Source organism: Pipistrellus kuhlii, unplaced genomic scaffold, assembly GCF_014108245.1.
Source record: "Pipistrellus kuhlii isolate mPipKuh1 unplaced genomic scaffold, mPipKuh1.p scaffold_m20_p_23, whole genome shotgun sequence".
Lineage (NCBI taxonomy): Eukaryota > Metazoa > Chordata > Mammalia > Chiroptera > Vespertilionidae > Pipistrellus > Pipistrellus kuhlii.
The window spans coordinates 3,849,954-3,994,132 of record NW_023425522.1 but is presented as its reverse complement, the minus strand read 5'-3'; the positions used below and the strand labels follow the sequence as shown (position 1 = coordinate 3,994,132).

General features: G+C 42.2%; 1 protein-coding gene across 1 annotated transcript; it reads right to left on the bottom strand.

The window, feature by feature from the left end:
- Nucleotides 1–22,962: 22,962 nt before the first annotated feature.
- HS3ST3A1 (heparan sulfate-glucosamine 3-sulfotransferase 3A1) lies at nucleotides 22,963–116,820 on the bottom strand. Its single transcript, XM_036452307.2, has 2 exons — nucleotides 115,970–116,820; nucleotides 22,963–25,682 (listed from the first exon to the last, which is right to left on the bottom strand). Exons 1-2 carry the CDS (start codon nucleotides 116,566–116,568, stop codon nucleotides 25,061–25,063), a joined length of 1,221 nt encoding a protein of 406 aa, XP_036308200.1. The 5' UTR covers nucleotides 116,569–116,820; the 3' UTR covers nucleotides 22,963–25,060.
- Between the last annotated feature and the right edge of the window lie 27,359 nt (nucleotides 116,821–144,179).

Sequence of the window (144,179 nt, the reverse complement as noted above, 5' to 3'; positions counted from 1 at the left end):
GATTCAGAGCAACTGTGCTTGGAGTGTGCACAGCAGAGGTCAATGGCCACTGGGTGATCTTGGACAAACACCTCCTAATAAGGACACTTGTACAACATGGTGGCAAAATGGCCCCATCAGGTCCTTTTGGGGAAACACATGAATGTAAAGTAAACACAGAAGAGTTGCATCGTTTGCCCTCATATTTTTCTCTGTGATATGTGAGAAGATGCTTTTCTGCTTCTGTGAAATGTGAGGCATATCCAGTGTTGTAAACACAAGCCCCTTCCCTTTCTCCCCATGTCTTTCAACACAGCACCCGTGCCTGCCTCTGTTCCTCTCCAGAGTTAAACCAGTTCTGGGACTAAGGAAATTGCCACCTAGGAATATAAGACTTGTATACAAACAACATTCATCAACCGTCACTAAGGGGCTGCGATGAAGGCTGGGAGAAGAGGGGAAATGGCTTATGTTGAGTGGTTACACAGCCTTGCAATTAGTCATTAAAGGATTCATGGTCAGAAGACCTCAGAAGTAAGGAAGTGAGGAGAACATTCCAGAATCCATGGGCCACTGTATTAGCATCCAGTAGGCATGAACTATGAAGAGAAGCAAAATAATATACCACCCAAAAATATGCCTATTTGCAATATTGATTATTGGCTTGATTGCTTTTAAGAAACAGCAGAGAATTATCTCTAAAAACTGAGTGAAAATTACCCTTTGAAAGAGATATATACACTTATAAGGGAAATCTTCCTCTCTGTACCAGGAAGAGGGCATGATTAAACACCTAAAAACTCTTATCACTGTAGAAAGTGTGGATTTAAATCTGCATAACAACTGTACCCTTTTAAACTGTGCTCTCCCTGGCTACCTTGCCTTAACTGGTTCCCTTTTCCCCTCAACATCTTCTTTTGACTGCAGGGATATGCCATTTAGAGTGATGGCTTGGGCAGTTTTAGGGAGTTAGTTTTCTTCGGGGTCTCCCATGTGTGCAAGAGGCATACAAGCCTGTTTTTCTTTTGTTAATCTGTCTTTATTACATAGGGGGTCTCAGCCAATAACCTAGAAGGGTAGAGAAAAATTATTTTTCCTCCCCTGTAACAGTAAGTTGGGGAACAGGAAAGGAAGGAAGAAATCATAAAAAATAACATTAGAAAGAAATGATTCAGACCACGCCATCAAAAGATTTTAAATGGTAGACTAAGAGGCTTGGATTTAAGGCATGTATATATAAATAAAATATAAGTAATGAGATAACAAACATTATTGACTAGGAAGGAGACTCTTAAAGACATTTTTGGAAAATTACTGTGGTCATAGTATGAAGCCAGGAACAGAAAAGAAATAAGATCCTATTTCACTGATCCATCCAGGAACAATTCAACATTGAAACCTTTTCTGGTTGGGATGCCATTTGTATTAAAAGATGACAACTGATATGATATCTGGCATCGGTGACAAGGACACGGGGCTTGCAATTCTAGCTCTGCAGGTAAATCAGCTCTGCCTGGACCTCCTGCCAGGGCTGGGCACGTGCCACGGGGAAGGAGGTTCTGAATTTGCCTAGCAGCTTACAGCAGAATAAGCGAGGTATGAATAATCAAAGAAAGCAGAGATAGTAGGATTCACTCATCACACTTTTCTTTTGGTTTTTCTCTCTAAAACTGCAATCTCTAGAGCAGAAGATATCACTTCCATTACTAACTTACTCTCATAAGAACACATTTAAAAAGAAGTGGAATAGATTCATCACAGAATTGTTGCAAAGAATAACATAAAACCATTTAGCCCTGTGCCTATAAGAATTGCTTAGAAAACTTTCCAAATATGACTCATTTGACTGGGAAACTCTCAAGAATAAAGTCCCCTGTGATGATGGACCTGTCATGCGCACCAGAGGCAGTGGAGCAGTGAGCTAAAAGGGAGGCCCTGGAGCTAGGCTGTCTGGTTTATAACCAGGCTCTATAATTTGCCTCCTTTGGAAACTCATGCACTTAGCTACCCCATGCCTCAGTTGCCTCTTCCATAAACTGATGTTGAGGTTGTTGGGACCATGAAGTAAATTCACAGGTAAACTTTGACAAGTCCCTAGCACATAGTTAGCACTCAATAAATATTAGCCAGGATAGCACCACCTTCTCCTTACTAAATGTTTACCTTTGTCCCATCAGAGGAAAGCTTGCTGAAGTCCTCCAACGCACACAGGAGTCGGGCCTTTCATCCCTCCAGGGCCACATGCTGACCTGACAGCTCAGGGGGGCCTGCATGGCAGTCTTGCAAACTCAGAGACCTGAAGTCACCTCAGAGGATGGTCAGAAATTAAACTTTAACTAAACGCAGTTATGGTGGGTAGTTACCATCCTAGGCCGGTATCTTCACTGACAAGGTCAGCCTTTACCTTAGCTGAGCCTATCTGTCTTTTTCCATCTGTGATAACACACCCTTGAAATGTCTGGGTAACTTGTAACTTCCCTTTTTCCAGACCCCTTGGGGCACAACCTAAAGTGCCTAGGACAGAGACCACAAATCCCTTCATTATCATGTTAATTATTCCTGCACCCACTTAAGTATGTGTCCATCATTTTACTTTTTATCCACAACAGGGGTTTCCCTGCTTTGCTTTCTCCTACCTCTCTGTATGTCACCAATGGAATTCATGTAACCCACGTACATCCCTTTCCTTTGATTGCAATGTATAAATTCAGATGTAACCCTCCATTCTCCGAAGCATTATCTCAATTTTTTGAGGTTCTGCTTGCTGACCTATGTCAACAGTTTGGCTCAAATAAACTCACAAAAATTCTTTACAGGTTTTAATGTTGTTTTAGGTTAGCAGAAGGAAGAGGCACCACTCTGGGACACCCCTAAACACAGACCCTGCAAAGGACCAGGGCCTTTCTCCAGCAGAGGGGGGTGTGGGAGCCGAGTGGCCTGGGATTGTCCCACCTTCTCTGGTGAGTGTGGGGCCCTGGGCACTGACCACAGGGCGGTTACATGTTATATGAATTGAAATAGCACTATAGAGACATTATTAATGCAATCTCACATTATATGGGGGGAATGAGGATACAATATAAAAGACCACTTTTCCAAAGATTATAAGAGAAATGAAGAGCCACCACATGCCAAGTGACCAAATGTATTGTCACCTCTGCCAAGTAGCAGCTCCAGTTCACCTGTGTCAAGACATTCTTGGCCTCTCGCCCGTGTCCTATTTTGCTGTGTACAGGAGTGAAAACTTCTGAAACAATTGTGCTACTGTTTTAGCATTAATTGTAAATATCAGTTAAAATCATGTTTGACTCAGAACAATGCCATCAAATGAATATTCAGCAAGTGGTAGGGCGATAATATACCAGAAATCGTACAGGGAAACCTGAGAGTTTGGTGTGGAATTTAAACACTGCGCATTGCTACAATGAAGGCCATGGAGTTATTCTGCTCCGTCATGCTGTTATTTGGAAAGATAGTGCTTGTACACGCATAGGAAGAAAAGCAGCATTAAAACAAAACTGGGCTGCAGACGTGCAGAGCCAGGAATGCATTCCCCGGCCTTGCATCTGGTTGTAAAATATGCATGTTCTCTAAGAATGCCCCTCTGCACCACACACAGCTTCCTGGAGTCGGCTGACATTTATTTTCTTATCCTGTGACTTCTCCTCATCCTGTGACTGCTCCTCATCCTGTGACTGCTCCACAAGAGGGACATCCAGGCTCCGAGACCTTTGCTGAGTCTCTGCTTGTGCAATGTCCCTGAGCAGCCGCCAGCCCAGAGAAGAGGCTGGAGAAGAGAGGCAGCAGGGGGGGTGGGCAGACTCTCCGTGTGGCCTTTGGTGGGAAAGGGCACTGAAACGAACCGTTTCGGAACCCCTGGGCCAGATGAGCACTGCTGACACCCTTCACGTTGCTGAAGCTGTAAAGGAATTGACTCAGTTTCTCCCTCAGAGCCATTATAATTGGGTTAATGAAAGTAAAAATTTATAGTTGAAAATCTTCAAGCTAAGAGAATAAACAGAATGTAGATCAAGTTACTGGAGAAACATACGTTTTGCTCTGTGGGAAGGCAAATGCAGAAACTTGGACTCTGGGTCATTTACAAGAGGCCTGCTGGGGGTTACTCAGCTTTCTGCTAAACGACAGCATGGCATTAATGGTTTACAGAGGCAGTGCAGGCGGATGTACAAGGTACACTTCCTGGAGCTGAGCACAGCCTCCTGAGTGACATCCTCTAGAACAGGCATCCTTAGGGAGGCATGAGCAAGAGTATGCGCTGGGGTCCAAAATCAACCACTGAAAACTCACAGAAGAAACCAGCACACATACACCAGAGTTCAAATCTCAGAGTGCAGACAAAAATGGTTTGGCTCAGTGGATAAAGCATCAGTCTGCAGATTGAAAGGTCCCAGGTTTGATTCCAGTCAAGGGCATGTACCTTGGTTGCGGGCACATCCCCAGTAGGGGGTGTGCAGGAGGCAGCTGACCCATGCTTCTCTCTCATAGATGTTTCTAACGCTCTACCCCTTTCTCTTTCTCTCTGTAAAAAACCAATAAAATATATTTTTTAAAAATCTCAGAGTGTGACTGTAATTATAGAGCCTGGTAAAATGTTTGATGGACACTGTCTACCACCCACCAGGGGCCATTGCTACTGCTTGCAATGTGTGTGTGTAGACAGATAAGAAAGAATTAACTTCGTCATTTGCTCAGTTGGTCAGGATGTTCCCAGTTCTTAGTCATTTCACCTACCAGGGACTTCTGGGGTTGTTGAGGTGGTGTCCTTCGACTAGAGAAGATATTCTTTGGAATAAGCTGGGAGTGAAGGAGAGTGAAGGAGTGGAGGCTTACCAGTTAAATCAAGCCACATCTCACAATCTTGACCCTCTCATCTCTGCCCAAGTCCATTTGGGCAAGGCTTTCTTCACACTGTCTTATCTTCATTTGTTCTTTAACTTTCTCTCACTTGACCCATGCCATCCTTCTATTAAATGAGTTTGGTAATAAGTAAATTTCTTCAATCATTAGTCCCTTTAACTGCTCTAACTAGGGCTTATTTGTGCTAGACTCTGGCTCTATAAATTGGATCAAACCCCTCTTTGTCTATACCACATGTGGTTTGCATTAATATCAGGAAGAATGTGTCATGCCAACCATTGATCTGAGCCTCGTAAGCTACACAATACAATGGCATTCATTTCTTCTCTTTGACTCCGACGCTCCTGTTTTCACATGTGAATGCCTTGATTCTCTCTATACAGGGTTCTAAGATAAATCAGAATAAGCCTAGAGCTGAGCAGACAGCTTAAGCAGTTTGTAGACTGTGGAGGTTGTGGCTGGCAGCCTAGTGTGTCAGGAAATGGGGTAAGGAGGTAAAGGTGTGATTAGTCAGAAAGTCAGACCAACTGGCAATACTCAAGCAAATTCCAGAGCCCACAGAGACAGGTGTGCATTGATGATGTCCAGATGTCAAAGCCAAGGGTGATTGATGTATGGGATTGTGAGTGGCATCCAGCAACATCTAGTGGATGTACTGGGTTCTCTCCTCTCCACCCTTTTGAATCTCAAAAATCTTTATCCGTGTGCTACTGGGTGGAGTTTAAAGTTGCAGGGATTAAGTGAAATGCTCCTGCTTTTGCATGCAGGGCCCGGCCAGGACCTCTCTTTACTTGTAGTTATGAGAGTAAGAAAGGCTGAAAGTTCTCCTCATTAGATCTCTTGCCAATGTGACCAATCTAGACAAGGACTATGGTGACCACCGTGGCTTTGTGTAGATCTCAAGGAAATTGGAACAGTTATTCCAAAAAGTATCTTTAAAATCCAAGACTAGCCGAAACTGGTTTGGCTCCGTGGATAGAGCATCGGTCTACGGACAGAGGGGTCCCAGGTTTGATTCTGGTCAAGGGCATGTACCTTGGTTGCAGGCACATCCCCAGTAGGGGGTGTGCAGGAGACAGCTGGTCGATGTTTCTCTCTCATTCAATGTTTCTGGCTCTCTATCCCTCTCTCTTCCTCTCTGTAAAAAATCAATAAAAATATATTTTAAAAATAAAATAAAATCTAAGACTAAATTAAACTGAAAATTAAGGTTTTCTGCACTGCATTTGGCATTTTTTTTTTTTTGACATTCATGTATGTGTTGATACCCCTGGTCAGTCAGATTAAATTCTTGGATTTTAGTCCAGGTGGTTGAAGAAAGGATCAAGTTCCTTTGCTGGTTTTAAAATTCTTAGTTGTTAGAAAACTTAAATTAATACCTCTTTTATTTTTATAAAAAAGTATTATAGGTTGTCAATATAACTACAGTTGAAACAGTATTTTTAGGGGCAATACTTGCAATCACTGATTTCATTGCAGTATGTGTTGTTGTTTTTTTTCATTCTTTTCAAATGATTTTTATTTGGACCACAAGCAACAAAAAAGACCTTCTGCTTTGCCAAATTCTTTAATAACATTTCACCTTTTTCCATTGCAGCACTTTGGAGTGTTGCAATGCCTGGCCCACAGGAGGGAGCAGTGAATGATGTGCCTGCCAGGTCTAGGATGGCAGCTGAAATCTCAGAACACTTCCCAAATCTGGGAGGATTCGTTTAATCCTGTTGCCAATACCTTGGTCTCCGATCCCTTGGTCAGGTTCAATAGCACCTATCCTCTAAGCATCTCAAACACAAAGCATCAGCCACTGTGGAACAAAAGGGTCTCTGAGGGTAGCTACTCCAAGGTTCATTGCTCTACTGAAGGGAGGTCATTGTACTTATTCATTCCTTTTATTTTTACACTAAAAGACCAGTACATGGATTCATGCACCAGTGGATCCCCCGGCCTGACCTGTGCCCTCTTGTAATCTGGGACCCCTCGGCAGATGTCGGACTGCCAGTTTCAGCCCCCCTGCAAGCCAGGCCGAAGGATCCCATGGGTGCTAGAATCTGTGTATTGGGCCTCTAGTATGCATATAAGAGCTTTGGTTAATCTCTCCCCTCCCTTTCCCCTCACTTCTTCCCTCTGAGATTCATCAGTCTGTTCCATGTTTCCATGCCTATGCGTTGAGTGTCTGTCCCCTGGTGGTCAGTGCATGTCATTGCTGCCAGTCAAATGGTCAAACAGTTGAACAGTTGAATGGTCACTTAGGCTTTTATGTATATAGATAGTAAGATAGAAACAGTTAGGCAAAAAGGTTGTGACAGTGAGCACCATAATTACAATCTGAAAGTGTGATAGAAACACATGACCTTCTTTTGCTTCTAGGCTACTGTTTAACTCATTAAAACTTCATTTATTGCCAAGAGTGTGATGACAAAATCACTTTTCTTAATTGCTCTTGAAAGTAATGAAGCAGAAAAGAGAAGTCAGGTTTTGGATCCCTAGCCTCATCAGTAACTAATGAATCACACATTCCATCCCCGGATTCCGGAGGTTTTACTAGCAGTAGGTGCAGGAGCTGCTGGGCAGATGGCTCTTATATAGGACGCTGGTGCGCAAAAGTTCCCCTGCCATTGGAGAGCTGTGCACCCACCGGGGCAGCCTGTGCTGCGGAACAGATGGATTTCCTGCCCTGGTTACTTCACCTGGCTTCTGTAACTCAAGAGGTCCCTGATGACAAATTCCTCCAACACTCATAAAACCACATTCCCAGGAAGGTCTTTCTGAGGTGAAGTGAAACTTAACGGGAAGCACAGTGAGCAGCTGGGTCAGGTTGCATTTGGGAGGTTGGTTTTGATTCACACAATGCTGTGGACCGCAGACATCTCCACTCTGCCCTGACTTGGAGTGGAGTGAAAATCTTGTCAGTTCCTTCACATGGCTTTTCTCTGGAGCAGGGAAAAATGCCACCTGGAAAGGCTGCATTGGTGGTAAAAGTTGTCTTGCCAGCCTCGCCAAGAGGGCAATTGCTCGCAAGTCATAACTAACATTAATCTCAATGATAGGTGATATTTATTAGGTACATACCATCTGCCAACACTACTCTAAGAATCTAATGTGTGGAACCTTATTGATTCTTAACAGCAAGTCTACAGATTTGATGCCATCATCACCCCTGTTTTATAAATGAAAATGAAGCAATTTGAAAACACTAAAATCTGGCTCTGCTATCTTAGGGAATCCAGACAGCTTTCTGGGAACCTGCCTTTCAGTTTTAGGACCCAGAAACTAAAATGTGATCAAGATAAATGTTCTGTAGAAAGAGTAAGTTATCATTTGAGATCCCAAGGATCTTGTCCATTTTCTTTTCCAAGCTTTTCCCATGTTATTCCTTTATATTCCATAGAGCATGGCAAATAGGTTTCATCACCTGCACTGGCTTCAATCAATTGGTAGTAGCATCCCAAAGCATGTGGTGGGAGGATTCTTGGGGAAAGTGGGGCTCAGTGTGTCAGAGTGTTGTCTATGATGTCTTATGATGTCTATCTTCTGTGGGTACAGGAGGAAGCCTACAAGGCAGGGGAGCCATATCATCTCCTTCCCCACAGTGCTGTGATTGCACCTTTGACAATACTTCAATAGGGAGCTGGAACAATAAACCAATTTGTTAGCATGTATTCTGAGAAGCTTCTCCATGGTAGCTGTGTGCTGTCTCCTGCCTTCACTCCACCAACAACAACCCCATCTATCCTGTGAAGCAACAGTCAAATGCCACTGTGCTAAGGAATGAACTCACTGTTGTGAGGTTGGCAATTCCAAGAATTCCAATAGAAATTCCCAGTCAGAATTACACTTGACTTGAATCTCAAGGTAGAACTGATCTAGCTCTATATCATTCTACCCAGGTTTTAGAATGTCTTTCTCTCACCAGTAAGGCAAGTGGTAGCTGTGAGGACCAGGCTGAGGGTCCTTGTTGGCTGGGCTCTGTCAACTTAGCCCAGGAGGTAAAAACTCAGGAAAGGGAAGAGGCAGAGAAGAAGGGCTGTGCATGTGTGTGAACAGAGTGGCAGCCCAGCATGGGGCTCGGGGTGGGAATGTAGAAGTTCTGAGCTCTTCTCTCCCAGAGAGCATCTGTTTTTAACCATAAACAATGCAATGAAGAGGAGGATGCACCTGTAACCAGAGGTATCAGCTCTGAAACAGGACAAGAAAGGGGTGCACCAACAGGGCTAGGAAAAAAGGCAAAGAGAAGCAGCAGACACTCCAGCACCTTACCTATGTGCTTTATTTTACTGCTGTTTTTTTCTTGAATATTCTAGCTGTGGCAGGACTGGGTTTGGTCATAGCTTGATCAGCTTCAAAGAAGAGAAAATAAAAGAGGAAAGAAGAAAAGGAGATAGAGTAAGCAGGACATGATAAGGTGTGCAGGATAAGGTCTTCTAAGCAGAGGATTGTGAAGATGGGGTCTGATAAAAGCAGAGCAGGGAAAAAATATGATGGAACATTCCTTAGCAATTAGCGATTTATATAAAAAAGATACAGTTCTGTAATTCACCTTTTTGGAAGCAGGAAATTTTGATAATAACTTCAAGTCAGCAGTATTCTTCAAGAGACTACATAAGAGAATGTATCAAGAAAAAACAAGTTAAGAGTATAATACATTCAAGTCACTCTACTCAGAGGAAAATAGAGGCCTGGTTTTATTTAGGAATTAAAAGTCACCTTACATTGGTTAAAAAAAGCCCTTCCCATGAATGGCTATCAATATCAACAAAGGTTATCACCAAGTCTGTGGCAAAAACACAGATGACATTTTGAATGGTACTGTGCTTGCAAGTCAGAAGTGAGGCATGTTGGACAGGGGTGAGGTTGCCAGTAGATGCAAGCTTGAGGATGAGGGAATCTTCTAGAGTGGCCTGCAAACTCATTAGTCAACAGAGCCAAATGTCAACAGGAAAACCATTGAAATTTCTTTGGAGAGCCAAATTTTTTAAACTTAAACTTCTTCTAACACCACTTCTTCAAAATAGACTCGCCCAGGCCGTGGTATTTTGTGGAAGAGCCACACTCAAGGGGCCAAAGAGCCACATGTGGCTTCTGAGCCGCAGCTTGCCGAACACAGTCCTAGACAATTAGATGCCAGAGCTGAAAGGAACCTTAGGGAGTGCCTACTGGGTCTCCTCATTCATCAGGTTGGGAAACATGTGACCGACTCTATGGTGCCCTCAATGACCTGACCTCACCTAGGTAACCCTGTACTCTTGAATGTGGCAAAGGTTAGGAATGCCACTCTGTAATGATGTTACATGATAGAAGATGCCATCTTACTAAGCCGACTTACTCTAGAGACTCTCCCAGCTGGCTTGATGAAGTAAGTGAGTGTTTGGGAAAGGCCACATGGCCAGTACTTGTGGTGGCTTCAGAACTGCAGGCAGCTCTTGTAGCTGGAAGCAGCCTCTGAGAGCAGAAAGGGGCCTCAAGACAACAGCAAGAACTGAATCCTCAGTTCTTTAACTTAAAAAAAATCAGTGAACTTGAATAAGTTTGGAAGCAGATTCTTCCCCAGACAAGTGTCCAGATGAGAATGCAGCCTGACATTGCAGCTTCCTGAGGCTCTGATCCAAAGACCCACTAAGCCGGCCTGACTTCAGACCCACAGAAACTGTGGCAAAGTAAACCATGGCCCTTTATTCTGCAGCAACAAATGCAACCTAGGAAGGATAAATTATTCGTCTACAGTAATTTCAGTTTAGGTCAGAAAATACTTGCTTCTGGGCCCTGTATTTATGGTACTGCTTGGGATTGAACTATGTTCCCCGAGAAAGATATGTTCAAGTCCTGACCCCAGGTACCTGTTAATGTGATCCTATTTGGTCCTTGTTGATGTAATCAAGTTAAGATATCATATTATTTTAAAATACTAATATTAAAAATAGAACTTCCATAGCTCTGGCATATGATTCAGTTGGTTAGGTATTGTCCTGTCAGGGCACACACCCTAGTTGCATGCTTAATCCCCAGGAGGGGATTTACAGGAGACAGTGTGATCCTGATAGATGTTTCATGCTCACATGGATGCTTCTCTCTCTCCTCTCCCTTAAAAAAATCAACGAAGAAATCTTAAAAAGAGAGAGAGAGAGAGAGAGAGAGAGAGAGAGAGAGAGAGAGAGAGAGAACTGCCATGTATATGATCTAGCAATTTCACTTCTGGGTATTTATCCAAAGAAAACAAAAAACAAAATATTAACTAAAAAAGATCTATGCACCCTACGAGTCCATCAGTGAACGAATAAATACAGAATGCTATGAATAAGAAGGACAACTTGCCATTTGTGACAATATGTTTGGACCTTGAGGGCATATGTCTAGTGAAATAAGATATACAGGATCTCACTTATATGTCAAATATAGAAACAAACAAACTCATGGATATAGAGAACAGATTGGTCGTTGTCATGAGTGGCTGTGTGGAGGGTTTAAAATGGAAAAAGGCAGTTCAAGGGCACAACCTTCCACTTATAATCATTGAGATGTAAGGTGCAGCATGGCAGCTGTACTGTATAGCTACATTGAGGGTTGCTAAGAGAGTAGCTCTTAGAAGTTCTCATCACAAGAAAAAAATATTGTACCTATGTAGAATGATGGATGTTAACTAGACTGATTGTGGTGAACATTTTATGATATAAAAATATTATACATTTGACACTAATATAATGACATGTCAATTATACTTCAATAATATTTTTTTTACAAAGATAAGATTATAACATATTTGGCTGAGTTTTAAATTTGACAACTAGTGTTTTTTATAAGGAAAGGAGATTTTAGAGACAGAGGGGACACGGATATCGACAGGAAAGAAGGTATGCGAAGACAGACACAGAAATTTCAGCTGTAAGCCAAGGAATGACAAGAATTCTGCCAACCACCAGAAAGTAGGAGACAGGCATGGAAAGGAGTCTCCTTCAAAGTGTACAGAGGGAAGTAATGCTGCCAACACCTCCATTTCAGACATCTGGACACCTGAGATAAATACATAAATTTCTGTTGAGTTAAGCCACTCAGTTTGTGTTAATTTGCTAGGGAAGTTCCCAAGAAACTAAAATAAGCACCTTAGAAAGTAAGCTAGCGTCCAAGTTCTCAGACTCCTAAATACAAGTTATTTAGGGTGATAACATAGCAGGACAGAGTTACAGATGTGCAGGACAAAATGAGACCTGTGGTGAAATAAAATGTGTGTGTGTGTGTGTGTGTGTGTGTGTGTGTACATGCTCATTCAAACCACATAACAAGTAGATAGTGGTTGGAACTTAATGCTAGATAGTAAGTGGAAGGAGCATAGTCATTTTTATTTTATCTTGGAGATATTAAGGCTAAACATTGTGTCAATACCACTTTTGGGGAAATATCTCATACAAGAACAAACTTTATTATGTGTTAAAAACCTAATTCTATACCAGTAAGCCAACAAAGAGATAACATGAATTGTGGAAAAGCCAATTAATCCAAAGAAAGGCAGAAATAGATAAAGGAACAAAAAACAGATGGACCAAATAGAAAACAAATATAAAGATGATAGATTTAAACCCAATTATATCAATAATCACATTAAATGTAAGTGGTCTAAATACATCAATTAAAAGGAAGTCTGTCATAATGGATTAAAAATATCAATATTCAGCTATATGTTGCCTACAAAAATGTATTTCAAATATAAAGACACAAATGGGTCAAAAGTAAAGGAGCAGAAAAAAAGCTTACTGTACTAATATTAATAAAAATAAAGCTTGAATGACTATATTTATACCAGAAAAAGTACATTTTCAAAAAAAAATGTGACTAAGCATAAAGAAGATTACTTCATAATGGAAAAGATGTTGATTCATCAAGGAAACATAGCAATCATAAATTTGTATATGCCTAATAGCAGAACCTCAGAATATATGAAATTAAACTTGATAGAACTATAAGAAGAAATAGAAAAATTTTAGGGTACAGAATTGAACATTTTCATTATTTTGAGTATGGACATGAGTTTTTATATATCTCAATACTTATCAAATATATGCTTTAAATGTTTATAGTTCATTATGTTCAATGGTTTGTTTAAAATTACAAAGCTGTAAGAATAAAATAAGCAGTTTAAATAATCAATAAACTAACATAAATTTTTGCTTTATCAGAAAAATCAAAATCTTCCCAATGTCTTGCTTTTGGAGCTGAATAAATAAATAAATAAATAAATAAATAAATAGATATCTTAGTGATGGCCGATTTTAAGGAATAAATTAATAGACAAGTCTTAAGTTTTAATAATTTCTATTTTAATTTAATATTAAAACAATGAATATCTCATCAGTAATATTAAGATCCTTAAGTAATATGTTGTATGGATAAGCACCCAAAAAAGACATCAATTGAGGCTGTATTGTATGAAAAGGTGCATTTTATTAAGTAAAATATAGCACACAAACAAAATTTATTTTTTGAGGAGAAATAACACTGAAAGAAAAATGTCCAACAAAATATTATGTAAAGGCAGATGTTTTACACTCTTAAACTTTCAGTATAGAAAACATATATATATTTTATGTTATATAGAAAGAGAAAGAAAGCCTGGCATATTTATGCAATTTAATAAATGCACCTTGAATTAAAGTTTTCAATTTTAGTTTAATTTTTAAATTGTTGTTATTGTTTCTAATTTTCCTGGTAGTTTTGTCACAATAATTTACTTTTAATACATCCAACACTTTCCAGTTTTGGTGACTAGAGTAAAAAAGTTACAGAATTAAAAGTCCCACAAGCATTTTAAATAAAAGAAAAACCATTAGCAGCTTTTGTACACAATAATAAAAAATGATAGACATAAAACAGAGAAGAAGCTGCTTTTCTTCAAGAAAGAAAATGATGAGTTCTCTCAGATGAAGAAAATTTGCAATGCTAAAAGTGAATTCAGACTTGAAGTGCATAAAAACTACCTTTTTTTGATTAAGTCATAGAAGAATATTTTAAAGGAGGTTTGAAAGTCTATTAAAATGTTAAGGATCATTAAATAAGGCCAAAATCTTGGAACATATATGTATATATGGAGGCACTCTAACATTTATATATATAAAATTTATATAAAATTTCTACTTCAACAAATATGTGAAAACACGTTGCATCATGCCAACATCCACCACCACAAATTATCTCCTTTCAGTTTCCTTCCCAAACCAATTTGATGAAAATAAACAAAATGTACAATTGGCTGAATTGAACCAAGCCACCAAGGGAAACTGTTAATTTGCTTGTTATTTATGCATTTTAATATATATTTGCAAAAATCCCTAGGAAGCCCAGATTTACCTTTTAATGTAAAGAAAAGAGGAAAGCTAAAGCAGTTTAACCAATTTGACAGGTATATAAAGTACTAACAGTCCTAGTCTATAAAGCTGGGCGCCTGTAAAGTTTATTTCATAGCAGAGTCGTCCTTCATGGTAAAGGTCTTCATCTATGGAACTGCTGCTAATGACCATTTCATCATGTTGAGTTTTGTAACTACAAGCATGAGTTAATGCATGACCTCAAATAGTCTGATAAACAGAGCATTCCGGTTTGATTACCCTGCTTTCTGTAGCTGTTGAATTTACCAACACCCTTGCCAAGGTATGAATCAGCTCTCATTAAACTTTTCCCCTAAAGCTTATTTCTTGAAAAATCAATATATTTTAAACGTCTACATCACCATGTCTTTCCTCTTCCAATGAAAATGTAAAATGTCAATTTAAGTTGTTTCAAGACTAGATGATTGCAGAAGTGGGATGTGGCCTATTCTATGAAATTTGCCAGGCCACTGTGCCCATGTTCACGACTTTTTAAATACAGATTGCCTGCCCTGTTGTTACAAAGGTATCATGAGGAAGTGTCATTGCACTTAGATGCTATTGGAAGTGTGCAGTGAGAAAGGTGGAAGTATCCCCCCTTTAGGGACACTGACTGAGAGAGAAAAGAAAGTTAGTCTGTGCACCAAAGACCTGTGCAAACCCTAAGTGCCATTGGAACGCGTCATCATCAGTACTCACCAAACAGCTTGAGGAAATGTGTGTGTACATTTGCTTGGGCCTGACAGGAACCTTTGAAAATATTAATCTGTTCCGTGATGAGCTCATTGAGACTCAGAAAGCCCCTCTGCCGAAACCCTCGTGTCTGCTTCCTGTTGGCAACTAAGGATGAGGAAGTCCAATGGCCTCCCTCCTGCCGCAGTGACCAACGTAGACTCTGTCAGTAGGTTTAACTCTGACTTCTACTCCACTACTGGAGAGCTTTAGGATTCGGAACTTTTCATGTAGGTTTGGGTAGTCTTCTAAGTTCAAGATAAAATAACCTTAAAATGTATTGCAATGATCCCAAATTGTATGATCTCTATGCAAAGAAGCCTGGAAGTGTGGAGCAAAACAGGGACGTACAGGTACGTGAACATATTCAGGCAAACTAGTCATTCTTTAGAGCCAAGAGTGAGTCTACACAGTTTTTAAACAGAGGCTAATGTAAGAGCTAGAACATACATCCTGTTTACTGTATGCCAGGCATTGGCATAAGCATGTCACATAATGATTTAATCCTTGTAACAACCTAGGCTGTGAGTGCTGTTGTTATCATCCCTTCTTTACAGGATGGAAAACTGAGGCTCAGGGAGATTGTTTCCCAGAGTCACCCTGCTGGAGCCTGGCAAATCTAGAATTCAAATAGAATACCCATGTTCTTAATTAATAATCAATTCTGACTCTCAGCAATAAGGATTTCACTTAAAAATAAGCTTAAGGAGCGTGCCAGGTGATTTGTGGGTTGTAGTAACATATCTGGTACCTAGGGCCACCAATGGTCTCAGCCTGTGCTGATTAGTTTCATCTGTTGTTGACAATTATAATTAAAATGCATCCTTACCAGTCCTCTCAAATGAGAGAAGAGTCTTCTATTGCCCTGGTTTGTCATTGCTATTTACACACTTTCTTAAGCCTCTTTGTATATAGCTATAAGCTGGGTGCAAGGTAAAAATAAGGAGGCAGAACTAGAGAGTATATAAGGAGTTGGGAGGAGAGAATTCAGGATGTACTAACTTAAGAAGGGGGTGCAAAGGTAAGAAATTGCACCCTGGAAATTGATTGTCCCCCCAAATTGCAAGACAGAAGCAGATTCACTTTCATGGGGCCTGAAGCTCCAACAGCTGTAGGGATTTCTTTAAGAACACAAAGCTGCACAGCTGGAGTGGGAGAGGAGCCTGGACTGGCTTAGGTGATGAGGGATCCGGAGTTCCAGCTTATTCCCTCTGCAGCGAACCCACCTGCTCAGGGGGAGGCGGGAGACAGAAAGAACTGCTCCCTGTGCCCAGGTAGGCGGCAGATTTCTTCCAGAGAGCCCTGAGGAGGAACCACAGCCCCCTGGGGGACAGAAATTACATTGGGAGGAGCCAGAGCTGCCAGAGCTGCCCTTCAGATTCCTACATCAAGAGAATGCATTCACATCGAGAGAGAAAACTGGTTTGTTTTAGAAACTGTATGAAGAGAGATTGGACCAGAGCCACAAGTTCTTCAGAATCAGGCCTCCCTGGCCTTTGCAGAGTCAGTGAGGATGTCACTAAGGTGATCAAAGGAACAGAGGATTTCAGGCCAGTCCGGTGCCTGAGCGAGTTCAAATAGAAGCCTCTTGTCCCTTCCCCCGCCTTGCCCAGGTAGACAAGTCCAGGGAGGTCCAGCAGCAGACATCTAGAGTGTGGTCACAGAGGCAGGTTGGGCACACCTCCCAATTGTAGAAAACTGGGGGCAGAAAGCCTAGGACCCTGCTCCAGAGGCAGCCAACTGCACAGCTATGGGACAAAATGAGGAGAATGGGAGCTTAGTGATGGGAAAGCAAAATGAGCCCAATGACCAGATTGAAGCCAAATTCCAGGAAGGTAAGGCTTAGTGCTATGGGCACTAAGTGCTATGGGCATCAACATCCCATCTGAGAATGGATGAGTCTGAGCCTGGAGTGGTTTGGGAGGCTCCCTGGTGGCATTTCTCTGATGCCCATTTTCCAAGATGAAGCAACAGGAACTAATGCAGAGCCTTTCATTGGGTAACACTTCCATTGTGTGGCAGTGAAAACAATGCATCATGGCTCCACTTGTTTTTATTAATAGTAATCTTAGAAAGTAGGCTCCAGTTAAATTGTGTGCATCCCTTTAGGGTAAGAAAGAACCTGTGACTTTGTATGCATGCAGATGAGCATAATCAATGGACATAGATGGCATGGGGGAGGGTAGGGCATACATTGGGAGAGGGCAGGTGGGGAGAGATCAAGGGGGGAAAAGGAGATAGATATATGTAATACTTTAAACAATGAAGAATTTAAATGAAAAAGAAAAGAAGAGAGAAAGGAAAAAAGAGAGAGAAAGAAAGAAAGGAAGGAAGGAAGGAAGGAAGGAAGGAAGGAAGGAAGGAAGGAAGGAAAAGGAAGGAAGGAAGGAAGGAAGGAATTGTGACTGAGCAGAGAAGCCCTGGGCTGTGCTTACAGGTTGACAAGCCATTGATGAATATATTATGTGAGAAAGGAACGTGGTGTGTGGACAATGGGCTCTGCTATTTGGAACTTGTGTGTTTATGGCTGGTAGACAGAGACCTAGCATAGTCACTTTTTGGTCACTCGATGACCATCTTGGCAGAACCCGAGGCTTAAAGTACAAGTGCATGATTAATAAAGAGGCGAGGAGCACTGTCCCTGATTCTAAAAGATGACACAGGCTGCCTTCTCTCAGTATTAGGATTCAAACACTTGGATTCAACCTTCTTTTTAGAGGAGGGAGTGGTCCAGAAGCTGGAAAAAGCAGAGTATAAAAATTCAAAGGAAAGCATCAGCATCGTCTGTCTGGACCAGATCAAAGTGAGGATGAAAGCAATGCTTAGCACAAGAATGAAGGCGCGTTTTTATAGATCTGTTTTACTGCTCAAGGTGGGGAGTAGTCTGTAAATTAAAGGGCCCAAAAAGGATGGATTAAGATAGCCCCAATTTAGAAACTGTTATTAAGGACCTTTTTTTAACTAATTTTTTTCAGAATCCAGAAAACGTATGAGGCCCGGCGTGAGGGAGCAGGGTTTTGCCAGGGCTGCGGGAGCAGGCAGGAGCCCAGGTCAGCGCAGGCGCGGCTGTGTGCAGGGGGAGAGCGGTCGGGGGATGCCAGCACTGATTCTTATTAATAAAAGCACATTTCTGTTAAGAGTTTTCAGTGCTTCCTGGGAAATATGGAAAGTCATTGATTTAATGATAATCATTTTAAGAGACAGGGGAAAAAAAAAAAAAAAAAGAATGATTGTGACAGCCCCAAGCATGCGATGTTTGCAGGCATTCCCGCTGGTGTGAGGCTCCCAGCATAGTTGTCCTCTGCATTTTTTTCAATGAATGAGAAAACTGAGGTTTGTTGATACCGAATGATTCATGCAAGACCTCATGATTCCCAGTCAAATCGGGGCTATTCACAAAATTACCCACAAAAGATTACTTTTTGTCATTAAAGCACAGAAAGAGCTGATGAGTGAAACAAATATCATTTAAAAAATGGAAGATAGAATCAAGGAAATGAATGGATAAACTATGGGTTTTTTTTTAGGACACACACACACACACACACACCACACACACACACCACACAAAGACACCATTTACATGGTGGTAGGTAAATCTAATGACTGTGTAATCATATTATGTATCAATAGAGCTGTATCACTGAACCTCAACAGTGAGTAGAGAAGAGTTTTAAATGATGTAGGAAATTAAGAAGGGCTGCTTTATGAAGATGGTAGGTGTCAGGGAAAGACAGACGCAGACACCAGGAAATAGCATCGTGGCGATAACAGAAGTAAGGAAGGCAATCATAAAAATGATGACGCTCAGGCTGGAGAAATGGGCACTGTGAGTCAATTAAATAGTAAAAGCATCATTGGAATGAATGGGCATGAGGAAGCAGAGAGCACACTGGTGAGAACCGCAGGAACCAGCACGGAAGGATTGATGAGGGAAAGGGAATCCGGGCGCTGTTACCACGTGGGGGACTTGCTGCCTGAGTTAGAGGACAGGGTGGGTGGGGCTGGGAACAGCAGATCTGCTTTCAGTTGTTCTGTGTATCCATTCTATACGGCTCTGGGTCTTGGAGCTTATTTTGTTGATACAGAACTTTTTATTAATGACCTCATCAAATAGCAAGGGCCAAAGAGTCTGAAAAAGAGCTCATTGTTTACTGCTCGATGGAATGGAAGCAAAGCAGACAAGTTCAATGCATGCGGAGTCACCTCACTGTGGGAGCCAATGCCACTGGGAAGATCTGCATCTCCGTGGGGGGGGGGGGGGGGGGGCGGCGGTCAGAGGCACATGCTGAAGGCCAGGGGCAGGATCTTTCTCCAGAGAGAATGGTTCCTATGAGGTAAGGGCACAACCTAAGAAAAGGGAAGGGAGGGAAAGGAAGGTAGACAAAAGGCTGAGTTTTGAAATAAAAAATAAGGTGTCATTCTGGGGCCAGATGGTTACAAAAAGGGGAAAAGTAACAAAAGTCACATTGAAAAGAAAAGAATAAAAAAAAAAATTAAAGCTGCAAGATGACATTTTGGCATAAAGATTTGGATACAGGAAAATACTGAAGGGGGGGAAATTTCCCTCAGAAGAGAAATGGCATGGGAGTCAGAATGACGCGGAGGGGTGAGGTGAAAGACGTTTGTCAGTGACTCAGGTGAGAGCAATGTGGTGGTGCGGGGAGGGAAGGAGCTATAGCAGACGGACACACTTTGTGTCTAGAAAGAAAGGAAAAAGGAAAAAACTATTCAAACCTAAGGGGGTGTAAAGTGCTTTGAGTCATTCCATCTAAAGGTAAGATTACTATTATTATAGGATACGTAATTGGACTTTTCATGACAAAGAGCATCTGATCAAGTATAAGATCAAGTCATCTGAAATAAGAACGAAGCTTCTCATGTTCCCTCTGGAAACCTACAGTAAAATGACTGTACAATTGTCTTGCTTCCTCCTGTCCTCTGCTTGACCAGCTGTCACAGGCCTGCAATAGGGAAACCTGAGCTGAGATAAGGGTTTATGGGAAAACAGGTGGGGAAATGCCGCTGCCGAGACCTGAGGCACACAACCTGTCAGAAGTGAAATGCCACATGGCTGACTCTGGGTCCTCAGGTCAGTGGTGAGGTGTAGGGCTTGGAAGCTGCACCTCCATCTCCTGTCAAAAGCGGGCCCCATGCTTTCCTATTCTGCTCCATCCCTCTCCCTTTGGGCCCCTTTTTCCTAGTGTAATACTCTTGGAGAAAGATAAACCCATCTGACCTTCATGGGTTTGGGGATAAGCATCAAATACTTAGATGGCTTTCCCTGAAGCTGAGAGCAGTGGCCCAAGGTGGACTGCAAGGTTTTCCCCAGGAACCTGAGGTAGGACGTGGACACATTGGGTTTGGTGCATTTGAAGAGAGGGCAGAACTTAGGTTAGAAGAGGCTGGGGTACCGGGCATCCTTGGACTCAGCAGGGAGAGAAGGCATTACAAGGTGGAAGAAGCAGGAGGTGGGAGGTGGGAGGGAGATAGACACATCCCTCCCCTTTGCCATGAAAGCGAGACCCCAGGTTTACTATGAGTGACTTTGGGAGAGACTAGAACACATAGACTTTGTTTGTCACTGTGGGGACCAGACAGAAACTTGAAAGCTCTCTTAGGAATTACCAGCTTACACCCAGCTAGAAATCTAGCCTATCATGTCCCAGCCAGCAGAGCCCACTTCTCATACCTGATCCTTTGAATGCACTTAAGGTAGCAAGTCCAAGAATTTAGGGATGAAAAGTAGGCTCCCAATATATTGTTACCTTTTATTTGATGGTAAAACTAGAGGAAAGTAGGTTGTGGATCATATAAACAACACAACCAACTGTTAGAAATTAAACTAGAAAATTAGGGTGATAGCCTGAAACATACTAACTAAATATCCTAAATACACCATAATGGATCCATATATTAGAAGCAATTTCTATTTCCAGTTTTATTTCCTTCTGGCATAATTAAAAATTCATTATTTTACTACTCTTTGTAGGAAGGTATGCTGCTTTGTAATTTCTCAAAATTCACCTCTTTTTAAGAGGTAAGGCCTCCCATTCTCAAACTCCATGACAAAAAAGGTGAAACTTTCACCATCCGTGTTTTCCATCCATATAAATGTACTTGAGATTCTGAACGCAGAGCCGTTTTCCTGCTGATGAAGGTATTTTAAGGACCATAATCTGTCATGTCTACTGTCATGCCGATGCTTCCATCCCAGGGCTTGGTGTTTGGGTTATTGAAGTCAGATTCTTCCTCAGTGACCTTGAGATGCAAGAGGAGGATAGGTCAGGTCCTTTATGAATTTCAGCCTCACAAGTCTATGTTTGGGAACCATAAACTCTTCTTTCTCCGGATTCTATGGGAACTAGATACTATTGATAAGTTCCCAGGTTTCTAGAAAATGTGACCCAATAAGAACTCTCCTTCCTTTGCTGTTACTCAGCAGCTCAGGGCATTTGTAAACCATGGCACATTCATCTGAAAACAACTGCTTGGCAGAAGAGGAGCCTCGCTCTTGTCACTTGGTTGTGTCTGGCGACAAGAAATACTGTCACAGCATGTCATGGAGGCAAATCAAAAACTGAGCCACTTGAACTTGAAAAGGCCTTTGGGAATGTCTTCTTGGAAGGTCGTTTTCCAACTGATTTCACTTAACAGAAATGTAACTTACTCATTACAATGTGTTCCTGAATCTCCATAAATGCCCAGTTCCTTGCTGTTTCTCTCTGGTTCTCCTCCTGGCAAAGTGCACCAGTGAACGCCTGTCTGTTTATTATGGTGCAGTCATGTGCAGTTACAAAAGAGAAGGATTTTCAGGAGAAAAACCCGGAGAGGTGAGTGGGAGACTTACCAGTCAAGCACTCACTAGGACATGGTTTGTAGACATGGTTCAGACACTCACCACCTGAGACAGGTTTACTTCTTCCACCGGAGCCTCAACACCACTGGCTGTTGCAGGGAAGGGGGTGGCTCTGTGATGGGGACTCGTCTCTACATTGTGTAATGTTTAACAGCATCCCTGGCACTCACTCACCAGAAGCACCCTTTATGCCCCACCTCTGAGACAATCCCAATATCTCATCCAGACATGGCCTTGGGATGCAAAGCAGCTTTTGCTGAGAATCACTGTCTTGAGGATTCATTTCCTTAATGGTAGAGTGGAGCCAATGAGAGTGGAGAGCTGCTGGTGGCTTAAGGTGAAATGCTGCTATGTGACTATAAGGTGTTATTACTTACAGACATATTTATTTGCTCACACATTGAATTTAGGTACTTTCATGGGTACCTTATTTGGCAGGTTTCAATGTGCAGAGAGGAAATTTCTTCTCTTAACAACTGCAAAGCCAAGAGTTAAGAGTTCACACACATCAATGTTTTCATGCCCAGTTCAGGAGAGTGCAAATGCCAAATGGAGATGTGATCCAAAGGACCCTTGAGGTTTATTCTAACTTTAGAAATTTAAGGATTTTTGGAAATTGGGAAATTGGAGTGGGATTAATACTCCTAGATTACTTAACATCCATTCTCTAGAAGCTCATTAATCCCAGGTTATTAGAATAAAATTAATTTTCCTTAAAAGTTCCTAAGTTATCTGGAAATTTTATATACCTTAGAACTCACTTCACAAGGAAATTACTGAGCAAGAAGCTGTAGACCTCTGGCTGTTCTGGAGACAATTCTTCAGTTTTAGGAAGAGTTAAAAGTGGAGCAGCCAGCCAGGTGGAAGCAGCAAAATCTACTGTTTGGTGCGGCTACATGGACAGAGAAATCTGAGCCCACATTCATGCACAGCAAGTGTAAGTACCACAGAGAAGCAGATATGGGAAAGTCCTTTTCTGGAGGAAACAGAGTACACTGATTCTAGATCTTTACACATTTTTTTTTCTTTTCTGGAATCTATATCTTCTTAACAGCATCATTGAAATCTTAGAAATCAGGTTTTCCTAGAGTGCTACTTAGTCATTCTATTTAAAAAATAATAATAATATGAACAAAAAAGAAATCTACATGCAAGAAGAGATTATTTGCACTCAATTCTGATTTTTTTATTATTGTTTCTTAACACAAAAAAAGATGAAGATTGCTGAATACAATTGTTTCCCTGTGCAAGCTCCTTTTGCATTATGTCAAACAAATGCTTATAAAAGGATCAGAAGCACACACAAAACGAGTTAAGAAAAACAGATAGAGTTCAAAATGAGCATCTTGTTGCTGGTAGTAGCAATTCTAGTGGAACAGCGTCAGGCCGTGGCCCTGGAAAGCTGAGCGTGCTGAGGGGAAGGAAGTCACCTGGAGAAAGGGACCTGGATTTGGGACTCACTGAACTCCTAAAGGTGGGAATTAAAAAATAGAGCCAAAGACGGGGAGCGATCATGAAATACTTAGAAACAAGTGATTTCCCCCACTCCTTTCAATCGTGTGTTAGGCTTCTCAAGAAATCCTTCCTTCCTGATGCAACCTCTGCGGCAAATGGGAAATTGTACTGCATATTCAAAACAACTTCAGTTCTTTTGATTGACAACACAGGAGAAGAAAAGGTATGCGCTTTTAGAATACTAGAGTGTTTGGTCCTTTAAAATTCTGGCAGATATAGCAAAGTTCCATGAGATAGGAAACATGCTCCTCTTGGGTTTAAACCTGTAATAAAATGTTGCCGACAGGCTAATTGCACATGTTTTATATATTTTGTGCACATGCGCTCCTCTCTAAACCAATTTAATTCCCATTAATGCTAATCTTGTTAATGCCCACTCAGAGAGGAAAGGAGTCCTTTTAATAAACAATTGATTTATTTGCGATATTTAAATGGTGGATGGGGAGAAACAGATGGGAAAGGAGGAAAAAACACCATTTTTACCCATCTGCACTTCTGAGACTATTTTCCAAATGCTAATGGATATTAGGTTAGACTAAGTATGAATAGGAAGTGGGGAAAAATAAAGGGTCAAAGTTGACAGTCCTCCACGCATGGAAAATAAGGGCATGGTAACATGTTTATTGATACATGTTTAGTGCTAGCTCCAAGGTTAGAAATGAGATATTACAAACAGAAGCAGGCTTTCTGTAAGGAAAAGGGACAAATCAAAATGAGACTCAGACGTGTAAGCTCTTAGAGAAATGGCTTTTTCTTAATTAAAAAAATAGGACAGTCAGGCCAAAAGAACAAACAGGTAAGTTGTGCTCCTCCCACACCTTGTCTGCTGCCAGTGGGACTGTGTCCCTTGTTCTTGATTACAAGAATCCAGTAATTTCTCTCAGATTCATTAGAACCGAGATTGGCTCCTCATAGAATCTGTGCCCAGGCCTGATGGTCTCCCGGAGGGGACTGTGGTTTGACCGAGGCTGAGAGCTGGCCTGGCGCTGAGAAAGCCAGAGGAATCCCGCTCTATCCCATCGAGCCCATGTCCAACCTGGCTAACCAATTTTAATGGTACAGATGCTTATTTCCAATTCTCCTGGGAAAAGTGGCATGTAATAAAGAATGAGGGAAAGAAGGGTTGTCCAGGAGTCAGCATCTGGCCCTAAGATAACCTCCCTGAGACTCACGTTTCCTTTTCTGTAAAGTGGGGATCATGATCTCTGTGAACCATATTCTTGGACCATACAGTAATAAAAGGATCAAAAAAATGTTTTATTTTAAAAACACCGTGATAACTGAAGTGGTGTAAAACCACACAGTGTTATTAATTGGGAGATCGTTTTAGAGAAAGTGGCACAGGAGATGAAAAAACTTAAAGGGAGAAATACACAAGGCTGGATATGGATTTTGTCTGGGCCTTGTTAGCCAGAGAGAGAGACTGATTTCCCCTCAGATTTTTCTTAAAAGGTTTAATGGCAACTGATGCTCTTACTTTATGATTATGCATACAAAACATACAATAAAAATTAAAGATGGCAAGTATTTAGATGAGCAAAGTTTTTGCTTTTTGTGTTTTTCCAAGTGTTTGGTGTAAGTTAAACACATGGAGAAGGGGTCAGAGGTGAGAACAATCTCTTAACATTCATCGAAAAAACTAGTGAAAGAAATGCTTTCAGCACAAATATTAAAGGGCCTTTTCTCTACCGATTGGTAAAAAAATATATTATATTTGATTTTTTTTTTCTCTTTTTAAATTATATCATTATCCGTCCCAGCCGAAGTCGTGCCCGGTCATCTGGTAGAACTTGCGGTTGAAGGGCCGGTAGAAGTCGCGCAGCCTGCGCACCACGTCAGGGTCGATGTCGGGGTGCGTCCTGCCCTTGGTCTTGCCCAGGCAGTGGGGCTTGCTGCTGCCCTCGGCCTTCTTGAGGCAGGGGAAGCCCTTGGTCTTGTTGAAGTAGAAGTGCTTGTCGGTGATGATGCGCTTGAGGCCCAGGAAGTCCTGCACGCGGCCCAGCTCGCCGGCCGGGTCGCTGATGAGCCGCTCGCCGCTCACGAAGAGCATCTGGCGGCGCGGGAAGTGGCGCAGCCAGAGCTCCAGGTGCTTGGCGTAGATGCCGATCTGGATGGCGCTCCACGACGTGTCGATGAGGCCCGCGCTCCGGTTCCTGAACGTCAGGCTCTCGAAGGTGGGGATGTCAGGCCGCTTGGACAGCGTCTGCGTGTAGTCTGAGATGGCCCTGGTCACCGGGTCGCGCACCACCACTATGAGCTTGGTGTCCTTGGACATGGCCGAGATGCGCACGGGCGCCTCCCGCGTGACGAAGTAGCTGGGTGTCTTCTCCATGGTGATCTGCCCGTCTAGGGTCCTGGGCATCAGGTCCCTGAGGGAAGAAAAAGGCACGTGAGCCTGGAACCCAGCGACCCCCTCTGGTTGACACAGAGAGCTCATTCCAAGGAGAGGAGGCTTTGAATATATACTCAGAGCCGGCCCCATCCCAGCTCTCCCACCTGCTAGATGTGTGACTGTGGTACCTCCGGTGCCTGTGTATTTAATGGGAGATAATAATAATAATAATCTCAGATGATTATTGTGATAATTAAATGAGTTAATGTACCTCAATAGCTTAGAAAAATGCCTGGCACAAAATACATGCTATCTAATTATTTTTTATTATTACCAACCCACAATGCCATAGAAAATAAATTTGATCAAATTCTTTATGTGAATTAGAATATTGTAATAAACACAATCACACTGCTATGAGATGGTATTAAACTGCCCACTTTCTGTACTTTCTTAAAAACAAAGCAATTGTCTTAGAAGGCTAATATGCAAATAAACCAAATGGCAGAACAACCGTTCTCTATGACATGCACTGGCCACCAGGGGGTATGTGCAGAACATGGCAGGTATTGGCCATGGTGGGATGGTGGAGCAGGTGAGTGGGGAAGCCAGACCAAGGTGGGCGCTGGTTGCTGGTATGAGAGTGAACCTCTGGTTTTTACTGAAAATTCTTTGCTCCCATGTGCTGTGGTCCTGCCTGCAGGTCACACCGGCTGTTGGTGATCTGGTCCAGATCACTCAGTGCCATTAGCGGGTATGAGCAGTGGCTTGCTGGCTTCTCCACCTCTCCCTGCTTCAGAGGGGTGATCAGGGCTGCTCACATCCGATGCTGGCTCTGGCCCCAATTGCTTCACACCGTCAGCGGGTGCAAGTGGAGCCAGCACCATCAGCACCTGGGAGTGGCGGCAGGAGCAGGGCTGCCAGCAGATAGAGGACTGGGTTGTGGTGAAAGGGGCCAGGTGGGGGTGCAAAAGACGGGCTGAGACTCGCCCCTGTGCCTACTGCAGCCTCTTGGCCCACAGTTCCTTTTAAGGTGCACAAATTTGTGCGCTGAGCCCCTAGTATTTAATATCATACCATAGCATATTATACAAAGTACTCCTCTTTATAATTCTGGAATTTTCCTACAATAAACAAGACATTAAATAGTCCACCTTTTATCTAAATAATATGAAATGCCATTATTACAATATTCAAAATATCTTGCTTCCTCTCTTCATTGGTCTAATTATAGGATTATTATCATATTAGAGTACATTTTTATATACACCAAAGTAAATTCTGACTCTATTCAAAATGTTCTTGGCAAGTCTTATCTGTCTAGTCTTCCTAATGAATGTTAGAATCACTTTGTCAGACATACACACAAACATACACACACACATAATCCCACTGGAATATAGATAGATAGATAGATAGATAGATAGATAGATAGAGGGGGGGTGTATGTGCCCTGACAGGGGGTCAAATCCACCACTTCTTAGGTGAACTGGATGACACTCCAACCAACTGAGCCACCTAGCCAGAGCCAGGGGACTCCCCGTAGAGTGGATACTGCCACCCAGTTCCAGCATGCTTTCCTCCCAAGAATGGCGGGGTCTCAGGGCCAGTCAAAACTTATGAGTTGGACAGCGAAACTCTATTTACACTTCCAACTTAAGTGTACTGTCATTAAATCCACTAGTTACTAGAAAAAAAACAAAACATATTAAATATGTATATGTTAAGTCAGTGTTTTTCCAGTTTCAAGTTTTACAAGAAATAGATGTTCCTCAAATCATTATTAAAATAACTGTATTTTGGGGAGTTACAATGACTGAATGTGTTTTGAACTTTCATTCATCAATAAGAAAAATCAAACTTATAAATATTCTCATATCAAATTCACTTTTATTCCTGGAATATAGTGTTTTTGATCATAATATATTACTCTTTTAATATAGTCCTGCATTTGAATCATCTTTACTTTGTTTTGGATTTTTATCTATATTCATTAATGAGATGCTTCTGCAGTTTTTCCTTTGATTAATAGCTAAATCAACTGTTAAAATATGAATTATTCTACAAACAAAATGAGTCCAGAAAAGTTTTATCTTATTATATATCCTAGAAAACTTTAAGTACCAAAATAATTTTCTATTCTTTCAAAATGTGATGCTTGTCACATACACAGCCATCTAATCCTGGTACTTTTAGAATAAGGGTAGCAAAGGAACTCGGGTCTTCAAATCTCTTTTCAGTTTCTTCCCTGGTTGCTGGTTTGTTTGTTTGTTTGTTTTTGTAATAAATATTCTACCTCATATTGTGTAAATTTTAGCTGTAAATGTTTTTCTCTACAAATCATCCAGTTGAGGAGTTGCTTTTCTGCCTATCTTTCTGCTTTCTCTATTAGGCTATCTTCTTTAATTCGCTGATTTCCCTTTTAGCTCTGTACTTTTTCTAGTTATGCTTTGTTAGTCTTCTAGTTTGTATAATTGACAGTATTGGTCACTTATTTTCAATCTTCCTTCTCAATTAATAACAGCGTTTTGAGGATTCTAATTTCCCTTTAAGTACAGACTTAGTCAAATTCCACAAGTTTTTGTTTTGTTTTGTTTTGTTTTGTTTTGTTTTGAATCCTCACACAAAGATATTTTTCCAGATTTTTAGAGAGAGTGAAAAAGAGGGAGAGACAGAGAGAGAGAAATATCAATGTGAGAGAAACACATCGATTGCTTGCCTTCCACATGTACTCCAACCAGGACCAAGGATTGAGTTTATAATCCAGGTATGTGTAATTGACCAGAATGGAACCCTAGACCCTTCAGTCCAAGGGCCAACATTCCAACCTCAGCAAATTCCACCAGTTTTTATATGTACAGTTGTGATTTTCATAACTTCATAATTACTTATGAATTACATTTTGCACTTGTTATTTCCTTTATGTTCCAGACATTATCTGGGATTGATTCTTTATTTTTAACTCTAATGACTGATTTGATGTGTGGTGTGTTATTTTGTGTGTGTGTGTGTGTGTGTGTGTTTGTTTTGTTTTTTTTGTACGTGGTAATTTTTTTTACTTTGTATGCCTTTGTAAGAAAAGAATGTACTTATGATATGTGAGTTTGCTTTTGTTGACTCCCTATTATTTTTCTCACCTCTACTATTTCCTAGCTGTATATTGTGAAAAATTTCAACATACCTAAAAATACAAAGAACTGTAACATAAATCTCAGTGCCCTACATCCAGGTTTGAGAAGTGAACACTAGTGGCCAGTTTGATTTCATTCACAGCTTTCCATTTCCACTTCCTCAAGACCCCAAGAGGATTCCCGGAAGCCTAGCTCAGAGGTCACCATTGGCTCTTAGACATTGCATTGGATCTGGCACAGATCCTCCAACCTTGTGGCAATTGGTGGCCTGACAGTGCCTCAGCAGAATGATGGCAGGTTTCCCCCATTTTTGCTTTCTTTGATATTGCAGTCAGGTTATCTTTAAAAAAAAATTGTTTTTTGAAAGGGAGAATGATAATTAGATGTCTGATAGCTGGTTGTTTTTTGTTTATTTGTTTAAGAAATCTGCAATTCCCTTTTCAAATGAACTTTTAATGTGCCATAGTCTCCATTTCTTAACTATCCTAAGATCTGGGTAATGGTAACCAAACAGTGCACAGGGAGCTGCAGGCTGCCATTCCTCTGAGCTATGCTGGTGCCACTGGGAGACACTTTCACAGATTTTGTCGCTGCGCACCTCCCTTCAATGGATTCGAGAAATGGGCTAGGCCAACCCACCCTGGAAACTTAGGTTACACTTTCATCAGATGAGGCAAGAGAGCTACCCAGAAGTTGTGGGAATATCTCAGGGAAGAAAATTTGATCGGATGTGTGAAGAAATTTGGGCTGTAAAAGCGAAGATCAAATATCACTAACGTGATAAGAAAGATTAAAAAAACAACCACGATTTTTTAAAAAGGCAGCATTCTTGCCTCCTTTCCTGGAATCTCTGACTTTTAACTACTCGACCGCCTATTTTGGCCTGTGAAATAGAGATAACATCCTTTACTCCGGAGCTACTGGCTGGCGGGCTCAGCTTTCCTTCCCTGGGTCGCTGGGGGAGGCCAGTCACCAGCAGCCCGTCAGCAGAGATTAAAGCTGCAGATTGGGCTGGGCCAGAGGAAATATTACTAATATCTCTGAAAAAAGAAACCATATTTTAAGTTATCTCAACAGAGTAGGGAAAACACTATCCCAAAAAGGGGGAGGTAGAAGAGGAAAAGCTAAAATAGAGTTTCAGAAGAAAAACACATTAATTACTGTCATCCACAGGATGAGAAATGTCGCTGGGTTAGCATGGGGTAGGGTGGGAGGCCAGGTTAACCATTAACTGACTGCAGGCTACTCTTTCCAGAAAGGTTGAAGTGATCGTCTAAATAGATCCTTAATTGAGCATGCAGCGTAGAGAATGGTTGCTCTGTAAACGGACTCAGGAGAGTTTTCTTAAACCAGCAATGTCCCTTTTAATTTCCTCATTTATTGTCTTATTACAATTTCAATTTTAGTGTTCAGAAGAGGGCTCATCTCTCATGTAAGATAGAATGCACCTGTGCTTTAGAGTACCATATCTCAAATTGTTTGGAAGGACTGGGACTGCCTTTCCCTACCCGAGTGAAGTATGTGCCATGGCCAGCTGGGTGCCAGAACATGGCCGAGAAGGGCAGTGATTGAACCAGCCCCTCCATGATAAGAGCTTTGTAGAACTATGAGACAGGCTATAGGGTAGAAATTTCTGTTCGGCTGAAGACAGAAAACGTTGGGGTGGGAGTGAGAAATTCAACTGGACGATGGCAAAGAGAGACCCCAGAAGGCCTTAGCTTCTAGGCCAAGCATGTCAAACTTCTGGCCTTCGGGCCACATGCCTCACTTATTTGGCCCAGGTTAGCTATTGAGTTTGACAAGCTTGGTGTGGGCTATTCCAATTTCACCTCTAAATAATAGAAGGGATTTGAAGACATTTACGATAAGTATGGAAATGCATAAATGGTTAAAACCAAAATTACAAAGAAAACTAGAGAAGCTTATTTGTTTTCTCCTGAAGAAGACAAGTATAAGAAGGGATTTTACAAGCAAATTGAGAATCACTACAAGGTGATGGCACATGTTTGCTCTTTGTTTTTAAAAAACATGAGAATTGACAATAACCAAAAGGTTTAAGCTATCCAAGTGTCCACATGTGGATGAATGGATAAGTAAAAGTGATGTGCACACACAGTGAACTAGTACTTGGCACGTGCTACAACATTTATGAGGCTTAAAGAGGTCATGCTTAGTGAAACAAGCCAGCCACAGAAAGACACTGACATGAGGAACTAAAGGAGCCACATTCACACCCACAGAAAGTAGAATGGCAGCTTCAAGGGCTGTGGGAAGGGAATTAGCATTTTCTTACTGAGTATAAAGTTTCAGTTTTTTTGAGATGGAAGAGTTCTGGAGAGTGACTGTTAACATTGAACTGTACCCTTAAAAATGGTTAAGATGGTAAATTTTAGGTTATGTCTATTTTACCATACTTTATTTTAAAAAGAACTCCCCAGGAAGACAAGGACTCCAATTGTATCCATAGAATTTAATTAAACAAGAGTATCTTTTTGGCCTTGAAGATAATTAAATATTAGCACAAGGTACTAAAGGAGGTTGTGGTTTTTCTTTTCTCTTGCTGAACCAAAAGGGGATAGAATAATTTATAAGATTTTTGTGGAACTATATGGAGTTATAAATTGAGGTCTGTGGCCTGTCTCTGCCCATTCCCAGTTGGGTGACCACAAGCTAGTCACTTAACCTCTTAAATCTCAGGTAACTCACCTCACCAGAAGCAACAAGCTAAGGTTTGGGAAAGCTGGGTTGTATCAATACATGGAGTGCTGGTACAGCCATTACTACAGGGATTATACCAAACACTGCTCTCAGGAAAGTGACGCCTGCTGAGAAGTGTTTGGAAGGAATGGGACTGTCTTATTACAGTTTAGAATCCCAAGCTTCCAGAGCCCGGAGGAGTGAGAGCCCTCCAGCATGGCCCTCGGACATCCACACACCTGCCCTTTGAGGCCTCCAATGTACAACATGAAGAGAGTGAAGACACCTGATTTGAGAGCCAGGAGCTGGCAAAGCCAAGTTCTGTGGAAGGATACAGGCTGGCCTGTGATGTGAGAGAGGTGAGCTCAGTTTTTCAGGGAAATCAACTTTTCCCCAGGAGGTGTGGTACAGTTTGCCAAGAGGGAAAGTGTTTGGTAACACTTCCATCTGATTCCAGACGCTGTACCACCGCAACGTCTTGGGGATTTTATTTTGGGTAGTATGTCCTGATAAGTAGGTTCTTTTTTTCTACTCGAACTGTGCTGCTGATTGAACAGACCTGCCTCCAGGGCTACGCCCCATTGTCAGTTATGGGGGCAAGACTTCCTTTGGAAGAAAATGGCCCATCACATTAGCACTGTCTGCAGAAGAACCACCCCAGAGGCAGTCCTCGTTGACATTCAACATCATGTTCATTGTGCCTATGACACATCAGGAAAGTACCGAAAAGAAAGCCACCTCATGTGCTTCCCCTTATATGTTTGGGCCATTTCCCCTAAATCCTCATTGCACTTCTATTATTTTCTTGCTCCCCCACCATCCACCTGAACTGCTACTGGCTCTCTCTAGAGGCACTTCTTCCTAAAAACCATATCCTTCCCCATCATACTTTTAATAAACAGTGTTCAGTAAATTAGTTAATTACATAGAAAAATAAATCTTAATCTCTGACCATATGCAAAGATCAATTCCAAATGACATAAAGATATAAATAAAAATGATAAAAATTAAAAAAAAAGTTTGGAAGGAAACAGAGATATCTTAATAATTTTGAGTGGGGTTAAAGATTTCTAAAATTTCTGGAAGTTATACTGAATGCAAAAGATAGTCTCCAAATGGTCAATACAAGTATGAGACGATGATGAACCTTATTAGTCCTCAGGGAAACACAAATTCAAACACAATGAATGCCATATGATGACACCCCCTCCTGAGTGGCTAATATAAAAATCACGGAGCAATCTGAGTTAGGGGAGGATGAAGAACAGCTGACTCTCCACTGGTAGGAGTGTAAGTAACATGACTAGCAAACTATTTGGCACTGTCTACCAAAGTTGAACATGTGCATGTACTATGGCCCAGCAATTTCTCTGACAAAGATATACTCATTACCACAACATGTTCACCAAGAAACGTTCATGAATGTTCAGACATGACAGCCCCAAATGCAAGCTAACCAAACATGAATATCCTTCTATTTGTATGATATATACATATATGTTTATGTATAAATGTATATATGTTTATATACAGAATTGGCATGAATGACTCAAATCTGTGACTCACATACACCCAATGTTAGCAAACACAGCCAGTCACAAAAAAATGTATATACCATATGCTTTTCCTTATAAACAGTTCAAAAACAAGCAAAAACTCACCAGAGTATTAAGGGGACATTAAAAAGATCTGGAGAGATGAAAGTGTCCCTGGCCATGATCTGGGTTCTGGTTACACAGTGCACCCAACTTGTGAAAAGTCATTGAGCTGTATCCCAGAATTTGTATCCTTTTCTGAATTTTGTTTTACTTCAACAAATGTTTACAACATGTATAAAAAAAAACAAATGGACCAAAATTTTATATTCCCCAAGAAGAACATTCATTTCAGAAAACTGCATTTGCCAAACCAACTCTACCTCCACTTTGTGGACACTCAGATCATAAAGGAATGGCAGCTGAGCTCCCATTCTTAGGGGTCAGTGGACATCTGAGTGTCCACAACCCACTCGTCCCAGGTAAGTTATCAGAACGGGAGCTGCTGAGCCTCTGTCCCACTCATGGGCCACTGATTCTCATGGTGCTATAAGCACAATGTTCACAGACTCAGACGATGTGTCTCTAGAGTACATGTGTCAAACACAAGGCCCGCGGGCCAAATCCGTCCCGCCAGGCCTGCAATGTGGCCCGCACCGCGCTGTCATCACTGCACTCCGCTGCGTTTCCATCACAATGACAGTTTATGACTGTTCAGTAAACCATTCGGCCCGCGATTTAGGCTGGATTTTAGATTTTGGCCCCTTCTCTGATTGAGTTCGACACCCCCACTCTAGAATATAGACACAAGTACAGAGATGGCTGAAGAACATATATTTGCACAACAGTTTAGCAATTACTTTCCCTCTTAACCTTTACACAGACATAGGAGGGATAAGGTAAATATGCCCTCCAAGTTTCCTGATGAAAAAGCTGAGACGCAGAGAGGCCATGTGGCATGGGAAAGTTCCCACAGTCTATGTATGGAAGGTCATGCATGGTCTTCCCCAAGCTAGGGCAAGGTTACTTCGGTTGCATTGGGTATGAGAAAGTCAGCAACGAGGATAGGAAAATAACACACGGAAATTGGCTCAGAGCAAATCTGACAGATGGAGAAAGTGAGAATGTGAAAAGTGATCCAGTGGGGAGCTGAGAAGGTTCTGAAAGACCCCTAATCAGAATTGAATACAGACGAAGGACTGTGATTGCCTGAACTGGAAAATTATGTAAAATTAGAATGAGAAGATGGCAGTGTATTTAACATCAGTGATAAGTTAAATCCAAGGTAATGCACAAATTGAATGAGCAAGAATAGGCAGCAGGTAGTGAAATCCTTTAAGAAGATCTTCCAGGATAACCCCAACTCAGTAGCTAACAAGCTGCATTAGAGGGAGAAGAGTTGGAGAGAGGGGTGGTGAGAGCATGAAAGGTACTGAAGGGAGAGCCAATGTGGCTGGACAGCTGACTCATGAAGGGAGCAAAACAGAAGGAGATCCCAACACTTTACAGTGGAAAATGATGGCAATTGTACTAAAACAAAAACCAACAAAACAGTCATTGAAATAACTAAAAAAGGAAAGAAAGGTAAGGTTCTCTTTCAGTAGAGTCAAGACTCATTCTCCAAAGTTGGAGTTTCTGCCTAAGAATTTGAATGAAGACAAAACATTATTAGTTTTATCCCAAAACATGGCACAGACAGACATCTCCATGAGGACAACAGTTTCATCGGAAGCTCAAATCTGGGAACAAGAATGGGGATTCAGTCTTGATTCAGTCTTCATTGTTCAGTCTGAGTGATCTTAAACAAACCATGTTAGTTTTCTGGGCCTTGTTTTCTTCATAAAACGGGTAAGACTATTGTCCTGCATGTCTCTCCAAGGCCTTTCCACCCACTAATTATTCCTGTGTCAAATGAAAAGCTCCACACAGCTCACTCTGTTCTGGGCCAGGGTGACTCCACCAATCAAAGAAGTAATTTTGTGTAAATCATCAGACAAGGCAATTCTGCATCAACAGAATGGATTTCAAAATCATGGAGGTTTGAAAGAATGCAGCTCATACAATAGCTGCCAAGACAAAGCACTGAGGTTGGTTCAAAGGGAGGCTTGCCTGGCACTCCTCTAGCACATGGAGGGAAGGAAAGACCAGGCAGCCCACGAGTGGAATGATCTCACTGCATTTGATAAGACAGTGACTAAGAAAACTCATCTCTGACCCTGCTTCTGCTGTGCCTGAAGCATCAAAGCTGTCATAATGAGAAGATGAAGTTCACAGATAAGACTAAGTTAAGAATAGCAGATACAGGGCAGCCAAGAGTTCAAGTTTAGGTGCCTTAGACAGAACATGGTGAAGGCAGAGCAAATGGATACTTATTATGTATTTACTATAGAAGAAGATCTGATGCATTATTTCCTGCCTCTCACAACAGTGAAAAGCTGGAATTATCAGAATTTCTCAGATGAGTAAGTAGGCTCAGAGAGGTCATGTGACTTGCTCAAGAAACATAAGGAAGACTGAAAGGGACAGCTCTAAAGTACATATCCTATCAACCTTCCACACACCCAGGAAACATCAGTGGCACTCTTGTGGTCACTGCTATTGGCCGTCTTTGGCATTTTGTCAAAACATGTGAGTGTTGAAGGCAAACTTCACTGTTCATCTCAGATGACAAATTGCCCGCCTGGAACACTGTGAGGTAGTAAAACCATGGCATGGTTTTTCAGCAACTACTTATTTTTAAAAATATATATTTTATTGATTTTTTACAGAGAGGAAGGGAGAAGGATAGAGAGTTAGAAACATCAATCAGCTGCCTCCTGCACACCTCCTACTGGGGGTATGCCCACAACCAAGGTAAATGCCCTTGACTGGAATTGAACTTGGCACCCTTCAGTCCACAAGCCGATGCCCTATCCACTGAGCCACACCAGTTAGTTAGGGCCAGCAGCTGCTTCTATAGAAGGACATGCTGCCAGGAAAGTCCCTGAGCTGTAACTCAGAGGCAATTCACCTTGAGGAACAAATAAATCTGGCCCATGGACACATCACATTTCTCTAGCCTACACAACCAAACAGAACCATGTGTCTGCTTTTCAGAGATTTTTGTGAAGCCTTTGGCAGCAGAACACTCTAGGAAAACACGCTCTTTCCATGGCCATCGCATGAAGGCCATTCCTGTGGGTCCCCAGTGGCATGAGGCTGGAGGAGAGGAAGCTGCTGCAAACCCCGGAGGTCCCAGCCCACGTCCCTTGGGCCAGACCTGACCACATCAATATTTCTTTTCCTGCTGTTGCTCTGTGCAATCCACTCAAACGTGACTTGTCAAGCTGGAAAGAAGCCTCCCTCTTGTTGCTGTTTGACTTGGCTTCTGTGGAAAAAGAAGACTTATGTAGCTAAACCACCTCCACACTGACTGAAGGGAGATGTGTAATTCCAGTAATCAAACCACTGTCTAGATAAGTCACACCTCCCAGTGCCGGTGATAACAGACTCCTTTCTCAACCTCTGAACTATCAAAGGAAGAAAGAGAAAGAGATAGCTCTTACTCTCCCCGGCAAAGGAAGAAAGTTTATTCCAAGAAAGCAACGCCATGGTCTTGGCCCTCCAGGAGAGGAGAGAGGAGAGGAGAGGAAGGTCGGGATTCTGGGCTGATAATTTTGGAAAACCTCATTAAAGGACAGAAAGTACCTCGGCATCCAGGTCAGAGAGAAGAGTTCTGAAGCGGAGTGGGTACAAGTCATCCTGGGCCATCAATTCCAGGAGCAATACTTTGTGTAGAATTTTACTGTTTTTTAAGCAGTCCCCCTCGTTACTCATGCACTAAGTCTTAGGGAAGACCAGCTCACTGCTGTACCCTCTGCTTCCCTCCTTCTCAGTTTACTTGCCTGAGGAGCTCACACATTCATGAGACGTAATCATCTCTAACCCTGTAGACAGGATCCCAAACTCCGCCTGGCTTCTGGGAACACAGGTGCTTCTCCCAGTGTCCTATCAAATTATCAAACAATATCCAGAAAGAAAAATAATATTAAATACTAAAATTCACAGACACATCTAATAACATCAGAATATGTAAGCCAATCAGAGCCTAAGAAAGCACCTGGATAAAAACAGGGCCATGCCCCACCCTGCACAGTGTCTCTGGATTTAAAACAGTCTTTATGCATCAACTAAGCAGTGGTGATTCTTCTGTTACTCCGCATTCTGAAAGGCGGGCAGGACCCTCAGTGTGAGCAGCTCCTTAAAGCTGTGCGGCCAGCGCCTCACCTCACGCCTTACTCTAGTGAGGTAGGGAGCCGCACCTTGAAAAACATTAGCACATTTTTTAGAGCTTCAGAATAAAGGAAGTATCTCCGAGGCATTCATGCAGAAAACAAAATAACACAATAACTAGGCTGCTGACACGTGGGGAGGGGAAACTTGGCCTTAGACTTTATTAAGAAGTGCTCAATGGCGGTGAGAAATTAAAGGAAAAAGGAACTTTGTACTCAGCTAAGTTTCACTTCATTTGAAGTAGGTTTAGAAGGACTTTTCCAGGGATGCAATGAGTCAAAAATCTTAGCACTCAGGGAGGCTTAGCATCTACATGAGAAAAGCAAACACTGAAATTTCATTTCAAGTGGACAGAGCTCAAGAATGAAGGAACTCTAAAATCAGGTGGAATAGAAGTCAAAAAATGATTTCAAATCCAGTTATAAAAATTGGCCATAAATAGCAGAAATTACTATAATTAAATTAATCAGGATCTAAAGCCTGATATTTACAAACCCTTAAAGGCAGAGAGAAAAAGAAAGAGAGAGAGAGAGAGAGAGAGAGAGAGAGAGAGAGAGAGAGAGAGAGAGAGAGAGAGAGAGAGGCTGATTGAGATACAGAGAAGAGGAGATCAAGAAGGAAAGGGAATTGTGCGGAAGAAAGGAGGAGTGGAGGGCTGTGTCCTCCTAAGCAGCAGCTTTGCTGAACATTAGACCTGAGAGGAATCACAGAAATCTCCTAATCCAGCCTCTTCTCACACAGCCAGCTTTCTCAAAATAAAGTAGGTGCAAAGCTCAACCAACCACCTTGATGGTCCAGATCCCTGAAAAATAAAATTCACTTGCAGAGGAAAATCTCCCTTGAAGTGCTCCTAAAGGAGGGGGGCACCCTTCACCATGAGCCCGGATGTAGGGGAAAGCACCACGTGGACACAGCGAACCGCTTTTCCACCCCACAGTCTGGGAGAGGAACTCACTCGGAATTCTCCAAGGGCCCAAAGCGTGGCCAAGGATAGGCACCTCCCAGCTCCGTGGGGTGGCCCAGCAAACACCCCGCCCAGCCTAACAGCTCTCCAGGCTCCTGACAGAGGTTCTCTACAGGGTGGGTTTGGGAGCTGCGTGATGCTGTGGTCAGAGGCCTGGGCCCAGTCTCCCACCAGCCGGAGTTACCAGGTTTCACGTGTGCTGCTGGAGATACGAGAAGAATTGCTTTCCTGGCCTGGAAATCAATAATCTAAGGGCAAGTGAGACATGTTGAGGGAAAAACCTAAAATTTTAGCTAGTTTGTTATATTTTGGCAATAATGGATTTTTCATTAGTTTTTGTTTGTTTGTTTGTTTGTTTTCTTGATTTTTTTAAAGTTTTTTTTTTTTAAATGTGCTTTTATTGATTTGAAAGAGAAAGGGGGGGGGGAAGGAGAGAAACATGGATGAGACATATCAATCAACTGCCTCCTGCATGCCCCCTATTGGGTATCAAGCCTGAAACATTGACATGTGCCCTGACCAGGAATCCAACCGGTGACCTCTCAGTGCAAGGGATGACTCTCAATCAACTGAGCCACACTGGCCAGAGATCATTTTATTTATTTTTGTTTGTTTGTTTATTAGGTTCTGGACACAGAGTAAGGGCTCAAATCAATATATATTCTGAGTTTAAAACAGGAATAGCCATCCTAAACCATGATTTTGCATGATCTGGGACCATGGCCTGCCTCAATGTTCTTCCTGAAATTGGCAACCGGGGTTCCCTGATAGCAGCCTCCACAATTTTCAACAGAAAATGACAGTCTGTCTCACTAACATCAAAGCAAAACTTCCCAAATAATTGCACTCTGGCATAAAACAACTTTTCAAAATAATAACATCATTATGAAAGGAGGCCTGCAGAGAAAACAGACTCCAGGAAGCAAATCGGTGCATGTCCGTTAGCTGTACCACATGCCGACATGAAGGAGAAAACCATCGCTCGAAGTTCCACACAACATACAAAAGTATTAAAGCGATGGTCACTCCAGTTCTGCACGGTGCAACTCCTAAGCCCAAATAACCACTCTGGTGACTGACACTACGCAGGCACCAGGAAATGCTTCTCCCAACCTCTTGCCCTGGGTTTCCCAACCAAAGCATCAGGATGCTGAGAACGAGGTGAGTTTGAGACACTGCCAACATTGAACCTGGGCATCCCTCTGCTGCAGGCAGAGTTGAGTGAGGGGAGGAGTTAGCAGAGAGAAAAGACAATAAGTAACTTACCAAATCTTCCTATCAAAGAGCATGGGTGGCTTCTTGCTAAAGTATCATTTGCTAGAATTACTGACTGCTCCTATTCCAATGGATAGCCCCTGGAGGGGAAGGGACAGTTTGTATTATTAAGCTCAGATGGGGCATGAATTGGCAACTCGGTGGGCATTTTGGCTTAGAACTGAAAACAGTCCTAATTTTAGGAAAATCTTTAATAAGAAAAGGAATACATATAATCAACAAAGAACCTATATAACATTTACAACTTTAAGAATGAATAAGATTCAACTTTAATTCTGATTTCAAATTTTGTTATTTATGAATTATAATTTATGTTTTTGTCTTTGGATGTTGATAGATACCCTGGAATACTTCAGAAGAAAAAATGATTTTTAAAAAATAATTTTAACTTTTGTACTTACAATTTGGATAAAGCTACGTTAAATTTGTACACTGCCCTTTAAAAATCCTTTAGACCAAGAGTTGCTAAACTGTAACCCACAGGCCAAATCCAACTATTTTTATTGGAAAGTTTTATGGAAACAGAGCCATGCCTACCTGCTTACGTATTGTCTACGCCTGCCTCTGAGCAGCAACAGCAGAGCGAGCAGTTGTGACAGAGACCAGATGGTCTAAAATATTTACTATCGGGACTGTTTCAGGAAGTTTGTCAATTCTTGCTTTAGATTGTTACTGTCAATAGAAGAAAATTAATAGAAAATCTGGATTGGAATGTAATTAGTATTTTGTTGAAATTGAGCATGAAAAGCAAGTTGCACTACATAAACAGATGAGCTCATGATTTGTGTAGATCTTTATTACTCATCCAAACATCGCTGGCCCATCCATAGAATACCCCGCTGAGCAATAATAATTAAATCGAGTCATCTTTGGTGGTTTGCCAAAACTTTCAGACATATAAAAACAGTGGATTTAAACATATTTTCCTGGTTTGTTGTTATGAAGGAATAGTTGTCAAAATAGGAGAATAGAGTTTATTTCGCTTAACAGTTTATTAGCTTAATTCATCACGTTTTAAATGCTTAGACATGTGACATGTAGGGCCTCTTGTCCAGTGACCCGACAGGGTGAAGGGTGGGTGAGCCTGGGGAAGATATGCCAGGGCTCAGACAAGCCATTAGAAATGAAAGGGCAGAAAGCAAGGCCCTGTCAGCTGAGGGCCCAGGAGCTGGACTTTGCCATGAAGCAAGTCTTGAGACTAGGGATTCTTCACAGCAGATGCCACAGGGGGCTCCAACATTTATGTGATGAAACAAGTTTCTCTCTTTCTTTTTTCTTTTTTTTAATTTCTTTATTGATTAAGGTATCACATATTTGTCCTCAACCCCCATTCCAATCCCCCCCCCCCCACTCATGCTCCCACCCCCCTATTGTCCTTGACTCCTGGTTAGGCTCATATGGATGCACACAAGTCCTTTGGTTGATCTCTCCCTTTTATCCCCACCCTCCCTTTGAGGTCCAACAGTCTGACCCATGGCTCCTTATCTCTGGGTCTGTTCTTGGTCATCAGTCTATGTCGTTCACCATTTCCCCTAAATGAGTGAGATCATGTCCTACTGGAAATATACTTATAAGAATCAAAAATGAGACAAGCAATAATCGTTATGCTGAAAGGCATATAAATCAGTCCTGTTTGACATTGAAATTGGGTCTCAAAACAAGTTTCTCTTTTTCAGCACGAAGACAAAGCACTGCAGGCTCCAGGGGAAGACCTCGGAGACACTAGCTGCTTTCCAAATGGACTTTTTTTTTTTTACAATTAAATGTTTCAAAACTTAAAGTCACACAAATAACAAAGGTTCATTCTAGAAAAGTTCAAAGAAACACAAAATTCTAAAAAGTAAAGTCACCCACCTAGCACGCAGATGGAGCTTTGTGAACTATATCCATCCAAACCATTCTCCTCAGAACTTTGTAAATTATTTATAAAATAGATCATTTTGTATATGGGGTGTGTGAAGTGCTTTTTGCACTTAGGGATAAATTGGAAACATTGTTCCTGGTGTTAAATACATGTCAACTTCATTTTAAATGATGGTGCAATGTTGACTAGGTGAATTGTGCTAAAGGGCTTAGTGAATCCCATATTGTGGGACAGTTAGGTTGTTTCCAAAGTTAAACAATTTATTCATATGTTTAATCATTTCCTGGAAGGGAAAATGAAAGAATGCATGTTGAACGGCACCCTTTAAAGAATCATATCACAAACTTCCTTCTGTGAAGGCATTTACATTTTGTCTTTTAATTTTAATATATCATTTTAATAGTTTATTTGAAGTTTAACATATTAAAGTGCATGTTTTCTCATGCACTCATTAATATGATACTATGTTATCATATTGCATAATTACTGCTAATAAACAAAGAAAAACGATTTTCAACATTTTAAAACCTGTTTTAAACTAGTGAGCATTTTCTCATATACTATTAGAAATGTAAATTTTAAAGACATTACCTAGTAGTGTATTACTTTTTGCCTATTATTTTCTAATGAATGATTTTTTTCTTAGATCTTAAGTATTTCCTTTATATTAATTACATGTATTCATTTTCTTTTATGCAGCATCTATTCTAGTTTACAATTTCTCATTTTCATTTTTGTGGCCTTTATTTTTTTTTTGTTTTCATATCAATCAGTCTTTCTTTATGACTTTTGCATTTCTTTTATGATGTCTAAATAAGCTCTTTCTTACTTTAATATAAATATCCATCTTAATTTTATTTATTTTGGAATCCATTGTCTATCAGTTTTTAAAAAGTATTTAAAATTCAACCTCAGCAACTATCTAAAATGAATTCTAATACTGATATCTATCAATTTCTTATAATAAATCCCTATATAATCTGCATTTTGTCAAGATTCTATATGCTGTTTTTATATTGTTTTTATATTGTGTTCTCTATTTATTTTGGCACTACTAGAACACTCTTAATTATTGTAATGCCCTAATATGTTTTAAATCTAACATGAAATTGCCTATCTATTCTATCCTTGAATATTTTTATTAAGTGTGTTCTATGCCAAATGACCTGAACAATTATAAAATGTTTGTATCAAATCCCCTACTTTCTTCCATTGGAATTGGGATTTCATAAAATGTAGAGATCACTTTTAGAAAGAAATGGCATTTTCCTATATTGAGTTTATCAATCTGATGTGGCTCTCATTTATACAAATTTTCTTTAATACTCCTCACTAAAGCCTTTATTTTATATTTAAATTAATATGTAGTAAAATTTACTTTTGGAGTATAAGTATATGCCATTCAGTATCTGTATAGATTTGTGAAACCCAACCACAATCAGAATATAAAACAGTTCCATCACTCCAACAACGCGCTACCACTTTATAGTCTTCCCTGATTCCTGGCAAGCAAGGAGTGAAATTGCTGAATAATTTGATAAGTAATTTTGTTTAACTTTATAATAAACTGCCAAATTATTTTAAAGAGTAGCTGTGCCATCTTCATTCTTCAAAACAATGCGTGATGGTTCCATTTGTTCCACATCCTTGTTGCATGTGAAATCATATTTGCCTCGTTTTTCAGCCTTTCTAGCAGCTGTACTGTGTTCTCTCTCAGTGGTTTCTAACTTGCCGAATGGCTAATGGTAGCAAACATCTCATTTGCTTCATTGCCTCTTGGTTGAATGTTTGTTCAAGCCTTTTGCCCATTTTAAAAACTGGGTGGTTTATTTTCAACTGTTGAGTTTTAAAGTTCTTTATATATTCTAACTAGAAGTTCTTTGTTGGATACAAGATTTGGAAATATTTTCCCAGTCTGTAGTTTGTCTTATCATTGTTTTGTTTTTTTAATTAATATTAGACAACATTAACAATTAAATTTTGGACTTCTTTTTTTGGTTCTTCTTTTGTGTGAGAATATTTAGTTCTACTCTCTTAGTAAGTTGTAATTATACAAAACAGTGTTATCAACTATAGCTATCCTGTTAGACAAGAGATCTGCAGACTTATTCATTTTATAAATGAAAGTTTGAACCCTTTTACCAACCTCTCCCTATCTCCCCCATATCCAGTTCCTGGAAACCAGTTTTTCACTCTGTTTCTGAGTTTGATGTGTTGTCTTTTTTTGTTTTCTTTTTTAAAGATTCCACATATAAATGATACCATGAAGTATCTGTCTTTTAAAAAAATAAAAAACATACTGCTAAGTCTAGAACTGAGCAATATTTCTTAAAATTTTTATGAAACTCAATTTATCCAATTTTATGGATTGTGCTCTTAATCATGTCTAAAAACTCTTTGCCCAGCCCCAGGTCAGGCAGCGTCAGTAAAACTTTTTACAGGCTACTTTGAATGTGATCCTGATGTTACATTTAAACTGTATATAGTTTAAAAACTTTTTAAAATGCTGAGATCATACTGTTATCTGGTGATGTCTTTCTTCTAATAAATCAAACATCTATGTATTTGCACTGAGTTATGGTTAAGCTGTGTCAAATAAGTCATGAGACATACATGTAGGAGAGGTTTACATTTGCATCCATGGCATTATCAGTAGCCTAAAATAATATGGGTGTCTCTAAAACTATTTTAGGGGTAGGAAATATATCTACAATGTAGATAAGGGTATGGATATGACAGACTCCTTATTCTGGCAACTTGGACAATTGTCATGCATAAAGAATGAAGATTTTGATGAGTGGGTCTAAACTCAAGGTCCCAAATCTGTCCTTGGTGTAGCTAAGTCGAACACAGGGCCATGCTCTTATCAACTCAAGGCAGAGGTTCTTCATCTAAGTCCCAAAGACTGAGTATCAGGCAGCAGTGAGCTCACTGTGTAAAAACGTGAACAAGAGCATGCATGCGTTTTTCTGAAAGAAAAGCCTGAAATTTCATCAGATGTTCTTGAGAGACCATTCCATTTTGAGAAGGTACATTCACATTCTCTCCATCCTCTCATTTCAAACATGTCCAATTCACTTTACATATCCAATACTTATTTGTTGAATGAATGAACAAATAAACATTTATTGAATTATTATTATGTGGCTACCTTTAGGTTTTGACCTCAAGTATAAAATTTTTACTTAGCACACATTTATTGAGTGCCAACTTTGTCTAAGAACCCTATTAAAAAATGGAATTACATGGACAAAAGCATTCTTGTCCACAAAGACTTTACCATCTAGGGGGCATATAGACTTAATAGCCAATGTATTTCAATGGGAGAATTACTATCATAGGAGTGTTTATCAGGTCCAGAAAAGAAACACCTGCTCTGCTAAAGGAATTTATAGATGGCTTCTCAAATACAGTGGTGCTTGAGTGAAGACTAGAATGTCTATGAGGGTAGAGCTATAAATGGCTTCCCAAACAGTTAAATTGCATATACTGTAAAGTTGAGATGTTTCAGAGTGAGTCTGATACAGAAGCTTGGAGCCAATCACCAATCATGTTACATACAGACTCACTTTATCACTGTAGTTTAGCAGGGTCCAAGAAGAGAATTCTAGGGGCTAAGTATTTGGAAACATGGAAGCATTGGCGTTTGAGGCATGTTCAGGTGAACTACAAATGGCTCAGTTTTCCTGGAGGACAAACTATGAGGGAACCCACAGACCTACTTCTGCAGGTTCAATAGAGAGAAATACAAATGTTTCTGTAAATGAGAGTCCACTATAGTACTTTTACAAAAGTCTCCAAAACAAGAAACAAATGTCAATCATTAGGGAACTGGATAAAAACGTCTGGTGCAGTATATCCATGTAATGGAAGATCTTGAAACCAATTACAAACATTGACTTACATTTGTTTCACATTTTTAAAAAAGCTCCAAAATAGTATAAACCACACAATGATAGGATATTATCCCACATTTTAAAAAACAGGCAATAAAAAAGAATGCTTGTGTGTCAATGTGTTTCAGTGATTAGGCTGAGTGCCTTGATGGCCCCAATTCTTGATCCCTATTTTTACCCTTAACCATAGATTTTGCAAATGATTCATTGTGAGTACAATCTATCTTTCCAACCCTTGATATTGAGTTCAGCCATGTGACTTGCTTTGGCCAATGGACACTAGCAGTTGTGATACAAGAAGAGGAGTGAAAAACTTCTTATATGTCCAGTTCACACTCCTGTGTCTGGCCACCACTGTGAAGACATGTCTGGACAAGCCTGTGGAGGATGAAAAACAAATGCTTGAGCCACCCAAGTTATCCCAGCAAAGAACACCCTTGTTCTGTCTTGAGTCAGCTGATTCCCCAGACATGTGAGCAGACCCAGCCAAGATCAAGAAAGACATGGGGTTGACTCACAACTGACCTCAGGCACATGAGCAAGGCCAGCTGAGACCTCAAACTAGCCTGGATCTGCCAAACTCTCTAGACTTGTAAAATAACTATTATTGTATGTTTTTGAGGTTTTGTGGTAATGTTATAAAGCAGTATTTGTATATAATATAGACTTGCCAAATATCTGGACAGTTGCACACCAAACTATTAACAGTGGTTACCTCTAGGGAATGGAATTATTGGTTAACATTGTATTTTCAAACACTTGAAAGTATTGCTCTACTCTCTAAGAAATCGACTTGCTATTTCTGACTTGATCTATTTTCTTTCCCTAACTTGTTCTTAAAATGTCAAAATAGATTAGATTAAAAAGAGTCCAACTTCCAGTAGCTGCCTGGGGTCTTAAATTAAGTCTAAATGGTTACAGTACTGATTTTTAGAATGGTTGGTTTTTATTCTTGTCTGCCATATGGATGGTCTGAAATTAGTAAACAAGCCTCTTAACCCATATTTTAGCCATTTTTTCTTTTATACAGATGCAAGTGGCTCTTGATGGAGTGGAGTTATCAAGAAAATAATTGTTTCTACTATGAATAGGAAAGCCATGATGAGACACTGTTAAAACTACCTGAAATGCTGTACAAATGAGCAAAGAAGCTGAAAGTGCTTAGCATGGACATGGAGATGATGATGATGATGATGATGATGATGATGCAGCAACATTTATTTTTATGCACAGCGACAGCTGACTGCTGTATAATCTCTAAACATCTTGCAATGGATCTACTTTGGACTTTCAGATGATTAAAATACATGAGATACTTTATTAATAACTAGATACTAAAGTATCTAGTTACTTCATTCACTCATGTCAATTATTGTTTCATCTTTATCAAGTCTAGAAAAAAGAAAATAATTATAAACTCTTATTGATTTAGTTGGATTGTTATTCCCACATTAAGCTCGACAAATACTGTTAACTGCCTGAAATACATTTAAAATAACTATAGAAATCTGAAATGCTAGAGGCTCATCCCCTGGCGTGAAGCTCAGAACCTAGAGGGAATGGAATGACAAAATAGTAAGAACATTGGTCAGGTTTGGTGACAATAAGTATCTGGTTCCATTTTCTAATAACCATGACCCATAAGGGTTTTAATTTATTTGACTCAGTTTCCTCATCCATTCAATGGAAATAATCAAGGTGCCTGTTATAAAAATCAAATTAAGTCATTTGCCACCATCGCCCTACTTCTACCCTTCCATCAAATTAGTAAGAAGCCTGACAAAGGGTCAGTGAAGAACTGATATGCTATTGCTATTGACACTCTCCATATTCCTTATAACCAAAACATTTTGACTCCTGCCAAGACCGGTTTGGCTCAATGGATAGAGCGTCGGCTTGGGGACTGAAGGGTCCTGGGTTCGATTCTGGTCAAGGGCATGTACCTTGGTTGCGGGCATATCCCCAGTAGGGGGTGTGCAAGAGGCAGCTGATCGATGACTCTCTCTCATCGATGTTTCTAACTCTCTATCCTTCTCCCTTCCTCTCTGTACAAAATCAATAAAATATATTTAAAAAACAACAACAACAACAACAAAAAAAACATTTTGACTCCTGACTTCACTCCCTCCAATATGCCTCCTAGGTTTTTTAATGTCTGCTAGATTGGTGATGTGAAACAGGAGCTGCTGTACCTTACAGTTCCTTCATTATCTGTCCTCTTACATCCATAGTATGTTCAAGAGGAAACAGGCCTTTAGCAATCACAGCATCCAAACACACGTTTAGATATTACAAGAGCCTGGCTAAGAGACAAATTAATTTACCCAACATTACACCAATCAAACAAGAACAAAAAGCTAGGACCCCTCCTCCAGGTCAGAGTGACCTCTAAAACATTTCCCAACTACTGTATGTCTATAGAACTAATGCATAGTGATTATGGCCAAGAATGTTGAAAAATATGCAAAATATTTCTGTTTAGATAAGCATGTATTGCTTATTCATAGGAAAACCAAAATATCATCCTTACATGTCAAGTTTGATGAACAATTGCTGTGACAACCTCAACCTTCCAAATCAGAAGCAACTTCACATACCCTCTTGCAAATTCTCTACTGTTACATGAATTTCATTGAGCTTTCCTAGTTCCACTGCCACCCTTTCTGGCTCCATAGCAGCAGCTGTCCATGGTGGCAGGCCTCCCAAACCCATGCTTCTGAGTTCTGGTCACAGCCAGCTTCTTGGCTGGGCTGGTCCACAGGCTGCATTAGAAGTCCCTCCACTTGGCGATCTGCTTTCAGATTCTCTGCTAATCACCACATTCTTTCAGAGGCACAAAAACTCCCTGAACTCCCCTGCCCCAGCAGGCAGGATGTTCTCTGCTTTCAGATGTCACAGCCCTTCCAAAATACAGTCTTGATCTTGGGAAAATAAGTAATTAGTCTGATGGGGAATAAACAGCCAGTTCAGCAGTTTTCTCACTACTGAGTTTTAGAGTAATAGAAGCCCAAGCAGGTCAGAAAGAAGGTGAGTGCTGTTGGGTCTCAATGCCTCACTGAGCTCTAATACCAGCTACTGGCACCCAAAGCTCATTAGTTCCAACCCAACACTGCTAATCGCCCTGAGTGCTGATTCAGCTTTCAGGGACACTTAAGGAGGCCTTCATTAACGTTTTAACCTCGCAGTGTCCTGTTCGGCCCGAAGACCCAAATCTCACAAGTCGATGGAAACTTGAAGAAAGAGTACACCAAGCACTATAATGAAGAAAAATGCTTCCACTTTGTAAAGGCCCCAAGAGACAAAAATTGTTCTTATCATTCCTCTTGGAAAAACGTTGGCATATTATTATAGACGACCTTCTTTCCTTTTTGGTAAATGTAGAATGAATGCAATTTGAGATCTGTGGACACAACCCTTAAAATCAGGATTTCTCAGCCTCAACACTATTGGCATTTTGGGATGAATAATTCTGTTAGAGAACTATTTTGTATTTTGTAGGACATGAACAGCATTCCTGGCCTCTACCCACTAGAAGGATCCTCCCCAGATCCTTAAGGCATGACAACTACCAAAATGTCACCAGACATTGTCTAAAGTCACTGTGGGGAAAACACCCCTGTTGAGATCTAATGCTTTAGGAGATCACAATATCCATTAAAAATATAGAATAGAATAAAATAGGATAGGATAGAAAATATAAGACAAAATTACATAAGGTAAGAAAAGTATTCTTTATGAACACGTATTTCATACTTTATTTGTTTGTATGTACATGCATAGAAATAATGTGGATCATGGTGTAAAAAAAAAAGTGTGAAAAACACTGATAAAGTATCTTGACTCTCAAAAACCAATTATTTGTCTGCACTATTGCTAGGAGAAGGGTATTGTCTCCCACATAGAAATCTCTATTTTTGTCTCAGTAATTTATTGCATGCTTTTGTTTGATTGTTTTTAATTTAATGTGGTTTCATTTCAACAACTAATGGGCACTTTGTTTTCTACCTAATTATGGCAATTGTGGTTTATCTCTCTATCAGATGATACAAAATTATCAAAACAGAACATCACTAATCATCCAGCAGACTAGTGAGTCTGTTGTGTGCTGCAGGAAAATGTGGGAATAAAACCTTGCCCTCTCAGAGCCATCATCTACTTCAGGGGACATTCTATTCAACAAGGTCTCTTTAGGTCTCACTTCATAGTCAGATCACAGAGTTAGTTGATGAATAACAAGTCATACAAGAAATGCTATCTTCTTAGTGAGGAATGTATAACATGCACATATAGAGACTGAAACAAGTGTATAATGGTAAAATAACGACTAACAACACCAAAGCTTCAGTTTCAATCAAGCTTTACAGACCACACACACACACACACACACACACACACGTACAGAAGATATGCTCTTAGTTTTGGTTATATTACCATAGAAAACAGAAGTGACGTTTTATAAGCGGTGAAAGAGAAAGTTTCTCAAGTTGGAAAAAAAAATCTGGAGTGAGCTAGAACTGCTGAGTGTGTGGAATGAAACAGATATGGGTAAAAATAGGAATCAGAGGCAGGAAGTATAGTCAAAAGTGAGAAGTTTTACAACCAAAGAGGTTCACAAAGAAGAGATGAGGAGCTGGGTCTCAAGGTTCCAGCATCTCAGACAAGAACCAAGCAAAAGTGAAGCTTTGTCTATGTTTCCACTTACATACTTTCTTTCCAAAAAAATGGGATTTCAAGACCTGGCCATGTAGTTGTGCAGAAAGTGGATGGAATCAGAAAAAGACAAAGAATGTGAGCTGACCAGTCAATTTCTTGAGTAAGAAACAGGATCAATTAATAAAGACAAAGGACATAGCAATTTGTCGGACAAAGCCTGGATCTTTGGGGTTCACATGGGGTAAAATTGGAAGAAAAGGCAATGAAAGAGGAGGGTGGTGTCAATGGGAATCAAACCAGGGATCCAGGACAAGGCCTTATAAAGAGGTCCAATCCACTGTGTCAAGAATCAAATGCTACAGAGATCTGAGTGAAGATGGAGAGAATGGCAGGCTGGCAACACAGGGCACAGCTACTGCCCTCAGAGAGAATGGTTCCCCGTGTGGGGTTGGTTTCCTTGTGCTTCAGATGATGGATGAGAGCGAGCTTGACAAGGAGAAATCCCTGACAGTTTCTCTCTGCAAGATTTTGTCTGCTTTTGATTGGTTGCTTTTGATTTAATTTGGTTTGTTTTTCAAAAACTGGTGTCCCCTTTGTTTGTTATAGTTTTGGCGATTTTTGTCTTTCTATAGCTTATAAATTATTTCAGAAATTCTTTGAATTCACTCTTACAGAGTGATGTTTTCTAATTTCTTTGACATTTTTAGCTATAACTATTCTCATTGTTTTATTATTTCTAGCTCTCTCTGTTTTTTGTGTTTTTTTTTTTGGGGGGGGGAGGGGATTTGAATGCCAACATTACTCACTTTCATTCTTTCTAGCTTGATATTAAAATCTATGAGGACTGAATTCATTTTACTTATATCACTGACTTTACAATAATAATAGGTATGTATTGTTATCATTTGACCTTACCTAAGTGCATATTACATTCCCTGGTAATTCAAGGGTTGTAAAGGAAATATGAATACTTTTAACCTTGTGGTAATTTTATAAATTTTATATTGCCCTCTGTTAAATTTTCATTTGTACTCAAAGTGTGAGTTTAATCTTAAACTTTTGGGAAACTTATTATGCTTATCTTGGCCATGCATATAAACACTTTTCTAAATGTTCTTCAGACTTTTGAAAAGACTTCCAATTTTCTTTTTGTAGTATAGGTAACTTTCTTATACCTATATATTAAATTAAAATTAAGTTTATTTTTGAGTTTCATATGTTTATTTTTAATTGCTGTGACAAAGTTTCAAATGAGTATATTAGAATATTCCGTCAAGTTCTGATGTTTAAAAAAAATATCTCTGCTTGTTCTGTGGATTATATCCATGTCTATTTCCTGTTTGTTTTTTATTATATACTATATAATAAAAGCCTAATATGCAAATTGACTGACTCATGGAATGACCGGTTGCTATGATGAACACTGACCACCAGGGTGCAGACATTTAACACAGGAGCTGTCCCCAACCCACAGGCCCCAAGCCAGCCAAGGTGGGTGCAAGTGGGCCTGCCCTCCCCCTCCCCACCCTCCCACACCATCGCCCCACTGGTCACATCACAGTGGGAGGTTACTGGCAGCGGTGGCAGCGGCGGCAGCAGGGGATGAGGTCAGTGAGCGGGTGATGCTAAGCTGGCTAAGGCAGGTGTCAGAGGACCCCCTTTCCCCCAGTTGCCCTGCTGGTCACCTCACAGATCAGCCTGCCAGGCCTAGGGACCCTACCTGTGCAAAAATTTCATGCACTGGGCCTCTATTAATAGTTATACCATAATTATACAAGATGTTAAAATTGAGGAAAGCTGGGTGAATGGTCCACAGGAACTTCTGTACATTATTTGCAATACTATAAATCTATAAATGATTTCAAAATAAAAGATAAAAAAAATAAAGTAAAAATCCTTTTGCATTTCTAACAGCTTTCACTTCATATATTTTATGCTAAATGGTTATGTCATCTCAGAAACTAAGCTAAAGGTTGTATTCTTGATTATTAAAAACAGACCTTTTATTTCATTTAGTCTTTATGTTGAATTTTACATTGACTGATATAGATGTTGTCATTCCAGCTTGCTTACTTTTATTTTATTTTCTCAGTTTGAGTGTGTGTGTTTGTGTATGTGTGTTAGTTTTGACCATTTTTATATTTCTAAATATTATTTTGTATTGCTTTTGTATTCCTCTTGTAAACAATGAATTCCCATCATAGATTAATTCTGTACTGTACTATATAATTTCAGCTCATTCATTTTTTGTGATGTCTTATCTTTCTGTACTTTAGCCATTTGAGATCATTTGGATGGTTAAAAATTCTTAAGTCACAGAATTTTCCCTTCAAAACTCTCTATTAAGAGGCTAAAGTTTTCTGAAATATAATATTTTGAGGAAGACATCCAATGCCAACTTCATTTCTCTTCCTTTGAGAAAACAGTTTTTGTCATTTAGATGATTGGAGCATTTTGTTTTATCCCTCCCCTCTTCCCCTTTCATCCTTTGATTAAACTTTCCTCTTTGGAGTCAGGATACATTTAGGCAATTTTCATTACTTTTGCATGGTATTCAGTTAATCTTTTCAACTGGAGAATGAAACCTTGTTGAGGGAATACATGAGAGCATTCTTTGGTTTTCTCCTATTTCATATTGAAGCTCTGCATCAGGGAGGGCTGGAGGAGAGAGAGTTCTTCCTGGTTCCTCCCATCAGCTATGTTCTTTGGAACAACCAGTACTTAGATTTGATCCTGTTTCTGCCCGCTGACCTACAGGGCACCAAGGGTGAATCTACACTGAGTGGCCAGATTATTATGATCTCTGAAAGCATAATAATCTGGCCACTCGGTGTATATCCTATATAATAAAAGGCTAATATGCAAATTGTCTCCTCAACCAGGAGTTTGACCAGCAGGCAGGCCAATCAACTGCCCATGTCCCCTACCCCTGGCCAGTCTAGCTGAACCCCATACACACACACACACACACACACACACACACACACACACACACATACACACTGAGTGGCCAGATAATTATTCATTCAGAAATCATAATAATCTGGCCACTCAGTGTATATTTGCCCACATGCAGGCTGAAATGACTTATTGTTCCCAGTTCCTACTGCAATCTGTCAGGGCCAGAAAAGGGAGAAGAGAAATGTCATGTATTTTCTGGGATTTACTTTGTCAAATTAAAAGTGAAATAAATAGCCTGGCTATGGAAGGTGGTAGGGGGTGAACACAGGAGTTGCTGTGCCTGGGCTGAGACCTGAAGCCAGCTGTGCTGAGCTTCGCCTGTACCCACTGTCCCTGGGCAAGGCATCTCCAGGCCCAGCCCGCCAAGGCAGGTGTGGGTGCCGATGTTCATCCTGGCACTGGGTGTTTCCCAGAGTCAACTAGAGAGTCTCTGCACAGCTCCACACCCTCTCCGGGGCTTGCTGATTGTCCCTGGGCTTCCTCCTCTGCTCCTGGTGTGACCACCCTCCTCAATCCAGATTCCCCTGCTTTATCTCTGCCAGAGGTTTCTTTGGCACTTGGAGGTGACTTGTTTCCTTGCTGGTACTGCTTTTTTCTTATTGAAATTATTTCTTTGGCCATTTCACTGGGGATTTGGGGAAGAGGGAGACTTACATGCCAAGATGCTCCCATAGTGAACCGGAGTACATCTCAATTCGCTGGTTCTCTGGCTAGTCCATGATTAATGTTCATGCCCTCAAAGTAGGAAAAGGTGGATTCTCTTCATCTGAGGACCCTGGATGTCTCAGCGAGGGAAGCAGACTCTAGTGGAGGTCACCTCCTGTGGGGCCTCAGAGTGCCACTATGTTGTGTGGGTGACAGAGACCCGGGTTTCAGAGGCCTGCACAGTGGCATGTGCCAGCCCTGTGGCCATGCTGTGTCCATGCCTCACTGGTGGTTCTACGGAGAGGAGAGAAGGGCAAGTCTGGGACAGGAGCCAGCAGCTGGGGGTTCCTCCCCCATCCTCTGCTTGTTCCTTTCTGATGGCCCTCCCACTTTCTGCCCGGTTTTAGAAGTGCAGACCACGGCTTTCTCCTGCATGTCCCAGTCCATGTCCACAGAGCCGCTTTTGGGAAGGAGGAGGGACTAGCGTGTGAAAGAGGAAAGAGGCAGAATGCTCGCGGGACACAGAGGTGGTTCTGTCCAATTATACTTCTTGTATCCCCCTAATTGCTCTGCTCCATTATTGATGCAGAGAGTGTTTCCTTGGAGGGAGCTGAGTAATAGAGTGCCCCCAGGCCCAAAAGACAAACCTCACCTGCTCTGGGTCTGGTAATTAAGGCATCAGCGGTCCCAACGAGGGAGGGAGGCCCTGGGAGGGGGATGTCCAGGGTGCCAGGAGCCCTGATGCGTGTTGCAGGAAGTGTGTCTAAGGCAGCCTTGGCGTTAAGCAGGTTCTAGAAGAGCCACTGACAACCAGGCGAGAGCAAACACTCAGCCACGCCAGGATGTGCTCCCCTTCTGATCACCGGCCCTCTACCTTCCACAAACAATGCCTGGTTCACAGCTCTGCCTGAGGCTGCAGTACCCTGGCTTCGGGCCCAGCCCCTTCACTGTGTAATTGTCTGGGGATGTGAAGTCACAAAGCCAAATATTCAGAGTCGCAGACTTTTTTAAAAAAATATATTTTATTGACTTTTTTTACAGAAAGGGAGGGAGAGGGATAGTTAGAAACATCGATGAGAGAGAAATATCGATGAGCTGCCTTCTACACGCTCCCTACTGGGGATGTGCCTGCAACCAAGGTACATGCCCTTGACCAGAATCAAACCTGGAACCTTTCAGTCTGCAGGCAGACGCTCTATCCACTGAGCCAAACCGGTTTTGGCAAGGGTGCCAGTACTGTTTGTGTTAAATGTGGTCTAAGATGGTCTCTGCAGATCTCACTAATAATTCCCTCCTTTTTTTAACCTAACACCCTCCAACATCCACTCCTCTTGGCTCTAGGAAAAGACAGCGCCTCCAGTGTGGCCAGATAAATAGATCCTTGAATGTCACTGGAATGAAAGAGTCGGAGTGGGATGGATGGATTGATCCAGTAGATTCTGATTTGGGATTCAATTCAGTGTGGATCATACAACAAAGGCAATCCTCTGCAGTGTGGCTGGCAAGTGTTTGTCTCCGTGTCTGTAAAACGTGGAGGCTCCGCTGCATGACCCCAAAGGTCTTTCTGGTTCTAACACCCTGGCACGTGGGGAAGGAGTGGACTGACAGGGGACAAAGATGGAAGGCACCCAAATGAGCCACCCTAGTCTCCCTCACCAGAGGACTGCTGCCAAGCTGGGTGAAGCATGGTCAGTTGACAGGCTCCAGCTGTTAGAATCCTCAGGGTCATTTCAGCTATGGACACAGACTTTGCACAGGTGGCTTTTGGTCAGTGGTTGAATGGAGGTGACACAGGAGTGTAGCCCAGTCTGTGCTGGTATCAGCTTCTCTGATGAGCGATTTTGGCTCCAGATCTCCTGGTGCATTGATGGGCAAACCACGGCTTGCAAGCCACATGCAGCTCTTTGGCCCCTTGAGTGTGGCTCTTCCACAAAATGCCACGGCCTGGGTGAGTCTATTTTGTAGCCCTGGTGTTAGAAGAAGTTTTAAAAATTTGGCTCTTAAAAGAAATTTCATTCGTACTGTTGATATTTGGCTCTGTTGACTAATGAGTTTGCTGACCACTGTCCTGGTGGCTGACACTGCCCACAGGTCTGCCCCATCGGCTCCCTTTTCTTTCTCTCTACAGGTGGCCCTCTCCTAACAGCTTTGTATTCCTAATGCCTTCTCTGGATCTGCTTTCCTGAAAACCCAAAGAACGACAGAGAATGGGCTGTAGCCAATGTGGCATACAACTCAGAAAAGGGCATGGTAAGTCCAACCATGAAGGGGACACTGGGAAAAGCAAAGTCACACAGAAACTGGACTTTATCTTTGAAGAATCAGAGAAGCTTTAATGGGCAGAAAAAAAGAAAACGGGCATTTCCAGCAAAGAGATGGACACAGGTTCAGAGGCTCCGCTGTATGAAGAGGAAGGATGTGGGACAGGGAACTGGGTGGGAAGAGAGTGTGCAGTGGTGAGGGCAGGAGGAGGATTTGGAAGATAGTTGGAAAATGAGGGATCCAAAATATATAGATGCCACAAATGCTTTACATATGCAGCCTTGTTGTTTGTAGACTCTGATAAGGAAAATGGTAATCCTTGGAGAATAATGAGCAACCTACAGCAATGAAATGTGGAAAATTTCATAACAGAACTTTTGACAGCTTAAAAAAAAAAGATGTTTTATTCTACGTAGGTGGTTTCCTTGAACGAATAGTACCTGCTATTTGTTAGGGAGAAAACGACTGCTTGTCCCATGCTACAGCAAAATATATCATATCGTAACCCCAATCTCTCATGTAAAAATTAGTCTCTAAAACCAGGTTTCCAGGGAAAAAAAACTGGCAGTTATTATTTCCATCACCATCTACTTCCTTAGGAGGAGAAAATGACCTGCTCATGGGATCCAGAATAATTTCCATGAGACCATTATTAAATTATAATAACGAAATTCATCAATCTTAGCAAAGTTTTCATTTTATAAATCACAATTTGCTATAACTAAAGAAAACACAGCGTTTCCCAAACTGTGTTCTAAGGAACACACAGTGCTGTGGATTTTCATTACAAACATTTTCCATTGTCAGAAACACTGCAAATAACAAAACCCATTTGACTTGTCACAGTGACCACAGTAAGTCTTAGAAACACAACTCTTAAAAGTCTAGTGTACCCGAAACCGGTTTTGGCTCAGTGGATAGATCGTTGGCCTGTGGACTGAAAGGTCCCAGGTTCGATTCCAGTCAAGGGCATGTACCTTGGTTGCACAGCCTCAGTAGGAGGTGTGCAAGAGGCAGCTGATCAATGATTCTCTCATCGATGTTTCTCTCTATCCCTCTCTCTTCCTCTCTGTAAAAAATCAATAAAATAATAAATTTTTTAAAAAGTCTACTGTAGCCCAGCCAACATGGCTCAGTGATTGAGTGTTGACCTAAGAACCAGGAGGTCACGGTTCAATTCCAGATCAGGGCACATGCCCAGGTTGTGGGCTCGATCCCCAGTGTGGGCATGCAGGAGGCAGGCAATCAGTAATTCTCTCTCATCATTGATGTTTCTATCTCTCTCTCCCTTTCCCTTCCTCTTTAAAATCAATAATATATATTGACTATAATATAATATAATATAATATAATATAATATAATATAATATAATATAATAATTATATTATATTATATTATATTATATTATATTATATTATATTAATGTAATAATTAATGTTGTTTTTAAACATTCGTTGAAAATCTTGCTTGGCGTTGACTTGTATTGACATAACCTTCAAACATGTGGTATCTACAGAACGTGTGAAGTGCAATTAACAAGTTTTGCTTGAAAAAGTTTGTGTTTGGTTTGGTTTTTGTTGCAAAACTAGGGCTAAGAAGATGGCGGATGAAGAGCATATTCAGCACTGCATGCTTTACGAGTTCCAATTAGGAAGAAAAGCAAGTGAGGCTGCAAAAAACATCTGTAGTGCTCTTGGTCAAGATGCAGTTAGCGCTAGAAAATGCCAGCGTTGGTTTGAGAAATTTTGCGAGGGAAATTTTTCGTTAGATGACAAGAGTGGTTGAGGCCGTGTGTCCAATTTTGATCAAGAAGCTCTTCAAGCTCTTTTGGTGCAAAATCCTCAAATTACCCAACAAGAGCTTGCGACAACTTTAAATTGTTCACAAAAAACAATTTCCAATCAATTGCGTGCATTTGGCAAAGTCCAAAAGTTTGGAAAATGGGTTCCTCATGAGTTGACGGACAACAACCGTAATCAAAGAGTCACAATTTGCAGTTCGCTCCTCTCTCGTCAAAACCGTTTGCCGTTTTTAGAGCAAATTGTTACCGGAGATGAAGAATGGGTGCTGTATGTTAATTTGAAAAGGCGGCCTCAATGGTTGGACAAAAATGAGGCTCCGCAGCCCACGCCAAAACCTGACTTGCATGCGAAAAAAGTGATGTTGTGTGTTTGGTGGAATTTTAAAGGAATTCTTCATTATGAACTTTTACCATCTAACCAAACCATTACAAGTGCAGTGTATAGTGCCCAATTGGAAAGGTTAGCCCAAGCTTTAAGAGAAAAAGAACCCGCGCTGATTAATCGGAAGGGCATAATTCTTCACCACGATAACGCACGACCGCATACTGCAAGAATCACTGCTGAAAAACTGCGCCAGTTAGAATGGGAAGTTCTCCCTCAACCTGCATATTCTCCTGATATTGCCCCTTCTGATTACCATTTGTTTCGTTCTTTGCAAAACTTTCTTCTTGGAAAAAAATTTAATAATGAAGAATGCCTCAAAAATGCATTGACCGAATTTTTTGTATCAAAATTACAAGAATTTTACAACAGAGGGATTAAAATGTTTCCTGAGCGTTGGGCACAAGTAGTAGAAAACAACGGCAACTATATTGTTGATTAAATTTTGTTGTATTGTTTAAATAAATTCGATTTAAAAAGGTATATTAGAAAACGACATTAATTATTACTAGACCTAATAATATAATATATTTATATTTAATTAATTTTTTACAGAGAGGAAGGGAGAGGGATAGAGAGTCAGAAACATCAATGAGAAATATCAACCAGCTGTCTCCTGCACACCCCCCACCGGGGATATGCCCACAATCAATGCACATGCCCTTGACCGGAATCGAACCTGGGACCCTTCAGTCTGTAGGCTGACGCTTTATCCATTGAGCCAAACTGGTTTTGGCTAAAATCAATAAAATATATTTTTAAAAAGACCTTGCATTCTATAAAAATAAGTCCACTGTAAAAAAAAAATCCATTTGACTTTATTTCCCATTCACAGTTGACCACAAAATCCTCCTACTTTCATAACATCATGGAAATAACATTACAGTGAATATATTTTGTAGGCTGACTTTGAGGAATCCATAAACATTTCATATCAAAATGTGATCATAGTAAACAAAAGAATTGTCATCAGTCTCATAAAGTTTCACCTCTTGAACCTGAACTTGCTGCCCCTTGACTCAGAATGAAGTTAGAGAAGGTTTGTTCTTAGCTGGTATGTGGATGGTCATCTGGGAGGGTCCTGTGGCCATGGGACTGGGGAACAGTCAATGTGCTCTTTCTGTGTGAAAGAGAGCAGCTTACAGCTGGGAACACAGTTTAAAGGTATAAATAAGAATTTCAAAGCCTATGGTTTGCTGGATTGCCAACACTCCGGAAAGAACTTTCAATTCTGCCAATTTAGGGAATATTTGTACAAGTCTGTCTTAGTGTTTGTGACCACAGTGCAATATTCTTGTGTTCATTTTAGGTTAAAGTGATGTGGTAAAAGTTGCACATTACTAAAACAATAATGTAAACCTGTCCAACACAGAGACAATGCAAGCCATTGAGCTGTGCATTCAAACTAAGCTGATGGCAACCCTAATGGCTGCTTGATAAAGTTTGAAGGTGATGCCCTATATAAAGTGAAAAAGTGGGCTAAACTGAAACCAGTTTGGCTCAGTGGATAGAGCATCAGCCTGCAGACTGAAAAGTCCCAGGTTCGATTCTGGTCAAGGGTGTGTACCTTGGTTGTAGGCACATCCCCAGTGGGGGGTGTGCAGGAGACAGCTGATCGATGTTTCTTGCTCATTGATGTTTCTAACTCTCTGCCCTCTCCCTTCCTCTCTGTAAAAAATAAATAAAATATATGTTTTATTAAAAAAGAAAAAGTGGGCTATGCAAGTGGGTGCAGACACCCTCCCTCCCTCAGTTAATCAGCACAGATTCTATGATATGGTAAGAGTTGGCCACTTTTTTTTTTTTTTAAGGATGAGTCCTAAGGGTACAATCATTTGAAACCTCAACTGTAAACTATAATCTATCTACACACACACACACACACACACACACACACACACACACACACACGCAGTGGAAGGTAAGTCTGTCATTAGGATAAGGGGGATGACCAGGGGCTTGATTGTGGGGAAAGAAATGCCTCCTTTTCAGTCTCTAAATAGAGGCAACACAGAGTTCCCAAGGGATCCTCCTGGTCAGACAGCCACAGTCCCATCTAAAATACATTCTCATTGCTACTCTTAAAAAAAGAGAAAATGACCAGGCCCAATATCTCCAATCACTTTAAGTATAAAGGATGTCCATTAATGATGGGCCCCAAAATGATGGCTTCCTGAGGTCATGGGTCAAGTGATCAAAATCATAACAGTAACAAAAAGGCTCTCACACACTGTCTCTATTCTACCACAAGCCAACCAAGGCATAAATCGTCTCTTCCTTTCCAGGCGGCAAAACTAAAGTGTGGCCAAGCTAAGCAACTGTTCAGTTACCCAGAGGATGAGTGTTGGTGCTTGAACCCCAGGCAGGCAGGTGTCAAAGGCAGTGCTCTTATGAAAGCATTATCTGTTCAGGTATGGGACAAACTAGATTGTTTCCAAAGCTTCTAAGGTTAGCTTGCTTTGCAGAACTTGGGGTGATCTACTGTCACCCAGATTTAAGTGCTACAAGCTTCAGAAGCTTAAATCCCTGAGTCATGGCCTTTCTTTGCTCACTCCATCCAGTGGCCCTAGTCAGTCATTGTTGGTGGAAACTCCTCAGTCTCCCCGTTTTGTATATGTGCCTTTTCATTTTCCTAGTGTGGTAAGCGAGTATGAGGTAGGCACTTCCTCTCTTCTGCCATGGCTTTAGAGCATCCCAAGTTTCTCCTCCGCCCCTGAGACCTCTTTGAGGAGGGCCAGTGAGAGCTGTTTCCTGCCATTCACCCAGGAGTGAGCCTGCTGCTCTCACATGCCCATAAACAGAATCAGAATGCTACTGAGTGTCTCCATGTGACCCAGCCAAGCAACTCTTATGAGGGCACTTTAGTGTCATGTGGAATTCCAGAGAACCCATCTATTGCTAGAGCCTGAGAGTCCTGATTAATTCAATCAAACATGGAGGGGATAAAGAATAAATAGATGGCTGTGTAATGTTATCATTACTTTGCTTCTAAAGGAATTCAAAGTGAAGCATGGATTGAATTTGTTTGAAGAATAGCCAACTCCTTAGACATGCGTATTAATAAATAGCTTATTCTTCAAAACCAAAGAAGCCAGGATTATGTTTTCCACAATTTTTGTTATAGGTGCAATTCTGGAGTGAACAGCTGTGTGTGTTGGGGTGCAGTGGGGGGATGGAGGGGTGGTCTAATCCTAGTCACATCCCAATATCAGAGAGGAAGACTAAACAGGTCTGTCCCCTTTAAAAGTGCTTCAGACAGGAAAGACCTCCATTAATGCTATAAACCTGAATAAGAAAAATGTCTCCTCTCTTTCCCAACCCCCACTCTGTTCCCAGCAGCTTTGTTTGAACTGAGTCTCAAAAAAAACATGTAAATCTGGGCCCAGACTAAGCAAAGCACCTTAAAAAGGAAGGTTAGAGGACTGTTTATTATTTGAAATGTCTCCCTGGACCTTATTTTTGATAAATTGACTTCAGCTTCATTACTTCATGATATATCTCCCTTGACATTTAATTATACTCACTCCAAACACATTAAGCGAATCAGTTTGAACAGCTTCTTATTAATATGCAAATTTCTCCTTTGAAAACCCATGAATCTGTGAAAAATCTCTTTAGGCTTCCATGAAGCTCCCTCAGGAAGTTGTATACCTCACACAGACACTCGCCTCATTCAGGGACTCAATGATTCAGCATTTACTAATTGTCTCAGTTCACTATTCTGGCCACATCAAGGGGAGGAGGTAGGAGAGACGGGACAGGAGACCAAATGGGAGTCAGGGCTGAACACTTCAAGATGAATGACCAGAAGGCCAGGCCTGAATCAGTACTGTAATTAGAGTTGAAAACCAAGCCTCTTTGCAGCACAATCAGCCAGATGAGTTGAAACTGCCCATTTTGAGGCAAGAAGCTGTGGGCAGGGCTCACCAGTGACTTGTCTGGCAATTGCTGCTGTGCTGGAGTGGGGACTGCTGTACTGGGATGTAGGTGGTTTCCTGCACACAGAGAGATCTCTCCTGCACTGGCAAACTCCCCTATGCACCTGAACCATCAAAAGTGCATTTGCAAAAGCCCTGCTTATCACGTGACATGGACACCAGAGGCAGACTCTCCTGTGCAGCAGGGGAACACAGGGCCGGACGGCGGGGAGCAAACCACCAGGAAGTGCAAACTGGCAAATGAGTGGTCCTACAGCAGGAAGAAAAAGAAGCAGCAGCCAAAGTTCCAGAACTCTGAAACTAAAGGCCAGTGCTTGAGGAACAAGCCAGGGAAGACCTGGCCACAAGGAGACAGGAGTATATGGGAGGGAACTGAGTATTCCAGAAGAATCCAAAGCTTGAGGGTCAAAACCAAGGGGAACAAGGTGGAGATAACACAGAGAAGGAATCTGGATACTCAGAAAGTAAGAGATACTTCAGAATTCTGTTGGGCCAAAACCGGTTTGGCTCAGTGGATAGAGCGCCTGCCTGCGGGCTGAAGGGTCCTGGGTTCGATTCCGGTCAGGGGCATGTACATTGGTTGCCGGCAGGGGTGTGCAAGAAGCAGCTGATCGATGATTCTCTCTCACCGATGTTTCTAACTCTCTATCCCTCTCTCTTCCTCTCTGTAAAAAAATCAATAAAATATATTTAAAAAAAAAAAAGAATTTTGTTGGTATCTGTTGATAAGATACCCCAGGTGGGGGGAAACAACCATTCTCCGGAAGTCCTGGGGCCAAGTGTGAATAGGCCTGTCTGGGCAGCAGACCAGAGGATCACAAAGCAGCTTCTTTATATTGGGTTCTGCTGCTTTTACAATCTTGGTGGTTTTGACCATTTTTAAGAAGCATTTGCTTACTGCAGAAATATGGTAACTTATGAACATGTAGGAAGTAGAACAGGTTCCTTCCAGTGACATGTGCAATCTTTTCCTGAGTGCTCTCATCCTCTATAGACCCCTATGCCATCTTCTTACTAAAGAAGGCAATGACCTTTGTCCTTTTTTCAAGGTTGGTGTAACCAGCTAGTTATTAATATTAATAATAGGAAGAAAGCAAAGGGGGGGGCGGTTTTGCAGGCATTGTAAGCACGATCATCTGGGCAGTTTCACTAGGAAGCTGCAACTTCACACTCCTCAGGGAGCCACGGATCCACTCCCCACAGATCACTGGGGGAAGGGGTCCAACAAAAGGTCCAGTAAAGGCTGGGTGGTGCAGGGAAGGTGCTTGCCTGCCAGTCTAACCTGAGACAAACACCGGCTCAGAGAGAGAACCCCAATGCAAGCCAGTGAAACTTTGGGAATACAAATCCCCAAAGGAATTCTGTCTCTTGTTCGCTCTTTCACGCCTGCTCCCTTGCTCCCAGGTTAGCCACATGGCCCTAGAAGCCACTCCACCACCATACAGGCCCTGCACGCAATGGGCTGCAGCTGGGGATACACGCCACACTAGCTGTCTGGACTGTACCTCGTGTGTAATGGAAACTTGGGCCATAGCTTTCATCTTAGCTCTGATGATGACAAAACGGGAGCTTTTCCTTGGCAGGTGGAGGAAGAGGGAACTGTGAAAACTCAGGGCTTTAATTCACAGAAATAAAGCTTTCCATGATGCTTCATTCTCCCATGGGATCCTCCGGAAATTCTTATTCCAGTGGCACCCCAAGACTTCCACATCCACTAGCAACTGGTGGGGACCGATAACACTGTGGGGATTAAATTGAATAAAATATGCGCAGGAGATGGGAGAGGTTCTGTAAACTGTAGAGAATTCTACATAGCAATATGCACAAGTTGGGTTTTCTTATTGACACACTAGCCTTACAGGTGGCCTCCACTGCTAACCAGAGATTAAGCTGCTTATTAGGGGGAGTAGAAAATAAACTAATATTTAATGAGTTCTGCTATAATCAGGTGCTGCTGACGGTGATTTTTATGTTATTTCCCTTTATCCTTACAGCAACCTTGAAGGAACAGGACAAAAATGTCATTAAGTCTTGATTAGATGGGAAAGTCCTGGACACAGACCCTGCTTTAAAAGTGTCCACAAACTGCCAAAACCAGTTTGGCTCAGTGGATAGAGCATCAGCCTGTGGACTGAAGGGTCCCAGGTTTGATTCCAGTCAAGGGCATGTACCTTGATTGCAGACACATCCCCAGTTTCCTAAAACTTTGGATATAATCTATAAATTGGTAAAAGAGGACAACAATAACCCCAAAATTAAATAATATTTATTGTAGTAAAGGATCATAGTCTTGAGTAGAATTGTTTTCTTGCTTGTTTAAAATTCCTGTGTATATTTAATCCAACAACTCAGGAAAAACGGATTGATATGAAGAACTGTAAATTTTACAAGAGCTTCATTGAGAAGGTTTTCATACATATCTCAAAGCAAGCTAGAGGGAGAAAGTAAGATGGGCATGATGGTTTTGAGGAAACAAACCAGAAATATCTATTTGGTACCTTTTTTTTTTCTTTCTCATTCTCATAGTGGCAGCGTGCATGTTTCCTTCTCCTTGACCAGACAGCAGAGTTTGAGAGGATGAATGCTTGATTTGGCGGTCAATGATTCGAGTCTAGTTTCTGGCTGTGCCACTTAGGAGCTGCACCAACTTGAGTCTTAGTTCCAACAAACGGTTAAATGCCCAACTTATAGGATTATTTGGAGAATTAAAAAATATCCTATATAATAAAAGGCTAATATGCAAATAGAACAAATGGTGGAACAACTGAACAAATGGTTGCTATAACGTGTGCTGACCACTAGGTGGTGTGTACAGAACATGGCGGGCATTGGCCAAGGCGGGATGGTGGAGCAGGTGCAGGTGAGTGGGGATGCCAGACCAAGGTGGAGCACTGTCCTGGGGGCGAGCCTCTGGTGGTTACTGAGAATTCTTTGCTCTCACATACCATGGTCATCATTCAGTGTAGTTATGTCCTATAAAGTGAACACTGAATCAGCAAATACTGACCTACTGTTCCTAAGGGAAACATAGGGTTAGGTTCCCAAGAGCCTTTGGTCACAGCACTTCATCAACCAATCAATACCTAATAACCGTGTTTTATGTATGTTTCTGTTTAAAGACATCTTTTATAATATATATATTGTTGATTAATAACATTGAGCTCACAATCCACTGCACTATAATTCATGCCTGAACAAAGTTGATCTAACACACATACTTTCTCTGTGGGATACATCACAGCTTCCCTGAGCTTAGGGACACTAGACAGCACTTTAGCATTACACTTGGAGGCCACTTGAACAGCAAAATTGCAAAAAAAAAAAAAAAAAAAAAAAAAAAAGCACAGAAATGCAAAAAAAAAATTATATATATATATATATATATATATATATATATATATATATATATATATATATATATATATATATATATATATATATATATATATATATATATAAAGCAAACCCGAAAAACCCTCATGGCACTAAATAAGCCAGAAAAAGGACACTTGTTTGCAGTACAAGGGCTAAAATGAGAAGCAGAGTGTGTCCTTGTTTGACCTCTGCTGGGAACACATGTGCCCTTTACTCAAATGTTTTGTTGCTCTGTACATGCCCACCAATGACTGAGAATGTGCTGCAAGTATTAATTTTGGGATCACAAATAAATTTTAGGAAATAGACAAATTCACAAATACAAATCTATGAATAACAAAGGTCAACTGTACTTGCTAAGTGGATGAGTTAAAAACTTGTAAAAGTATACCAAATGTATTGCAAGAATTCTTCCAAATCAGACTTTCTCCTTTTAAACAACAACAAATAAATAAATAAAAGAAAGCAAAACATGAATTGGTCAGAAACACACCCAAAATGGCAAGTCAGTGTTAAATCATTTTCCAGTGCTAGTGAATAGCTTGACTGTCTCACTGTCTACGCCCTGGGTTCTGAGTGGGGGGAAAGGGCAGATCTGCAGAATTATATTATCTTCTTTCATCACAACCAGAAACTGAAGCATTAGCATGTTTTCCTGGCGACTCCAGAACCTTCCCTAAATGACCTGGAGAACCAGAGTTACTCATTTCACAGCTGCCAGACACAGAGTGATGTTTCTCAAGACTCACAATCCAAACCTCGGTGCTCAGGGTTAGGGATCCTATTATGGTCTCAGCAAGAAAAGTGAGCCTTCATCCCATTCTCATTAGTCATCTCCCAGAAGTTCAATCTCAGAGTTCAAGCTTTACAGAAGGCACTTGGGTTTCAAGGTCTCTTTTCAAACAGATACACCTGCCAGCGTGGCCTAAAGAGTCAGGTCTGAGATAAATGAGCATGTGCTGTTTTTAAAATCTCTGTTGGGAACCAAAAGAGGTTTAAGTTGTTTTAGAAGAAAGGCAAAGGCTAATTTTCAAAGCAACTGAATTGTCTTGATTTTATTTTATAGACTGAGGCTTAATGCATAGAATTCGTGCAAGAGTAGGCCTTTCACAGCCTCGGCTGCCTCACGGGCCCACCTCCCATCCACTGGTCATTCCAGAAGGTTTTTCTGGAAGGTCATTCCATGTCCAGACTAATTAGTATATTAGCTCTTTATTATATAGGATTCAAGAAAATATTCTCTTAATTTTTTAATTTCTTTTTTTTTTTTGCTTTATAAGACAATGGCCACAAGCTTCTACTCCCCACTCCTGGGTACCTGAGAGAATCCATGGATCTCCCTGTACAAATCATGGTTTGAAGAACAGGATAGGGAGTGGGTTTTTGGAAATAAAACTTGAATTCCATTAACAATGTTGCTGACTCTATCCATGCTTCACCCCCACCCCTGAGGTTAACATTGCTAATCATGTCTCACAGGGTCCATGCTTAGAAAGGCTCTGCCCTCTGTTTGGTGCTTTCATGTTGTATTCAAAAATTCTCAAAACTTTTTAAACAAGGATCCCTAGGTGTTCATTTTGCCCACTGCCCACACATTATGAACCCAGTCTTGCCTGGAGCCAATTACTGAGGGAGGACTACGGATGCTTGGTCCGGTGCTTCCAGTCTGCTCTAAGTGGTCTTACAAGGTCTGCAAGACAGGTCGCAGACACTTCTGTGTGGCATCAACCTCATGCCTCCGAACCCATCCATTCACCGGAGTGGCTGGGAGCCAATCTCTCGCACTACCAGACTCACACACTCTGGGGCCAGCGCCTGGCCTCTGCTCTGCACAGACCCCTTTTATCTGAATGAAAAGAATTAGCTAATAGGCAGGCACGTTAGAAATACACTGCTTCCTGGACAAACACCGTGGCCTCCAGTCACTGGAGCAGCACCAAGTGGCATATTTTATGCATATGTATTTTCATAAAGTAGCTAGAGAAATGAAGTGATCTTCTATAATCTAAGAACAACAACCTCTCTATTTGGCAGGCTGCCCTACATCCCTTCCTCGGCAGCCCCTCGTCTCCTTGGGCTCCTGAAGCAGCCTCCCTCCTGTCCCCATACATTGCACAAAGGTGAATAAATCAACGTGAAACTCTTATTATCTTATTTTCTCTCTGCTCCCTCCCACTCTGTCCTCCCGGTCTTGAATGGTCTGAGAAGAATTAATGCCAGTGTCTCTGGAAAATGTATTGCACCTATAATTCAGCTTTAAAACAAGCACAGCAGCAGTGGCCAAACCTTCGTAGAAGGTTCATTTTTCAGAAGAGTAATTGAATCTTTCCTTTCCATTTTCTCTCAAGTAGTAAAGACAACTGATGCCTCACTGAAAACTCTTATAACATCTCCACCAGACACTTGTCAATTGAGGGTAGAGCTTGTCTCTTATACAGGACAGGCCTGGGGGGAGGGGATGCGGAAATGGCTGTGGGAAAGCAGTGCCCTGTACTTTACAGCCAGAGGTCATTCTGAAGCAGTGACAGTAACGAGAATCCTTTATTTCATCAGCCCCCACTGTGGGCGTCAATACTTTTGTAAGGTTAAAATCTGGGTTTCGGTGTTTTCCTAAGTGACAGCATTGCTCAATTAGTTTCAACTAATACAATACACATTCTTTAGCAGATTGCTTTGCCCTGTCAAGATTTTAAAAGGTGTTTTCTATCAAGAAATATGTATTTAATACGGAAGTGCAGCATGTGTGCATTTTAAGTGATACATCAATTTTATAGTGTTTTCGATCCAACAAAAAGGACATGGCTTACTACTGCTTAATGGTCAGGCATCCAGCATCTGTGTTTCCTGGAGTGAAGCTCGAGGTGTTATTGCATGGCAAGCCACCTCTGTGTTTACTAGGACAAGGGGTTCCACTTTTTCCCCAGACAACTTTCTTTCACAGTTGACTTAGATGGCATGACGCAGTGAATGATCAAACCCCAGCCCTCAGATCCGCCATTGGCAGGCTCCACCTCCCCTGGTGGAGGTGTCATTGTGCAAATCACTGGAGTGGATTCTGGGTATTTTTGTGGTGGCACTTTCTTTTCCTGAAATTCATTTGCCACCCTTCCCCTATCATTGTCTAATTTCTCACTTCTGATCCTTATCACTGCCTCCTTCTCCCTAGGTTTTAAATCCTTTAGGAAGTAATTGTGTGCCAACTATCATTATCTCCCCTTGCAATGGGAGCTGAAAACCAAGCAAAGTAAAATGTGGAATAAAATAATATGGAATGTATAAGTATAAAATGTATAAAATATGCATTAGTGACCACTCCTACCCAGCTGAGAGCCACAGGCAAACACTGTGGGCCAGGTCCCCCAGCCCAGTCACCCATTAGGATGAAATGGAAGATTGTGCAGAGCCCACCACCGAGGAAGTCCCTGAGGCTTTCTTTCAGTTTTGCTTTTTTTCACCAAGAATCTGGGAAGCTTTGGAACACACAAAAGTAGAAGTCTCTACTGGAGGAAGGAAAAGCATCAGGGCAGAGATATCTATTGTTTTCTACTGTCATTCACTGTTGCCTAACAAAGCAACAAAATTCCATGCTTAAGACAACAAAGAGCATTTAGTTGCTCAGGGTTCTTCAGTGTAGGAAGGGCTTGGCTATATGGTTCTTCTGCTCCATATGATGTCAGTAGGGCTCACACAGTTTCATTCATCCAGGAGCTCAGGTCAGCCACAAGGATCAAGATGGTTCCATTCATGTGGCTGGGTCTTCCATTGAGGTGGCTGAGGAGTTGGGGTTGGCTGGTCTCTCTCTCCAGCAGGATGGCTGGCCTTCTTATATGGTGGCACAGAGGTCCAAGGGAGCAAAAACTGAAGCTGTCAGGCCTCTACATGGCTAAGCTTAGAACTGGCACAGCATCACTTCATTCAATTGGCCACTACAAGTCACAAGGCCAGCTCAGATCCAAGGGGAAAAGAAGTTAGATTCCCCCTCTTGATGGAAGGAGTGGAATGCACAAGGTTTTAAAAGGTGTTTTCCATCAAGAAATATGTATTCTAGGTTAGAAATGGTTTTCTAGGGCAGAATGGGAAGAATTGCTGGTGGCTGCCATCCGAGACAATACCAATATTGTTCTGAACCCAGATCCAAGCTCAGGGGAGGGTACTAAAGGTCATCTGAAAAAGTTTGCAGTCACCCTCCATAATTTCTCTTCACAGTTTATAAACATAGCCAAAGAACACCTTTTCCATTAAGCATCACTGCATATTTGTTACTACATCCTCATTTTAAATTTATTTGAGTTACAAGTCAGTCCTATCACCATGAGTCAATTTGTGAGTGAAGTGGGACACTTGCACAGTGGAGTCAGATCAAGGGCAATTCCTCAATGAAGCTCAAGAGAACCAAGCATATAACATAGTTATGCTGCCATGCTCAGGTGAAAAATGATCTTGGCTTCCAACATCACAGGAAAAGTAATATATCAGCCAATTCTCCAGAGACAAAATACAGAACTTATCTCTGAGTTTCTAGGAGCCTGAAGGATTCTCAGAGGTGATTTTTTATTTTGTACGATCTTTACCTTTTACACTGATTTTAGAAGCTTACCCCCAACCATGTAAGATGGGAGCCCACTCTGTATGTCCCAAACTTGCCAGTGCAGAGCTATAGCGAGGGTGCCCCTCTGCCCCTCAGCCTGGCTTAGGTAAATGAGCCTAAAATCCTTCCATGAACACGTTTTGTTTAGACTTGTGTTCCAGGCTGACAGACTTATCTTTTGTGTACCAACCAAGAGCAGTTCCTTGGCACTTATCTCAGGTATACATGAATTACATTTCTGCACAAGAGAAAGCAAATGGTTGATTTTTAATTTCCTGTTGACCTTTGATTACTAGGTTTATACCACTTAATCGAAATGTCCTCAAGCAGCAATCAATAATGTTCTAGTGTCCTCTACATCACTGACTAGCTGCTTGACACCAAGCAAGATGTTTTTACTCTTCTCTGAGCTCCAGCTGAAGGCCCAGGGGTTAAAGATCAAAGGAATATTAACGTTAAAGGAAGGGGGTAGACATCATCATCATGAATGCTTATCCTTGCAGAATGTTTTCTAGGTTAGAAAGCACTTTTATCTAATTACCTCATTTGATTTCAATTTCCAGGGTCCCTTTTATTTTCACCATTGTATGATTTGATGGATTAAAAATGCATGCTCAATTGATGAAATACACCTGCTTTCAGCAGTTTGCTTTAAACAAAGAATTTTAAATGTTCCTGCTATGGGGGAAATCTACTTTCCTTAACCTTTACATTTATTTTTGGAAGACAAACTATAAATTTAAAAATGTTTTTTCAAACCATAAGAAGTGTGACTTAACTACTTAATGATCAGCTTTGCTCACATATGTTCTGTGCTTTACTGGAGAAATTCACTGTAGAATAAGAATCTCCCAGAGAAAAGGCATTTAATCTATCTTCTTGAAAGATCATGACATTCCTTCTCACTAAGATCTACCCACAAGAGTGAAATGGAGTGGTGGGGGTCCTTGAGACTGCACATTCTTATTTAAATAGAATTTTACTTCAATGAAAATTTTCATTTGAATCCAGAGTTCTAAGATCATCAAATGTTTGAAAACTACTGCTTAAGGGAACACATGTAGCTTTATAAATCTTGCTAACTTTATTTACATATTGTAATATAAATCGCCCTACTGATACTATAAAATACTATTTTTTAATGAAAGCTATTCAGACTAACCCTGCATACTCCCCAAAACCTCTTTTATAGTTTTTCCCTGTAGTTTGAATGAGTTCTGAATGGATGTCAAACATTTCCTATCTCACTAGATAAAGAGACTAAGACTACAAAAGAAGTCAAAACAGAAGAAAAAAAAAATCCCAATCATAAAGTATTAAAGAATTCTCAGATGCTAATTCTGACCCAAGTGCCAGAGTGATTCACTGGTGGGCAATGCTGAGTAATCTTACTCTGGACTTCCTAATCCATGTTCTAGTAATGGATTTGAGCCACTGCACCAAAGGTTAGGAGTGAAAGACCCCATTTCCACTTCTTTTTATTAAATTATTCTAACCTCATCCTGGATAATTCATCACTGTCTCACTCACCCTTATTATACATATCGGGAATGGAAAAGCCAGGTATATAATTACCCTCTCCACCTTCTCCAATGAAGTATAAGAAAACAAAGCCTGAGTCTGGTTTCTTTGGGACTGGAGTGGGTGACTTTCCAATTTTCTACCCTGTGCTACAAAGCAACCAGTTCCAAGAATCCTTGAGAATTCTCTTCCTTTATGGAATCAGATCTCTTGCTTGATCATTTCAATATGAACGTAGGTTGGATCTTTAAGCATCGTGGCTGGAGGACCATCTTTTGGCCATTTACATCACACATTCAGGAAAACAACATCTGAAGGCTTCTTGAAGAAGACAGAGGTCGGATCCTTCACACAGCTCCAGACACCCCCTCCACTTGTGAAAGGCACTGGCTTTCTCTGTTTCATGAACAGCAAAGAATGCTAAAGCCATGGAGGCCTTCACTTAATTGTCCCTGGTATGAACTGAGTTGTTCCCCTACCCCCTGCTGTATTTGTCTGTTAAAGCCTTAAGTCCCGGTGTGACTATATTTGGAGATAAGACACTTAAAGAGGTGATTAAGGCTAAATGAGGTCATAAAGGTGAGCTTTATTTAATCTAATAAAACTGGCATCCTTAAAGAATAAAGTCACCAGGGATATGCAAGAAGGCCCAGAAAAGAAGCTTCAGGAAAAACTATCCTGGCTGACATTTTGATCTTAGACTTTCAGCCTCCAGAATTATAAGAAAATAAGTTTCTGTTATAGAAACTACCCCATGTCTGGTATTTTGTGGTGGATCCTTAGAAGACGAGTGCAGCACCACTTAACCTCCCTCCCCCACATTGGCCTTCAAAAGGAAAGTTTCTGGAAGATGGCGTGGCTGTCTTTAATGGTCTGAGAAACTCCTGTGTAGGAAATCAGATTTGTCCTATGTATACCTGGGATGAAATCTAGAATCAGCTGAAAATGATAAAGAATGTGGACCAATTACAAAAAAGAATTTGTTTTTAAAGATTTTCAAAAGAAGAATGAGCTAGACACTGAAAGGGAGTGAGTAAGCATTCCCAGGATGGAAGCATCACGTAGAAAGTTGGCTGCTGTGAGTCCAGGATGCTTCTAAGGTGGTAAAGCTAAGAGAGAGGACACCTCTCATAAGGAGTCACCCACCACTAACCAACTCATGATCTTGGGCAAGCCGCATGAGGTCTCTTAACCTCTGTTCCTAAAACCTTTTTAGAAACAAGTCCAACTTTTGTGAAAAATCAAAAAGGACTGTGCTGGTGAAGCATTGCATGGGCAGAAGGAAAACATCAGCACCATCACCATCATGTCGCAGGTGCCGCCAAATGAAACACTCCAAGGACTTTGTTCCCTGTGGATTGCTTACAAATAGAAATGTTTATTTACTGGAAAGGCACTCATCTAGACCAGTGGTTGGCTCACAAGCCACATACGCTCTTTGGCTCCTTGAGTGTGGCTCTTCCACAAAATACCGCAGCCTTGGTGAGTCTATTTTGAAGAATTGGCGTTAGAAGAAGGTCAAGTTTTAAAAAGTTGGCTCTCAAAAGAAATTTCAATCGTTGTCCTGTTGATGTTTGGCTCTGTTGACTAATGAGTTTGCCGACCACTAATTCTAGCCTCTGAAACTTTGTATTCACCAGAAGAAGAAAAAGTCTAGGTGAGATTGGATGAATAGTCTTTTCCCATATGGTTGAGATGCAATCAGAACAAGCTGTACCTGTAGAGAGACAACTTAAAAGGGTCATGAAAAGGACCTGCTGACCTTGGGAATGGGGCAGAGCTGCCTTTTCTGTGCATCACCCTTTGAAGGAAAGGCTTTTCTGTGGGGAGCAGCTCTGCTGTGTCCCATGGCTTTCCTTCACCACCGCCAGGCCCTGCACCGTCTGGCACAGCCTCACCCTCTTCACTTGTACGGTTTGACTCACATGGCTGTGGAGGAGTGACCAGGGGCTCTGACCCAGGTGAGCAATAAGGAGCAGATGGTGCCTCCACAGCCCCGATCCTTTGAACAACAGTAATTATTATAAATGGGCGGGTGATGGGATGAGCAAAGATGCAGGTTCTCCAAGGGGACCTGCGAAGCAGCATCCTCTGAACAGAGATTCAGCCACCACCGCGGGCAACACAAAGGCGTTCTGATTGGTGATTGTTTACGGATGGACGTGGTGCTCACTCCCGGGTGATTGTCCTAATCTGATTAATGAAATGATGATGCTAACAGGGTGTCAGCTTGCCGCATCTCGTGGCTGACCCGCGTTTGCCAATTCCCCGCAGAACATCAATTCTCAGTGCCCTTGTCAGATAATTGTTTATGAAAAGATGAACGCGTGTGGCAGTCCTAGGCCAAGGAGGCTGATGTATGCGTTGCTAATGATTGAAGTCATCAGTTTGGTAATAACGGGCAGGCGTGTGTCAGGGCGTGCTCGGGAGCATTAGCATTCCTCAGGCACTGCCGTCTGACAGGTCCCAGACCACCCTGAACAAATGCCCAGCCTTACCCAGACATAATTAAACTGCCAATGCAGATACCCCTAAATAACACTGATATCTTAATGACACTGGAGAGTGTTCCAGTAATGAACAGGGAGAGGGGGGCGTGCACAATGAATGGAGAAATCAGAGCTCTCAGTTCCTCAGGGAGCGCGTCCCAGGTAACTCCTCCCAGCATCTGTCTATCCCCAGGGGAGGAGCTTTCCTTCTCCGTGTTTCTCTCTCGTGGTTTGCCTTCGCCATCTGAGCAACCTTCCCTTCCCTCACCCTGGACCTGGGAGTTAAGCATCTCTCTGTATGGAAGAGGTTTTATAGTTTCTGTCGTACAGGCTGTGGTCATGTGGCTTCCAAAGGACCAGGCTGTCCTTGGGGTGTGACCAGTTGTGGGCCCAGATTTGAGTTTGTGGAAGGGATGCTCTCCTCCTCATGTCTGCATCACCCAGAGCATCTAGCCTGTAACTCAGGAACCCAATGGATCATCACTTCCCAGCCTCTGCCTTTTGGGGAGCGCTTGAGCAGGGGGTTATGCATGTGTATTTCTCTGCTTAATTTCCTCTCCTTCTTCTCCAATGTCATAACACTGACTGTGTACTGGTAGACCCTCTCCAATCATTGAACGATGACAGTGCATGTTCCTTTTCCATATGCCACCCAAGAAAAATTTGCCTGCCCTCCAATGTCATTCCCGCCATACCACTCACTCAGTTCCAAGACGCTGTGTGGACTTTCCCGCACTGACATCTGTATGGAAATTAACTGCCTCCTCAGCCTCTCTCTACCTCCTCTTTTCACTGAAATCTGACTGTTCACTGGCTTAACTTCCTTTTCTGAAAAAATAAAGAGGTCGGGCAATATTAGCACTTCTCAGTTGCATTTTGTAGGTCACCAAACTTTCATAGCACAGTCCAAAGTAGTAAATGCTCAATAAATATGTGTTGAATATATAACATTACATGAACCATGAAAAAGATGGGTTTCACAGTCAAATAAGTTTGGGAAGAGTTGAGATAAGTGTGTTTAATCTTTAGGAGCTTCCACACCCTCTGAGTGCCGGTAGGTACTGTGAAACTCCAGGATCACATGGTCTGTGACACTTAGCAAACACACCGAACTGTAGGGCGCATGTGTGACTTGCCTAGGAAGCCCTCCCAGATCACACATCCTACTCAGTGATGACCGACTTTCCTATTCTGTTAAATATTTACAACCTGTTACATTCTATGACCAACTATCTCACATGGAGACCCACCTTCCACTCCCATCATCTCTGAGGAAGAAAAGGAATCTTCAGCTCAATTGCTTTCTTCAGCATCCAGCACTGTGCCTCACCTAAGTCCCCATTATTTAAGGATGCTAACAACCCAAGTCTCATTTCATACTCTGATGCTTCCCAGTAGCCATTTCCTTGGTCTTTAATGATTTTTCTGGCTGCATTGCTTTTATATATTGTCTTAATCAGTTCAGGCTGCTAAACAAAATTCCATAGGCTGGGTGGTTTAAACCACAGAAAGTTCTGGAGGCAGGAAGGTCCGACATCAAGGTGCTGGCAGATACGGAGCATGGCGAGAGCTCTCGGTTGGAAGACACCGCCACCTTGCTGCAGCCGCACTGGCAGGTAGGGTACTGATCCCAGTACGAGGGCCCCTCTATCATGCCTTCACCTGAATGCAATCACCTCCCAAAGGTCCCACCTTCACACATCACCACATATAAATGGGGGAGGGGGCATGGATATTCAATCCAAAGCATATATTCACCATGTCTCTTAGCATCCTCAATACTAGTCAGGCCAAGGACCCATCTTTAACCTTGACCTGCCATCCATCCTCCTCAAAGACTTCACTGATAAGTCTCCACGCCTCACCTGTCAGCCACAAACAAGGAGCACACTCAACTACGGCACTGCGCAGTCTCCGAGTTCTCCAGACTTCCCTGCTTTCTATGGCACATTTTCTCTTGCTGTGTTTCCCTGCTCACCGCTGTTTAATGATTCTCTGAGCACAGGGAAATTTCCCCAACACTGAACCAGATCCATCTGGCTTCCCCTCACAGTAGCCACACCTCACTCTGCTGGACTCTGTGTCCCACACATTCCTCACACATACTCACACACGTCCATCCAACCACAAGGTGGACTTAATCCGTTGTACCTGTTGTCACATTGGAACTAAGCCATAGACTTTGCCCCTTGTAGCCTCAAGGAAAGGTACTAGGAGAAGTCACAAAGCTACCCTGAGTTCACCATAAATTCTTGCCTACTAAACTACTGAACCTGTTAATGGCTAATGGGACTCCAAGGACCTTTTATTCATTTCTTATTGATTATCTCAAGACTTTCCTTTCCTCTAGACACCATTCCCCAAGGAGCTCACAAGAGACTAACAGATATTCTAGGAAAAGAAGATTCTATGGCTGCCTATGTTTAGGGAACATAAAGTTAAATTAAAGTTTCATTTATCCACCCTGGCCAGTGTTGCTCAGTGGCTTGGGCATTGTTTCATGCACCAAAAGGTTGCTGGTTGAATTCCCAATTAGGGCACATGCCCAGGTTGCAGGTTCTATCCCCAGTAAGAGGCATGCGGGAGGCAGCTGATAAAGACAAAACTTGTAGCATAAGTTATTTTATTTTATTTTTTTTGCAGGACTGTGACAGAGGGGTCCACCTGGCTAGCTGTTCACCCAACCTATTTCCTTTTCTTCCTGAGAACACAGCTACACCTATTGACCACCCATTGCCCACCATAGGTGGCAGGTGCTGAGCTCCAGCCGACAGTCCAAATGCAGAGCTGACTGTACCAGCTCCAAACCTGGTTGTGCAGACCTCCCCTCCACAGCCTTTCTGTTCTGTCCACTTCCAACTGCTGGACCAGAGGGAACCCCAGAGCAGGCCGGGCAGTGTGTGTATATCAGAATCACCACTTGCAGCAGAGTCACCTGTCCAAAAACATCTGCACTGTCGGTTACGTGAGTGGCAAGTATACTTTTCTGTAGATGCTCAAATTTGAGGATTTATTCAGTGCCAGAGCTAGGGTGAAATGACTGAGATATTTTCCTCAGGTGAAAAATTAAGGGGGCACCAAAAATTCAGGAATCAAGATGAGCAAGATTTTAACGCAATATATATATATTTTTTAAATCATAATTGATGAGAAAATCCATCAGGAACACACTGTCAATATTTTAAATGGTGACAGGATCATCATTTACCTGCTTCAGCGGCCACGCTTTCCTACTTGACAGAGCTTTGCACGTGCACACAGCAGCCTGTGAATGTCACACCACTGTGGTGACATTGGCCCCATCCAAAGGGCTCCTGGGTGACGCTGACCTGCTTAGCAGAGCCCTTACTTTCAGGCTCTGAAATATTGTCCCTGCTTAAAAGAATCTCATTCTCTGAGAAAAAGGAGTAATTTTCAATCTCTATTTTGAATAAATTGCATTCACTTCTGTCTCTATGCTATGTTTCAACTGTTCCCATGCTCACATTTCCATTCTCTGCCTTCTTCATCATGCCCCACACTTCCCCACTGAGGTCCCACTCTCTCCTTCACGTGCCTTTATCATAGTGATCTCTTTGCCTCGTGGCATGTCCTTTTCCTCATTTATGTTTTTCATATGTTATCTAACTCAAGAATTGCAATTTAACATTTTAGATTAGCATCTGTTCTACCCAAGGAAGCAGCCGATTTTCTGAAGTAAGACCCTGTCTTCATCTTCTTTTTATCCCCACACACAGAGACATCAATTGACGACAGTTACTGATCTGATTTAGACCCCAGTTTATGGCTGTCTAATGGCCACTGCTATATGTGGTTCTTGGACACTTTCATTTTCCCTGGCTGACCATGGTGGTATGACCCCAGAGCCAGGCATGTCAGGGGAAAAGATGACTCAGTCACAGATCAATCAACTTCCCCATAAAGGTATTCTCACGGGCAGCATGGGAAGTGGATGGGGGTAGTGTGGGGGGCAGGGGGAGAGAAGGCTCCTTCTGCTTCTTCTTAGGTGGCTGGCTTATGCCCTATCATTTATTTGAAATTTATTTACAAATTCCCATCTTCACTGAAATGTGTTTTTTACCCAGAATCCTGCCTGCTAGCTGAAGGGACTATGCCATATCTGCCTTCACGATTATTCAGAGCTACACTTGTCATGAACACTTCAGGTGTGCCTGGGGGACTTCTTCAAAGGCAAATTAAAACAAAAAGGTACAGCTACAATGTCCTCATCAGCAGCCCACATGCCCAAGAAGGGAAAGGGAAGCAGCAGATGAGGTTGGGCCGTCCCAAGCCCCACCTCTCCCACCCAAGCAAGTCACCTGGACCTTGACTACACCCCGATGGTGAGTTCTCCCCTCTGGTCACTGACCAACACTGCTCCCCTATAGCAGGGAGGAGAATTGTCAGCTGGTCTGAGGATCCCTAGGCCTAAGGCTTCCTGGTTTTCCATGATCAACTAACTTCAATTACTATGGCTGTTTCTTGGTCATGGGACAGAGTGTTCACAAGAAGCTTAAACTGCTGTGGCCCAAACTGAGAACAAAATGCAGAACCCAGTCAGCACAGGATCAGATAATGTCTCCAAGCCTGAGTATAGAGCTGGAGATAGTTCCTCCTTTCAGCCTCTTAGGGGGGGACTGTGGTTGCACAGGACAGGAAACATGGCTCGACTGGTGACCAAGAGGGCATCACCCCAGGCCCTGAGCAGGAGAGGTTGTTGAAGAAAGGAGGGGAGCTCTGGGCCATCCATCAAGAGCAATCATTGCAGATGTACAAGGGCAGTGAAGAGGATGCCTGCCATGATGACGCTGTGCCTCCCTTTTTGCTGCAAAAACTAAGTTCTTCTCTATCTGTGGTTCCCTCAGGGTTCTCAACATTTGTTCATGTATGCAAATTCCAAAGCATAGCTCAGGTCTCCCTGAACATCTCTGAGATTGTCCTCATAAACCAAGTCCCCATCCACAGCCCTCCTTTCTTTAAAGACTTTTCTTCTGAGCTGCTCCTAGCCAGCTGATATGCAGCTTTTTGATTGCTCGGGAGTTCTTCCAAGGCACTGGAAATAGTACTGATTTCTTTTTTAAAATGTTATGTCCATCATTCCTATATTTCCTTCTAAAAGTGTAAGTAGGCTCTTGGCCTAACTATCCATCTTTATCAAGCATCCCTTAAAATGGCATTCAGAAGAAATTGTATTCCTTTGATAGCCTTTATAGAGAGGGATTTTAGAGCAATGAATAATCTGGTAATTTCCCTATGAATACTCTAGGCAGCAAGCTGCAAAGGAAATTAGGCACCAAGATAAGGAAGCGATGCCCCTCATGTGCCTGCCAGAAAGTACGGAGGCTGAAGACATCAACCATGTGGCTCATGCTGACGCAAAGGAGGGAGGCCAGATGGAGAAGTGCAACCACCCTTGTTTAAAGAGGCATCACACTGACACCCATCTCACTTACAGAGGGTGAGCATGGCCCCAGAGGGCACAGGTCTGAAATAATGCAGGGGACTCACCCTGGCCCTCGCCGGGTGCATGTGCCTGAGAAAGAAGGAATGGGCCCTGCTCACTCCTCCCCTGGGGCCCTGCAGAGCCCCTCACTACGCAGCACGCCACACTTGCCTCCAGGTTCCTCAGGTCAAGGACTCTGTGAGAATTTACCTTCCACGTGGGGTCTAAGTTAACATCCAGATGAGAGGATCCCCCTTTGATGTGAATGTGGCACATTTTTCATGAAATAATGAACATAAGAAAGGTGTTCACACTCCTCAGAAGGAGAACTAACTCTTTGAGACAAGATATGAAGTTCTATCTGCACCTCAAACCACACACCCAGTAAATTCCAACTGTTAAGAGTTCCATGTGTAGTTGGATATAGAGAACTGAAGCTATGTAGTCACTCCGGGAGAAGTGTTTGTGTGGAAACCACTCCCCTGGGGCTGACAACCAGTGAGGTGACCTCGGCATACAGACACAGACAAGCAAATTTAAGAAGCGGTAGCTATGACCATCATATCTAGACATTTTTCCTAGAAAGGTAGACAGCATGCTAAATAATAAGTAGGGGTGCCCCATGAAGGACTCCTTGAATCTTGGGAGACATCACACAATAAATGGAGACCCATTCGGAGACGCTATGGCATCAGGCCAGACCCCTGGGGAAACTCACTGAGAAGACAGTAGCAGCACAGGGAGCAGGGCAGACCCTGTCACTGACACACAGAGAAGGCTCAGCCACACCAGATGGAAACAAACAGATGAAACACAGCTAAGGCACAAAGGCCATGCAGAGAGTGGCCCCAGCCCAACACGTTCACAACAATGAGGAGGGTGGAGGGCGGCCAGACCCGGCCCTGGTGGGTGCTGAGGCGCAGCCTCATCCCTCCTCTCAGTTGCTGAGTCACATCATTAGCGGGACCTCCTGTGTATCAGAGGTGAGTCATGTGTCCTATTTTGTAAGCAAATTAAAGACCTGAATAAAACCTGGAACAGTCAAATCTGAGTCAGAAAGAGGACAAAGGACATCAGTTTCTGAAAGAGCAACCACAAAATTAAAAGAAAGGAAAAACGTCCTAAATAAGGAGAGACTAAAAAGGTACATTTTAGAGAGAAAGAGAAAAAAATTATGATGTATCACAAACAAACAAAACCTGAAGTTTAAGGGCTCCCTACCGATATGCTCACAAAACTTAAATATAGACATTCTAAAACCAGAGGGAAAAATGGAATACTAAGGATAAGACAGGCTATGAAGACGCTCCTTGAGAGGTAAAGAGAAATGAAAAGGGGATAAGGAAAAAAATTAGAAGAAACACACAAGGAAAAAGTGAATGACCACTGTGGAGGCCAAATGAAGCCATCTCCTCTTAAAGTGTAAACGCTAGGCAGAGATGAGAAGAGGCTGGAGAAGGGCGGACATAGACCCATAGATCCAGAAGCAGAGCTTCGGCCATGGGCTGACTTGAGATTTTGGTATCTGTGGGATGTCCTAAAACCAATACCCTAGGAGTACTAAGGGACAAATGTATTATATACCATATAATAGAGGCCCCTTGCATGATATTTGTGCAAGAATAGGCCTTCCTTCCCCTGGCTTCACTCCAGGCCACTCAAGAGCCTGCAAGTCCTTGCTCTCTCTGCTGCCCTCCTTCCCCCTTATAGCAGGTGCCCCTCTCCTTCCGGCCACTCTGCACCTGAATATGCAAATTAACCCATCATCTTTGTTGGGTTAATTTGCATACTCACTCTTGATTGGCTGCAGGTATAGCGGAGGTACAGTCAATTTACATGTTTGTCTATTATTAGGTAAGATAGCTATATGTCATACACATATAAAGGTTTTAAGCAATTTATTATCTCTATGATACCATTCCCTTCTGAAATTCTAGAAATGAGCTCATTGCTAGTAGATAGCCTTAGCTAACAGGCAGCTGACAGCAACTAGCACTTCTTCCTCACATTCTGGGCACAGAGTGTAAGCACACACCTACCTCCATGTCACTCAGGAGGTTGGCAAACAGCACACAAATACAGATTTTTATTTACTTATTTATTTTGTTCAGATTGTACAAACAACTGCATTCATTTTTCAAAGAGTATAAATTATAGCTGGGCCACCATCATTTTAAATCAATGACTTGATTCTGAAAATTTTTATTTTTAAATATTTCAAACTTACAGGAGAGTCACAAGTGTAGTGAGTGAATTGTCCATATACTCTTGACATACTGATTGACTGTGCTTGTTTTTTGCCACACTTGCCTCTGTGTGTGTGCAAACACATATGTTCCTTTGCTGAACCATAATATGGTTACAGGCATTGTGACATCTCACGTGTAAATACTCTGGGTATATCTTCTGAGAACAAACAATGCTCCAAAGGAATCCTAATGCAATTATCACCCTCAGGATAGGTCACATTGAGACCTTTATTTTATTTTATTTCTGGTCACAGCATGTCTCTATGTTTAGGTTTAGCCTGATGATCCCAGGCTAAAGTGATCAGACCTCTTTCAGCGCAAAACACTGCAGGCTCTGTCACTCTGAATTATGGACAAACACCTCAACATAACATTACCATTCTGTTTTACTCAGAGGACAACTGCAACCCAGCAAGGTGCCTAGTAAAGAACCTGGCATTGAACTAGAGTGCTTAGTGCTCCAGGAAAACCATTTAAAATGTTTCCTTCTTTAGGAACTTAAAGTGGCATTCCTGAGCTACCCCTTGGTGAAATTCAGACGAATTTCAGCCATGTCACCCAGCCCAGCACAGAGCTGGAATGCTTACCCTCTGGGGGCAGGAGACCCTCTCAGAGAAGAAAGAAGCTGCTTCCGTGGCCTAGTTTCTGCTCACACATCTGAGCCAGGGTGCCGATCACACAGATGCCTTCGAGGCCCCAGGGCCCATTAACCAGGAGTCTCTCGGCAGAACCAGGGCACCAATGTTTGCAAGCTCCCCAGGTGATGCTCACAGCCAGCGTGGGGCCCCATGCCTGGAGCAGCAGGAGCCCAGACATTGGTTGCAGCTGGGTATGTCTGTCCACCTCCAGCCAGGGTAAGCCTCTCGCCCCAGGAGGAACGCCAGACGGCACTTTTTCTCTCCCTGCTGCTGATTTCCTGGCCAGCATTTCCCCTGAGAAACTGCCAAGCCACAGCCCTTCCTAAACTCACTGGCCACAGCCCTCCCACCAGGCCGGGGACACCAGGGATTCCAGCAGGAGGCAGAAGCAGCGGCCAATGCCAGCACTTTCGCTCACACAAGCATCCAAAAGACAACGGTGTGTTTCACCAGCACAGATGCCCCAAATATAGGCGAGGAGAGAGGGAGCCAAGAGCAAAGTGAAGATGCCATGTGGTGTGCTGGTCTGGCTGGGGCTGAAGGCCTGTCCTCGGCGTTGCTGGCATCCTGTGGCCCAGCCACAGAGAAAGCCGTAGCTGACACAGCACAGGCAGAGGTCCCTGTGGGCAGCTGGATCCTCAAAGGCCGGTGCTGGTTCTGCCTCAAAATACCTACAACTGGGAACAGGATGGGTGGCCATTACCACCCTGTCTTTGGGGGACAGGCAAGTAGTAACTCAGGCTCCTCTCTGGGAGACGGGAGCCACAGCCTGTCACCTGCCAGGGTCTGAGTCAGACACCCAGGTGGCCGGGCAGTACAGCCAGGGTAACTCACTCTGCAGAAGGCAGCAACTACCCAGTCTGCCTACCCAGGCCATTCTCTGAACAAGGCACATCCTGTCACCAAGGGGGTGGCCGGGGCAGTAACCCTATCCGATTCCTGACACTGCAGCCCTCCCACCCACTCTGATCTCCCTACATCCTGGGATTGAATGGCCCATAAAAATGTCCAGCGTGAAAGACAGGTTCAGAAATCTTACCCTGATGATGCCCTTCAGCATCCTCTACCCTCCACCTCAGGCCCTTCCCCCAAACCCCACCAAGCCTCCCTCCTAGCCAGGAGACAATCTCTGTGGGGTCCCGTTTCCCTACATGAATAGAAATCACTGACAAACACATCCACTGGCCACACTCAGCCCAAGAGTCAAATGTCCTGGCACCCAGCTGAGCTCCAGAGGGCGGTTCATGAAGCCAGTGCACAAGCCTGAGAGCACAAACAGTCTTATGTTCATGATGGCAGGGCAGTGCTCATAAGAAGATGGTTCTCGTCTGACTTGCCTTGCCTGCAGGCCCCAGATGCTTTTCCAGGGGACCGTGCAGCAGGAGTGGACACAGGACCTGAAAAGACAGCTCAGCAGCTGTTGCTTGCTCACTTTGTTGGAATAAAGGAACAAGTCAGACCTAAAGGGGCCCTCACGACCCCACAGGCCCTCAGGGTGCCCTGCCAGTAAAAAAACGCGTGCCTGATCTGCACATGCTGTGGGGAAGCCCACTTCATGCACACGCCAGCTCCCACTCCTGCAGGGGGCAGGGTCCCACTGGAGAGGGGAAGTCACTGATGGCTGCAACTGAGCCCAGAGCCCAGGGAAGGGAGACCACATGTCATCGTTCAGGGTGGCTGCAGTACCAAAAGGAGGTACTGAGGCTGGAGCACAGGAAGTAGGGGGGAAACTAAGGCCAGGAGCACAGGAAGTGGGGGGAAACTGAGGCCCAGGACCATGTTATGTCTCACTCGGTCATTGTGCAGGAGGACTTCGTGTTGGCTGGGCCATTCAATAGGAGCAGGGGTTTTGCAGGGCATCTGAAAGTGGGAATCCAGGCAAACTGAGAAGTGAGGACACCCACCTATCTTGTGAGGGCGGGATTTCACTCCCTTCATCTCTGCAGCAGATTGGCAGGTTGATATTCGGAAGGTTCCTACCAGCTCTGACCAGCTCTGCTACCAGGACTGACTCAGTGGATGGAGTCCAGCGGTGTCAGCCAGCAAAGCCTCATGAAACGGCCCAGCCTCCAGGCACAGGTCCCGATGCTGGCCTGAGGCTGCCGCGCTCTCTGGCTGGGAAATCCGTCCCAGGCAAACACAGCTGCAGCCCTTCTGTCCCTCAGCCTATACTTCTGAACTTTGTAAATGCTTACAATTAACTGTGAGAGAGCAATTTAAAATCACAAAACTGCAACTTTTAGCACTGGTGCCAGAAATCAAGTTTTCCTGAGTTATCAGTGAATGAACAGTCCGATCCATTATTACACAGTGAAACATTTGAACTCATCCCATTGACCAAAATCTGCATCGCCATTGCTCTGTAGGAAGCTAGAGTTTAGCATTGGTTTTAGGAAGTTTCTAATGTTAATCCAAGAAAAGCAATTCTTGCATCAGCAGCACCTCAGGACATGTGTTAATAATATGTTTCTATATACAGATCACTGCTCTCTACACAGCAGCATGTATTTTTATCCCTGGGTGAAGATAGGGATGGGAAGTGCATTGAGGAAGCTGGAAGAGAGAGTGATGTTTCTCCAAAGACCCAGGCTCTTCTTGACCGAGATCCATGTTACTGAGAAAATTTTCTAATCAGAGAATCTCTTTAGGTTTACATTTCTTTTCATTACTTATAAATTTGGCCTGGTTTTCTATCATCTTATTGGATTGGTCAAGTTTAGATGTAGTTTGGCTTAGCATCTCTCCAGTTTGAAGTTATTTTTATTCTTTTAGTGGTTACATTAAAATGTTTTGCATGACAATTGGCTTAAGAAAATCTAAAGCTGGTATCTCTATTCTTTGTCCTGTCAACACAGACTTTAAAATATGTCCCCGCTACCCCACTTCACCTTCCTCTCATTCTCATTAGTGATCCAACCAATGTCTTACTTTTATTAATCTTCTAGTCTTTGCTTGTTTAGATGCACTAGCATGTTTACCAATTTCTTGGCTTAACACTGCATTTATTACATCATGGTTTCCTCTGGATTAGGTCTTTCTGGCTAAAGTATGTCATTTAGTCATTATTTCAGGGGAAGTCTGTGTGTGGTTAACTCTTTTTGTTTACTTGAAAGTCCTCCAAGTTCTGTCTTATTAAACATAGATTGGGTCTCGTTATTCTATTCTCTCTCTCTATAAATGACTTTTTGCTAGTCCTCCATCTCTTTGATAACTTCATCAAATATTTCAGTGATTAATATTACACGGCTGTTTTACTCTGCTGTGTATCAAGTCGATATTTTCATTGTTATGTTTTCCCTGCTATTTTATGTTCACCAAGTTTTTAATTTCAACTCTATTTTTTCATTTCACATTCTATTTGGTTCTTTTTCAAGTCTTTATGCTATCCAACCTTTTCATTACGATTTTTATATTTTCTTTTCTTTCTTTAATAATTTGAAACAAGCATGTAAGTACCTTTCAGAGTATATATTTTTGAGGTCTGTCTTGGAGTTTGTTGCATCTGCTGCCTCCCCCTCATGGTCGATTTCTTTCCCAAATTGCTAACTGTGCACTTGTCCTCAATTGTGGTTGCTGATCGTGGGGAAGTCTCCTGGGAACCAAGTTATGAAAAATCATGGGACAGGTTTCAGTTTTCCTTCTGCCAAAGATACCAGGGTGTCAATGGCCCTGAGACCAGTCCTTCTGTCGACTTCTGAGCTGTGGTTCTCACACTTCACAGGAAGTATGAACTCAGACCACATGTGAACATACAGCTCAGACTGTAGTTTTCACTCCCTACGGTTGATTTTAAAATTTTTGTCCCAAATCCTGACCCTTCAGCACTGTGTTCTGATCCTGGGAGCTGAGGTTTTCTAACCCATAAGGTCAAGACCAGGGGGTGAGGGCTTGGACATTCTGGAGGGAGCACAGTTTTGTTTCTCTTGACAAACACAAGACGGAATTCCAGCCCTGGGCTCCCGCCTGCAGGAGCTGAATTCCAGCTCCTCTCTCCTGCTTCCCCTCTGTGGGTTCCTGCAGCTCAGCCTCTACTTACTGCTTCGGCAGAATTTCCTCTCTTTGAACTTCAGCGTGGTGAACTTGCTTTTGTTGTGGCGGTTATATTTATGCAACATTCCTATGTGTTTATTGTTAGTGGGCGGAAGGGCAGGAATTAGATCACATCTTTCCTCCGCTCAGTCCATCTCGTCGCTGGAAGTGTTGCTGATATAATGAAAGGTTTTAATTATGAGGCTATATTGGTACCACATCTCATGAGCGAGAAGCTAACCACCCCATATCCACTGTGTTGCTGGAACGCTCACAGATGCACCAAGACCTGAGCCTCCCAGTGGGGACTGCCGAGGGTGCTGCCGGTCCCAGGTACACACACCTGGATGTCCCCATCTGACACAGAGCAAATCGGATCACTCGTTGCTCACGTCCCCAGGAGTGCCTGCCAGCTCCTTCCATTTTCGTCTGTCTGCACAACCATTAATGGCTTCTAAGATGTTCATTTTTCACAACTATCAACTTGTGAAATGTTTAGGCAGGAGACTAGTCTGGAAGGAAAATCTGATGTACATTCATTCCCTTGGGGAAGATAGCAGGGGATAAAGTTAAAATAGAAGTCTTGGATAGCACACCTAAGGAATCTCATCGCTGCCTCCCCCTTTGGCCTCCTGGTTTTCACATGCTCTGTTCTATAATCTAAAACGGGTCTCCAGCCATTCCACACTCCTCCCACCTTCCTGTGCAGCAAGCTGTGTCCTACATGGGTAGATGGGAAGTTCTATTCTGGGAGTCGCCACTAATCCAGCTTGGACCACAGCACAGTGCAAAAGCTAGGAGAGAGCAGGCTCACCAGCAGTTTCTCTGGCCTCCCAAAGCTTTGTTATAGCTCAACACTGATGAAATAGTCCAGAATTATTGACATTTGAATATTTTCACCACATTTGGGAGATTCCAGCTGTTACACAGAATGCAAAATAAAAACCATTCTTAGGATATCTTATAAAATAAAAGGCTAATATGCAAATTGTCCCCTCAACTGGGAGTTAGGCCCTGGGGTGGGGACAGCCCACCGACTGCCTGTGGCCCCTACCCCTGGTCAGCCCCTCCCTTGATCAACACCGCCACCCACAGGTGCCCAAATTCATGCACTGGGCCTCTAGTAGAAGGTAGAAATCAACTGTCAGTAGCACATTGGGCAAAAAGGTGTTCATCACTCTGATATTTCCATTTCTCTCTCAAGTGACTGGTTGTTTCCTTTACTATCTACCACAAAAATTGTTCCTTGCTTTCTGTTCTAAAATGATAAGAACACAGATGTTTAGTCCTAATCCTCATTTTCATAATAACAGTAATAACATCTTATAAACAATTTTGGAAACAAGACGAGAAAATCGTCCTTTTATTTTTTAATCCTCACCTGAGGATATTTTTCCATTAATTTTTAGAGATAATGGGAGAGAAAAAGACAGACAGAAATATCGATCAAGAGAAACACAACGACTGGTTGCCTCCTGCAAATTCCCTGACCAGGGCCTGTTACAGGGAGGAGCCTGCAGACAACCTATGTGCCCTTGACCGGAATCGAACCTAGGACCCTTTGGTCCCCAGGCTAACACACAACCCACTGAACCAAACTGGTGAGGGCTCGTCACTCATCCTTAATTCTAGCCCACACACACATCTTAATGTACTTCTTCTCAGTTTAATTTTTGCCTTAGGACTTTCATTTAAATAGTTAAATTCATAGTGCCCCATGTATTTTTAATGCCTTTAAGATAGTTTTGGGTTTCTAAACATCTCGCTCTTTCTGTCATTTAACAACCTCTAACCAGAGCAAACCAAAATTTCGTGGCCAAATTTCACAGAAAAGGAAACCGAGGTGCAGGCATTGGATGGCAAGTTGCAGGGAGATACGGAGAGCAGTTCTCAGGCTCTTTGTGGGTGTCCACAAGCCTAGGCCTCACTGCTGGTCCACCACAGAGCTCCTGGGCAGTGAGGAGAAGCCGGGGGAGTGAGGGGATTGAGGGGACGGGGTGGCCCGGAGAGCAGCAATTACATGTGTGATCATTCATTACAGTGTCTGCCTGCCAAGAAGCAATGAAAACAGCTTTCCTGGGAGACATTTAGTTCCGAAGGGAATTCCAAAAGAAAGAATCCCCCAAAACCTGTGTGAGGGCAGCACGGGGTAGGCAGCAGCCTCGTGCTGGACTTGCTGGTGAACCTGCTCAATGGGATCTTCAGCCAGGGTTGTCCACAGGCCAACTCCTCTGTATCTGGATGGTGATTAGAAACCTCCCACAGCCCCGAGAGAGAGTCTGAGGAGTCCCGGGCCCTGAGGAACCAGGAAAACAAGATGATCCACACTGGAGCGAGAAGAAACTGGCAGAAAGATACACGATAAAACAAGCGCAGTAGGATGTGAAGAATGGCTCTACAGTGAGCAGTTGTGTGTTCACTGTGAACTCATTTCAGCTTTGCTACACACTGAAATTTCCCATAATAAAATGTCTTTAACCGCCAAACAAGACAAGACAGAGACTTCACAGGAAAATGGTTCCCTAAATGACAAACTGCTCCTGCATAGATTTTTCTCTCTGTTCACCTCACCCTCTCACGTGTCCTTTTTACTTCTATGAATTGCTTGAAAACATTCCTCTACAGATCACCAAATGTGATCAGAAAATAGTGAATCAAACACACTTATTTAGAAAACATGTTAATTGATTTGAGAGAGAGAAAAATGGAGAGGAAGAGATAGTAACATCAATGAGAAACATTGATTGTCTGCCTCCTGCACATCCCTAACCAGGGATCCAGCCCCAAAACCCGGGCATTGGCCCTGACTGGGAATGGAACCAGCGACTCTTTGTTGAACCAGACAACGCCCAAGCAATTGAGCCACATGGGCCAAGGCTCAAACCCATTTCTGAGAGAACAAAACTGAGTCCTAAGGAGGGGATTAAGGTCCCCAATCAAGTAAGCACAGTGGGGTTGGAGCAGAATGCAGGTCCCGTCTCCCGTCTCCCAGCTTACAGGGCATCTCCACACACGTCTCTCTGGGGGTGGAAAGCTGATCTCTTCCTATGACCCCTCACCTGGAAAGACTAGGAAACTAGTCCTTTGGAAACTCTCAGAGGAGGCTTAAAAGGAGTTAAGGTGCTAAGGACAACCCGAGACCGAGGAGAAGGGACACGAGAGAGTCTGTGATTGGATGATGCAGTTGAGACAGGACTCACAACTGACCTTTGGCTTCTGTTCTAGAAGCTGGCTCCCTGGACAGATGTTGGCTGTGTTTTAATCTGCTGACCTTTGGACCCATTCTCTCATTTAAAAGGATTTAGAAGATGGAAATTCAACAGCCATTTTTGGAGCTTCTACCAGGTGCGAGGTACTGGGCCAGAAACCTCAGGAAAGTTTTTTAAAATGAGCAAAACACAGATACAAGGCAATCGCCATCCTACTAGGGCCTGGGAGAGCAAAGGAGGAAGTGAAAATGTTATGTGCTGAACTGCAGAAAAGCGATAACCTTTTCTACAACAGGCCACGTTTAATGAACGCCTTGACCCCATGGGCAGGAACGATTTTTATGGAAAGGCCCGGAGTTCAGGAGTTCCTGCAAAAGCCGTACAACACACTCCATTTTAGATTTCCCCTTACACATGGATTGAAGTCAAAAGATGCATGTTCCTGCCAATGCTCACCCTGACTGCTAAGTGCCAAACCTACTGGACCTGCAGAGGACTCGCTACCCCTGCCACCTTCCTGTCTGCATTTAAGACGACACTCTCCTGGCCACCACGACCTTCCAGTTGCCCTGCGTCTCATCTGACATCTCAGAATGCACTTTGAAGTATTCCCCCAGAGCCAGGGTCCCCAGCAAGGCTGAGCCTCCTGCCCTCGGGCTCTTAAAAGCTCAGTCCCCCTCTCATTTCTCCTTATGACTAAGAGCACTCTACATCCACATTGGTCGTGTTACACCTCTGCCTCCCCTCCCCACCCCCCGACCTTTGTGGATTCAGATCTACACACCTCGGCCATACTCAGCCTCACGCATTTCCAGACTAACGTGATAACATTTGGAGAGAGTCATTTTAAAAAATACATATATTTTATGGATTTTTTACAGAAGGGAAGGGAGAGAGTTAGAAACATCTATGTGAGAGAAACATCAATCAGTTGCCTCCTGCACACCTCCTACTGGGGATGTGCCCGCAACCAAGGTACATGCCCTTGACCAGAATCGAACCTGGGCCCCTTGAGTCCGCAGGCCAACACTCTATTTACTGAGCCAAACTCGTTTTGGCAGGAGAGTCATTTTTAATTCCTTTCCCTTCTCCCAAACCAACCAGACATCACAAAGTGATGCTTCTCCCGCCCACTCTCACCTGGCTCAGGTCTTCATTAGCTGTGGCCCCATGACCACAGGCGGTGCCTCAGTGAGTTCCCACCTGCAGTACCCCCACACTGAACACCAGACTAATTCAGTTAGCCTATCTAGCTCCTGGAAACATTTAAGGGCCTATACCACTGCCTTGCTCAGAACCTTTTCCTATTTCCATAGGAAGAATATTCTAAACTTTTCATCTAACTTTCAGGACCTCCCCGCAGGGAGGTTCTAGTTTTTCTTTCTCATTTTATCTCAGGACACTGCTCGAAGACAAATTATCCGCTCTGGTTAAAGGCCCCACCTCCCTCCATCCCACATGGCACTCTCTCTTCCAATTTGCAGCTGCCCTCCCTGCACTTTCTCCTCCAAGTCTCCCTGTTTACGGAAGTCTGTTCATTTCTGAGACCCCATCTCCTCCGGAGGTTTCCTCCATTGTCCAGCACACGCAGGTCTCCACTGTGCTCTCCGCTCTGAAATGTTCTGATGCTGATCATTTGCACACACTCATGCGGCACTGCACACGCTAACTGACTCGGCGGCTTTTTCTTGATTCCCCCAAAGGCCAGCTCCAGCACTAAGGGGAAAGTTATCTTTACTGGCTCAAAAAAGTTGAGTAATAATAGTTGAAGTCATAAAGCAAAGGACATTCCTAGCCTGCATTTTGATTTCATAATCTTCCAGTTCATAAGACATTTGAACTGCACAGCACAGATAAAGGTGGGTGCGTGCTCTAAAGAAAGAACCAGAGACACAAGCTGAGTCTGCATGCAGTGAACACCTAGTCCCAACAACGGGAAGACCATCGTTAACCTTCAACACTCACAATTTCAGCTTCCAGCTCATTCTAAATATCATTCAGAGATTGTACCTTCTTCCACATTTGTTGAGATTCCCAGACAATGCAAGACCATACTAAGCATTACCAAGAGTCTGCCCACAGAAGCTAAGGCAGGAGGGAAATTGTATTGGCAAAGAGTGGGCTGAAAACAGACTCACTGCTGGAATGGCTACCAGCAGGCCAGCAGGCTGCAAAGCCTCTAAAGCACATGTGTCAAACACAAGGCCCGCGGGCCAAATCCATCCCGCCAGGCCTTGCAATGTGGCCCGCACCACGCTGTCATCACTGCACTCCGCTGCGTTTCCATCACAATGACAGTTTATGACTGTTCAGTAAACCATTCGGCCCGCAATTTAGGCTGGATTTTAGATTTTGGCCCCTTCTCTGATTGAGTTAGACACCCCTACAAAGCTTCCTTTGTAAGTAGTAAGCTTCATCCCAGCTCCAATGCTGGGCAGCAAGGGGAGGCAGCAAGTGGCTGGGAGGCTAGAAAGTTCTCCCAGAACAGCACCACAGAGAAGCTTGCCCTCCCGGGAACAGCGAGGCTCCTGGGAGCTGGTGATGGTCTTCTCATTTAAAGGATGGCCCCCAAGCCAGCAGCTTCGGCAGCGTTTGAGCACCTGTGAGAAGTGCTCGTTCTCAGCCCCACAGGAAGCCTTCTGCATCGGATCCTCAGCAGCTGGGCCCAGGACTGTGTGTGAATGAGCTCCCGAAAGGTTCTAACGCCCACTGGGTCGGAGCAGCAGGCCTCAGCAGACAGACCACGCTGGTGGTATGTCAGCAACTGCTGTGTAACAAACGATCCAGAGCTCAGCCACTTAAATAGTAGACAGGTTATATCACACAGCTCCTGAGGGTCAGAAATCCTGGAGTGGCATATCTGGGTGATTTCTGCTCAGGTATCCCCTAAGATTATAGGCCTTTGGGGTGTGGGGTGCAGTCACAGGCAGGCTTGATGAGGCTGGAGGATCCATTATAAACACACTAATACTGCCTGGCTGTTGGCAGCCTTCTGGCCCTTCCCTGTGGGCCTCTCTAGGGGCTGCTGACCTCCACATTCAAGTCATCCAAGACGAAGAGCATACCCATGTCGGAAAGTAGTCTTTTTACAACAGAATCCAAGAGTAGCATTCTATTACTTTGCCACACTCTATTTGGTATGAGTGATAGGCCCAGCCCACACTGGGAGGAGAGGGTTAAGTCCAGCCCTGAAAGAAGGGGTATCACAGAATCTGTGGACACAGCTTCTAAGCCACCAGGACAGCAGTGTCAGAGATATCCACAACCCCAAGCACAGAGCAGTTAAATCATCCCATTTTAATTAGGATGTTGCAGTTATAAAGTGCATAAATCATGAGGATGTCCTGTATAGCTTGGTGGCTATAGTTAATAATCTCATATATTTAAGAGTTTCTCAGAGAGTAGATCTTAAAAGTTCCCATCACAAGAAAAAAGAAATGTGTGGCTATGTATGGTGATGGATGTTAGCCAGACTTATTGTGGTGATCATTATGCAATTCAAAAAAAAAAAAATCACCCCAGCACATCATCCTAAAAATCAATTGTTTATTCCTAGATATATTGCCTGGCCAGCATGAGACGAGAGCTGGCCAGTGCAGAGTCCTCTATGCCATATGGACATTCCACTGATGATGGGCCCATGGAGTGGCTTCCCAGCTGCTCACCACAGAGAGCCTACGCCTTCCTTCTCCACCACCTTCCGCCCTGAAGAGCCTTTAGGTCTGGCTGTGGAAGGACCCGTGAAGCATACTGTCCTCCTGGGTGAGAGGAGGAATAAGAGCAGACTGTTCACAGCGACGGAAAGCCAGGCTTCCCTGGTCCACAGCCGTGCACTAAGACATACAACATGGAGAACGGTGCACTTTCCAGCTCAGTGGGAACCAACAGAAATCACTTGCACATTCTTGCTTTGCAGATACAAAACCTCAGTCACGAGGAAGTTTAGGGCGTGGTATAAGTTCACTAATTAGTGAGGAAGCCAGGCCCGAATTCCAGGCTTTTCCACAAGCATCCAATGACTGCTGCTGGCATCAGCTCAGGCTTCCACTCCACGTTTGTGCCCATGGCACAGGCAGGGCTGACAGCAGCGCTGTTATTCATAAGGAAAAGATTGCTCAGGGTAGCTGTCACCTAGAACACCATCAAATGGACTTGCTCACACCACCAGTGGAAGCATCTGAAAAGCATTTCCAAAGGGTAATTTTGCAGTATCTACCGAAAGCCTTAAAAATATGCCTGCCATTTGACCCAACCATTTTTCTCCCGAGAAGTCACGTTAAAAAATAACCAGGGGTGAACAATCAAGATCTGTTCCAAGGAGCCCACTTCAGTTTTGTTTGTCATCCTATCTAATAAAGAGGTAATATGCAAATTGACCATCACACCAACACACAAGATGGCAGTCCCCATGTGGACACAGATGGCCAGCAGGGAAGGACAGTTGGGAGGGACAAGGCTTGCAGGCGAGGTCAGTGGGGGGAACCAGGCCTGCAAGGAAGGTCAGTTGGGTGCAACCAGGCCTGCAGGGAAGGGCAGTTGGGAGGGACAAGGCTCGCAGGGAAGGGCAGTTAGGGACAATCGGGCCGGCAGAGAAGCAGTTAGGCATCCATCAGGCTGGCAGGAAGAAGCAGTTAGGGGCAATCAGGCAGGCAGGCAGGCAAGCAGTTGGGAGTCAGCAGTCCTGGATTGTGAGAGGGATGTCCCAAATTGGAGAGAGTGCAGACTGGGCTGAGGGACCCACAACCCCATGCACAAATTTTGTGCACCAGGCCTCTAGTAGTGAAATGCTGGACTTGAACAGAAAGGAGTTCTTAAGCTGCTCAGGGCACAGCCAGACACAGAATCTCTGCACATTAAGCATCTGTAAGGGTGAGGGTTTTGCAGTGGTGTTTGGAGAGCTGTGCTTTCCTCATTCACGGCCTTCATCCAGTCTGGGGCCTGGGCCCCACCAATCTCCTCCCATGGAAACCCAGTTCCAGCACAGTGCTCTTGCTGGAAAGGGGCCTGGAATAGTTAATGAATGAAGAAAAGAGGAAATAACAATTATTCTTACCGTGACACCAAAGTGCCTTAATAACAAAGTCATACTCCGGTAAAAGAAATTACAAATACCATGTCAATAACAATAATTATTTTCAAGTATGGTGATTATTGAAGTTTGAATTACTTCATGCATTAAAAATAGCATTGACTTTTCATTATTCTGATCCCCAAATACTCTATTTATATTAATTGTACAAAATGTATGAATAACATGTAACTAGCTGTCTGATGTCAAAGTACCTAAGAAAACAGTTTACTATTATCGATAGGTAAGCTGGAGATTCCCTGACCACATCACACAACTATATATTTAAATATTTGATGCCCAGAACTGTGCATCTTTTATTTTTATTATTATTAGTAAAGCATTTGTGTAATTTGTCACATTTTGGCATTCAAATGAAATTTTCTCTTTGTTGTTTCAATCAGTTTAGCAGAGTGTATGAATGTTCATAGTCTTTGACCTTATGATTCTATTTCTAGGAACACATTCCATGCAACTTGTACTCAGTGTAACAAATAGCATTACAAAGATACCCAGCAAGATACCACTTATAATAATCTCAAACTTAAAAAGTACCTAAAGGCTAAATAAGTAAATTACAACATATTCTTAAAATGAGATTTAGAAGTCAAGACAATGTTTATAAAAGGCCTATCAGTAAACTTAGAAGGGTTCATATTATTCTCCTAAGTGATAAAATGATTGTACATTCTATACATGCCCTGAGCCTCATTAGGTTAAAACATTTTTTAAAAAATGAGTGATGCAGCCGAAACCGGTTTGGCTCAGTGGATAGAGCGTCAGCCTGCAGACTGAGAGGTCCCAGGTTAGATTCCGGTCAAGGGCATGTACCTTGGTTGAGGGCACATCCCCAGTAGGGGGTGTGCAGGAGGCAGCTGGTCGATGTTCCTCTCTCATAGATGTTTCTAGCTCTCTATCCCTCTCCCTTCTTCTCCGTAAAACGTCAATAATATATATATATATATATATATATAAAATGAGTGATGTGTAGTAGAATGCCTGGGAAGAAGTGCATCCAGTGGGTTGCAAGGGTTGTCTTTGCTGTATTTGCTATGTTTTCCGTCATGGGTCAGCTATGCAGAGCTTGTGCGAAGAACTCCAACATATGCAGTCCTAAAATCAACACACTGCATAAAAACATGCAGTAAAAGTTACAGGGCTTATGGGGAAAATAGAGTTAGGGTACAACACTCAGAAACTTCACCAGTAGCACCGTTAAAAAAGGTGGAAACCTAATAATAAGAGTAGCACAGTTTTACCCACCTTAAATGGTTATGAAATTCATAAATACTACAATAAACATGACACTTAACCTGGAAAACACCCTAAAGTTTTCTTGTGAAAGTGGGCACTGGAAGGCTGCAGCTTATCAGTTGCTGTGAAGTGGTACCCAAAGCTAGACACCACACATGCATGTGCCCCATAACGTGTGGTGAGCTGAGGGCTGTGTGTGTGTGTGTGTGTGTGTGTGTGTGTGTGTGTTTGCATGTGTGTGTTTGCTTGCATGGCTGGGTTCAGCTGGGTACAGTTTTCTGCATTCCTTTAGTCTTTCTTGTGGATGAAAATGCACATAAACAAACACAAAGTTCACTTCATGCTCAAATTATCCCCTAATATCCTCATTCCCAGGAACAGATTCACTTGATTAAAACAAGCATTAGAGCAGAACTGCCTGACCTGTCTTCCTAACAAGTAACTTTGATACCAGTTAGTAAAGGCATGCTCCTACAGTTGTCCACATGCACTGTACTGTCTCAAAACCACTAGCCAAATGAATGAAGAATAAAGACATATGGACCTGCTTGTTAACCAGTAGACAAAGGAAGCAATGGGATGACTAAATATTTTACTCTTCAAACACACTATATCCCTGTTGTGAAAACACAGCTCAGAAGCATTACTTGATGACTGGAAGAGCTACAAGTTGTTTAAACAAACTCTGGTCTATCAGGTAAGTGTTGGACTAAGTGGCCCCGAGGCCATTTCCAATGCTGATAATGAGATTTGACGACAGTGGGCTTTTTCCTTATTAATAAGGCACTTTATTTTTATAAGAGTAAACAAGCTCAGTCCCCAGTGGGCTGGGATTTAGTGCTCCATAAATTTCAAACAGGAATCGAATGCAATACAAGTAAATCCAGTCACACCATTCTGAGCCAAAGTATTTCAAATTTATAAAAATACATTTAAAGTACATTCTACATGTTGTTGTGTGTCTAAGAAAACTGCACATATATGGACCATCTTTTATCTCTGCCACTTTTAAATGTACATATGCTGTTAAGTAGTCCATGTTACATTCTTCTGACGATGGAAGACATTTGTTTAACTACGGTCTTAGCATCTCTGGGCAAAGAGAATGCAACCCAGAGACTCAAACTCTTTTATTCCCTAAATGTCCCTCAAGAGCAAGAGGAAGTTTTCCTCTATTTTAAAATCACTGTGACTTATGCAAACACAAGGAAAGGCCTTTCCCGGGAAACAGTTTGTCCCAATGAACACTTCCCTTTTTCTCTGATGGATGTTATAAAAGGGGAAACGACTCATTTGGCAAAGCAGAGGACATCATTACTCAAATCAGAGTTCAATAGTTCAGATTTTCAGAGGCCATGGGGAGGAAGAAAAAGAACTTTCTGTTTTTAAGGAAAATGATTTTGCCCAAGCTTTCCAAACTGAGCTAAATATTCTACAACATTCCGATCATAGGCACTCATAAATCAATATATTAAAATTCTTACCTATCTAATTATCATCTGATTTTGAGAACTACATGTTTTGAAGGACAATGATGTCATCCAAACTTTACAACTGTGCTGGCATCTATATACATAAAAGCCTAAGCGACCATTCTACCATTTGATTGGTCGCTCTATGACATGCACTGACCACCGGGGGGCAGATGCTCAACGCAGGAGCTTCCCCCTTGTGGTCAGTGCACTCCCACAGTGGGAGCGCCACTCAGCTAACCAATGGCCACAAGATGCCTAGCTCACGGCTGGCAAGCAAAACTGCAGCGGCCTCTCCCACCGACACACCCCTAGCATGCCCCTCCCGGATCCGGACTGGGATCAGAATTGGGACCGGCATCTGGCATCTGGACTAACTGGGCATGAACCTGCTGCAGCAGCTTCTGGGTCATGGGCCTGCTGGTATTGCTGTAGGACGGATGCGAAGACCACAGCAGAGTGGCAGCATGCCTACCGAGCGGCGGCAGTGGCAGGAGCAGTTGGGCCAGGATGAGTGGGAGTAGTGCTTCCGGCCTGGGCTCAGGCTCCTCCCTAGCCACCTGCCACTCTCTGCACTGCTACATACCTCCGAGGATGTTGGACTGCCAGTATCCGCCCAACCCCCCGAAGGCCCACAGGGGGAACCCCACCGGTGCACGAATCCGCTAGTATTCGTGCACCAGGTGTCTAGTATTATAATAATAGATATACATAAGTCACATATTCAAGCCAATTAGTAATCAATGAACTATTAGCTTATTTACTTTTTTATAAATGAGGGAAACATGCTTGCAAGAAGACAGCTGAAATATAATCCATCCATTGGCATACTTTGCTAGACAATTAAGGTTTTGCACATGGAGGGAGACAATGAATGGCCAATGGATTTCTAAGCATTTTGTGTAATAGTCGCCTTCTGCATTTGCACAGCACTGCTCATGCATTAATTAGATCACTTAATTAATGATTTTCATGCTTCCTCTGCTGGAAAAGTAAATCCTCTTTTATAAGAAACCATATTGGAAATACTGTCATATCTCTCTGAATGCCTTACTTTTCAACCAGCACTGTCACACAGAGTAGCCCCTGGCAGTGACTTTGATGATGTGTAAGCAGACTGAGTAGTTCATGAGATCCTGTCATTGTTAATTTTGTGGAGACAGATGACTGGCATTCCTGTAAATACGATACAGGTCTTCATCTCCACAAACATCAGGAAATGTTACTTATAAAAAAAAAAAAAAAAAAGAACAAGTGAACAAAATTATGAAAAAGGAACAAATTTAGGGCCTGAGGAAATTTACCAGAAACCCACGGCCGGCCGTAGGAAGGATGACCAGGAAAGCAGACCTGGGGAAGCAGGGACAATGAACATTTCCACATCTAAGAATTTCAAACTCACACAAGTCTCTGGGGGGAGCCACTGGAAATATCAAGGCTGACTGTGAACAATCTCGGTTCCAATGCATGTGGTCTCCTTGGCCCTTCACTGTTGGCCCTCGGAGCACGTGTTTGTTCAGTGCTGTTTTCTACTCCCCCTCCTCCCCACCCTCCTGCTGCAAGTATGGCGAGTTCTGGTCATGGCTCAACCTTTCAAAGTTCTCCCACACATACACAGAGGGTAGCGTGGCAACTGCTTTATCTCAGGCAGGATAGTAGGTGAGTAGAGTGAAAATGCAGCCATCTGTACAAACATAAGCCCACTAGCTTTTTAATTAATCAGTTCTCTGGACATCACTCACTCTTCCTCCGCTCTTCTCCCTCATCCTCTCCAGGTGGATCCCCTGAGGTGCTGCTTGCTGCTGAGGGCCCACCTTGCACCTCTGAGTGCACTGGAATCAAAGGCTGATGCACTGGAGTCCTTGCTGCAATATTCTAGCATCAAACCTAGAGACAGCATGGAAAGCATTCCTCACTTTAGATGCAGCAAGTCCCCTTGTTTAAGCCACTGTCACCTGGAAATGCCTTCCAAGTCCTTTCTCTAAGAGTTTATATGAATTGGAGAGACATTATCACCATCAACTAAATGATAAATAAAACACTGCAGTTTTTCCATAAGCAATCACTTTGTGAGTCAGACAGTTAAGGAATAAGTTGGTTTGGTTTTTCTCAGGGTTTTCTTCTTCCTTATCTTTCTTTTTCTTTTCTTTTTTTTTAGTGTATTCTCATCATCAAAGTTTCCCAAGAAGAGAAAGCATCAGGAACATAAGAAAGAATGTTTGATATTTGGCATTCATACAGGAAAAGCAAGAATGTGTCACTGATAAAAAAAAAAATTCAATGGTTGAAACTTTTAAAAAAATTTCAGTGTGGGTGAGAGAAAACACAAAGCAATTAAAATTCTTCATTCTCTCATGGGCCTTTCAAGTGAGGTTAAAAAGATTGAGATTCTTTTTTAAAATAATGTTTTTAATCCTCACCCAAGGAATGAGGAAACTTTTTCCATTGATTTTAGAGAGAGTGAAAGGGAGGGGTGGGGAGAAGAGGAAAAAAACAAAATCCATGTGACAGAGACACTATTGGTTGCCTCCCCCACATACACCAAAAGGGGAGGGGAGATTGGTCCTTCAACCCAGGTATGTGCCCTTGACCTCGAAATGAATCTGTGACCTCTGGTGCATAGGCCGATGCTCTAACCACTGGGAATGCCAGTCAGGGTAGATGGAGATTCTTAAAGCAAGTTTATGTTCCTTCCATTCCCACAATGCAGTTTAGCATAGACTATTGCAGCACACCTTAAAGCAGCATCACTATGCTTTTCCCAAAATTTTCAAGAACATTAAACAGGCATAGCGGACACTACTTACGTTCAGTAATTAATACTGAAACCTTAGCATCCATCCAAAGAGCACAATCTGCAATTTAAAAAAAAAATCTGGCTAGAAACTTCTGATAAAAAAAGGTGTTGATCTAGTCACCATGCATATGTAACCATGTTGGTGCAGAAAACATTATGCACAGAGGCAGTAACCAGGACAAAGACACACTATATACATTCCAAAGTCTCCTTCCCTGTAGGGAATTTTATACCTGGATAACTAGCGATGATGGTCCTAAAACATGGATAAGAAACTCACTGGCCAAGTCCAGTCCAGCAAAGGAGATGGCCTAAAGCAGACACCTGGTGAGGTCCCTTACACTCTTCTCTCTGAAGCACTTCCATCCTCCCAATGCCGGCTGGCTCTGTCACACCACAACAGCCCACCTGGTCGGAGGGTTGCCAATCCTCCCTAACTGAAGAGACACCGAACCTCCTCCCACTTCCTTAGCACTCGATACCACTGGCCTTGAAACCATCTGCCACCCACAACCCTGTATGAAAATTTTAACCACGGCCAAAGTAGGAGAGACTTGAACAACAAGTACCATCTACCCACCAATTAAATTCTAAATATAGCCGGGACCAGTTTGGCTCAGTGGATAGAGTGTAGGCCTGTGGACTGAAAGGTCCTGGGTTCGATTCCAGGCAAGGGCATGTACCTTGGTTGCGAGCACGTCCCCACTGTGGGCTGTGCAAGAGGCAGCTGATCGATAATTCTCTCTCATCGATATTTCTAACTCTCTATCCCTCTCTCTTCCTCTCTGTGAAAAATCAAAAAATATATTTAAAAAAATATATTTAAAAAAATTCTAAATACATATTTTTATCATCATACTTTCTATATTTGTATTATCATATATCTATTCATCCATCTCTCCATGCTGTCATATTTAATGCATTTCAAAGTAAATTATAGACATCAGTACAGTTCCCTCCTTCATGGCAAAACCTATGGAAACTGTCTCTCTTTGGGGAAGAATACACCCATGTTTTCCTGAAACTGCGCCCCTCCCACCCCCTCCTTGTGTTCTGCGGCACACGTTGTGGCCATGGTCACAGCTGTCATGCCCTTTGATGGCTCCTGAGCTTGATCTCATTCATGAGCTGCAGCTCACCCCAATGTACCTCCCTCTCCCAGGTCTACAAGAAAGCTGTTTGTTCTCCTTGACAACTGTTATTTCTACCTGTTCCCTATCATAGTCACAATTACTGCTAAACACACTTGAGCTGGAAATACTCTCCAATTTCTCCCTCCCCGCCCCCCTTTCCTCATGCTAGCATTCCACAAAAAAAGCTTTACAATTCCTGTTACCGAAAGGTCTAGCAAATCACCCCCGAGCCCCATGCCTACTGCCCCGCTCTAGCTCAAGCCTCCATCTTCTTCCTTTTTTGGGTCTTTTAACCGTCACCTGCTCAGAATCCACCAACTTTCAGAGGCTTAGGCTCCACAGCAGAACCAGGGAAGATAGGAAGAGTCAGTCTTCTACTGAAAGCCTTCAGCACGGACTCCCAGGCTCTGTCCAGCACGGTAGCCACTGGCCTCATGGGGCTAGTAAACCCTTGAAATGTGGCTGGTTGGCACAGAGACTGCTGCATGCATCAAACCCTCACTAGGCCTGTCATATCTTGTAAGAAAAGACAAAATATCTCATTGAAATGTTTTATTTTTGTTTACATATTGGAATGTTAATATTTCAGACATATCAGTTTTTGTAAAAATACTATTAAAACGAATTTCACCTCTTCATTCTTAACTTTAAGGCAGCTAATAGAAAATTTTAAATGGCATATGTGGCTCCCATTACATTTCTATTAGACAATGCTGACCAAGAATAAGGTCCAAACTCTTGAAACATGCTTTTTAACAATCCTCAATGATCTCCTGGTGTCTCACTCCTCACTTGCCAAGGCAGGTGGTTGAATTAAACCACATGGTGAGACCATTTCTCAAAATGAAAATCAGATGATAAGCTATTCCCTCATTGTGTCCTCTATCGCCATCCCAAAGACAAAAGGAGAAATGGGGAAAAAGAGGAAGATCTGTAAATTATACATGTATTGAAGTACAAAGTCAAGGAAATATCGATGAGTTATTAGGCTTTTAATAAATGACCCAAGACAGCTTTGAGTTGTGCTTATGTGGTGCCTTTTCTAAAACAGAATGCTTGTAGTGGAGCATATCATCACTTTACATGAAGTGCCATCACTTCAAACAACTCCAGCGATTTCAGAAAGTTCCCCAGGTCACTGTCCTGCAGATCTGGATGGACTGTCCCCTCCTTATACGGCTGCAAGGACCTGGGTCATTCCTGAGCTTTATCACTAACCCACCTCAGGCACTCACACCTCTCAGGAGATGGGTGGTGGGCACTCACCTGAGAGAGACAAGGTAAGTAAAGAAGGTACCACCTTTAGCCTCCCTGGAAGTCTGCTCACTCTGACCAGTGAGCTGAAGGCTTGTGTTGGTAAATGCAATGGGTGGTTTTTTTGTTTGTTTGTTTGTTTGTTTGTTTTTAGAAATGTTAAATACTCTCTATTTAATATTATACATAAACTACACTAAAATGCCTTTCATTCAGCAAAAGGCAACAGCATAAAGATAGGGAATTTTATTAAATTGGCATAGTTGGGACCAAAAAGATAAAATGGCCCCTGCCAGCATACCTGCAGCCCTTCCTTTTAACAGAACTTGAAATCTGATCAAGTCTTGCAGGTCTAAGAGACAGTCAAGGGTTTTCCTCAGAGTTTAAACATATTAACACACCAGTTCTATAAATCTACATGTAAGCCAGTCTCCTGCAGTTTTGAGATGGCACGCACCAACTGTGAGAAAAGTTGAACATCAAGAATCAAGTCCAGTCATGTTTTTAGAAGGGAGAGAGGGGCAGTGATAGCACTTGCTGAACCCAAATCATCATCAGAGCTCAAGAAGCTGACCATATTCATTCAACCACAAGCCAATCTTACTTAAACCAGAGCTGCCTGAAAGACATGCTCTGTTAGCCATCCATGATCTGAATTCTGGTGTAGGAGATCAGTTACACATGGTAAATATGGTACACATAAAGAAGTCACCAGACACTCATAATAAACAAGGCCGTGGCCAACTAATCTCATGGTAGCATTATATATATATATATATATATATATATATATATATATATATATATATATATATATAAATTGATTTTTTACAGAGAGGAAGAGAGAGGGATAGAGAGTTAGAAACATTGATGAGAGAGAATCATTGATCAGCTGTCTCTTGCACACCCCCTACTGGGGATGTGCCCCGCAACCAAGGTACATGCCCTTGACCGGAATCGAACCTGGGACCTTTCAGTCCGCAGTCCAATGCTCTATCCACTGAACCAAACTGGATGCGGCATGGTAGCTGTTTTGGATAAGCTATCAGCCTGCCCTTTCTGCACTCTTCTCAATGCCAGCAAAGAGCAATTTTCTTCTAGGACATACTCCGTGGGATGCTCCAAACACTCAATCAGAGTAGCCTCACCCCAGGTGATACCTTTGTTCTTGTGGCATCCGTGTAAGAAAGTCCAGGGACCTGACCTGTCTTTTGTCCAAACAGACCATGGAGATTTGGCCCAGTCTTGTGCTTGCCTCCCTTCTCCACCTTCTCCACAGTATGGCACTGGGCACACTTTTGAACAAAAATCTCCCTGCCCTTCTCAACATCCCCCATTTTTAAATCACTCGTTAGGCACTCGAAACACGAAGGTTCCCACTCATAAGCCAGAGGTCCCGCTCTCCGATAGATACAGTTTTATTGGGCCATCGCAATGCCCACTCACTTACGTCTTGTCAAAGGCTGTTTTCCTGCTCTAAAAGCACAGCTGCATAATTGATGGCAACCATATGGCTCACAGAGCCGAAAATATTTGCTACCTGGCCCTTCCCAGAAAAAAAAAATATCAACCTCTGCCTTAAAGTTCATTTTCAATTTTTTTGTTGTTGTTGTTAAACAACTAGTGAATCTATGACGTGGCAGGTACAGCTCTAGGTCCTGAAGATACAAGATGTAGATCCCCAGCACAGGAGGCAGCATATTTGCCTCAGTCTCTTCACACAGGACTCCTAGTCACACCAGCCAGAGTTTCCCAAACTCTTTTTCCATTGAGATCCACTATAGCAAATATAGTCTATGCCCAATCCTTTCTGCACGTGCACACACACACACACACACACACACACAACTGAACGATGTTTGTCAAGATGGACGGATTGCTAGCTACCTGGATTCACTCTTCTAGCATATCCTATTGTAGCCCCTTCCGTTAAATCCTTTGATTTTATTATACACGAATGTCTTGTGACTCAGTGTTCGAAGACTCTGGGTTCACCAGCTTTTTATTGTCCAGCTCTGGTCTTCCCTAGAAGCCACAGTTTACAACCTAGCAACTATTCCCCTCAGATAAGTATGACTGCTTCATCCAGGCAGAATATTGTTTTGGTTTAGATTTGGTTTTGGTTCTAAATATATGAATTATTTCCCAATACATTAAAAAAAAAAAGAAGAAGAAGAACATGTTCCCCAATATTTTTCTTTATTAGTGTTCCAAGAGTATTTTAAAAAATCAGAGGGCATGGCCGTCAGGAGTCCACTTTCTTACTTGTTCACCACCAGCTGGAGCTGGGAAGTCTTTAGTCCAACATTTGCTTCCAACCTGCCAGCCTTTGCCACAGGAGAAACGCACCTGAAAATCCCAAGAATTTTTATCACAAGCATTAACTCCCCATGACTTCCCCCCCACACAAATATAAAACAGATCCAATTTGTTTTCTTTCCATCGTTAAAGCTGGCAGGGCTTCGAGCAGGCCCTCTGGCTTTGGGGAAAGCCGTTTAACAGATACGGTTGGAATCCAGGTCCTCCTACACCAAGAAGAAAGAGTAAGGTCTCATTAGAAAGAAAAACAAGTGGCCTTTATGTCTTTAAAAAGAGAAAAAGAAAGGAAGGAAGGAAGGAAGGAAGGAAGGAAGGAAGGAAGGAAGGAAGGAAGGAAGGAAGGAAGGAAGGAAGGAAGGAAGAAAGAAAGAAAGAAAGAAAGAAAGAAAGAAAGAAAGAAAGAAAGAAAGAAAGAGAAAACACCCCCCCCCCCCAACATTTGATGAAAGAAACTACAAAAATAATTAGAGTCCACCAGGAAATAAAAAAAAAGAAAAGGAGATGCTCTTTTTGTTTACTGAAAAGCGTTTGTGCAATGAAGTCACTGGTGGCTGCAGCATTTTCCTACCAGACTCTTCAAACAGTGTGTGTGTGGGGGGGGGGGGGGGGGTGGGGGGGGGGAGAACGTGGCTTCAGTTAGGAAAGGTGCAGCCGAGGGGAGCAGCAGGCTCTGGAAATGGAACTTAAGTTGCTGCTTAATCCAGTTCCCTCTTTAAATACCTGAACTTAATGAGACTCTGCCAAGATTTATGACCTTCACAAACACACCATTTCTGACTTTGTCATTCAAACCAGCCTGGCAACTCTGATATTTTCTATTGAAAAGAGAGGGCTAATCCAAGTAAGAGCTCTGTAAAAGGGAAACGGAATTTTATTCCCATAATTTGATTGATTACTTCCTACCCTGAACACTCAGGAGAGAAAAAGCAAACGTTTTCCTGCCTGTGCTCGGGTTTCTCCCACTAATCTTTACAAGCAGAGCAGGCAACAGGCATAAAATACAAATTACTTACAAGGATCCATAGGCCAATCGGGCCTCTAAAATCTCTAAGCATCACTGACTCAATGCAATGCAGTGCTTTAATTCACCAATTCTGGGAGGAGAAAAAATAATGCTATAACTTGTTCCGTTCTCTGGAATATTTTTTGTCATTGGTGCAAATCCTCCAAAATTACACTTATGTAATTCTGAGCCTGCAATTGTTTCCCAATTGTATCCTCCAGAATTATTCCCTGGCCATGGGAAGCCTCAGGCTCCTATGGTTTGGCTTAACCCTGGGCACGGCACCTCAGTTTCTCCATGCGAAGAAGACTCTAAATGGCTTTTAATCCAACATCCTTCATAACTTACCATTCAATCTGACTAGAAACATGTCTGATGTGGCAAAGACCTGGCCACTATCCTGGCCAGAAATCAATGAGATCAAAGTTACTAATAACAATAATGAAGATAGACAGAATTGTGTGTGGAGGTAACAAATGGGCCCTGCCCTCATTGGGAATATTAATATATCTAAAGAGTAAAAAAAAATATCACTCAAAAAGTGCAAATACAGAAATAAGTGAGAAAGATGGGCTTAGGCAATGACTCAGCCACATTTGGGGGGTGAGGGGGATGGGGAGGGCTGTGAGGGGGCCCTGGGGGGATTCCTACAGACTATAGGAGCGGGTGTTGCTGAAGATAGCAGCCAAAACACGGCCACCAACTCGCCTTGCCCCAATTCCAGGAGCAGCAAGAAACTATCTGGTTATAACTCTGATCATATTTTTGTTTTCCGATGCAGCTGCTTAGAAGGAAGAAGCTTGCTCAGTTGGATTTTTTCACTGTTATTATGATACTTTAATGGGTGAAGAAAAAATCAATTGAATGACCCAGGATTTCGGATTGCTCAGAACAATGAGTCCTGAGATAAGATTACTTCTTAAAAAAAAGAATTACACCAAAAGCAGAGGCAGCCTCTCTTATTATATCCAGGTCAGTGAGCGTGCAAGGATATTTATCAATTACTTTAAAAAATCACTTTTCAGCCACATGTTGATACATTGCCTTGTCTTTTAACAGAAAATTCAGGACCCAGAATCAAACATTCCAAGTCACTCTGCCTCATGGGCCAGTCCTTCCGTCCCTGCCATCGCCAAGCCACCGAGGCCTGCTAGCCGAACACATGGGGAATGTCTCCTGGTGGAGCACGGGCATGCTGGGCCCAGCACCAGTCCTGCTATTTGGCTGTATGAGTTCGGGCAAGTTACCTTGAGCCTCTGTTTCCTGATCGATAATTGCACCTACTTAATAATACTAATCAGATCCATCAAATCTCCAGACCAAGCAGCAGGGCACACAGCAGCACCCAGCACAAGGAGGGCCCAGCCAATGTAGCCATTCTGGCCCATCTGCAATGATCGATGAATCATCCAGGAAGGACTCAGGACGGAAACACGGGCTTGGACGGCACGTTAGAGCAGATGGATCTAACAGACACACAGAGCAGTCCTGCTGACCGGAGAACGCACGTTCCTCTCCAGCGCAGGGAACATTCTCCAGGAGGGATCAGAGGTGGGGCCGAGGACAAGTCTGAACAAACGTAAGAAGACTGAAATCCTAGCAAGTATCTTCTCGAGCACAACGGTACAAAGCTAGAAATCAGTAACGGGAAAACCCACACATGTGTAGAGATTGAACAATCCACTCCTGGACAGCAAGTTAAAGAAGAAATCAACATGGAAAATAAAATAAAATTTCTGGAGACAACTGTATAGGAAAAGATAATCTATGACAGCAGCAAAAGCAGTTTGCCAAGGGAGGTTTACAGCTATGAACGATATGTCAAGAGAAAAGGAAGATCTCAAACAACCTGGCTGTACCTTTTAAGAAACCAGAAAAAGAAGAAACAACTAAGCTGAAAGTCAGTAGAAGGAAGGAATTAATATCAGCAACAACAGTGGCAATAAATGAAACTAGACTAAATAGACAGATTTTTATCATGTGATTGCAGGGTTCAAGTGTTTTGTTAATTTAAAAAAAAATGGTTCAAAATGCACGCAGAAAATTGTATACCAACGAAGATAGAAAAATACCAAACAATAAGTTGGGAATGGCAATAAATCAAAGAAACCCACACTACCTACATAAGCATCAGCAGCCTCTCTTTTGCAGGAAACAGGTTCATAAAACAGATCTAATAAAGATAAGTGACTCAACCGTTAATAGGAAATACCGTTAAATTCTCTGATTTTAAGGTATAGCTTATGTGCGATTTTGTTTTGCTTACGTAAACATGTAATGACAGTTGTGAAAAATGTCAAAGGAAGTGCTTCAAGTCAGATTTTCATTCCTCTGTGGAGCTGGACTCTCCGTAGCACACTGTGTGTTTAAAGACAGAAGCAGAGAATACCCGTGTGCCCCTTGTAGGGACTTATAGCCTGATGACTCGCCTCCGGTTTGGTAGCTCCAGGAGGAAGAACCGCCCAGATGGCCAGGCCTGGCCCTCCTGTGCTCTGAGGGTCAGAGCTTCTGTACCCTCTAGTCCTTTAGCCCCGCGATTGCTCCAGATCTGCTTGCTCCTGTGGCTGACCTCCTAGCCCTCGTGCCTAAACCAAAGGTGAAAAGCGCAGAGTTCCAGTAAGTGGTAGAATATCTGAGCTGGCCTAGGAAATCTAGGCTGTGCTGTAGCCTTAGCCACAAGGCAAGTCCACAGCCCTAAGCCCGTCTCTTCATCACTGGCAACTGCTCCTCCTGTATTTGTAGCAAAAGAGACAGATGCCCACGTCTGACTTTCCTCTGACCCCTACCTCAGTCCCCCTCGTCCCCGTGACCTGTCCTTGACATAGAGTCTTTGCTCTCCCTCCAGCAGGAAAGGGACGCAGTCGGGGCAGGCAACTTCTTAGACCTTCCTCACTTTACATTTGCCAGAGAAAGAAAGAAAAACAAAACTATCTCAGCTGGATTCAGGGACAAGAGAGTAGGAGGGGAGCCGTGAGCCGATTTTCACAGGAAATCAGCTGAGGAGGCTGAGCACATCTGAAGCGACAGGTGCTAGGGTGGCGGGGAAGCCTGTGCTGGGGCCTTCAGAGAGGAGAGAGGACCAAGGACACTAGGGAGCTGCCAGCGGGACATGCCAGCGCGAGCCCTGTCCCTCTGTGCTGACACTACCCTGCCATCTGTGTTGATGGAGCTGTTTTTCCTTTTGCTTTAGAATAATTTTAGATGTTAAACCCGTAAAAGAAATAGTAGGACGCATTCTCATATGCAACTCTGCCTAATTCTCCTAAGCTTGTTGTCTTACGTAACCCTAGTGCAATGAACGAAACCAGGAAATGAACCTCGGAAGAGTACTATGGGCGGTCGCCAACCGGTGGTCCATGGACCACTGGCGGTCCATGAGGTCTGAAAGGTTGGAGACCGCTGGAGTAGAGCACTCCCATTACTCACATGTCCCCTTTCCCATGAACGGCCTTTTTCCGTTCCAGGATCCAATCAAGAGTATCAATCACCTTTATTTACTAATTAGTGATCAGTCTCGCTTGCCTCCTCCCATCTGGGATAGTTTATCAGCCTTACATCATCTGGACGATTTTCAAGAACACTGGTCAGAAATTTTGTAGATGTCCCTCCATTTGGTTGGTCAAATGTCTTCTCATGATTAGAGCGAGATGATGGAATTGGGAGGAGAGGGGACATCCACATGATAACAAGGCAAGGTTAACCTTATCACTTGATTAGGGTGGTGTCATCCAGGTTTCTCCACCATAACGTTCCTATTTTTCCCTTCCCTCCTGCGTTACTTTTACCCTGGCCCCCTCCCCCTATGCAGCTCTGGCTGGGATCTGGGCTGTGGTCCCAGGAAGGCCCCTGAAACTCTAGAAGCACTTCTCCATCTGCATCCTGGTAAGCAGGGCCTTTGCAGTGCATGGCGGGACATGAAGGGTTAAACAGACTTCTGTGCGCTCCCCGTTAGGAATCACAGGACCTTCCTCCAGAGCCTGTACAACAGGGGACGGAATAAGAGTGCCTGCTGAAATAAAATCATCTGGAAGTATTTTCATTTGAGGCTGGCTTTCAGAAACAGAGGCAAAACACACTAACAAAGCTAATCTGGGGCATATGGCATTCTTTTCAGTCATGTGCATTTCTAATATAAATCTCTTAATCATTTATATCTTGTTTTTCAGATTTATTGTGAAGGCAAGTCTCTTTCATTCCTCTCCAAAGAATAAACTCCCTACCCAAAAGAAGCAAGCTCAGGCAGAGAGTCAAGGCAGCTCAGCCACACCAGCAGATCGTACTCGCTTGTAAGTGCTCCCTGACACAGCCCCGCCCCACCCCCCTTTTTCAGTTGAGGCTGAATTTATATTCTAATAGAAATCTTTTCAAACTTTAGCCATTTCGGTTCCTTGCTGACGCTTCCTTCCACTAGGTGGCGCTACAGGTCACATTCAAAGTAAGCTGCTCTTAGGAGTCAGTGAATAGATTAAAAAAATTTTTTTTTCGAGAATACCACAAGCTTAATGTCAAGTACTTAATTCTTAATAAACACTTCCCCTTTTCTTTTTACATTTGCTGTCATCTGACAATTTCTGAATCAAGCCTAATTTGAACTTCTGACATCCCTTCCTGACATGTTCATAGGATGAATGTCAGTGTTAGAGGCATGATAGAGACCACGTGAATAATGCAAAAAGCAGAAGTTTCTATCATTGGAGGCAAAAAACAAACAAAAAAAAACTGGGAAGATGCTTCAATCCACTGAACCTGGCATTTCCTCAGTTTCTAAGTTCTGTTCTCATAATTCTATTTATTAACTATATCGCTATCCCCTACAGATATTTTTAAGCTGCATCACATTTAAAGTGCTGGCAAGCATTTTTAAGACAGTTTTACAAATGCAAAAGCCTAGGAATCTAAAGTAATACTTAGGTGTAATTTCTTCTTATTACACATTAAAAGCATATAGTTAATAAGAAACCTCAGTGCCACAATGTTAGCTCATCACTTAAGCAGAAACGCATTTCTAAAAGTTTGAAGTCTATCTAATATACCTGGAAAACACACCAAGAAATGCAACTTTTTAGCAGCCAGGTGGAGAAAGACATCCCCCTAAGGAAACGTGCTAAGTATATTCTCGGCCCAGACATCTGACTGGTGGTAACTGCAATGTGCGATTGTTCAAATGCGTTCCTTGCAGATGTGAGGCACGCCTAGCTGTCTGTGACTCCTTCCTCAAGATGGAGCATCCGTCTGTGGAAGGTTAGCCCCATTCTCAGTAACAGCCCCGGCTCAGGGCGTTCCCGTGCCCCTTCCAAAAATACCGATTTGACACCTATTTCCTAACCAACCAACAGCTACTTTGCCAGAGTGTTTTCCTTTAAGGGGAAGGCAGAAGATTTTAATATTGTGGAGGATTTTTAGTCATAGATGGCTATGCTTTTGACATAAAACATAAACGGCACATTATAAATCTCCTTGTTATGAAGAGATATTTGCTCACATGAGGTATTCCAGGACCAAGCTGAATGTGGCTTGGTTGTTGTTATTGCTTTTAGGGCCTGAACTCATTAGTCCCAAAGCCTGTCCCATAGCAGGGCAACTGATACTGTTCAGAAGTTTCCAACCACTTCATAACTTTCCTGGTCTCAATGCCATCCCTTTCCCCTCCTGTAGGTGTCTGGCCTTGCACCAAGTGCGTGTGGGTGTGCAATCCACAGACACACAGAGTGAGGCTATCTGACTTGTTTGCTGGGCAGGAGGTGCCCAGGGCAGAAGCTCAGCAAACAAGTGGCAGCACTGTGGCATCTCCACAGGCCAGTGTGCCACCTCTCAGGGATGGAGGTGACCATCACCGAGAGCCCCTGGGAAAGTATGTATGAGAGAAACTGTGCCGTCCCCTCCCTCCCCCCCCCCCCCAGACATGTGCCCTAGACTCAGAGTCCACAGCAACTTCGTCCTGTTTCCTAGCCCCTTCCCCATGTTCTTAACTCGGCCCTAGGGACAGAGCGTCCGCTCCGGCCGTCATCCATGTGACCGAGCCCGGGTGGCCAGGCCTGCAGCTCCCTTGGCTCACATTTCCTGTCCAGGCCTCCACGCAGAAGGGCCTGCGGCTCCGGAGGGTGGGAAACTGTGCGCGGAGGTCCCTGCAGCTGCTCCCAGCTGCTGCCAAGCCCGCCTGCCCCGAGAAGAACCACAGCTCCTCCGCTCGGCCTGGCCGCCCTGGCCTTGAAAAACAAGGCAGCGCCCGGTGAAAGCCAGGAAACTTCGGCCGGGGGAGAACTGACTCCCAAATACGGAGCGCAGCAATCTCCGATCTTCCTGAATGCTGCAGAGCAAAACGATTCCGATGATACCGATCTCCGCTGAGATTGTCCAGGCTCACTGAAGGAAGCAAATCAAAACGTAGGAAATAGATGTGCCAGCAAAAAAGACTGGCTAACAAATACTTCCTATCCTGTCCTAAATATGAAACCAAAGTGCTACAGAAACCAAACATGTATGTATGTGTGTGTGTGCATCTCCATCAATTACACAGATTTCTCTCTTTTAAAATTCACAGCAGGGTGCAAATACTAGGACTTCCTGTTTGTGTGTGTGCACACACGTGGTCATAAGTGTGGATTAGAAGTGCTATATTACAAAATTTGGTCATATATATATATATATATATATATATATATATATATATATATATTCATAGAGAGAGAGACACCCATATACATAAATACACACATCTTTAAATCCTTCATGAGTAGGTATGTCTCGTCTTCAGATAAAAAAGGATGCCTTCTGGCTGGTGCAGAACAGAGGGAGGACCTCCTATCCAACCCTGAGCTCACTGCTCTCAAACCCCTTAGAGGCATGTGGTGGTGACTTCCAGAAAAGACCTGAATCAGCCTAGAAGCCAATGAAGCAGTTCCCTGCTCTCCTTTATGCACCCACCACACAGACAATGGAAATGGAGACCGTTCATTGCAAAGGATTGCTTTCCCGGGACGTGCAAGCCGCAGACATGTGTTGTACTGATCTCATGTCTGCTATTTTAAACCCATCCGTGTGGTGTTTCACAGCCAGGAAACTACACTGAAGCAGCCTGAATGATCAAATCTCCTAGAACATTAAAATTTGCTTTTGTTTCATTTATTTTAGAATAATGTTAGGACATTTTAAATTAATTAGAAAAAAAATCATTTTTAAATATTTTAAATAAGTGAATTTTCTTTGCCTTTACATACCGATTTGTTCAAAGAAACAATTGATTACACTATTCTCGGGGTGCAGTTTATAAAGTACTTTCTTTTCCCCCCGGCATGATACATACATTAAAACATCCAGAAGGCATTGCTAACTCTCAAACTCCTTCCCCAAGGGATGCCCTCCAACTTCCTAACAGCAATAGATCCGTCCCTTTGTCTGGACAGTAGGGGGCACTGCCACAGCAAACTACCATGGGCAGAAAAAAGGGCTACACATGTATGTGTGAATCTCCCATATTACTGAGCATCTAAAAGCAATTACACAGATTTCTCTCTTCTAAAATTCACAGCAGGGTGCAAATACTAGGACTTCCTGTTTGTGTGTGTGCACACACGTGGTCATAAGTGTGGATTAGAAGTGCTATATTACAAATTTTGGTCTAACTCAAGAAAGTCTAACTGAACCCCTTATTCTAAAATACTGGCTAAATGCAAGCAGCTGAAATGCACTTAACAGTTAACCCCTGGCAGGGTAGTTGGTTAGGTTGTCCACCGGATGCGCCAGGGTTGCAGGGTCCATGGCTGGTCAGGGCACACACAAAAAGCAATCAATGAACACATCAATATTAGTGGACCAACAAGTCGACTAAGTTCCTCTCTCTCCCCCTTCCTCTCTCTCTGTCTATCTAAAAATCAATAAACAAACCAAAAATTAAAACACGCTTAGTAGTTAAGTGGCATTCTCTGAGGGAGATTTTTTTTTCAAGGTGAAATCTTCAGTGTTTCTCACAAACGTCAAACTCTAACTTCAGGGCCAAATGAAAGGGAACTGTGGCAAAATTTCATTAAATAATCACATAATCCAGGCTCCACAGCTTGGATTTTTTTTTTTAATGAGTTTCCTATGTAATTGAGTTAAACTTAAATTTATGCGTCCAATAAAAACCCATTGCAAATGGCAAAACAAAGACATTGCTCCAACACTTGGAAAATTAAATTCACCAAACCATGAAGTCTACTGTGCAGTTATTTTTGTAACCGCCATAAATTGCTTTATAGAAACTCTTCTGCTGGAGTAAACAATCCAAAGCAAGATTTACTTTACAGTACGCATCCAGTTTCCAAAGAGAGAGCATTCTAAATGTTTATGACTTTTCCCCTTCTCTCCCTCTCGCTCTCTCTCCCAATACTTGTGTTTCTAGTTACCTTGAAGCCTTCCTTCCTCTCTCACAAGCTCAGAACGTGCCACAGAAAGTAAGATCCAAGTCTCTACATGTCCTGGGCCCTCAAACACTCATTTCTGGAATATGAAGAAACAATCCTACTTTGTGGAAATAAAGTCTAAAAGGTAAAATTTAAATAAAGGGTTTTAGTACGAAACATCTCACCATCTATAATAGCACCTCGGAGCCAAACACTGACTCAGATACTCGGGGCACTCAGCTTGTAAGGCTTTCACTCATACACTGTACAAGGCCGAATTCAATGGAACTGCTACAGATAAGAGTTTTAGGGGTCTTTAATCACTTCTTTCTTGTGTCCTTGATGGAAAAAACAGAGCCGCCTTTGTGCGAAAAAGAAGGACCTGTTGTTTTCAGATTCAACAGGTCATTTTTATAAGAACTTCCCAGAGGATACAACATAAATGACAGAAACACAAGGGGATTTTTTTAAGAGACTGATGATTTTAAGTGATATATATTCCATATTAAGGAAGGGTTGTTTGTTTTTCTTTCCAGCCAATGAAAAGTGACTGTTTTTAAAGTATTTCATGCTTGGATTTGACTTTTAGGACCCCATGTTTTCTCATGAGTTGGGTTACTGTAAATTCAGCTCCCGAAAGCTATCTGAGAGAGTGTTTGACCCCTCGTGTAAATAAACTTGTCAAATCATGTCCATTTCTGTTCGGGGGGTGCATGGTTGATTTAGTGGGCTTTTGATATATATATTTAAGATGTGTTGTAACTTTTGTAATACTGTTTCTGTTAAAATGACAAGGGGACTGCACACTTAATGAACAAGCTAACACTGTGAAGTGGTAAGTCCTGGCTACATGATTTTTCCTTGCTCCTGGAGTAAAGAAAAAGGCCAATATTTTATGGCAAACAAAGTCCAGGTGACACTAGGATTTATTAGAGTCTGGCTGATTCTATTATTAAAAATGGGCTGCATCGGAGAGGACTGCTAAATTTAAGATTAAGATCTAAGTCAGACTTGTTTCCTAAACTGTATTAAGAGGGTTTTCCATCATATAACCAGAGTCCTTACATTTTGCCCTTTTCTTCCTTTTTTTTTTTTTTTTTTTTTTTTTTTTTTAATTAACTACCTACTTTCTAAAAAGAATTGTCTGAAGCGCTCTGGAAAAGTTTCTGCCACCCCAGAAACAAAAGGTACTTACTCTCCTCTCACCCCTCGCCCCAGACTAAAGTCATTGCCAACGCAGCCTACTTGGAAGCACGGTGACCCATTGCTGGCACTTGCTCCAACTTATTTTTCCCAGCTTCCTAGACTCTGATTCTTGACACTTTTACGAAGTTTCTAGAAAAATAATCTGGGGGTCAAGGTGAATGAATACATGGTGGCCTACACTGCATTTGGCACAGGGGATTGACCAGGAGGGAAAGGCTTCCTCAGGGGAGGGGTGTCCCCCCAATAATTGATAACCAAGTTCTAGCTGGGGTGCGATTTCCTTTTTCTTTAGCTGACAAAGACCCTCTCTCGGAGCAAGAAGAAAAGATGAGATTGGCTATTATATTTGTGGAAAAAGGGCATTCTGAGGACTAAAGAAAAACCCTCGAAGGCCCACATTTCCCACCCACCCACCCACCCACCCACCCACCCACCTGCAGAGTGGATATCACCCACTATCCTGGTACAAGGAAGGCGCCCCGCAAGTTAAGGACAATCGCTGAGGACCTGTTGCCTTCTTCCTGGGATGGGAAGGGAGGTGAATTGGGGGTCCACATGGGCTCTTTGGGGCCCTCCCTCCACGGCCTCCCCAAACACGTCAGCGCCCCGCGCCCGCTCACCGGTACCAGGCGAGGCCCTTGTCGTAGCTGCGGTCGAAGAAGTGGGGCTCGGCGCCCACGGCGCGCACGTCGGGGTGCACGCGCAGGAACTCCAGCAGCGCCCGCGTGCCGCCTTTCTTCACGCCGATGATGATGGCCTGCGGCAGCTGCTTGCTGCCCTCATCCAGCAGCAGCTCCAGGGTCCCCGGCGGGGGCTCGGCCGCGCTGCTCCCGGCCCCGGAGCCCCCGGGCCCGCCGGCCAGGCTGGGGGTCTCTTCCTCCCAGGCCGCCTCCTCGCGCCCCGGAGGCCGCCTGCGCCTCCTCCGCGGCCGCAGCTGCCAAGAGAGCCGTCCCTGCGCAACTGGCCACGCCGCTGGCTCCCGGGGACCGCCTCCGGCCAGGGCGCTGCCACCTGGGGCGCGCACCCCCTCCTCGCCGCCTGGCAGCCCCCCTACGACGACCACGGGGCCCGACAGGGTCCGGCAGCGCTCGGCCAGGCAGTAGAAGACGTACAGGGAGGTGAGCAGCGAACAGAGCATCAGCAGGAACCTCCGGAAGATGCTGCGGGACAGCGGCTCGGCCGGGGCTGGGTGCGCTCCGGCCGGGCCCGGAGGGGCCATCCTAGCCAGAGGCGACGTCGGGGAGCGCGCGGGCCATGCTCGGCCGGGACCCCTCCGGGCTCCAGGACATCCTCCTCCGGGAGCTGCTGCCCCCCTGCCGGGGAGCCAGACCCCTGGAGCCGGCGCGGGAGCTCTGCCTGCCTCGGTCGGGGGCTGGAAGGGAGGCGTGGTGCGCAGTGCTTAAGAGACCATCGTCCTGGACTCGCGAAGTCCTAAGCCTGGTGGCGGGTTTCGGCGCCCAGTTCCCAGAGTCTCAGCCCGGCCCGAGCGGCTCTCGGCCCCGATCGATCTTTGCTCAGCAGCCGGGCATCCCTGGCTCCGTCTCTGGGAGACCCACTGCTGCGGTGCCGCTGCGCTCTGTGCTCTCCAGACCAGCGGCGGCGACCGTGCTTCCCAGCCCCGCGTCCTGGCCTCTGCTTCCTAGGGGCCCCGGGGCTAGGTCCCCCGAGTTCCACTGCCCCAAAGGGAACCGGGAGGCCCGTCCCCAGCCGTCCGCCCCTCTCAGGGAGCGCCTGGCTGCTCCCCGCGGCGCGGGCGCCCTACCTGGGAGCCGCGCGGCCGGCCGGGCTGCGGAGACCTGTCAGCACCGCGGCCGCCGCTCCAGGCGCTCCCTCCCGCCCGCCCGCCTCCCGGGCCACCGCCGCCGCCGCCGCCGCACGTGGGGCGCCCGGGGCAGCAAACTTGGAGGTGACGTCAACGGTGGGCCCGACCCGCCTCGGGACCGGCCGGGCGGGCTGGCGAGAAGGTGGCGCGGACCCCGCAGCTGTGGCCCAATGACAGCGGAGAGGGCGGGGGCGGCCCGGGAGACGCCCCTTCTCCAAGCCGCGGTCCCTCCCTCCCTCCCTGCCTGCGGCCGCGCCCCTCTCTCTCCCCGGAGTTGGAGACGGCGGCCCCCGGGGCGCCTGATGGACAGCCGGAGCTGCCGGATCCCGGGGCCGGACTTCCAGCCGGCGGACACTCCCTGAGTTAGGGGTTCCCAACGCCGCAGGCTGGGCTATGTCTTTTGCAGCACTGACCCTTCCGAATCCCCGGGGCCCCTGTTTCCTCCTCGCCCCGCTGCCCCGCCCCACCCCGCACCCTCCGAAGTTTTGCGGCGCAGACTCTGCTCGGTTGTGCACTGAGCCCCTGGCTCCTGGGCGGGCGGTGTCCCTCTGCGCGCGCGCATCTCCTGGGCCCGGAGGCCCTGGGGAGCGAGGCTGGTCTCCCCGCGGCAGTGTTTGCATTTGTTTTTCCTTTGGATTGTTCTTCCTTCTGTTAATTTAGGATGATCAGGAGTCCCCGACCTCTTAGGAGAGAAGCCAATAAATTAAGAGGAGAAATTGAGATTAAAAAAAAAAGTCAACTTTGATTCCAAATCCATATGCCCAGTTTTGGAAGACGGATTTTTTAAACTTGTGTGTGTGTGTGTGTGTGTGTGTGTGTGTGTGTGTGTGTGAAGGAGTTAAATGTCCTTTCATAAAAGGCGATTTCCCCTCTCTTGCCTCCTCTGACCCCACATCCTCTCCTCGCGCCCCTGGGAGATGGGGTCAGGAAGGGATACAAATCGCCTGGCAGTTTAAAGGAGGGAGGTGGGCCATGGAATCTGCATGAGGCAGGTTTTCATTCCAATCCGATTTGTTCCTGGTTTCTGGGCTTCCTCCTCTCAGCAGGACGCCCCGCAGTGTGGGCGGTAGCCTGGCTGGCACACCAATCCCTGTAGTAGCTGAGGCAGCCTGGGCCAGCTGTGGGCACTGACGAGTGTGGCAGGAAACTTGGGGGATCCCCTCTGCCCAGTGTCGGGACTGTGCGCCCTTCCCCTCTGCTGACCTCTCTTTGGCCTTGAAAGTGGCAGCCAGGACTTCCTCTTTAACTGTTCAAAGGGACCTGAGTGGCTCTGTCCTTGCTGGGGAAGTGGAGGCTGTGCCCGCTGAGTGGATAGATACTCAGTGCTGGACGGGTTTTATGTTTATGAAGCACCAATTCCAGGCTCTTCTACAAGCCAGCGAAGAGCTTATTATATTCTGATGCCGTAAAGCAATGGGCTTTTACAAGGATCACAAACAAATCTTGCCAAGTTTTAATGCCTCGTTGTGTGCTAAAATTGGATATCGACAAACCAGTTGAGGTTTAATACTAACTTGAGATTTAGTGTATTTTAAAGTTTCTCTCTAGGTATCTCAGTCTGCGTTCCAGAAGAAAAACAAACAACAACAAAAATCAGACCATTTTAAAGTTATTCTGAAACATTTGTAGTCCAGCAAGTGCTTACAAACATGGCTGGGTTTTCTCCTCCTGAAAACGATGGCTTCCCAGCTCCCTCCCAGCTTCCACCTGGTGGGGTACTGTGTGTTTCTGCTCTCACATTCCCAGCACCGGAGATCCCTCCATGTGGGTGCTAGAAATACACATTCTGTAGGAGAGATGTTCCTTCGGGGACCACTCACTAGTTATCCAGGGCCTAGCTGTACATTAGAAATAAATATGAGCCACAGCCCAGTGGTGTGGCTGGGTGGTTGAGCATAGACCTATAAATCAGGAGGTCAGGGTTAGATTCCAGGTCAGGGCACATGCCTGTTTTTCTGGCTCCATCCCCAGTAGGGGGTGTGCAGGAAGCGGTTATATTATATGTAACCCACTTTTAAAAAGGTAAAGAGAAGCATGTGAAATTAAATTTAGTAATATATCTATTACACCTAAAAGTATGGTTCTTATATGTAGTCAATATACAAATAATTGAGGTCATTTACATTTTTTTTTCATACCAAGTCTTCAACATCATGTTCCCAGCACTTCTTTTAAATATATGTTATTGATTTTTACAGAGAGGGAGAGGGATAGAGAGTTAGAAATATCAACGAGAGAGAAACATTAATCAGCTGCCTCCTGCACACACCCCACTGGGGATTGAGCCAGCAACCAAGGAACATGCCCTTGACTGGAATCGAACCTGAGACCTTTCAGTCTGCCTGCTGATGCTCTATCCACTGAACTAAACTGGCCTTCTAGCACTTCTTTGTTGGGACTAGCCACATTGCAGTGCTCAACACCACATGTGGCTAGTGACTCCCACATTGGACAGTACAGATGGGTGAGAGGGTTTTATCTCTGAGTCTCAACAGAAAACAGGTAGCACATGCAAATTAGGGTAGTTCTTGGAGGCTTATTTACAAAAGCTTTGTTTACAAAACAGCAGGAAAGGCAACTATGAAGGTGCCATGCAACACCCTGGGCCAGCAGAGTTGGGGTTGTTACCAAGCTTCAGTCGCAGGAATGAAGGGAAGGAGAGGTTCTCACAACCAGAAGGAAAAAGCCAACTAAGGAGGCCCCTGAGAGGAGCAGGAGTTCAGTCCACGCAAGGCAAGCTCTCAGCAAAGGTTCCGAGGGAGAGAAAGATTTTTGACAAAAACAAAGAAAACACACACACACACACACACACACACACACACAAAAAAAAAAAAAAAAAAAAAAAAAGGAAAGGAAAGGAAAGGAAAGGAAAGGAAAAAGGAAAGGAAAGGAAAGGAAAGGAAAGGAAGGAAAGGAAAGGAAAGGAAAGGAAAGGAAAGGAAAGGAAAGGAAAGGAAAGGAAAGGAAAGGAAAGGAAAGGAAAGGAAAGGAAAGGAAAGGAAAGGAAAGGAAAGGAAAGGAAAGGAAAGATCACCACCACCAACAACAAAACAATAGGGGACAGATACATGGCACATGTCTGATCATAAGGAAGGAGATGGATTAAAGTCCCATGAATTCCCACGATAACATTAGTTACAGTCACACCACAACCCTTTACTAGTAGAAACGGCTTCTTTCCATTCACTCAGGGGCATCTGTTAGAATGAAGTCAGTCACAGCTAACCATTATTACAGAACTTTAGAAGGAGAAATACGGCTTCCAAAATCCAAGATGTGCTGTGAGCATTGACCCAGGGCCTTCTTGTCTCTCCCTCGCTCTTTATGGTGCCATGGGAACTCACAGCCACTCCTCACAGGTTCTGCCAGGACAGCTCCTGCCGCATAGAAGCTGCTCTGTGCTCAGTGGGAGGGTAGGTAAGGCTGATGTTCAGTGCCTTCCAGCTTCCTTCTCTGTAGCCTTGTCTCCCCTCCAAGGCCTCCTACCCACTGGCCCTTTGTAGCCCTGGATCTTAGAGACCCGTGGTTCTCAACCTTTCTAATGCCTCGACCCTTTAATAGAGTTCCTCATGTTGTGGTGACCCCCAACCAAAAAAATTATTTTCGTTGCTACTTCATAGCTGTAATTTCGCTATTGTTAATGAATCGTAATGTAAATATCTGAATTTTCCGATGGTCTTAGGCTGAATAGCAGAGGTTCCAGGTTGAAAAACAAAAGAAAACAGAAAGTTAGGCAAGGCAACATTCAGGAGTGGTTTCATCAACAATAGCGAGCAAAACACTTTGTAGCTTGGACAAGAAAAGGTGATGAGGGAGAGACTGAGCAGAGGCTGATGTTTACTGACACCAGTGTGTTGGGCAGCAGGTCTTAGTCTAAATGGATGGGCTGGTCTTTTCCTGTCATTTTCAATGTTGGAAGAGGCCAGAGTTTCCCTCAATATAACCCCAGTCCTGAGAAATTCTCCAGAACAAAATAATCTGTAACCAAGTGAACTTGGGAAACCATTTTTCCTCTTGAGCATTCTTGATAAACAATAGCATTCCACATAGAAGTCTCTGAGATGACTTTTCAGTAAAGAAAACAGTTCAACTTTGCTTAGTATACTGTTTGCCAAGCTTTTGGGACCATGGGTTCCTCTAACCCCTGCCCTGTCCAGTAACATTCACTGTTCTGAGAAAATCAAACCTACTAGTGAGTTTTGTAGGACTGGCTATTGCCAGGAACCTCGGAGGACTAACGTCTGTAGAACATACTGGGGTCTCAGCTGCACATGGTGAGACCTTGGTTTAGCTTGAGGCCAGGGACATTTCACCTACGATCTGGGATTCTCTTTTGTTCTGTTATTTCTCCAGGGACAGTCATTCCCCAAAGGATAGGTTTTACATAATGTCTTGACAAATGGCAATTTTCATGAGTTATTGATTTGGTCAAAAATAATGGGAAAGGTTGATAATTACATAGAAATTTCCTCAGGCTTCCTGCTTCTGTCCTGAGTCAATTCTTTTAGATTCTGTGACATATTAAAAAAAAAAAAATAGGTGCAAGTTTTGAAAAATACCGCATCAAGAAATGAATTGACATGCAAAAGGGTCAAGAAACTTTTTTTTTCAGTCAACTGACCATCCAGTTTTTCAAATCTCATGGTTTCAATAAAAATTAAGCAACAGAAGAAAGATGAACTGTTGGTTAAAACAAAACAAAACATAAACAAAAACAAAAACAAAAACAAAAACGGAACTTATTCAAAAAAGTAACCCAAGGCTAAAGGTGATTCAAGAAGGGTTGTTTAGTTATTTTATTTGTTCTTCTCTCAGTTTCTTTTCTGAAAGTAGAAATCACAGAATCCATAATTCTCTGTGTTTTATTATAATACTGATATTTTATTTTAAGATAGCATAGTTTTCGTAGCAGACAAAATAAGTTAATCTGCCAAAACCAGTTTGGCTCAGTGATAGAGCGTCGGTCTGCGGACTGAAAGGTCCCAGGTTCAATTCCGGTCAAGGGCCTGTACAGTGCCTTCCAGCTTCCTTCTCTGTAGCCTTGTCTCCCCTCCAAGACCTCCTACCCACTGGCCCTTTGTAGCCCTGGATCTTAGAGAACCGTGTTTCTCAACCTTTCTGTACATTGGTTGCGGGCGCATCCCCAGTGGGGGGTGTGCAGGAGGCAGCTGGTCAATGATGTTTCTCTTTCATCGACGTTTCTAGCTCTCTATTTCTCGCCCTTCCTCTCTGTAAAAAATCAACAAAATATATTTTTAAAAAAAGTTAATCTGTAGGTGAGTTTTAGAAGATCATGGGGCTTAAATAATAGAGGTAAAAAATAAGGGTAAGTCGGAGTGAGTTTCCATGGTTCCCCACCTCTAGTGATTTCTAAAACTTTTCTTGTGCTGGAGAAGAGAGAGGCCAGTCAGAGGGAAAGTGAGAGATAGTCTGGGGTTTCCTGAGCAGGAGCCAGTGTCCTGACACTCCCCCTCCCCCAAGATATATGCCCACCAGGCAGGGGAGGTGAGACATAAACCTCCCAGGTAAGCCTGAGAACAAAAGACACATGTGCCCCAGTCCTCAGGGAGGGCCCAGGGAAGGGGCAAGCCTCAAAGAGTGGCATCAGGCATCTAGTACTTAAGTGTACACCAGGCATCTAGTACTTAAATAAGTTAAAAAGATGCAATCATTTTGTTTCAGAAGTTTCAGTACAACTTTTAAAAAACTAGTAGATGAGAAAAGAGAGAATATGCACATTAGTTTTCTAGGTTGGCATCATTTGGGTCTTTTCAGATTATAATGATGCAATGAAGGAGAGCAATGAAGAAGGGTGTTTGCCAATCACATTAGCATATATCTGACCTGGAAGAGAAACCCCCTGGGGACAGAGAATAGAGGTAAAAAATAAGGGTAAGTCGGAGTGAGTTTCTGCAGGTACTCCTTAGCAGAAATCACCAGCCACAGCACCTGGGGGCCCCAGAGGCATTGGAAAAGGGACCAGGCAGATGCAGAGAGAGCAGGTCTGCAGGACTGGGCACAAGACTGTAGAAGCTGGGGACCAGGAACACGTCCTGACACATCTGTAATAGCATTACCTGCTGCCCATGAACAGGTGGGGAAAGTGCAGCTTGTCAGGTGCCCATCGATAGGAGCATTGGTCAAAGCCCAGATTTCCTATGATTTCGTGGAATTATCTAAGCCATATTGGAGCTGTAAAGTGAGAGCAGAGGAGAGTCTGGGGAGACCCTGAGGTTACCCAGAGTGGACTGAAATTACATTTTTCACAATCAAAATGGATATTCAGGTCAGTCTTCAAAAGCACTAACGGGTTGTATTTGTACACCTAATTTCCCAGCCTGAGACTTTTGGGCCTGCACACTCAGGAAAGGAGGTATAAGCCCCTATGCTCATTTTACTCATGAAAACATAGGCATGCCTTAAAACACCCACAGATACCGCTTCTTTAAACAAATGCTTTTTTTAAATTTTTCTTTTCAGTTGTGATATTATTTCAACCTAATCATGTTGCTTTTTTCAGTCATATAATTCTTCAATTAGGAGTGCAAGATTACTGCTGATTTTTTACGCACTAGAGGGAACAGAAAATAACACACGGTCAAGTGAAGTACTTACAGTTTTTAAAGTTTGGATGGGTTTGATCTCCTGGAGTATAAACAGGTCTTACTTGATCAAGTTAATAAATGTTCCCAAGGCTTTTAAGATCTGGTACTTTAAATTCAAAATGAGAGATTGCTTCTATTCTCCTTGCCCAAATAATCTCCTTTTCATTGTTCCTGGAGTGACTAGATAAGACATGTGCATATCATACATAAACATGCAGACACAGAAACATAAATAGCTTCATATTTATAGGATGAGATTTAAATTGATTGCTCTCTTAGGACCCATCTCATTTACTCTGTTAGTGATTGATTTTTAAAAAACAAAAAGAAAAAAAAATGACCAATCCAGCTGAGCAGGAATAATAACTGGACATAGAATACTCATTGCAGATGCTCCTCAGGTTATGAAATATTTCATTTAAGTAAATTTGCCTTTAACTTAAGTTCATAAAGCATGTAAAATACAGGGTGATGGTGAGAAATAAATAAAATTTCATGGATGATAGAAAATATTGCATACCTACAAAATCACACACACACACACACACACACACACACACACACACGTACACACGCACACACGCACACAGTGCAGACCTGGGTGGCTAAAAGGGAGGCAGACAGTAGCTAGCAATAGGACATGTTTTATTCTCTGTCCCCAGGGGGTTTCTCTTCCAGGTCAGATATATGCTAATGTGATTGGCAAACACCCTTCTTCATTGCTCTCCTTCATCGCATCATTATAATCTGAAAAGACCCAAATGATGCCAACCTAGAAAACTAATGTGCATATTCTCTCTTTTCTCATCTACTAGTTTTTTAAAAGTTGTACTGAAACTTCTGAAACAAAATGATTGCATCTTTTTAACTTATTTAAGTACTAGATGCCTGGTGTACAAAATTTATGTACAATAGTTGATGCGGGGAGAGAGTCCCTCAGCCCGACCTGCACCCTCTCTCAGTCCTGGAGCCCTCAGGGGATGTCAGCTGTAAGTGGGACAGCAGTCAGTCAGATATCCTTAGCATTTCCACCACCACTGCTGCGCTTGCCAGCTGTGAGCCTGGCTCAGGGCTTCTGGCTGACTGGCACTCCCACTGTGGGAGCATACTGACCACTCGGGGGCAGCTCCTGCATTGAGCATCTGCCCCCTGGTGATCAGTGCATATCAAGCAACCGATCATCTGCTTTTCGGTCAATTTGCATATTAGCCTTTTATTATATAGGATTTTTATGGATTTTGAGAGAGAGAGGAAGGGAGAAGGAGAGGAGAGACATCTATGTGAGAGAGGAACATTGATCAGCTGCCTCCTGCATGCCTCCTACTGGGGATCGAGCCAGCAACCTGAGCATGTGCCCTGACTGGAAACTGAACCGGCAACTTTCAGTGCTCAGGACAGTGGCCCACCAACTGAGCAACACCAGCCAGGGCTGACTGCATCTTTAAAAAAAATAAAAACATATAACACAACAGTAAAATAAAGACATATTTTTAGTTCTAATTATTATTTTCTACATAATAATATAGCTTTTTCAGTACAATATTAGTTACTGCACATTGTATTATATTGTTAGGGCTGCCATAACAAATTACCACAGATTGGATGGCTTAAAAAGGTATTTTTTCAAAGTCAAAGTGTCAGAAGAGCAATACTCCCTCCAAAGGCTCTAGGGAAGGTCCTTTCCTTGCCTCTTTCCAGCTTCTGGTGGATGTCGGCAATCTTCATCATTTCTTCACTTGTGTGTGCATCACTCCAACTTCTGGCTCTTTCTTCACAAGGCCCTCTTCCTCCGTGTGACCGTGTTTCTTAGGAGCCTCCCTCCAAACCAGTATGACTTCACTTTAAATATTAATTACACCGGTAAAGACCCCATTTCCAAATAAGATCACGTTCACAGGTACTAAAAATTACAACTTGAGCATCTTTGGGGGGAGACAATTCATACCACAATAAACATGTATCAAAGTGATTGGTTTGATAATAATAGCTAACATTTATAAGCTCTTACTCTCCTTGCAAACATGATCTTGTTCAGTTTTCTCATGATCCCCTGAAAGTAGGTTTTATTACCCCCATTTGACAGATGAAGAAATTGCAGCTTAAAAAAAAATTGCACAGCTCATAAGTAGAAGGATCAGCTCTTAATTCCAAAGCCAATGTTCTTAACCATTAAGGCTGGGCATCTCCTAATGAAACAACATACGTAAAGATTTTTTTTTCATCACAATTCATCAGAAGTCTTTATTTTAATCTCATTATTCACATTTCCAGTTTGATTTACAGCATCTGGCTGTATCTTGTTAACACCTGGAGGACAAATAGAAATACCTTCAGATGTTAGAATTCCTACAGATTTTCCTCTCTTGGAGCATCTGCTCATCCTGTTTTATTGTCAATCATTGTCATTTCCTAAAAAGACCTAGAATTAATATTCTTGCAACCTTGATTACCTTCATAATTCTTACAGAGAGGAGAGAGGGGAGAGAGAGAGAGAGAGAGAGAGAGAGAGAGAGAGAGAGAGAGAGAGAGAGAGAGAGAGAGAGAGAGAGGGACTTATGCTTGCTAATGTCACGTTGTCACTTCTCTGGTGGTAAAGAAGCATTTTATCCATCTGACCACCTCTTCTCTTTAGCATTCTGCCCTTTAACTGCTGGCATAATATTAGCTAGGATCGCAAAGATAATGCTTATCTTTACTAATCAAACACTAAAGCCCAAGCTCAGCCCCAAGCTTTTTACAACTTGACCTCTGACACAGGTTTCACTCTTCAAGTCCCAGATTATAAAAGATTGTGATTTTTACAGACCATTTACACAGACAAAATAAGGTTTTTATACATGACAAAACAGTTATTTAAAAAATAGTCCCTTCTTTGCTTGTACATGATTGGTTCTCTTTTTTGTTCATACACAAGGAAATTTAAGCTAATGTACTAAATATCCTAAAAGAGCGTGAGCAAGTTGAGAAAAAGTTACCAAGAAAGAGATATTCTGCCTATGGTTCTTACCTAATCAAATTATCTATATGTTGTGAGGTAATCACCCAAATTTTTATTTTATTAAATAATGCATTAGTTTTCCTGGCAGTTTTTATTTTCTTGCTTATTTAAAATGACACATTTACCTTACTTATATTTAAATAATACATCTTCTCAGATTACAATAGCATAATATTATAAAGCAATCACAACAACAACAAAAAGAGATATTCAAACACATGGAGGCCAAATAGTATGCTATTAAACAATGAGTCAGGAAAAAAACAAAAATAAACTTCCTGGAAACAAATGAAAATGAACAAAATATGTGGGACTGAGCAAAAACAGTCTTAAGAGGGAAGTTCATGGCATTTTAGGCCTACCTCATGAAGCAAGAAAAATCTCAAATAAACCATCTAACCCTATACCTAAAAAAGACTACCAAAAGAACAACAAGAAAAACCCAGAGAAAGTAGAAGGAGGAAATAATAGCCTTAACCAGTTTAGCTCACTGGATAGAGCATCAGCCTGCAGACTGAAGGGTTCCAGGTTGGGTTCCAGGCGGGGGGCATGTGCCTTGGTTGTGGGCACATCCCCAGTAGTGCATATGCAGGAAGCAGTTGGTTGATGTTTCTCTCTCATCAATATTTCTAATTCTCTATTCCTCTTCCTTCCTCTCTGTAAAATAAAATAAAATAAAAAAAAAAAAAAAATAAATATATATATATATATATATATATATATATATATATTTTTTTTTTTTAAAGGAGAAAATAATAAATATCAGAGTTGAAATTAGTGAGAGATTTAAAAAAAAAGTACAAAAGGTCAATGAAACCAAGAGCTATTTCTTTGAAAAGATAAACATGATTGATGAATTTATAGTGAGATTCATCAAGAAACAAAGAGGACCCAAATAATAATAGCAGAAATGAAAGAGAAGAAGTATCAAATGATACCACAGAAATGCAAAGGATTGAAAGAAAATACCCTGTTTCCCCAAAAATAAGACAGTGTCTTATATTAATTTTTGCTCCCAAAGATGCTCTAGGTCTTATTTTCAGGGGATGTCTTATTTTTCCATGAAGAAGAATACGGTACACATTTATTGTTAAATGAAAATAAAGGAAATTTATTACCTGTATACAGTATGCTAGTACGGTAGTTGTCAACACAAATCAGACAAACTTTGAATTCTACAGTGTCAAGAATTTACTCATTTATTCAATGACAATCATATCATCATCTTCTGGAACATCATTGCAACAATCCAATTCTGAATTTCCTGGTGAATTTCTTGTGACTCCATTTCTTTCAGAATCAGTGGACCAAATCTCATGTTTAGCCTGGAGCGGGGGGGGGGGGGGGGGGGGGGCTTATTTTCAAGGGGATGCCTTATATTTCACTGAGAAGGAAACCTGTAAGTAGGTCTTATTTTCAGAGGATGTCTTATTTTAGGGAAACATGGTAGTATGAACAACTGTATACAGACAAACTAAACAACTTTTACAAATGGAAAAATTCCTAGAAACATACAATCTTCCAAAACTGAATCAGGAAGAATTAGAAACATGAATGAACCAATAAAACTAATAAAATTGAAGCAGTAACAACAACAACAACAAAAAATCTCAGCAAACAAAAGTCTTGGCTCAGCTGATTTTACAGGTGAGTTCTACCAAACATTCAAAGAAGATCTAACATCTATCCTCCTCAATCTATTCCAAAAAATTCAAGAGGGAAAACTTCTTGTCTCTTTTTATGTGGCCAGCATTATCCTAATTCCAAAACCAGATAAAGACACTATAAAGAAAGAAAATTATGTACCAATAGCTCTGATGAATATAGATGCAAACATACTCAACAAAATACTAGCAAATGGGATCTAGCAATAAAAATATCATAGACCATGACTAAGTAGGATTTATTCCAGGGATTCAAGGTTGGTAGAATATTAATAAATCAATAAATGTGATACATCACATAAACAAAATTAAAGATAAAAATCACTTAAGTCAATAGATACAGAAAACGCATTCAATAAAATCTAGCAACCATTTATGATAAAAACTCTCAGCAAAGTGGAAATGGAGGGATAATACCTCAACATAATAAAGGTTATATATGAAAAAACTACAGCTAATATCAGACTCAATGAGAAAAAACTAAAAATATTTTCTTTAAAATCAGAAATAAGAAAGATATATCCACTTTCACCATTCTTATTCAAGAAAGTACTAGAAGTCTTAGACACATTGATAAAACAATAAGAATAAATAAAAGATATTCAAATCAGAAAGAAGGTAAAACTATCATTATTCATAGATGATATGATGTTGTACATAGAAAATACTAAAAACTCCACACACACACACAAAAAAAATACTAGATCTAATAAATGAATTTGGCAAAAGTAGCAGTCTACAAAATTAATATCCAGAAATTGGTGGCATTTTTGTACACCAATAATGAACTATCAGAAAGAGAAACTAAGAAGACAATTTCATTTACTATTGTAATACAAAAAATAAAGTACCTAGGAATAAACTTAACCAAGGAACTATAGAACATTGAAGAAAAAACAGAGGAAGATATAAACAGCAGAAGCATATACCATGTTCAAGGATTGGAATAATTAACATAATTAAAATTCACAAACTACCCAAAGCAATCAATAGATTCAACACAATTCCTATTAAAATACCAATGGCATATTTCACAGATCTAGAACAAATATTTCAAAAATTTATATTGAACCAAAAAGACCCCAAATAGCCTCAACGATCTTGAGAAACAGAAAAAGTTGGAGCTATCAAAATACCTGATATCAAACTAACCCTAACCCTAATCCTAGCCTATAAGGCCATTATAATCAAAACAGACTGGTACTGGCATAACAATAGGCATATAGATCAATGGGACAGAATAGAGACCATGCCTTTATGGACAATAAATATTTGACAAATAAGGCAAGAGCATATAATGGAGTAAAGACAGCTCCTTCAATAAATGATGTTGGAAAAATTGGACAGATGCATGCAAAAAAAAAAAACCCACAAAAAACCAACAACACAACAACAACAAACTTAGACCATCAACTTACACCATACACAGGAATAAACTCAAAATGGCTAAAGTATATAAATGTAAGTTGCAAAATCCTAAAAGAAAATATAGACTAGCAAAATTTCAGACATCTGATAGCAATATGTTTGCCAATATATCTCCTAGGGCAAGGCAAACAAAGGAGAAAATAAACGAATAAGACTACATCAAAATAAAAAGCTTCTACACAGGAACCATCAACAAAATGAAAAGGGAACCCACTTTATGGGACAACATATATGCCAATTACATATCTGATAATGAGTTAATTTCCAAAACATATAAAGAATTTACATATCTCAACACCAGAAAGATAAGCAATCCAATTAAAAAAAAAATGGCCAAAGAACCCAAATAGACATGTTTTCAAAGAGAACATACAGATGGCCAATAGACATGAAAAAATGCTCAAAATCACTAATAATGAGAGATGCAAATTAAAACTACAATGAGATATTACCTCACATATCCCAGAATGGCTACAATCAATACATCAACAAACAACAAGTACTGAGAAAAGGGGACCCTCTTGCACTGTTGGTGGGAAAGCAGACTGGTGCAGCCATTATAGAAAACAGTATAGAGTTTCCTCAAAAATTATAGAATGGAACTGCCTTTTGACCCAGAGATCCCACTTCTAGGAATATATCATAAGAATCTTGTAACACCAGTCAGAAAGAATTTATGCCACATAAATTTGTGAACACAAACAGCAGTGTTGTGGTTGCCAGAGGGAAGGGAAGGGGATGAGAGGATAAGGGGATCCTAATATAAGGTGCCCAGAGAAGATTTGACTGGGTGGTGGGCACATGGTGCAATATACATATCTTGCTACATAAAAGCCCATACCTGAAACCTATATATTCATTTTGACCAATATCACTCCAATAAAAATGATAAATACATAATTTTTTAAAAAAACAAAGAATTTATGCACACTTATGTTTATTCTGCTTTCTTTACAACTAGAGGCTTGGTGCACAAAATTCATGCATGGAGCGGGGGGGGGGGGGCGGGGGGGAGGTCCCTCAGCCTGACCTGCACCCTCTCACAATCCCAGACCTGTTAGGGGATGTCCATAGGGATCACACCTAAACCAGCATTCAGACATCCCTCTCACAATCCAGGACCACTGGATCCTAACCACTTGCCTGCCTGCCTGCCTACCTGATTGCCCCTAACCACTCTGCCTGCCTGCCTGTTCACTTCTAACTGCTCACCTGCCTGCCTGATCACCCCTAACTTCCTCTGCCTTAGCCCATCACAATAGCTTAAAAATTTTAAATCCCCTTTCCAAAATATCTAACTCATTAATTATTCTTGCCATGCTATATTGATTAAAACTGTAAAAAATAATGGCAATATGTCAGATAGCCTTCTTCTGTTTCTATTATTAATGGAATGTTTCTATAGTTTAATCTTTAAGAATAACACCTGTTCTTTTTTTCCAATATGGATTCTTCAACTTATTAAAAAAGCACTAACTTTATTTCTAATATAAAGAATACACATTAATTATAAATAGCTGTTGGATTTTGTTTGATGCCTTTTGTAAATACTGAGGCAATTGCTTTTTCTCTCTTTTTTTCCTGTTTATTTATAATACATACTAGAGGCCCTGTGCACAAATTTCATGCACAGGGCCTCTAGCATTACCTCACATATCCCAGAATGGCTACAATCAATACATCAACAAACAACAAGTACTGAGAAAAGGGGACCCTCTTGCACTGTTGGTGGGAAAGCAGACTGGTGCAGCCATTATAGAAAACAGTATAGAGTTTCCTCAAAAATTATAGAATGGAACTGCCTTTTGACCCAGAGGTTTGGTGGGGAGTGTCCCTCAGGCTGGCCTGCACCTTCTCCAATCTGGACCCCTTGGGGGATGTTGTACTGCCTCTCATAATCTAGGACCACTGGCTCCTAACCGCTTGCCTGCCTGCCTGCCTGCCTGATCACCCCTCACCCCTCTGCCTGCCTGCCTGATTGCCCCTAACCACTTCTGCCTGCCTGATAGCCCCTAACCACCTCTGCCTGCCTGCCTGATCACCCCTCTCCCCTCTGCCTGCCTGCCCGATCTCCCCTAACTGCTCCCCTACTGGTCTCATTCCCTCTAACTGCTCCCCTAATGGCCTGATTGCCTCTCACTGCCTTTGCCTTGTCCCACACCCAGGACCCAGGTTTCTCTCCCTCTGGCCACAGGAACCCAGGACCCAAGCCAGCTTTACCCAGGCCAGCACAGCCAAAGGGGTCCATGGATGGGTGGCTTTGGCCGGGCCGCAACCATAGGCACTGGCACCCAGGACCTCGGGGCAGGTGGCTTGTCCCTCTCCCAGGCCATGAGTGCAGATGTAGCTGCTGGCTCCCAGGACCACAGGGTGAGTGGCTTGTTCCTCTCCCAGGGCATAGGCGCAGCCACTGATGCCCTGGACCACGGGGCAGGAGACTTGTCTCTCTCCTGGTCCACAGCCTGGCTGGTCCCCAGTCCTCTCTCAACAGCTCATTTGTGTCTGGCTGGTCCCCATACTCTTTTCCCAGTGTTGAGTGTCTGAGCTGTTATGGTGTGACAAACATTTGCATATTAGCTCTTTATTATATAGGATACATGAATTTGTTTTAATGTTGCAGTGTGCTCACATTTCCTACCTTGTCAATGTGGTATTGTTATTATTATTTTATTTTGCTATTTTTTGTGTTTTGCTAAGGTTTTATTTGGGATACTTGCATCTATATTCATTAAAAAGTCCAGCCTTTTGTGGGGTTCAATTTTGGTCATTTTTTTTAAGTGTGATAAAGCTAGCTTTCTAGGATTACCTGAGAACTGTTTGTATTTTTCATGCTCTATAAGAGTATAAATAATTTATGAGAAGCATATTTCTTAAAAGTAATATAAAAATTAGGCAGCCAAGCCAGTATTGCTTAGTGGTAGAGCATCGACCTATTAACCAAGAGATCATGGTTCAATTTCTGGTCAGGGCATGTGTCTGGGTTGTGGGCTCAATCCCCAGTGGGGGACATGCTGAAGGCAACTGATTATTCTCTCATAATTGATGTTTCTATCTCTCTCTCCCCTCTCCCCTCCTCTCTGAAATAAATAAAAATATTTTTCAAAATTATCCATATAATAATTTAGATCTGGAGCCCAAATATTGAAGGCTACTCATTGACAATTTTTTCCCCATGATTGTTATATTCAGGGTTTTCTACCATTTTCTGAATCAGTAATTATTCCTTAAAATAATTCATGAGAAATGACATCAAGATAGTTAACTGAGCTCAGTCATCCACGTTTTCATCCACTCAGGGTGAATCCACAGAGAAGAGAGTGTAACAAGTAGATCAGAAATGTTGCAGAGTGCAGGACAGCAAGACAGAAGAATAGGTTAGGTATATGGAGGCAAATGCTGCCCAAAACACTGTAGAAAAAACTGTTGCAGAAATAGAGAGTAGCCCCATGCAGTCTTGATTCTGTAGTAAAAGGGAGAGTTCAAGAAGTGGAGGGGAATTCCTCCAGGTGATGGAAGGGGAAGTGACACTCAGCCCTCTCTCTCTGCCCCTCCCACTACCTACCTTGCTATGTGGCCCCCCAAAGTGGGAAGCCCTAAAAGCTCTGGTTCACAAGGTCCAGCCTACCCCACCTGAAGACAGCTCCCAACTCCTGACAGTGACCAAACTATAGAGAAAAGCACAGGCAGAAAAACAGATTCTTATAAGACTAGCCAAATATGAATTGCTGTTTTTGCAGCTTACAAAATAGCCAAACATCAATAATGACATTTGGCTTAACATGATTTGAACCACCAGAAAAATTGATATTTAATTGAATTAAGAGAAAACACAATACCTGTAGGTAAAACGACTAACAGAGGAAATAACAACAGCAAAAAACACTCGAATAAAGTAAAATTAATATAATCAGTGAGGCTCAAGATAATATTGTATTTATAGAAAAAATAAACTAGACTTCTGCCTTAAGTTTTAAATTTATTCACAGGAAATATATTTCCCAATACCTAGAGAAATGAGTAAAACAGCAATCAGACATGAAGAAGGAATAAAAAGTATTCAAATTGGAAAGGAAGAAGTAAAACTGTCATTATTTGCAGAGGACATGGTACTATTCTAGAGAGAACCCTAATGATTTCACCAAAGAACTACTAAAACTGACAAATGAATTTAGTAAACTAGTAAAATACAAAGTTAATATTCAGAAATTGGTTGCATTTCTATATATTATACAAATAATAAACCTAAGAAAGGAAAACTAAGAAAACAATCCCATTTACAATTGCATCAAAGAAAACAAAATACCTAGGAATAAATTTAATGAATGAGTTAAGACCTGTACTTAAAAAAATTATAAGACACTAAGGAAAGAAATTGAAGAAGATACAAATAAGTGGAAGAATATACCAGGCTTATGGGTAGGAAGAATTAACATAATTAAAAATATCCATTCTACCCAAAGAAAACTATAGATATTATGCAATTCCTATCAAAATACCAGTGATGTATTTCACAGAATTTGAACAAATAATCCAAAAATGTAAAGACCTTGAATAGCCATAACTACTGTGAGAAAGAAGAACAAAGTTGGAGATATCATGCTACCTGGTGTCAACCTATACTATAAGGCTATAATAATCAAAAAAGCATGCCACTAGCATAAAAACAGACATGTAAATAAATGAAACAGAATAGAGAGTCCAGAAATAAACCCACACCTTTATAGTCAATTAATATTGGACATAGAAGGCAAAAACATACAAAGAGGTAAAAATAGTCTATTCAATAAATGGTTTGGGGAAAATTGAACAGTACACACAAAAAATGAAACTAGACTATCTTCTTATACTTTTTATAAGAATAAACTAAAAATGGATTAAAGATTAAAAATGTAAGGCTCAAAACCATAAAAATCCTAGATGAAAGCATACCTAGTAAAATCTCAGACATTTAGCATAATTTTTCTGATATATCTCCTTGGGCAAGGGAAACAAAAGAAAAAAAAATAAACAAATGTGACTACATTAAACTAAAAACTTTTTGCTAAGCAAAGGTAACCATTAACAAAATAAAAAGGCAACCCACTGAATGAGAGAACATATTTGTCAATGACACATCTGATGAGGGGTTAACCCCAGTAAATTTAATAAAAACAAAAACCAAAATACATGAAGAACTTATACAACTCAGCACCAATAAAATAAACAATTCAATTAAAAACTGGTCAAAGGATCTGAATAGACACTTGTCCAAAGAGGACATACATACGGCAAACAGACTTATGAGAAGATGTTTGATATCACTAATCATCATTGAATTACAAATTAAATGAGATGTTGGGTCACACAATGAGATGTTGGGTCACACCTGCCAGAATAGCTATCAGCAATAAACGAGCAAACAAGTGTCGCAGAGGATGTGGAGGAAAGAGAGCCCTCGTATTCTGTTAGTGAGCCTGCAGGTGGTGCAGCCACTGTGGGAAACAGTATGTAGTTCCCTCAAAAAAATTAAAAATGGAACGTCTTTATGAACCAGCATATCCCCTAGTGGATATATATCTGGAGAAACCCAAACACTAATTCAAAAGAATATGGACACCCTTAAGTTCATTGCAGTGCTATTCACAATAGCCAAGATATGGACACCAACTTGAGTGCCCATCAATAGAAGAGTGGGTAAAGAAGAAGTGGTACAATACATGACCATAAAATAAAATGAAACTTCACCATTTGTGACTGCATAAAGGGTATAGTGCCAAGTGAAATAATAAACAAACAAACAAACTTACAAAACAGAAATGGACTCAAAGATACAGTAAACAGACTGATGGTTTCCAGAGGGATGAGGTGTTGGTGAACTGGGTTAAAAAAAAAAGAAAAAGAAAAAGAAAGGGTGCCCTAGCTGGTTTGGCTCAGTGAATGGAGTGTTGGCCTGTGGACTGAAGAGTCCTGGGCTTGATTCTGGTCAAGGGCACATGCCCCAGTTGTAAGCTTGATCCTCAGTAGGGGGTATGTAGGAGACATCCAGTCAATGATTCTCTCTCATCATTGATGTTTCTCTTTCTCTCTTTCTCTCACTTACTCTCTGGAATCAATAAAAATATATATTTTTTAAAGATGAAGGGATTATGAAGTACAGAATAGTCACAGTGATGTAAAGTAGAGAGTAGAGAACATAGTCAATAATACTATAATAACCATTTATGGTGCCAGGTGGGTGCTGGAAATACCAGGGAACACTTTATAAAGTGTGTGGCTATCTAACCACTATGCTGTACACCTGAAACTAATACAAAATAACAGTGAATGTAAAAATAAATGAGTAAAAATGGGGGGAAAAAACAGCTCTCTCCTATTTTTAAAATTCATCGGTAAATAAAGACAGAGTGGAAACATAATAGGGCAGAGCTAGGTTAAAGCTTGATTCTGTTCCTATGCTTTCAGTCCCCAGGAACCATTCTTTTGAATGGACATAATCCTGAGAATTGTTATGAATATTCCCAAGTCTGGAGAGATAAAAACTAAGATATCATCTTTATTAGTTGACCCCTTTAATCAGCAGGTAGAAATTGCTCTGGGGAGCAGTGAAAACATAAAATGAATTACTGGTGAACTCATCTAATTGACAAGGTAAAAATATTGATAACAGAAAATATTTTCAAGAATAAGCCGAAAATAGAAAAGCTAAACGAGTTATGTGAAAACCATATTGTTGTTACATTTTAGAGAGACAAGTTGCCACCTTCTGTCATAACAGGAATGATAAGTTCTTTCAGGAATTTATTCTAAAGAATTACTTGCACTTGTGCCTAAAGATGTATATCAGAGATACTCAATTTTTATGTTGTTTGTCATAGCAAAATTGCTATCTTAAATATCCATCAATAGATAAGTGGTTAAGTAATTTAAAGTCTGCCTTCCTCAAAAACACTCTGAGGCTGTAAAATTGGATGAGATGGGTCCATAAGTCATCAATTAATTTGCTTAAGTGAAAAAGTAAGTTCTAGAGCATTATGGGCAAAAGTATATCTCATGTAGATTTTTCCATATGAAGTGGAAGACACAAATATGTAAATGAATCAGTGGCAAGGAGAGATGAACACCCAACTCTTGAGATTGGCTACTTTTAAGAAAAGTGTGAGGGAAGGGATATGGAAAAGGGGACATTCTTGTTTTTGCTATACTTGTTCAATTTTATTCTATGACAATATATTCATTTCATTTGTGTAATACGTGCTTAATAAACATTAAAAGCATGTTTAAATAAATCTTTTCATCAAGGCATTCACATTGTGTATGATACTAAATTATAATTTTTAAAATATTGTGTTTATACAATAATTCTAATTCTTATTTAGTGTACTGTGTTAATCCTCCCTTTTTAAAAAACTAAGCTTACCACTGTGAATTTATTTATATTGTTCAAAGTAGCAAATGGTAAGTACAACTCCCATTTTCTGATTCATTGCTTATTTCCTTTCTTCTCTTTCTTTAGATAAATTTTGTTATTCTGTTCTAGAATTTTGAGCAAGAATAAAGATCATATTTTATTTATTCTTATTTTTTCTTACTCAGTTATACAATTTCAGGGTTATATATATTTTTTCTAAATCTAAGTATAACTTTATCTATATTCCAAAAGTTTTCTATGTGCTATTTCTATATAACTAATAATTACTTCCTATATGTTGAGCATTGTGTTGTGAGCCTTGTACACAAGTAGAAACTATTTTGTTTCATTTTACATGTAAAGGACCCAAAACATCTTTGTGGGGAGCTACCATTTCCCCATTCTTAGCCCATGTGGTTTGGAAAGCATGGACCCAGTATAGGGGTGGGCACATGATCCAGGACTTAACCACAGTGATTGGTTCACAACCAGGCAAATGACCCAAATCCAGTCAGAGTATTTCATAAGACTTACCCTAAAACTCTCAGGAAAAAAAAAATACTATTTGCTATTGAATCTTTAGCTATATAATAAAATAAAACAGATGACTTAGCCCCATTGTGGAGAGAGTTGGCCTGAGATTGAAAAATATACAAGGGTACCTGTGCTGATTTATGGAGGAAATAAGACAAATTCCCAATAATATGTGAGCACCTACAATCAAATATAATTGAAGAAAGAATCAGCCTGCTGAATGTCCTGGTTAAATGAGCCAATTAATTTTTATTTCAGATACTTGAGATTATTTCTATCACCTAAAATCAAGAGTCCTTTGAAAGTTGAATCCCCCAGATCCCATAACTGTTAGTGGCACAGAAATATGACCACAGGCAATCTGATATCAGATCTCAAGCTTATAACCATAAACTCTATTGTTTTTGTTTTTATTTACTCATTTATTAAAAACACTAGAAGTAGGGTGCATGAAATTCTTGCATTCGGTGGGAGGCCGGCAGAGCTCAGCCCAGCCTGCACCCTCTTACAGTCCAGAGCCCTTGGGGATGTCCTGTGAGGAGCGGACCTAAACTATCAATCGGACATCCTGAGCTCCGCTGTGGAGGCAGGAGAGTCTCCCACCACCACCTTTGTGCTTGCCAGCCGTGAGCCCAGCTTCTGGCTGAGCAGCACACCCCTGGTGGGAGTGCACTGATCACCAGGCGGCAGCTCCTGTGTTGAGCAGGATTGAGCCTAAACCAGCTTTCTGACATATCCTGCGGGGTCTTGGATTGTGAGAGGGAACAGGACAGGGTGAGGGACCCCAACAGTGCATGATCAGGGCCACAGAGGTACACGGGAGGTTAGCCAGCTGGGGAGGTACCGTGAGAGGGCTCCAGGGCATGTCCAGCCCATCTCACTTAGTCCTGATTAGCCAGACCCCAGCAGCAAGCTAATCTACTGGTCTGAGGTTCTGCCCCCTGGTGGTCAGTGCATGTCATAGAGACTGGACCGGTCAACCGTTTGTCCTCTGGTGGTCAGTGCACATCATAGCATGCAGTTGAGTGGGCTTAGCATATTATTAATATTAGCATATTACACTATGTTTGAATGGATGACCAAACACTTTGCATTTTAGGCTTTTATTATACAGGATTTCACTAAAGAGGTCTAGTTCATTTAGAGTCTTTTAAGACAGAAAAAGAAATATGGAGAACTTTCTAGTTATGATAGAAAACCATTGAGGGATATTGAGTAAGAGTAATGTGATGTGTCTATATATTTAAAAGGTCACTCTAGTAATGTGTGGAGGGGTAGAAAATAAGCAGGAACACCAGAGATGAGGCCATTATAGTTTTCTAGAAGAGAAATCATGATCTCTTTAAATAGGGTGTTAATGGTGATGATAATGTGAGAAGGGATATTTGAAATGTGTTTTTTTGAAATAGAGTTAATGGGATCAGTTGATAGATTGAATGTGAGGTATAAGGAAAAGAGGAAACAAGGATGGCTCCTAGGTCTTTGGTCTAAGCTGTAGGCAAACTGCAGCTCACGAACCACATGCAGCTCGAAAGCCACAGTTTACCACTCAGTTGACTAATGAGTTTGCAGACCACTGTTCTAAGCAACTCAGAAAATGATTGGGCCATTTAAATAAATGAGGAATATTTAGGGAAATCAGTTAGATAATAGTTTGCAAGCAGTAATCAAGAGTACAGTTTCACACTAAGTTTGAGATGTTTATTAGACATCCACATAGAAATGTCCAATAGACAAATATAAATCTGGAGCTCAGTGGAGAAATTGGAACTAAGGATAGAATGTGGGAGCTACCATCTTATTGAATTCATTTAAAACCATGGACATATATTTAATCATGGCCTGAGGAAAGAGCATAAATGGACAAATGAAGATGACAAAGTTCTGAGATGTGAGGCACTCTATAACTAAAGACTGGATAAAGAAGAGAAATCACAAAGGAAATATGAGAAAAAGCATCCAGTGGGGATGGAAAATGAGCTTAGCATAATAAAGTGGAGGAAAAACTTGGTTTGAAAAGAATCAAGTGAGTCCACTGGATCAAATGGTGCTGCTTTTTTGGGTTTGTTTTTGTTTTTGTTTTTGTTTTAGCTTAACTGATAGGGTCTAGGAAGGGTTTATCTTTCTCAGATGGGAAATATTATACACATGCAGCATGTTTGTTTCCTGGTGGAACTGATCTAATAGAGAGAAAGATAATCATGCATAACCTTTAAGAGAAGCAAACAAAACAAAATAGAGAAAAGATCCATGAACTGGAGAAAGTGGGGGATAGTTTTTGAAAGGTGAGGTATGTTGTATTTTATATTGATGAGAATTGACTCAGTCCATAGGGAAGAGAGGTAATTACAGAAACGAAATGCCTGGGTAGGTGAGAAATGAGGAGATCTGGTACCCAAGTGTAGGAAAAGACCTTGGGCAGAAACAGACATTAAGGCAGAATATATGGGCACAGGTACAGATAAATGGAATGTGTGGTGGTGAGAGGATAAGGCATGGCATTTTTTTAAGTATCTCATACTCTGAGCAGTCACCACTTTCTGTAATGCAAACTCACCTAAGTCAACCTATTTCAATCTTTCTTTAGTCTCTTCAGGACATACAACACATTGTTAGCTTTCCATTTTGTCACTGCTCACTTCAATTTCCTCAAGGCAGAGAAAAAGAAAAGGGGTTTGATGGAGAAAACTTGAGGTAGGAGAAGATGGTGAGAAAATGTATTCTCTAAGAGCAGGAGAGTGAAATTACTTGGAAATAGGGTACAGACAGCACACTTGGCATGTGTGGTCATGAACTTAACATATAACAAATGAGTACAGTTGCATTTTCTTGAACTAGGCTCAGCAGTTTGCCTGCAGGCTAAAATAGATCAAGATTTAGTACCAACCAAAATAGAAGTTATTAGACAAAAACTATGAAGCCAAAAAACAAAAGGGATCTAAGGGCTGGGCTGGGCTGTTTAAACACCATGGGATCTAAGCTGAGTGGGAGAAAACAGAAGCATGAGTGGATAATACGCAGTGAAAAATGGTAAAACCAATTTAAAGAACATGGTAACATATATCACCAAATTGAATGTGATATTATAGAAATTAAGACAAAAAATAGCCAAATTGTCACTCAATATTTTTTTTTTCAGGGAACAATTTTAAAGTTGGAATGTCTTCCATTTATTTCCTATGGGCACTTTCTCCTTCCCATGGTCCTATTTTCCTCCCAGTCAATGTGCTGATGTCAGCAGACTTTTAAGAAAGGCCTCTACTCAAGTTTTTTTTTTGGTATTTATAGTAACTGCTCCAGTAATCTCTTGGGAGCAATGCTGCCTACCTATCACCATGATTAACTATCCCTGCATGAATCTCTTTGTCATCAATACACAGTTATTAAATGTTAGGTATTATTATTAGAGAACTGAGGTATAAGAAGGTCAAGACCCATTTCATATTAACAAGACAGCATGATACATGAGTTTTGAATTGCTGAACTTTTGGCAAAAGAGCATGTAAATGCTTTGCTACCATGTAAGATCCTTAGGACATTAAGAATTGTGGAAATGCTGAAAAATCAATTTAATACAAAAAAAGGTAAAATATATGGAAAGTTGAGGGACTCATTTAGTCTTGTATTTCAGATCAATAATAATAATAATAATAATAATAATAATTTGTTCATTTAACAAGCATCTGTTATGTGCCTTACATGTGCAAGGTACTAAAGATAGAGTAATGAACAAGGGCCAACCCTAGCTATCACCAAAGAGGTGGTATGAAGAAAGACATAAAGCAATATAAGAAATAAATTAATTAAATACTGAATAGGTGCTATGAATAAAAAAATAAGATAGATACCATGCAGGGATGAAAAGGAAAAGGCATATAACATACTAGAGGACCAGTGTATGATATTCGTACACTGTGAGGGAGGGGCTGTGCCCTCTCACTGTCTTGAACCCTTCGGAGATGTGCACCTGCTGCAGAGGCAGGAGAGGCTCACACCACCACTGCTGCACTCACTCATCAGCCATGAGCCCAGCTTCTGGCTGAGCAGCACTCTTCCTGTGGGGCAGCTCCTAGATTGAGTGTCTTCCCCCTGGTGGTCAGTGTGTGTCATAGCAACTGGTTGTTTCCCATTCAGTTGATTTGCATATTAGTCTTTCATAATATATGATAATAATTAGGGAGGCCATCTCCTTTATAGAGCACTTACTATGTCACACATTCAGCTAATGACATTACACATTTTTTAAATTCTTTTCATCACAGTATTTTTCTAATTATTTACATCATAATGCTTCCTGATATTATTCTCAATTTATAAATTAAAAAAACACACTTAAGAGGTAGATATTTAAAATAACTTTGCCAAAGTCACTTACCTAGAAAGATGGTACAGCTGGATCCATATCTAATATTTCATAACTCAAATCTCAAATCTATGTAAATTCTGCCTTTTGCTGCCTTTGATTATTATTCATTTGTGACACTTTAATTTTAATATACAGTATTGCCCTGTTAAAACATGCAGCAGGTATTCACTATATTCTAGATGCTTTTTCTATATCAATAGCTGAGCTACTCCTCTCAGCAACTCTATAGGATCTTAGAAATGTGGGACTGGGTTCAGAAAGTTGAACAGGCCTACCTAGGATGTATTCCAGGTCTGTCTTCGCATTTTCCACTAGACTCTGCACTCGCAGGGGTCTAAGGACAAAGGGTGTGCCTTCGTCCAGAAGACTTCTCATCAAATGTTCTTTATCAATTTGGCCAGTTATGGAACTAACCTTGCCTGGTCTACCTCCAGCACCCTTCAATCAGGTAACAATTATAACTGAAATGCATTGGCATCACTCATACAATTTTCAGCTGTAGAAGTTTCACTCCATTAAATTTATGTCACCAAATTGGCATAATGAGAAAAGTATGTGTAAATTATACTTTTGTTTGAATCATGTATTTTTGAATCCTGGTTAAGTCATATGTAATAGTCACCAAATGTAGACACTTTTAATCCAGTGAAGTTATTTTTCTTAAAAATCTTTGGGACTTATACACAGATGAATTTCTGATTCTAGGCCCATTCCAGAAATAAACTTGGATATATCAGATCTAATCTAACATTCCCATTTTGATATTTGCTTTTTTAAAAATTTTATATCAGACAGTTCTGTATATGAGAGTTCCACCCAAAATTGTTTAAATTTTATTTTATGTTTTAAACATATTTTTATTAATTTCAGAGAGGAAGGACGAGGGAGAGAGAGATAGAAACATCCATGATGAGAGAGAATCATGGATCAGCAGCCTCCTGCAAGTCCCCCACTGGGGATCAAGCCCACAACCTGGGCAAGTGCCCTTGACCGGAATTGAACCTGGGATCTTTCAGTTCGCAGGCCGATGCTCTATCCACTCAGCCAAATCGGCTCTGGCTAAATTTTAAATTAAACATATGAAATTTCTCAATACTTTCTGTCAAGATTACTTACAGAATTTATTGACATATGCCAAATTCTATGTGAAAGTTTTAAATTATATTTTTATAGCACCTCTTAATCCTCTAACTTGTTTACATAAGAAACGTCCAAACCTGTAGAGAGTTTTTATGAGTTTATTTGACCAAACTGATGACAAATGCAGGGGGGCAAGATCTTTCCAATGCTCCCGAAAATAACTGTGCTGCAGCTCTTGTTATGCATTTCAGATGGAAAAGGGAATGTAAAGAAGATTACACAGAGGAGAAGACAAGGCAGGGGTTAGATTGCAGAATACGTAAGATTACTTGCTCTCTTTAGGGTGCTACTCCTTATCTCAAAGATGTGTTAACCTAGATGCACAGGATCAGTGGACAGGACTTGCTTAAGACAAAGATAAGTTTTTTCCCACATTGACCTGCCCAGGTGGGGATTTATGAGCAGATCACTTGTGAGATTACTTTCTGTGGAAACTACCTCCCCCTTTTTTTCATCCACAAACCATATATATTTTTTTTCTTTTTAATAGTAATTTTTCAATACTCACTCCCGTCATTTTTTTAAAATTCCTATTTACTTTTTATGCAAATGGATTTTTTTTCAAAAATACAATGTTTTCTGGATTCTTGAATATTAAAAAAAAAAAAATCTATATTTCTCTCCTGCAGGAAAAAGCTTTATAATACTTTAAACATTTAAAATAGTTTTTCTTTCTAACTTGTTAAAAGTCCCTCCACTTTTGTTAATATTTAAAGTTGCAGCATTTAAAGTTGAATGGGTATTTAAAGTTGACCAGAGACAACTGAGTTTTTACTGTGTTTAAATAGCCTTGCTTTTCCACAGGACTTATCCTGGTAGCTTCTTCTTATTAATCTTGTCTGGTATCTGTTACTTCTTTTAATCTGAAGATTTACTTTTGTTTGTT

Excerpts from the sequence above, each read along its gene's own strand:
- HS3ST3A1 (XM_036452307.2), bottom strand. The coding sequence starts at position 116,568 with ATGGCCCCTCCGGGCCCGGCCGGAGCGCACCCAGCCCCGGCCGAGCCG. Across the intron at positions 25,683-115,969 it reads AAGGGCCTCGCCTGGTACCG|GGACCTGATGCCCAGGACCC; the intron begins GTGAGCGGGCGC and ends TTCTTCCCTCAG.